Source organism: Tachyglossus aculeatus, chromosome 16 (assembly GCF_015852505.1).
Source record: "Tachyglossus aculeatus isolate mTacAcu1 chromosome 16, mTacAcu1.pri, whole genome shotgun sequence".
Classification (NCBI taxonomy): domain Eukaryota; kingdom Metazoa; phylum Chordata; class Mammalia; order Monotremata; family Tachyglossidae; genus Tachyglossus; species Tachyglossus aculeatus.
In genome coordinates this window covers 10,903,686-11,028,232 of record NC_052081.1, presented here as the reverse complement: position 1 = coordinate 11,028,232, position 124,547 = coordinate 10,903,686, and the positions used below count along the sequence as shown (strand labels likewise).

Genomic DNA, 124,547 nt, shown 5'->3' with positions numbered 1-124,547 from the left:
TGTTGCCAACTTGTACTTCCCAAGCGCTTAGTACAGTGCTCTGCACACAGTAGGTGCTCAGTAAATACGATTGATTGATTGATTAAGGGCTTAACAAATACCATTATAATTACTATTACTAAGCGCCGGGGTGGATGCAAGCAAATCGGGTTGGAAACAGCCCCCGTCCCACGTGGGGCTCACAGTGTTAATCCCCATTTTACATACGAGGCAACTGAGGCCCAGAGAAGTCAAATGATTTGCCCAAGTTTACACAGCAGGCAGGTTGCCGGAGCCGGGATTAGAATCCATGACCTTCTGACTCGGGCCCGTGCTGTGCTCTATTCACTACACTGTGCTGATCTCCACTCCTTAGTACAGTGCTTTGCATACAGTAAGTGCTCAATAAATACAACTGAATGAACTCTTCATGCCTGCCCCAACCCTCTCCCCTGCATTTTTTCCAACTTCACATCCTCCTCTCCCCCTCTTAGATCTGGACTTTGACTCTGTTTTTTTCTCTAGGGCTGGAGCCCACACTCTCCTTTTAACACCCTGTGCCTTTCTCGCCCACCCCCCACCACTTCCCTGTCAAAGTGGCTTTTGGGCAGTCCACGCTGTTGCTCAGCTACTGACCCAGGGCCTTGACTGGCTTACCTCTGCGGTCCAGCAACACAACCACAAAGAATTACAGTTTTCTCCATCCTTGGACTCTTTGGGGAGAATGCTTCTGTTTTATCCAGATAGCTGTGCCATGACTGTGCTTACCTGCTGCCCTGCCTTGCTAGGGAGAAGGTGATACTTGGAAAGAGAGTAGATAGTCGCAGAATTTATGGTATTTATTGAATGCCAGTCACATGCAAGGTACTGTACTAAACTCTTGGAGAAAGTACTACAGAAATAAAATTAACATTCCCTGTCCACAAGGGGCTTGCCCAACTCTGATGGGTGACCCAAAGAGAAGGTCCAGGGTTGGGTGGAAGGTCTCACTGCTTGCGAGGGTGCTTTCTTGAAAACATCACCCTATCCCAGCTTGGCCACTTGTCTGCTGTGTGACCTTGGGTGAGTCACTTCACTTCTCTGGGCCTCAGTTACCTCATCTGTAAAATGAGGATTGAGATTGTGAGCCCCACATGGGATGGGGACTGTGTCCAACCCGATTTGCTTGCTTCAACCCCAGCGCTTAGTACAGCGCCTGGCACATTGTTAAGCGCTTAACAAATACCATCATCGTTATTATTATTATAGGGTTCAGAATGCCTGATGGTATAAATGCAGGCATGGTCCCCACAGACCCATGCTTAGGGTGTGGATATGTGTATGTGGTGACTGTGCTTTCTCTCGCACAAAATGCCCGTGTGCAGTAGATTGTCTCTCGGTGGTGCCAGGTGATGCCTTTCTTTGTTGGGACACAGGATCAAGGGGAGGCGTGCAAGTATTCTAGCCCTTTGTTGTGTCAGCACAGTTAAAAAATGCCCTATGGCCATTAATATCACTATTCTCTTTGTAGGATCATAATTTATTTTAAGGTTTAGGTATCCAAAATGATTTAATTGGTTTACCTGTATACTTTAAACCATGAATATTCATTAGTTGCTACGAGTGTCTATTAAACATGTCAGTGATTTTTAGGTGGACATTAATTAGGTGTTGCATGTTCTAAGGATCTGATGTGAATAAACAGTTGGTGATTGTGACCATTAAATGTGCATATGGCTGTGTGTATGATAATAATAATTGTGGTATTCAGCGCTTACTATATGCCAAGCACTATAATAAGTGCTGGGGCAGATACAAGATAATTAGGTGTCTCGTGGGGCTCACAGTCCAAGTAGGAGGGAGGATATGGAAAGAAGTACCCATTTTGCGGATGAGGTAACTGAGTCACGGAGAAGTCAAGTGACTTGATCATGGCCACACAACAGTAAGTGGTGGAGCCGAGATTAGAACCCAGGCCCTCTGACTCTGGGCTCTCTCCGTTAGGCTTCGCTGCTGCATTTTGCTCATTGTTCATCTTCTCACACAACATGCCTGTGTACAATGGTCCTCTTGGTCTCTTGTGGTGTTGTGATGACTTCCTTTGATGTTAGTATTAGTTAGCAAGTATTCCAGTACTTCCTTGTTTGCACAGTTGTAAAAATATTCATAGCCACAAATGTTATTTTTAACACAGTACTGCGTAGGAATTTAATGCCCTTTAAAATGTTGATCTGTGTGAAGGATTAATCAGTTATCCTACACATTTATTGTAAAATATGGCTTTTTATTAGATGCTCTGAATGCTAAATACATGGATATTAAGTGGTGCAAATATTTACTGAAGTGAATAATCTGTGGTTGTGAGAATTAATTATGCATATGACTATATAATTGCTCTGAAAGCACTTTGGGAAAATGAAACCACAATACAAATTCAGTATTGTTATAAGGCTTTGAATGTGAATTTAATGCTCATTGACTATAAAAAGAAAACCATAAACTATTTTTCCCCCATGCAGTATCAGCAGGACTGTGCTTGTAGGGTGCCTATTTTCTGCTCATGTTGAGAGTGGAATGGGATGTTTTCCACAAATTGAAGTGCCAGAATGTCACTGTCACATATGACTAGGTCATAATCTGCAGTCCAGATTATAATTTGCTCAGATTAGAAATTTTTACCGAGAGTCTCCATTATCTAACACTATCCAACAGAGAAGCAGCGTGGCTCAGTGGAAAGAGCCTGGGCTTTGGGAGTCAGAGGTCATGGGTTCAAATTCTGACTCTGCCAATTGTCAGCTGTGTGACTTTGGGCAAGTCACTTAACTTCTCTGGGCCTCAGTTATCTCATCTGTAAAATGGGGATTAAGACTGTGAGCCCCCTGTGGGACAACCTGATCACCTTGTAACTTCCCCAATGTGCAGAACAGTGCTTTGCACATAGTAAGCTCTTAGTACAGTGCTCTGCCCACAGTAAGCGCTCAATAAATATGATTGAATGAATGAATGAATTTTTGTCTTTTTGTTGGTATGGAACTCGACACCCACAAAAGATTCTGCAAGTTTGCTTATTATAGATTTAAGCTGTAAGTTTGTAGAACTCTGAATCTACTGCAAAAAACCCCCAGAACAAAATAATAATAATAAAAAAATACTACACTACCTAAGGTGTCTTATGCCAGCCCTCTTTCAGTTGCCTCTAACTATCTGAGGCCTTCGGTTTTATGTGGGTCAAATCTCTCTTTGTGTTGCTATTGTGATGTCAAAGTAAAAGACTTCAACAGAGTCAACAATGGTGAAAAAAGTCAACTGACTGCTAAACTCCTTCCTCCTCGCATAGAGCAAATATTCAGCCTACTTCCTCCTACTCTGAATAGACTAGTATTTCTGGGGAGCAGACAATAATAGAACAGAAAATAAAAGGAGCGTACAATTTAATGGGGGAGACCAGTAGACACTAATTGTGTACATTCAACAAAAATATGAATGACACAGGCATACCTTGGAAAAAACTAAAATAGAAAATTGAATAAGCGGATAAAATAAAAAGATCAACCCAGGAGTAAGAGTACTGAAAGGAGGCAAGGATTAGTTGGAACTGGCTTTTTCTGAAGGTGGGGATCCAGTTCGGTGGATTTGAAAGGTTGAGAGGCTCCATGCATGGGAATGGTGTTCGCAGTGAGTCAGAAATGGGAAGGCTGAGAACTAGGTACAGTTAGGGAGTTAGCTCAGTGGGAGAAGCTAGGGTGTAGCGAGAAGAGAGTGGGAAGGCAAGAAAAGCGAGCTCTAGCACTTTCCTGATTTCATTGAAACAACTCCAACTTAGAAAAGATGGTGAAGAATATGATGACTTCAAAGAATCAATCAACCAATCGAATGTATTTATCGAGTGCTTACTGTGCTGAACAGTGCATTTGGGAGGGTATAATACAATAGAGTTGGTAGACACAGTCCCTGCCCACAAGGAGCCTACTGTTTAGAGGGGAGACAGGAATAATAAATTTTGGATAAGGGATCAATCTTGGACAAAGTGATTGTCACCGCAACAGCCTTCCCATCAGTCTACATTTTGTAGAGGTAGCTTGCTGTCGATTCTCTAAAGATGGAGAAAGGTAAGGGGTTAAGGAGAAACTGGGATGACATGGCAGGGAGGGCAGCACGAGGTCGTGCTGGTTTACAGCTAAGTGGGCAGGGAATGTGTCTACTAACTCTGTTGTATTGTACATTTCCAAGGGCTTAGTACAGTGCTCTGCAAACAGTGAGCACTCATTAAATATAATTGATGGGATGGGTGGTTAGACTAGGTAGGCAGAGCATTGGATAAATTGGTTTTACATAGATTTCAGTTTCATTTAAAATTGTATTCAATTTTAAAAGGGAATTTTGGGCCCGCTCAAAAATCCAATTGGTCTTTTATTTTTCCTTTTCAACCTCTGGACTAGTTGTCAACTGCCCAGTGGGTCAAGCCTATCTCCATTTCTCTGATAAAACTGAACCATCCCTCACGTCCCTTTGCTTATTCTTATTTTTCCTTTTACCTTGAAGGAATGCACATTCAGTATTTGTCCTTGCAAACTGGTAAGGACATTTAACTGGAAATTTCCAGTGGCTTTCAGGATGTGTCAGAGAAAATGTCAACTCTTCGGCTTTCCCCCCAAACCCAACCTCCCTCAGACTTCCCCAAGCCACCACTTCTCCTGTCTCAAGTCCAAAACCTGCATTTACCCTCAATTCAGCTCTCTGGTTCCACCCTCATAATCAGTCTGTCACCAACTCTTGTCAGTTCTTGTCTTGTCTTATGCTGTAGAGTTGCCTTCGACCCATAGCGACTCCACGGACACTTCTCTCCCAGAATGTCCCCCCTCCACCTGCAATCGTTCTGGTAGTGGATCCTCAGAGTTTTTTTGGTAAAAATACAGAAGTGGTTAACCTTTGCCCTCTTGAGTCTCTGGCCTCGACTCTCTCCCATACTGCTACCTCCCAGCATAAGTGAGTTTTGACTTGTAGCAGATTGCTTTCCCCTTGCTAGTTGCTGCCCAAGCTAGGAATGGAATGGGTATGGTTCTGCTTGACTCTCCCTCCCTCTCCAGGTGCAATCCTGAGAGGGGCCTGTCAGTTTTACCTTCATAATATCTCTAGAACCGCCGCCCCCCACCCTTGCTTTACATCCAAATTACTACCAAGCTGATCCAAGTGGCATTTATCACCTCCTGCCTTGACTACTGCATCAGCCTCCTTGCTGACCTCCCTGCCTCCTTCATCCTGCCTCTCCAGGCCATACTTAACTCTGCTTCCTAGATCATGTTTCTATAAAAAAAAGTTGTCTAAGTCTCCCCACCCTTCAGGAATCTCCGGTGGTTGCCCATCCACTTCTGCATCAGGCAGAAACTCCTTACCTTCTGCTTTAAGGCACTCTCAGCTCTTCCCCCTCCTACCTTCCTTTACTAATCTATTCCAACTCAACCCATGTACTTTGCTCCTCCACTACTAACTGTCTGTATTTCAGTCTCGTCTCACTGCCAACCCCTTGCCCACATCCTCCCTCTGGAGTGGCATTCCCTCTCCCTTCATATTTTTGTGGGCAAGGATCATGTCTATCAACTCTATAGTATTGTTTTCTCCCGAGCTGTTAGAACAGTAAAGACCATTGATTGATAGTTTATTAGTGTTTTGTCAGTTTTACATTTTTCTGAACACTACCAGTGCAGTCCTCTAAGGCTAAGATTAAAATTGATAATAATATTAATAATAATAATGGTGGCATTTGTTAAGCGCTTACTATGTGCAAAGCACTGTTCAGCGCTGGGGGGATACAGTGGGATCAAGTTGTCCCCCGTGGGGCTCACAGTCTTAATCCTCATTTTACAGATGAGGTAACTGAGGCTCAGAGAAGTTAAGTGACTTGCCCAAGGTCACACAGCAGACATGTGGCAGAGCCGGGATTCGAAACACTACTTCCTCATGAAAGACTGAATCAAAAGTGACTATTTGGGCCCCCATAGGTTTGGTCCAAGCTGGCATAAGAGTGTCATTCTGTAGAGATGTTTGTCATTTGAGGAGTCTTCAGTATCATTCACTCTTGGCTATTCTTAACAATGGTATTTGAGTGTTTACTATGTGCAGAGCAGTGCACTAAGCACTTGGGGAAAGTAAAACAGAATTAGCAGATACATTCCCTGCCCATTATGAGCTTACAGTGTAGAAGGGGAGAAGGACATTAATATAAATAATTTATAATAATTTAAATATATGTAAATAAGTGCTGTGGGGTTGAGGGAGGGGTGAATGCTTTTATGAAGTTCAGAAATATTGTTTAGCATTTGACTGGCAGCACTGCAGGTGACTTACATTTCCCATGGTTAACCTGGATCTGAAAACAAATCGCCATGAGTTTTGGGAAAGTGACTATCATTTTCAGTTACCCCATTTTAAACAATAAGTAGAGTGGTGTCTTTGAATTTTACACTAGAGATGGTAGGACAGTACATGAAAGGAGAGGAAACAAGAGCTGTTTATCAACCCTCAGTTCTGCAGCTTCTTGGAAAAACCTAAAGGACAAAATTGAAGTGGGGATAGAAGAAATTAGGACAATCAAAGCAATTGAAATAACTGTTAATTCCTCCTTTCTTTCGAGAGTGCTTGGTTAATAATGTTTCTAAGCCTAATTTCAGCTTTTAGATTCAGAGTAAACTTCCTTTGGATGTTCAACTCATTACATGATGAAAGAAATGGTGGCTATTAAACGGAAAAGGCAGCACTCATTGTTTACTGATAGAAGTGATGATTGTTGAAGAAAGCTGTTCTGTGTGTTTTGGGAATCCCATTGATGACTTAGAATTTTCCTTCGGTTTGTGGCTGAAACATGTTGAGAACAAAGAATTGGTTTCCCCTGTTTTAAGGCTCTTCTGTAAAATGTGTAACATTCATGTCCTATCATTTTACAAGCACTAACATAGCTGGTGCCTGTTGTGTTACAACCCAGGAGCAATGTTTAAATTGCCAGGGTGTTCTGTACAGTTGACCTCTTCCTTCGGTCCCCCTCCACTCTCATTCCAGGAAATGGTTGTTTTCTAGAGGAAAATATTTGCAGTAGATCTCTCCCTGGCTATGCTGTGCTGCTTCCAAGGGTGTTTATGGTTTTGGAATTCTTTTTGTATATTTGAAATGCCAAAAAAATGTGCAAAATGATAGTTCTTAGACTTTGGGAAAGCATTCCACGTGCTATTTTTAACGATTAGACTTGTAACTGACTATGAGTCAAAGTTGTTCTGTTTGGGGAATGCTGTGTTGCGATGCTGGATGCAGACAGTCTTGCAGAAAAATGCCCTTGTCTTCAGTAGATACCTAGTGAGGAGTTTCTACCTTTCTCTTTCAATCAATCCTGGGAACATCTATGAGACACAACATCTATGACAAGTTGCTTCCTACAGAGGAACAGCTCTATTGTATTCCCCCAAGCACATAGTACAGTGCTCTACACATAGTAAGTGCTCAGTAAATACCACTGATTGATTAAAAGAAGTGGCCCATTTTTAAGACTGCATCTTCAGCTTTCTGATTAATTAAGACCTCCCTTCCCCCAGAATTCAACAGGGGAATAAGGCTTTTGGAAAGGTGGAACCATGGTGGTTGAGCCAACCCCATTGCATGCGAGAAGGGATGAAGAACTGAGGGCCTGTGACAGTCTAGGTTGGGTGCTTCAAGGGGACTGGAGTAATTTTTAAAAAATTTGGAGGCCCACAAAAGTAGGCCAAATTAAGGCAAGGGTCATGAGCCCATTAAAGCATGGAATTCTGGGGCAACCCCATGCAGATAGGACTCTATCAAGGAGGGAGATTTTGTAATGAAGTCAGTCCGGTGGGTTCTTTTTGGGCAGCCAGGGGATCAGCACACTTCACCACAGCTTCTGGGGCAGGAGTAACAGAAATCATAGACCCTTTAGGAGGCAAACAGATTTTCCCACTAGGAAACATTATAAATCAGAAAGTTTGAACAGTTTTACACTCTTTTTTTAAAAAAAAAATAGTGGCTCCGGAATAAAATCACCTTATGCCAATTACAAAAAGCTTTCTCTGAAAAGGACTGGGAAACTTTCTGATTTCAGAGTAATAAACAGGGCTTTAGTCTGACTTTAAGCACCAAATATTTTTTCTCAATCCTAACCATCTCCAAAAAAATAAATGGGATACTCGGCAGGAAAAGTTTGTGTCAAGCCAAAGGTGGATTCTTTACTTCCTTTGCTGGCTCCATCTTCATTTTCTGTCGACTGGTCAATGTGGCATTCTGCCACACTTTATCACTCCAGGGAAGGATTTTTCAAGTTGAGAATTGGGACCTCAGAATCCCTTATGGAGCTTTGGGAGTTTGCACCAAGTAGCTAAGCAGCAGCAGAACGTGGACTACCTAGATAGAGAACACCTGGGCATGCATAATGGCAAACTCCCTCATGAGGTTTAGCTGAAACTAGATGCTAAATGAAGCAAATCAACTCAAGAATGAACATTGATGTCTTGCTTTTTCATTCATCCTCTCTCCCTTCCCCATGGCATATGCAGTGGAAAGAGCCCGGCCTTTGGAGTCAGAGGTCATGGGTTCAAATTCCGGCTCTGCCAATTTTCAGCTGTGTGACTTTGGGCAAGTCACATAACTTCTCTGTGCCTCAGTTACCTCATCTGTAAAATGAGTATTAAGACTGTGAGCCCCCCGTGGGACAACCTGATCACCTTATAACCTCCCCAGTGCTTAGAACAGTGCTTTGCACATAGTAAGTGCTTTATTTTGTCTCCCCCTTCTAGACTGTGAGCCCGTTGTTGGGTAGGGACCATCTCTATATGTTGCCAACTTGTACTTCCCAAGCACTTAGTACAGTGCTCTGCACACAGTAAGCACTCAATAAATATGATTGAATGAGGTCGCTCCAGTCAGTCACAGTCAATCGTATTTATTGTGCGCTTACACGTGTGCCGAGCATCGTACTATATGCTTGGGAGTACACAATAACACCAAAACAGACACATTCCCTGCCCACAGTGAGCTTACAGTTTAGATGGGGAGGCCTCCAATGTCTACCACTGAAATACAGTCAGGGGCTACTTCAAGTAGTTAGCAGTAGATGCAGATTTAAAGATGGTCTGAGGTTTGGAAACTGAAAGGGGAAGGCTTGGAGATGCTATAAGGCTGGAAATTTTTATCCCTTTTTTTATTTGCTGGAGCCTGAAAAAGAGGCCTACCCAAAGCAGTCTCCCCCTTCGCCAGCTACAGCCGCAAAATAAACAGCACCAGATGGAAACCAAGGAACATGCCTGTGGTTGAAAGTAGCTAATTTTCCTAAGTATTTGAATTGTTACATTCTAGATATTAACGACAAATAGAATTTCTATCTTATTACATTAGAAGGTGATTGAGAATGGTAGAAAGTAAGTTTCTTAAGTCTTACAGTATTTCAGTGGAATTACGAAAAATGGAATTTGGCTTAAGGAAGTTACTTAATGAATGCCCATATTGATACAATTTACACCAGTTCCTCTCAGTGTAGAGCAAATGAGCCTCTTTGGAGAAGAAAAAAGTTAGTGCTTTTGCATCTGGTTCTAAAAAGGGCTTCTTACTGCTTGCTTTTAAATCTTTAATATAAAGGGAAAGCTGTTCTTTAAAATTTGGGAATATGGCTTGTCCAGAACCTTAGCTGTACTGATGGACTCTGGACCAGAGAGAGCAAAACTGACTGTTTCATGAGAATTCAGCCTACAACTTCTTGGCCAGTCTCAGGCTTGTAGAAACAGATGACTGAAATTTAATTCTAGTAGATGCAGATTTTCCATTGAAACAGAAAGAAGGGACTTAGGCTGGAATGTCGAAGAGATCGGCAATACCCCAAGTTTCTGGGTTTCTTCTCGGGAGCAGTTCGATTTGTTTGTCAAAGCACTTCAAATCTAGCCTTTAAACAAGAATAGAGCCATTCAGCTTTTTGTTCAATTATGAATGCAAGCCACCCCATAGTACATTGTTTTGATGCATTTATTGTGCACCTTTACACACACAGTATACTGCTAAATACTTGGGGAACACAGAAGTAAGAAACAATTCCAGCTTTTAAAGAGGGCAGGCCAATGGGAAAGGCCAGTTCACATAAAGTGGTGAACATACAATAGTTAAAACATAAAATAATGAGTGTGGCAGTTAAACAGTAAGGGAGAACAGACTCATTCAGTCAATCCACTCAGTAGTATTTGAGTGTGGCCTCCCAACATCCGCAGTGGGGAGAGAATGAAGCCGCCAGAGGGAGGGAAATGCCTGCAGGGGCCGGGCCCTTAGTGATGAAAGTTTCTGACCAAAGGATACCTAGGGTATCTCTTGTGGTAGAAAGCTGGACAGCCTCAGCAGGAGTCCTGAAAATAGCTGGCTATTTAGGGTGGGGAGGCAGTGGGGAAGACTGCAAGAGCTCCTAAAGGCCTGTTGGTGTATGGTGCTGTGGCCACTTAGACCCTAAATGAGTTTTGAATTTAAAATTATCATGTGCCCTTTGCAGAGTGCTATAGTCTCACTTGCCTACTGACTTGTTGCATCCACTGCCCCAGTGGGATTATGATTGGCAGAGATGAGACACTGTGTGTCTTGTGTGAGTGACTTGCGCAGTTCCAATTGTTCAGGTAGCTCCTCGGTCCCAAAGTTTTGGTGGCTGGAAAAGGCCTGTCTGTCACTTGCAATAGGCGACTCCACTACTGTGTACAAAGCACTGTACTGAAACCCAGGGTGGGGGGGCGGGTGTTTAAAAAAAAAAAAAAAGGCTGAAGATGAGACATGGACCCTAACCCCCAATGTAAGAATAACGGGAGAAGTTATTGGCGACAGACACATAAGGAAGGATTGAACAAAAAATAGAAAAGCAACATAAAAAGATGAGGACAGCCATAAATATATTGAGCAAAACAGCATTGCAGTTTAAGGAGTAAAATTTCAAGTAGGACTCTGAGACCGACAGTTGCAACTGCCAAGAGCCTTCCAATATTCTAAGGGGTGGGAGTACATACTAAACATAAATTTAAACAATATACTTCAGAGCATAAGAGGCTTGAGATGCCTGAGGGGGTGGCATGACTGACAACTACTAACAGGAAACCTCAATTTGAGCAATTTCCATTACTACCTAGCCAAAAAAAATTAACAGTGATTAGTTTAAATTTTAGCATATTTATATCACCAAAGAGGGTCCTTTTAATGTCACCACCTGTAGTTTTCCTCTCCTCCTCCCCATCCCCCCAACCCGACCTCCTTTCCCTCCCCACAGTACCTGTATATATGTTTGTACAGATTTATTACTCTATTTTACTTGTACATATTTACTATTCTATTTATTTTGTTAATGATGTGCATTTAGCTTTAATTCTATTTGTTCTGATGACTTGACACCTGTCCACATGTTTTGTTTTGTTGTCCGTCTCCCCCTTCTAGACTGTGAGCCCGTGTTGGGTAGGGACCGTGTCTTTATGTTGCCAACTTGTACTTCCCAAGCGCTTAGTACAGTGCTCTGCACACAGTGAGTGCTCAATAAATACGACTGAATGAATGAATTACCTCCTGGACACAAGGATACCTAGAAAATACAGACTGACATCCCTTAGGGACAAAGAGAGGTTGGATGAGAAAAACTTGAGACAAAATGAATTTTAAATAACAGAAATGGTAATATGTGGATTGAATGCCCACTTAATAAGTGCTTGGAAAAGTACAACAGTAGCACAGAAAACATTTCATGCTCACAAGGAGCTTACACTCTAGTGGAGTGGATTAGGGGAACAGACATTAAATGTTTACAAGCAGTGAATTCAAAGTAAATCAACTGTTTCCAATCCACTATAAATACGTATACAAGTGCAGGGATTGGTTATAAATGTATAAATGCCAGAGGGAGCTGATGGCCTGATTCAGTTTGGGGTGTGGATTATTAGAGGTGAGAGGATTTATGGCGGGGTGGATTGTGGTCTGGTAGATGTAGGGGGGAAGGGAGGCTCAGGCCAGGGGGACAGCCTGAGCATAGGTTAGAGGTGGGCAAAGTAAGAGCTGTAGAAAGGTGGGCTTTGGATGAGGGAAGAGCCCGAGCAAGGGAGTAATGGGTGGTGAGAGTTGGAGAGCCTTGTGCCAATGGTAAGGACTTTTGGCTTGATGTGAAGGGAGATGGGCAACCATTGTGAGACTGAGGAAAGAGGAGACTTGTGCTGAGTGACGTCTCAGGACGGTGTTTTGCACGGCAGTGTAGAGAGTGGGCTGAAAAGGCAAGAGTCTGGAGGGAGGGAGACTAGCAAAACGGTTCATTGAGGAGTCTGATAAAATAAGCGCATGAGCCAAGGCAGCATGGGTGAGGAGAAAAGGCAGATTCCAGAAATGTTTGAGAGAGAGAATTGGCAGACTTTAAAAGTAGGTTGGATGGGAAAACAGTGGCAGTGAGGAGTTGAGGATCATCAAGGCCCTGCTGAGAGCTCACCTCCTCCAGGAAACCTTCCCAGACTGAGCCCCTTCCTTCCTCTCCCCCTCGTCCCCCTCTCCATCCCCCCGTCTTGCCTCCTTCCCTTCCCCACAGCACCTGTATATATGTATATATGGTTGTACATATTTATTACTCTATTTTACTTGTACATATCTATCCTATTTATTTTATTTTGTTAGTATGTTTGGTTTTGTTCTGTCTCCCCCTTTTAGACTGTGAGCCCACTGTTGGGTAGGGACTGTCTCTATATGTTGCCAATTTGTACTTCCCAATCGCTTAGTACAGTGCTCTGCACATAGTAAGCGCTCAATAAATACGATTGATGATGATCAACAATGGGAGGAAGTGAGGATAAGATGATTATGGGCTTCAGCAACAAGGAGAATGGTGGTGTGTCATTAGAGGTGGGAAGGAGGGGAGGGTTTAGGAGGGAAGATGAGAAGTTCTGTTTCGGACATCCTGTGCTTCCATGGGGTTCTGCAGCAGACTCAGGCCAGCTAAACACAAGCTAGCCTCTTCTCACAGTGGGTGGGGGAGTAGCCACAAGGCACATAACTAAGGGTGAGCATCTGGGAGCAAATTGGAGAGGAGAAAGAATATGCAGTGAGGTTGCTCCAGGCAGATTCTCTGGAGTAATAAAAATAATACTAACTGTAATCTGGTCTAAGCCCTTGCAAGGGTAGGTAAACATTTACCAGGTTGGACATAGTCCCTGCCCCACATGGAGCTCACGGACTAAGTTGGAGGGAGAATGGGTATTGAAGGCCCATTTTACTGATGAGGAAACTACGGCCCAGAGAAGTTAAGTGACTTGCCCTAAGTCACACCGCAGGCAAGTACGATTAGAACCCAGGTCCTCTCACTCTCAGGCCCATGCTCTTTCCACTGGACCATGCTGCTTCTCAGCTTTACTAAACTTATCTAAGGTGAGGCTACCATAGTTTGCTTGGTTAGTATTATCCATAGACCAGTTCTCCTGATTGCCATGATATTGAAAGAGTAAATATGCTTCCTGGATTAGGAGATACTTTTCCTTGTGTAATGGCTCTATATCAGTTACAACTTTCAATATCTATGCTAATGAACGATTAGGAGAGCATAGGTACGTTAAATTCAGAGAAAATAAAAGCCACATATAAGGTATTACTTTGGACAACTCCCTTCCCAACTACACCTCTAACTGGAGTGTCTAACAAGTAGCAAAGTGGGAATTTCAGTGTGTCTCTCCCTGCAAATGGGATAGTCAGCCCCTCTGTAATCCAGTATTGACTAAATACAGTGGTTTACCCGTTATAAGACCATGATGTAAAATTCCTATTCATGACTTTGATGCATTTAGGAGATCAAAGACTTAAATTCGAGCGGTGCGGGTGAAGCGATTTGCTATTTCCATTAAATCTATGCTCTCCCACATATTGATCCTTTCAGATGATATTGGTAAAACTATAACAGGTCTTTTAAATTATTTTAAATTTTATTGCTTTGGCTCAATGATGTGAGGAGACTCATTTTTCTGTTTTGGATACTTGTCTGAAATGGTTCCCCAAGTGTCTGGTTTTTATCATTCTGTAATTGGTGGTGTGAAGCTGTGAAAGATCTGTACCACTGAAGGCTTTCCAATTTGGGCACATATACCTGTTGGAGAAACCTGAAGACCTTTCACCATGTTATACTGACTAGTTTACCCACCTGAATAGATGGGGTGCAGGCTCATGATGCGTCCTGGACAGAGTACACTGAGTGAGGAAATGGTTTATTCTCGGGATCTAGAATCTTCTTCCTCCACTACCAAATATGTGAGTGAATAAGTCTATATCACGTGAGTTTAAGCCACGTCCACTAGAAGGAAGAGTCCACTTAAAATATGTAATAACAGCTCCGTCATTCTTGCAATTATGACAGTAGCTTGTCATCACCTACATACAATGCATAGAGAGAAAATCCCTAAGAAGCCACTGAAAAATTACTTTTTTTACTTGTACTCTGGCTCCAAACCATGGCAGATGTCATAATTTTGTGCCTCTGGGTCCATTTGGAAATTGAAGCCTAAGTTTTTGGCCCATCCTGAGCCCTACCTGCATTTACTGTCAGCTTCAGTGTATACATAAAAGAATACTGTATATTGTGTAATTTTGTAGCAAAAGTGTGACGGAGTTTTCTTCAATAGCTTCTAAGGGTTTGTGTACAGCTATTGGCTTCAGTTCTGGTTATAAAAGTCTTTGCTCTAATATCCATGAATATTGATGGACTGATCCTTTAAAATATTTGGAGAAAATTATTTGTGGCAAAAACACTCCTCTTGTGTAGACTACATGGGATATGTTAGTTGTCCCCTGGCAGACCAGTGTGACTTGGCTATAATCTGGTCTGTTGCCAATGACTATTAGTTGACTAATGAAAAGCTAATTTTTCCATGTCTGGGGAGTGGATCTAATAAACATAGTGGTTTATAGGTGTAGTCATTACAGGTGTGTAGTCTGGGTGGAGTAGGCATCAGCATTGAGGAGGAAGTTTTACCTCGCTTCTTTTTAATCGAGATTTACAAGAAAGAATAATTTGTTGGCTCACCTGAATTACTGCAGAAACGCTGGCTTTGCCAACTGTTGTTCCTACTTGACATGGAAAGTTGTATCATTCTGACGCCGAGTGCCAGAACTAGATTATTTCTAGTTTTAAGATTAGAGATGTCTCATCCTCCCGTGTGTTCCAATTCAGTAAATTTACAAAACAATTAGTAGTCTTTTTGAGCATTACTTGTCCGAGCATTGTAGTAAGTGCTTGGGAGAGTCCAGTAAAGCTAGAAAACATGAGCCCTACCATCAAATAGTTTGCAGTCTTACAGAAGAGTCAGGCATATGGTAATCTACAGATAGGAAGAAGTGCTCAAATAGCATTTTTGCCCATGTCGATTTACATTCTGTATTGAGATGAGTTGGAAGGATGTGACTTGGTGAGGAAAAAAATTAATCAGGGAAAGCCCCTCCCCTCCTAGCCTACCACAAGAAGGGAAGGGAAGGAAGGGAAGGAATTGTATTTATTGAGCACTTACTGTGTGCAGAGCACTGTACTAGGCACTTGAAGTACAAGTCGGCAACAGAGACGGTCCCTACCCAACAACGGGCTCCCAGTCTAGAAGGGGGAGACAGACAAATAAACAAAACATGTAGGCAGGTGTCAAAATCATCAGAACAAATAGAATTAAAGCTACATGCACTTCATTAACAAACTAGGATAATAAAAATGGACAAGTAAAATAGAGTAATAAATCTGTACAAATATATATACAAGTGCTATGGGGAGGGGAAGGAGGTAGGGCGGCCTTGAATTCAGATCGTTGGCAACATTAAATATTCATTCATTCATTCAGTCATATTTATTGAGCGCTTACTGTGTGCAGAGCACTGTACTAAGCACTTGGGAAGTACAAGTTGGCAACATATAGAGATGGTTCTTACCCAACAGTGAGCTCACAGTCTAGAAGGGGGAGACAGAGAGCAAAACAAAACATATTAACAAAATAAAATAAATAGAATAAATATGTACAGATTAAATAAATAAATAAATAGAGTAATAAATACGTACAGACACATATACATATATACAGGTGCTGTGGGGAGAGGAAGGAGGTAAGGCGGGGGGGATGGGGAGGGGGGAGGGGGAGAGAAAGGAGGGGGCTCAGTCTGGGAAGGCCACCTGGAGGAGGTGAGCTCTCAGTAGGGAGACTGAGTCAACTATTGACTCCAATAGTTGACAGGGGAAATATGTAGATGACGATGCACAGAGATGTATCTTTTTTTCTGTAAAACGATTCAAGTAGTGTGGGAGGGAGAAAGATGGAGCAACAGAAAGATTTCAGCAAGACTTTGAAGAAGGGAAGAGCTGTGGTTTTGCAGATTTGAAGAGAGAGAGAGGGTATTTTAGGTAGGAGGAGGGGGGGTCAGAGGCAGAGTGACAAGAACAAGGCCCAGTGAGAAGGGGTCAGATGGAGGAATGGAGAGTGTGAGGTGGGCTGCAGTAGGAGAATGGGTGGCTAAGAGGGAGAGAGCTGATGGATTGTCTGGTACAGAGAGGAATGGACAGACATTGGAGATTGGAAAGGGGGACAATATTAGAAAACAGCAGCACAAGGAAATATGGACTAGAGAGGGGAAAGGATGGAGGCAGGGAAATCAGTGATAGGCTGATAGGTGAGACTAGCTGGGACAGGATGACAACTTGGATCAGGTGGTGGGCTCTTGGGTGGAGTGATCTTGGGCAAGTCACTTAAGGCCTCTGTGCTTATTTCCTCATCTGTAAAATGGTGATGAAACACTTGTTCTCCTTCCCCTTTAGACTGTGAGCCCTATGTGGGACAGAGACTGGGTCTGACCCAATTATCTTGTATCTCTCCCAGCACTTAGCACAGTGCTTGGTGCATAGTAAGCACTTAACCAGTTCCATTATTATTATTATTATTATTATTATTATTATTATTATTATGAAAAAACAATAGGATTTAGCAACAGGCTGAATATGAGCATTGAAAGGGACGGAGAAGCAGTGTAGCCTAATGGATAATACGTGGACTTGGGAGTCAGAAGGACCGGGGTTCTAATCCTGGCTCTGCCACTTGTTTGCTGTTTGACCTTGGACAAGTCACCTAACTTCTCTGTGCTTTTGTTCCCTCAACTGTAAAATGGGGATTAAGATTGTGAGCCCCATGTGGGACATGGACTGTGACCAGCCTGATTAGCTTGTATCTACCCCAGTGCTTAGAACAGTGCCTGGCACATAAGCATTTAACAGATACCATTAAAAAAAACCCAACCAAGGAATCTATAATAATTTCAAGGTTGCCAGGCTCCGGAGACCAAGATGATGATGGTGTGACTGACTGGGAGGGGAATTTTAGATGGAGGAGTCGATTTTGACTAATGAGGGCCACTATTCATGTTGAATCATTGTAAAAAGTGTAGTGGAGTTCCTTGTGTCACCGAAGCAAGAACCTCGGCCTTGAGAATCTCTTTCTGTCGCGTCCCAAGAATTACTTAGTTTCAGTTGAAGGGCCAAGATGCCGTTGACTAGACCTCACCACCTTTCCCAGTCTTCCCCTGAGATTGGCTGTTTTCCAGGTAGGGCCACAAGCTAAATTCCCCAGTTTTTAAGAAGATTAACAGTCCCCCTCTCTGGGTGGGTGTTGCAGGGGTGGTCCTCAGGGAGTGAATTCCTACCTGATCTACCAACTTCCATGGTTTCCTCCACCTTACGGGTGGGGTTAACTTGGGGGACCATCACAAGCAGAGGTGTAAAATGTTAGGAGTAGGAAACGTTTTGTTCCAGGACAAAACTGTTGGGGAGTGCTACTGCAAAGCTACTCCGTGTACCCTAAAGCTCCAGGGAGTTGCAGCAGCGCATTATCGGGCACTGCAATGTGAAGAAGCTTTCCCGCTGACTCTGTTATCACCTGTAGGTCACTGCAGTAGGGTGCATTCACTGGCAGCAGGGGAGAGTGTAAGGTGCATTCTTCCTTAAGTCTTTGTCTTCTTGAAAGCAGTGTTAATAATAGTGGTATCTGTTAAGTGCCTTACTCTGTGCCAAACTCTGTAGCAAGCACTGGGGTAGAGCCACCTGTCCCACATAGAGCTCACAGTCTGAGGAGGAGGGAGAGTAGGTATTTAATTCCCATTTTACAGGTGAAGAAACTAAGGCAGTTAAGTGATTAGCCCAAGGTCACACAGAAGCCAAGTGACAGAGCCAGCATTCTCTGACTCCCAGCTACATGGTTTCTCCACAAAACTTTGTTTTGTCATCATTGTTGTGGTTGGATATGAGCCCCTTCCTCCCAGACTGAGCCCCTTCCTTCCTCTCCCCCTCGTCCCCCTCTCCATCCCCCCATCTTACCTCCTTCCCTTCCCCACAGCACCTGTATATATGTATATATGGTTGTACATATTTATTACTCTATTTATTTATTTATCTTGTACATTTCTATCCTATTTATTTTATTTTGTTGGTATGTTTGGTTCTGTTCTCTGTCTCCCCCTTTTAGACTGTGAGCCCACTGTTGGGTGGGGACTGTTTCTATGTGTTGCCAATTTGTACTTCCCAAGCGCTTAGTACAGTGCTCTGCACATAGTAAGCGCTCAATAAATATGATTGATTGATTGATTGATATTTGAGTGCCCACAATGTGCTGTGTGCCCTACAGAGCACACAGACCATACCACATTTCACGTATATGAATTTGTAAAACAAATATACACGGTGTGGTGTGACCTACCTGATCCTGGTATATTTGCCTTATAAAATTAACTCTTGTAAACAGTGCAAGCTCATAGTCCACTTGAAAACTTAGTCTTACAAGACCTTAGACTGTGAATCCTCTATGGGACAGGTACTGTATCTAACCTGATTAACTTGTATCTACCCCGGCACTTAGAGCAGTGCTTGATAGATAGTTAATGCTTAACGAATACCACTTTTAAAAAAAGAAAAGGGAAAACCAGTTAGGTGTTCCCTTTTTCTTTCCTGTTTGAATAGTTACCTTCCAAAAACAGCACGGTTTTGTCAAAGCAGGATTCCAGTCAAGGAAGCCACCGGGCTGGGGAACAGCAGCGACTTATTGCCCAAGCCCAAGCTCATCAACCCCTGTAGTTGGTCAGGTGAGTCATTATCCATGACACAATCAGCTAAGAGGGGTGACCATGAGGGCATGTTTTCTTTTATGCTTGAGTCACTCTTTCTGCAAGGTTTGTCTTTTTCCCAGCTTGTACATTTATTTTTTCTACCTGGGTTGATTTAAAGGGAGCTGAAAGACTTCGGGCTGGCCAAGACTGGTTCTTTGTTGCCTTGGAGCAGCTGGCTAAGTCAATCAATCCTGCAGATGCCTTGGAAGTTCAATGCAGGACCCTACATTAGTTGTTACTTTGATCTGTTGCTAAGCAACATAGGGTAATATTTAGGTTTTGTCAAGGAATGAAGTGAAAAGTTCAGTTTTGACTATGCATATTCTTCAGATAAAGGGTCTTCATTTTTCAGTTTATTTAGAGTTTCCTCTTTCAGTTTCATTAGCCGGCTTGTTTCTCATTGTTGTTCAGTCATTCATTCGTATTTATTGAGCACTTACTGTGTGCAGAGCACTGTACTAAGCGCTTGGGAAGTACAAGTTGGCAACACATAGAGACAGTCCCTACCCAACAACAGGCTCACAGTCTAGAAGGGGGAGACAGACAACAAAACAAAACATATGGACAGGTGTCAAGTCATCAGAATAAATAGAAATAAAGCTAGATGCACATCATTAACAAAATAAATAGAATAGTAAATATGTACAGGTAAAATAGAGTAATAAATCTGTGCAAATATATATATATTCGTGTTGTGTGGTTTCATATTCTGGAATTAAGCCTCTTTTTATATTTTTAAGTTCTTGTGGCAATCGTAATGCCAACTTTAATGCAGATAAATTAAATCAGTTATATAAGGCTTGTTTACTATTTACAGAATTGTCCTGGTTAGCACTGTTAATTGGGTCCATGAAAATGGTGTTAAGCAAGGCAGCGTGTGTGATCTGATGGGAAGAGCCCTGGCTGGGGGTGTGAAAAGCCTGCTGGGACCTTTACCTTTCTGTCCTAAAGTTTACTGACACAGAATTAAATCCCCTTGAATTTTTAGAAAAACATGCCTGTGGAGTGTTTGCATACATTGTTTAAGAATATTTGCATTTTTAAAATATACATGTTTCCATTGATTTAAAACAGGTAACTTCCCTGGCAAGAATTGCTGGTGTTGACTGAATTTTATATTTCCTATTAAAAGGTATAAAAAGCCCTGGTGCTAAAGATTCTGCTCTTTCCTCATGTAGTTTTTTTGGGAAAAAAGCCAATTCTCAAGTCCTGTCTCAGGGTGGTGGGATGCTTGTTGATGAGAAGCAGCGTGGCTCAGTGGAAAGAGCCCGGGCTTTGGAATCAGAGGTCATGGGTTCAAGTCCTGGCTCTGCCAACTGTCAGCTGCGTGACTTTGGGCAAGTCACTTAACTTCTCTGTGCCTCAGTTACCTCATCTGTAAAATGGGGATTAAGACTGTGAGCCCCCCGTGGGACAACCTGATCACCTTGTAACCTCCCCAGCGCTTAGAACAGTGCTTTGCACATAGTGAGCGCTTAATAAATGCCATCATCATCATCATCATCACTGACCTCACATCCATGATAAAAACTGGAGCTCTAATTTCTCTAAGCATTCTGAGATCCTCAGTGAATCAGTTGTATCTATTGAGTGCTTATTGTGTGCAGAGCACTGTACTAAGCACTTGGGAGAGTACAATATAGTAGCATGGGTAGAAATGTTCCCTGCTCACAACGAGCTTACAGTCTAGAGGGGGAGATAGACATTAATATAAATTAAGATATGTAGATAAGGGCCGTGAGGCTGAGGGAGAGGTGAATAAAGGGGGCAAATCTAAGGGAAAGGGTGACACGGAAGGGATTGGAGGAAGAGGAAACGAGGGTCTAGTCGGGGAAGGCCTCTTGGAGGAGATATGGCTTCAATCAATCAATCAATCGTATTGAGCGCTTACTGTGTGCAGAGCACTGTACTAAGCGCTTGGGAAGTACAAGTTGGCAACATAAAGAGATAGTCCCTACCCAACAGTGGGCTCACAGTCTAAAAGGGGGAAGCTTCAGTAAAGCTTTGAAGGTGGGGAGAGTGATTGTCAGAGGTCAAGAGGAAGGGCATTCCAGGCCCTAGGCAGGACGTGACAAGAGGTCTGTGGCGAGTCAGATGAGATTGAGGTACAGTGAGTAGGTTGGCATTAGAGAAGTGAAGAGTGTGGGCTGGGCTGTAGGGAGCAGCAAGGTGAAGTAGGAGCAGGCAAGGGGATTGAGTGCTTTAAAGCCGATAGGAGTTTCTGTTTGATGTGGACGTGGATGGGCAACCACAGGAGATTCTTAAGGAGTGGAGAAACACGAACTGAACATTTCTGTAGAAAAATGATCCAGGCAGCAGAGTGAAGTACGGACTCGATGGGAATGGGAAAGTCTCCAAATTCTAGCTGTTTGGCCTAGGCCTTGTTTGTTTTACAGATGAGGATTGGAGTTCTTTGATCCAGTTGTCCTTGCAGCTGAAGGTTTAGGATTGTTTGTCTTGAAAGGTCTTTACTGTTTTAAAAGAAAGAAAGAAGTCACAGAGAGATTGGCAATTGAGGGCTGTGTTGTCCTCATTTAAAACCCAGTGGACCACAGCATTTACATATTACTGCAAACTAGAGGGACCAATTGCAGGTGACTTATAATTGTGGCATTTATGAAGCACTTAGTACGTGCTAAATGCTGGGCTAAGTACATGATGATGAAATGAACAGACACCCTGTTCCCCCAAGACTTGCAATCCATCTTTTCTCCATTTTAAATGTGAGTAAACTGAGGCCCATAGAGGTTGAGTGACTTTGATGAGTGGTGGAGCTGGGCCTGGAACCTCATTTTTCTCCGGCTCCCAGTCCCGGGTGCTTTCCTTTAGGCCACACTGATAAGAGGTCTTTGAAAAAACATTTTTTTCTATAAGAGTTGTCTAGATCAATGGAAATCTTTATTTGGGCATTATTGTCATTCAGGAATTTTTAAATTAAGAATTATTGTGATATAAACACCTAGAACTTGTCATTTCTTTAAACTGATTGAAAGAGAATGTTTTGTTTTGTTGTCTGTCTCCCCCTTCTAGACTGTGAGCCCATTATTGGGTAGGGGCCGTCGCTATATGTTGCCAACTTGTACTTCCCAAGCGCTTAGTACAGTGCTCTGTACGCAGTAAGCGCCCAATAAATACGATTGAATGAATGAATGAAGGGGCCGGAGGTTGTGGTGGTTTTAGTGAGTCAAAAACAGACCTAGAAAGGCTGTGTTGACACTCCAAAGTTACCCAACAGGTTAGTGATGGAACTATGACAAAAGAGTTTGGATTTTCTGACTCCCAGTTCCTTCTACCAGCTTGAATTTTCTCCTTCTAAAGATAGGATGTTCAACACTTTCCAACTGCACTCATTTTTTAAAATATGGTATTTGCTAGGCGTTTACTATATGCCAGGCACTGTACTAAGCACTGGGGTAGGAACAAGTTAATCAGATTGGATGCAATTCTTATCCCACATAGGACTCACAGTCTTAATCCCCATTTTACAGGTGAGGTAACTGAGGCACAGAGAAGTGAAGCGATTTACCCAAGATCACGCAGCAGACAAGTGGCAGAGCTGGCTTTAGAACCCAGGGCCTTCTGAATCCCAGGTCCATGCTCTATCCAGTAGACCGGGCTCCTACTCAACCTGTTCTGTAACTTGGTAATTATTTTGCAGGTCAGAAGTATTCAGAGTACTTCGTTGAACACCTTCTTGATTCAAGGCCACATGTAGGTCTCCAGACTTCCAATCAATGGCACTGCTGTCCTTTGACCGCGTAAGCGTGTCTATTGACACCTTAGGGTGTGGAAAAATTAGTTGCATAATTTTGGAAGGACATAAAGAGGAAGAGAGTCCTTTTTGTTACATAGTTTCCATGAGTTTGTAAATTAAGCAGTCTCTTTAAATCACACTTATTTACTTTCATAGCAAGCAGGTGACACTTGTTATAGTGAGATAACCATTTTTTCGTTACATTGCTGTGACTGTATGACCTGTGTATCCAGGTGATGGTGTTTGGGCTGTAAAAGGGGGAGCAGCATGGCCTAGTGGGAAGAAAATGGGTCTGGGAATCAATCAATCAATCAATCGTATTTATTGAGCACTTACTGTGTGCAGAGCACTGTACTAAGCGCTTGGGAAGTACAAGTTGGCAACATATAGATACAGTCCCTACCCAACAGTGGGCTCACAGAACCTGGGTTCTAATGCTGACCATCATCTGTCTACTGGGTGACTTTGCGCAAGGTGCTTCTCTGCCTCGGTTAGCTTAGCTTTAAAGTGGGGATTCAATACCTGTTCTCTTTCCTACTTAGACTCTGAGCTCCGTGTGGGGCAGGGACTGTATCTGACCTAATTATCTTATATCCTCCCCAGTTCTTAATTATTTTAGTCACTTGTATTTATTGAGTGCTCACTGTGGGCAGAACACTGTACTGAATTCTTGGGAGAGTACAATATAACAATGCAACAGACATATTCCCTGCCCACAATGAGCTTACAGTATAGAGGGGGAGACAAACATTAATATAAATAAATAAATTACAGATATGAAGTGCTGTGGGGCTGGGAGAGGTGATGAATAAGGGGAACAAGTCAGGGTGACTCAGAAGGGAGAGGAAGAAGAGGAAAGGAGGGCTTAGTTAGGGAAGGCCTCTCGGAGACGCACCTTCAATAAGGCTTTGGAGAGGGGAATGTTTGCTGAATTTAGCTAGCATTTTAATGTTTTTGGCTCATTCAGACCCCCAGATTTTTCATTCTCTGCTCACCCCCCTTTTGGATGAACTGTAAATGCTTGCCCTTTATTGGGTGTCAATTTCTGACTCATTCCAGTCATCTAATAATGTATTTGCATACTGTACTCTTTAGGAAGACACCTAGAGAGATGGGGGTAATTGTTACCCCCGACAGTCTGTTTACTTAAAAACTTTTGACAGAAGACCCCCATCTCAACTAAGCCACACATTTTTCAAGTTTTAATGTGTCTTTCGGTAACCTCTGTTTCAGATGTGACCTGTTTAATTCCTACCAGTACAGTTGAGAATGGAGAGAAAAAGAGAGTTGAAAAGGGAATTGGGGGTGACACTTTTCAGTTTCACTGACTCGCATTGGGAAGCAATAGTATGATGGGCCTGAGAGTCAGAAGGTCATGGATTTTACTCCCGGATCCACCACTTGTGTGCTGTGTGACCCTGGGCAAGTCATTTCATTCATTCATTCATTCAGTCATATTTATTGAGCGCTTTCTATGTGCAGAGCAGTGTACTAAGCACTTGGGAAGTAAAAGATTTCACTTCTCTGTGCCTCAGGTACCTCATCTGTAAAATAGGGATTGAGACTGTGAGCTCCACATGGGACTGTGTACAACTTGAATTGCTTGTATCCACCCCAGTGCTTAGTACAGTGCTTGGCACATAGTAAGCACTTAACAAATACCATTATTATTATAGTATTTGAGTACCCAGTGTGTACAGGGTATGGGGGGAGCTTAGAAAGGAAGTAAAAGAAATCCCTGAAAACAAAGCTTAAGATTCTTTCACTTATTAAATAATCCTTATGGGAATACCAGTAATAGCTAAGGTTAAAAGTGCCAAGTGTTATACCAGCTCCTTGCCTTTTAGAGTGGAAACTTCAGTTTCTGTTCCTAGGGAGGTCTTAATATAGAAGTGTGATAGGGAAAATCCATTTTTGTTGACATTACTGAGACTTAACTATGTTTGCTAAGGAAAAAATAAACCAATATTATCTTTTTCAGAAGCTACCTCTGACCAGAGTGACAATGAAGGTAGGATCAGAGCTCTGAAGGATGAACTGCATAAAAGAAAACTTGTTGCTGATCAGTTAAAGAAGGGACACAGAAGGAGAAGCAAACAGAGAGGTTGAAAGCCCAAGAAGCTAGCCAGAGCAGAGGTAAGAAATGGGAGGAAAACAGGATTTGGCATCAGGATTTCTTGCTCTGTGGGAAAGTCCAGGGCTCTTTGTTCAACTGCAATGGATGAGTTGATTTAAATAATCACTAATAGTTTGACCTGAATTTCATGTTGACCTTTTTTTGCTTCCAGCAATCAGCATCAAATTGGAATTTAAGAAAAACAATAAAAGGTTAGTGAGTTGGAAATGCCACCATTTTGAGTGGACTGGTTTTAAATGTTGCTCAAGTGCTTGCGTATTCACATCCCCCTCTTTATACTTGCATACAAATCATCGTTTCCCAGTTTATTTTAGTGTCTGTGTGCCCCAGGCAGAGATTGAGTCTACTAGACTGAATATAATCTAGGCCACTTCAGCAAATCATTAAATTAATATTTGCTGAGTACTTACCTCAGCAGAGTTCTCTACTGAGTGCCTGGAGACTTACTAGACATGATCCCTAGCCTCAAAAGAGTTTACAGTCTAGCTGGTTAGACAGACACTTCTTAAATTTATAGGTAGGAAAGGAGGAAAAGTGAAAGTGGATCTGTAGGTGTGAGAGCACAAATAACAGGGTATGAATAAAAGTACTACAGGTGGTTGTGAGCACACAAATGGTTGTGTGAGGGTTAAAACCGGGGCAGAGGAGATAACATTAAAACCCTGGAGTTGATTTCTTCCATAGGCTGCTTATTGGAAGGGAGGATTATGCCACATTGTCTCTTGGTATCACCAAGACAGAATTTTAGACTAATTCTGAATTGCATAGTGCGTAATGCACAATTAATTCTCAAATATTAATGCATCTTGGTGTTCTAGTTCATTTTATATGGCTGTTTCAGCTGATATTTGAGTCACTTAAGGCCACTTCTCCTATCTTACTGCACAGGGTGACTACTACACCATGAGATGTCCATTTGGAGTCTGAACTTCAGAACTCTTATCTATTTCGTTAGTTGGGCTTAGGCTTTCACCTGGGAGTGAGGAGGTTTTTTTTCCTTTTTCTTTTTCCACCCCCCACTTCTCTGTCCAATTCTATCCTCAGGGAAAGGGCATTTCTTGGCTGCCTCTTTGACCAGAGGTAAATTTTGTAATGTTCACGTGATCTGGGGCATCAAGAAATTCTTGATCTTGCTGGATCAGAAAGGTTTACCATCAGTGGTCTTTAGGGTTGGGTAAAATGGTTAACTTTCTGAAGGTATCCACCTCCAGTAACTCAGATATTTCCAAAAAACCACTAATGTGTCACTGTCATCATCACTGTTCAACACCCATAATGTGCTAGATGTAGCTAATCAGAACAGAGACTAATGTATTTGCATTCTTTCTGTAGAAAGTAATTTAACTTGATCCTGGTGACTGCTTAAATCAGATGATAGATTTTTCAAGCACAGTCCAAAATAACAGAAGCACATCCAATCCATAGAGGAGCAACTTCCATTGTTGTTGTTTTTTAATTTAAACTGCACAGTCCAGGATCATTTTTCTTACTAGTGATGGGGTGAGAAATAATTCATTTCCTTTTATGAAAAAAAGAACTCCCAAACAAAGCAAGACTGAAGAGCTGAGTAACATTAATAGAACAAGGGAAAAATTAGAGTATAACAATCATAAGCAGATTACATTATATTGAAGATGACATTTTGGTACCTGCCTTTAGTAGAAAGGAAAGGGCAGTTACTAAGAAGGGACTCAAAATTATGTAACTGGGCCTTTATTTGCTTGGGGGAAGGGAGTAAACTGTTTAGTTTGGCGTTGTGGCAATAGTCTGATCTTTTAAAATACTAGTATTAGCAGTAAACAAGGCCATTTACTAAATAGATCCCACTAGATGGAAGTTCTAAGCTGTTGATTTTTTTAACAGAACGAGACCAATTAAAGACATTTGAATATTTAAAATATTTTATGTGAAATTTCAAATTCTGCTGCCAGTTGCAGAATGATAAATTAGACCATCAGGGAATGACTTCAGGTATTCCAAACAGAGCAGTGAATCATCTCTCTCCTCAAACTGTTGAGTCAAGCCAATAACATTGACTAGAGTTGTAGTAGAGTCCCACTTAGTGCCATCTGGTATGGTTATTATAGAGGCAAGGGAATAGAAAATCCTTCACATACCTTAAAATGAAGTATTTGACCTCCTAAACATGTCATTCAGGGACAGGTATTCTTAGGCATGACTTTATCTAGTCAGCTGTTGATTATATAGTCAATCAAGCAATTGAATTAAAGTGCCGACTGTGTGCAGAGCACTCCAGTAAACTCTCAGGAGAGAACAAGTCAATAGATTTGGTAGGCATATTCCCTGCCCACAGTGAGCTTGCAGTCTAGAGAGGGTGACAAACATTAATATACGTAATTTATAATGTATATGTACACAAGTGCTGCGGGGCTGTTGGGGCTAACTATCCAGTTGTACGGAGGGGAACAGAGACTGTAAAACTAAGTAATAAAGGATGTGATGGGGAAGGAAATTGTCAAAATTAATGTAGTTTTTGCATTTTTGTGTGTTAGCCTGGCTGGGACTCCGTAGCATAGATAATAAAGGTGGCTGTATTTATAGCATTTGGCAGCCACCAAGAAAATCCTAATCCATTGACACATTTGCTTTTTCTGTTCCCTTGCACACAGGAGTACACGGCCGTACGTACTAAGCCCGCTACTTGTTTGCTGTGTAGCCTTGAGTAAGTCATTTAGCTTTTGTGTGCCACAGTTTCCTCATCTGTAAAATGGGAATTCAAGACCTTTCCTAACCTCCTACTTAGACTGGGAGCCCCATAAGGGAATGTGCTTGAACTGATTATCTTGTGTCTCCTTCAGCATTTAGTACAGTGCTTGGCACCTTGTGAGCACTTAACTACCATTGTTATTAGTTTTATTATTGAACGAGCACGTTACAGTAGCCTGTTCTTCAGACCTTGTAGTAAAATTCTGAAGTGTCAGGCTGGAGCGAGCTCCATGCAGATTGCCATCCCACTCCAGTTTGACCCAGCATCCTCAGCCAGGAGAGCAAAATTAGAATCTCCTGTTAGTAGGCCCGTCGTGCCAGCCCCAGCATCACAGTACTCCAGTTAATATTGGTTTTATTGGTGTTTATTGAGCATTTCCAACTCTTAGACTGTTGGGAAGGCTGAAGCAGTAGTGACACGTGGAATCTGAACAGTCGTACCTGAGGACTGCGATGAGGAGCCTAGGCCTGCTCCTGAAGCTGCAACCTCCTTATGCTCTTTCTGATTTTAATGTTGCCTTTTGTTTTTTCTATTACAGTCTTTAAGTGGCATAAAAAGTCATGCATTTTGTAATGGCACCTGCCATTGCAGTCCCCCGCTCCTGGACATCACCCAGTGGAACCTTTAAATATCTCTGGAGCAGGTTCAGCCGGCTCAGACCCCTCAGCCGCGGTTTGCTGCAGCTCCCATCAAAAAATAGGTACTGAGTGAAACTTCACATAGTTGTTCTATGAAAGACTGTGAAGGCGAGAAACCCTTCCCTGGAGTGATTGCGACAAATTAGCAGATGGATGCAGCTTGGGTCTGGGACTCAGACAGGCAAGGGTTCAAATTCCAGCTCTGCCACTTGTCTGCTGTGTGACCTTGGGCAAGTCACTTCACTTCTGTGCCTCAGTTACCTCATCTGTAAAATGGGGATTGAGAATGTGAGCTCCACATGGGAAAGGGACTGTGTCCAACCCTGCTTGCTTGTATCCACCCCAGTGCTTGGCACAGAGTAAGTGCTTAACAAATATCACAATAATTATCATCATCATTATTATTATGAGGTAGAAGGAAATAGCAAACAGTGGGAAGTCACAAAAGGAAGCAAAGAAATCTAAATCAGGCTGGTCACAATTTTCCCTTTATGTCATCATTAAAATGAGTAAGCTCCTTACTAGTTGGTTGTGCAATGCTGAGGGCATTACTTTCTAGGATGCAGGATTTTTGTTCTATAATATATTTTAATAAAACAATTAAATATTAAGCATAATTTCCCTCTGGGAGGAGTTCCTCTTCTGGACTATGTTACTGCAGTTTGCCTTCCTCCCTTTGAGTAGTTTGAGCCTTACTATATCTCCAAGCTGAATTTACAGTGGCAGATGGTAAAGGTTTGTGCACACTTCTGCCCTGCACTTTCCCAAGTGATTTTTCCCTTGCAGACTTTAGCTTCTAGAAGGCAGTGGATTATTTTTCCCTACTCCTGAAGAATCTGCTGACCTTCATTTCTATCTGCTTTGTTGGCTTCCTGAAATTGAGATGGTGTGAATGAAGAGATTGAGGAAAACTCCATAGTATTTTTCCACCGTCCATGTAGGACATAGAACTCAACATTAAGGCTGGTGTAGGTTGGTACTAAATTAAACAACTGTCTTACTACTGGTTCTGAGGGACCCACAGCACCCTCATCCGTGGATCTCTCCATGTTTCCCTTCTGGGATTCTGCAATACTTTTTTTTTTGGACAGGGATTTAAGTCCAGGAAGAGAGAAATGGGGCTACGTGTATTTTTGAAAAAGAGGCAAACTGCTAACCAGATCTAAGAGGAATACTTTTAAAAAACATTATTGGTCTTTTAATTGGCAAAATTCGGTACTTAAAATTTACATTTGAAAGGTTCTGTTTACTTTAAGGAACTTTTTAATCAACACACTTATTTTAAGAGTTATCACTGATATTAACCAATTTTTTAAAAGAGTAGACAGCTGTTCAACTTTGCTAAGGTTGGCTCATGGGCAAATAATCCTTTTTCCAATCTTGCAAGCGTTTTTTTTTTAATGTTTCAGATTCTTAGACTGAATGAATGAATTTTGATAGTTGAAATGAAAACCAGCATTGTCAGTTTAAAAGAATATAGCCATCATCTAATGCTACATTTTTTATTTTGGTAAATAATTTTTAATGTGGTTGAGTATTTTTCCAGGTCTATCACATACCTGAAAATGTGATTACTGCCTTTGAAAAATAACAGTAAGCAGCTTTAAAATTCACTACTTCCCTCCTCAGAATTTCTTAATAATGGAGTTACATCTACTTTGGTCTCATACACCAAGCCTGACCTTTTGGCATTGTGTACGAGCCTGGTGTTTCGGCTGGCCTTTGGATTTCAGAATCAGAGCAATCAATCAATCAATCAATCGTATTTACTGAGCGCATACTATGTGCAGAGCACTGTACTAAGCGCTTGGGAAGTACAAATTGGCAACACATAGAGACAGTCCCTACCCAACAGTGGGCTCACAGTCTAAAAGAGCAGAGCAGCAGCATAGCTTGGTGGGAAGAGCACAGGCCTGGGAATGAAAGGACCTAAGTTCTAATCCCAGCTCTGCCACTGGTCTGCTCTGTGACCTTGGGCAAATCACTTCCCTGTGTCGGTTACCTAAATCTGTAAAATGGGGTTAAGACTGTGAGCCCCAAGTGGGAGGTGGACAAAAATCCAACCTGATTAGCTTGTATCTACCCCAGCATGTAGTTCAGCGCCTGGCACATAGTACATGCTTATTAAAAAAAAGAGAGCCCGATAATCAGAAGTTATACTACTTGGCTTTTTGATTTCAACAGTGTTGAGGACAACGGAATTCTGCAGGGGCACATTACTATCCCACAGTTACACCAAGGATGGTAGAACCAGGAATCAGATGTCCGAGTGTTTGACAATGACAGGTCAGTGTTGGTGGTGGGCCACCTGTTTAAATGCACCAACCTGTCCTGGAGCTTGGTTAAAGGGCTGCAGACTCAACATCAATGAAAAACCATTAAGGAGGAGGAGTCTTTCGGGGGACAGTCAGCATTGGAAACCTTTCTCCTTGTTACAGTCCTTTAAATAGAAAGAAAAATGAGCATCTCCCTTGAGTTTAATTTATAAATCAGTTTATTTACAGATTTTATTTTCTCTTAAAGTACATTTCAGTTAACAAAGATATTTACACTGGTGTACACAGGGTAACCCCCTGGTTATTTTACAATTCATACTTACAAAACACACCCTTCAGTCTGCTGTGCAAAGCTGCACTGGATGTGATTCTTGGCTGCAAATGGCCTGAAAGCCAGCCTATTTACACACACACAGTAAACGGGTTTTTGTTTTTATAATTATCTGCACAATACAGTACACACCAGGAGGCCAGGCCCCCCTAAGGAGACTTCGCAAATGTCTACCAAAATGGTTTTGCAAAGTCAAAAAGGGAAAGCTATTCAATGCATTACTTTAAATGACAGTATCCCTTTTACAACTGTTTATATTTTCCTCTTCCAATTTTATAAGTGCAAATTGCCTTCGATTACTGCACTATCAATTCCAGATGATTTGTAAACATGTAAATTCCTACAGTTTGCATTAAACATCATTTTAATTTAATATTCGGTCTGAATAACAACAGTTAATTCACTAGTATTATTGAAATAGTAAAAGGGACATTGACAGTCTTGAACTTCACTGAGTTCTTTGCAGGAAAAGTTATTTTAATGGTCTCTGTGCTGTGCTACAGAAATTCTTTTGCAGGTACTGTACACTCTTTTTATTCAAGTATTGCAAGAAGCTAAGGCCACTTTTTCAAGAAAAGAAAGTGAGCAAGATTAAAGTAAAAAAAAAAAAAAAAAAACCCAAACAAACTGCAGGAGAATGTCTCAAATCTGTAGTATTTTGTTTTTGGTGAGTCCAAAATCACCCTCTTACTACTTTTCTGCTTCTCTCCCCTTTCCTGATGGGCCCACTGTTCTTCTGTCCTGAAAAGGGGATTCACACCCTATCGCAATCCAGCGCTACCCACTCGGGATGGTCCATTTCTTTCTAGCCTTACGAGGAATTTCCTTCTCGTTTAAACCATGAATTATGGGGCTATTCTCCAAGTTTGATTCAAATTTATACATTAGGAATAGTGTGGTAAGAAGTATGAAAAGGGGAGAGAGAAGGAAGAGGGAGGGCTGAGGGAGGTAAAGAGATATTCTAACAACTCCTTATTCTTCATTATTCATACTTGCTCAATACTTTACTCCTTAGTCTAAAATGGGATTTCACTACTGAATGCAGTCAATACTTCCCCACCGTCCACCTAGGACATAGAACTCAGCATTAAGGCTGGTGGAGGTTGGTACTAAATTATCCAACTGTCTTACTACTGGTTCTGATGGCCCCACAGGGCACTCATCCGTGGATCCCTCCATGTTTCTCTTCTGGGATTCTGCAATACTCTTTTTCTTTGGTCCGGGATTTAAGTCCAGGAAGAGAGAATTTGGGCTACATGGACAATGTAAATGGCTGCCTTCTACCACCTCCTGCCTTGTCCTCAGGGGAGGGAAAAAAAAAGGCAAACTGAATCCTCAAATCCTTTGACCATCCAATATCTAAAGAAGGGTAATCCTATCAGACATCTAGAGTAACCCCTGTTTCTTCTATTTAATTACTATGGCTCCATGTCCCTGGTTTCTCCTTAAAAGCTAAGAAATGAGGTGCAACACCTTAATGCAGTCCTGATTTCAAGAACTACCATTTTCCTGTCCTTGTGCAAAATGCAAAGATTCCAACAATCATATCAGAAGCTCTCTCAAACAGAACAAAAGAGGACTGTAATGCAGCAATCTCGGACATGTGCATCGTGGAGCAATGGAGAACCAAATAAAGGTAGGAAAAAGATGAAGGAATACATTTTCATGCACATATTGAAGGCTGCAGCATCTTTGAAGTACATAGCACTCTTTGCTGCTCTCAAATATGAATCCACTTGAGGCCTCTTGACAAGCTCATAATTCAGGACCTTCACTATTAAGGCACCTATAGTCAAGCCTAAGAGCATCTACTTTCCTCCATGCCCCACCCTAACTGATTATCAAGAAAGGAGATAGGACTGAACCAAAACCTGCCAAAAGGCAGGGTGTTGAGGTCATAGGACAGCACCAGTCACACATAAATGCAGCAACCGGGCTCAAAAGAAAGCCTCCAAAACCAGGAAACAGTGGTGGGGAGTAAAACAAAATGCCAGAACTATACCTTTTTCAGTGTTTTCAAATCAATTCTTCCAGCCCGTGTATGGTGTCACTTGGCTTGGTATAATCCCTCTCATTCCCCTCCTTCATCTGCGCATTGATCTCCCTCTTCTACCACTGTAGCTAGATTCTCTTCCTGCCAAGATTTTCCCCTGCAAAGGCTAAGGACCACAGAAGTTTTCGGCGCAGAAGTTTCAACTACTTAATGAAGTACCTACCTTTCACAGGTTCTGTTGTTTTTATGCTTAAGGCAGCGTCAGCAGCCACTGGCATAGGATACGCTTCTAACAATAATTTATCTGAAAATAAATTAATAAAAGTTCCACAAGCACAATACAAACACGTATCTGGACATTACTTTTTTTGTCTTTGGTTCTTACACATTTCCTACATCATGCGAGACACAGCCTTATGATTTCTTGGGTGGAGACAGGAGAATTCAAGGGACTGCAGGCCAAAATGAGCAAGTTCCCTATCTGCCCATGGGGGTTGCCTGAGACCCTCCTGAGTAGCCACGGCTGTAGGAGCAGCTGGTGGTGTACCGGGCAGGAGAAGATAGAAAAGGGAGAGGGTGGGCTAAGGGGGCAGAGGAGTCGGCTTTGGGTCAATTATCTGAGCCCAATCGCTGCTGAAGGGCATTTCTGTGCTTTTATTCCAAGCTGAATAAAACCAGAAAGAATACACAGCCCCAGCTTCTGAGAAAGTGAGTTGTCATCTCCTCCTTTAATTTGATCATCCACTAGTGGGCTACCAAACTGAATGGAAGAAAATGGGCTTCAGAAGGAATTAAAACTGAAACACACCGTTCGCTCTGCCCATTAGGAAGTGGTTCAGAGTTTAACACTGTTTAAATATCAAAAGTCCTTTTTATAGTCTAAACCAGGCTAGATTCCAAAAGAGATGCGATGGACTATTTGTCAACCTCAGGTTCTAGGCTGAATCACTGGTACTCTAGCATGTGCTATGAGGTAAGCCTGGTGTTTCCAGCACTAATGTGATACCCTGTAAGGGAGTGTGGTAGAAACATCCTGTCCACCAGAAACAACCCATGCAGTGATCGGTTTTTAAAGGCAAAGGCTGAAAGATTAGATAACAGGGCGCTCCTTGAATTCCATAAGTTTTTTTTTTTTTTAAATACATACAGTATAATGTCCAGCAGCATTCTTGCTAAGATGAAGATGTAGTGTACATCAGGACTAAAATACAATTTGCGGCTTATCTACAAGTTGTCACACTAGCAGCATTCTCTTCCGTTTTTCACTGATCTGGTTCAAAACGTCAATAGTATCTTTGAGCAAGGCCTCAAAGATCCCATCAGCCAGTTGCATCTTCACACAGAGTTCATCCTCATCATAGTTGACCCACTGAGCCTCTTCCTCGTGGAGCTCTTGTACCTGAAATGTTATTTTATTTTTTTAAAGAAAAAAAAATACCATTACACATCTATTCTTCTTTCAGAACTGCATTTCTCTAGGGCAGTTTGGACAGACCTACATTTATATTTGCAGGAAGCAGCATGGCCTAGTGGATAGAGCACAGGCTTGGGAGTCAGAAGGACCTGGGTTCTAATCCCAGCTCTGCCACTTGTCTGCTGTGTGATCTTGGGCAAGTCACTTCACTTCTCTGTGCCTCAGATACCTCATTTGGAAAATGGGGATTAAGACTGAGCCCCAGGTGGGGCAGGGACTGGGTCCGACCTGATTTGCACTTAGTACAATGCCTGGCACATGTAGTAAGTGCTTAACCATACCATACCATAATACCATAATTATTATTTATTGATTTATTTATTATGGTGTTTGTTAAGCACATGCATCAACCACTACTAATTACTGTTGTACATACAAGATAGGTTGGACACAATGCCTTGCCCCACATGGGGCTCACAGATTACACAGATTACAACCAAATTCCGACCTATGAACAATTACTAGGGGGCTGAAATTCAGCAGCTTACCTCACCCTGGGCACTGACATTTTTCATTTTGGTGTGCCTTACCAAAGAGGAATGAGAGAAAAATGATCAGTGGGGCATTCAGGCCCCAAAGGAAAGCTACAGGCAAGATGGGGTGACAGCAACAATGTGGCCTAGCGGAAAGCACACGGGACTGGGAGCCAAAGGACCTGGATTCTAATCCCTCCTATGCCACTTGCCTTCTGCATGACCTTGGGCAAATTGCTTAACTTCTCTGTTGCGGTAGGCGCCTCCACTTCCCCAGCTGTAAAATGGGTATTAGATACCTGTTCTTCCACTCAGACTATAAGCCCCATGTGGGACAAAGACTTGTATCTCACCTGATTAACCCCATCTCTTAGTACAATGCTTGGCACATAGTAAGCACTTAAATACCATCATTATTATAATAAGCACTTAACAAATACCACAATTATTACTATGGAGAGCAGAAGTAGCCTGACAAAAGAACCTGTTAGATTTGTTGCTCAAGAAGACTCTTAAAGTGAGTATTTCTTTTGTGTATTTGGTTTTTGAATGTGACTCCAAACACATGCTCAAATAGCTCTGAACTGAAATATATACTCCCTGGCAATATGTAGGGCACAGAGAACTGAGCTCACTAGAGCTCATTAACTCGGTATTAACTCAAGAATAATAGCATTAATAATAATGGTATTTGTTAAGCACTTACTATAAGCACTGTTCATCAACTGAGCTCACTACAGTCCCCTCTGGACTATCAGCTCATTGTGGGCAGGGAATGTATCTACTGTATTGTGGTACTGTTGTGTTGTACTCTCCCAAGCATTTAGTCCAGTGCCCTGCACACAGTAAGCACTTACGTAAATATAACTCATTGATTTACTGACTGAAATAACTGCCAAGTGACAGTGAAACAAACCAGGTAAAAATGATGTTCCTCCCTGCCAACACACCACAAGTGCTTCCTCTCTTCCCAGACAGGACAAAACCTGGATCCATCCCTGCCCACCTTATCTGTGCCTAGCTCTACACTGTAAATTCACTGAGGGCAGGGAATGTGTCTATTATATAGTTATACTGTACTCTCCCAAGCGCTTAGTACAATGCTCTGCACACAGTAAGCACTCAATAAATACGACTACCACAATCCTGGACCATGCTGAGCAACTTTGTTCTCGGTGAACAGCTCAGAGATACAGTTCCAGTTCCTGCAGTCCCAAACTGGACTCTGCTACCTTAGCGGCCTTTCTGAGTTCTTTGCCCACCCTGCATCATCCCCACTCTCGCGCCCCCATGCTAGCTAAATTTCTTGGTGGGGATCAGGGCCATTCAACCTGCATTTGTTACTCTGGCTTGCAAATCTGTGGACTAAAAATCAACTAACAATATCTCATTTTAAAATCATTAACTCAGTGAACTGAGGCAGAAAACTAGCTGGCACTGGATATCCATGAGGGAGGAGAAAAATGCTTTCTGCCTAGCCTAAAACCCTTAAATTACCTAGCCAGTCAGGCAGTTTATGCCAGTTTTCCTCCCCACCAGGTGACAGGCTCATTTAAGGCTAAAACAGAATTTTATCATTTTGTAAACCTCCTTTAGGAGGCAGATATGGCAAAAATCTCTGCTTTCCTTCCCTTCTCTAAAGAAATGTAATAGTTGGGAACAACGAGATGAATTAACTAAACCAAAAGGCTGGGTATGAGTCTTGGGATGTGTCCTTCGTAGCTAGCCAGAGACGGCACATTGCATTGCCTGGTGCCGTTGAGCACCAGGGGTACAGAAGTATGAAGGGACGAATACTGTTGAGGCTTCCAAAACTAGCCAGCATGGGATTGGTTTCAATTTGCATTCCAATTAACAGTTCCTGAAAGCCCAACCTCTTTCTAACTTACGTTTTGTTACTGTCCGTACTCTTCCTTCTGCTCTTCACACCCATAAAAGTTGCTGATTCACTTAAACATTCGCCCCAAAGATGCAAAAACGCAGATTTCAAACTAGAAAAAATGTACAGTACCTAAAAACATCTAAATACTGCTTAATGCCAAATCAGACCACCTTTAATGTGAATAGAGTGAAAGCTAATCAATCCACCAGTCCATCAACGGGCACTTACTGTGTCATCTGGAGCCTAACCAGCGCCCTGAATTTAGAGAATTTGATCAAAACACATATAGCTTAGCTTTATCCACTGACCAAGATATGGTCGACTCTGTCTCGTTTCTTCCGTCCAAATTTCATCATTTTCTGCCAATCTGTCTTTAGGTTGGGCTCTTTTTTAAGACCAAACAGCTTGAGAACTTCAGCTGCAATGAAGCTCTAGGGAAATAAGGAGAGCACAAGGTAAAAACACAACATTCCCGGTGGGTTCTTTCAATTTATGTGCTATGGGTACTGTTCATTCACTCATTCATTCAATCGTATTTATTGAGTGCTTACTATGTGCAGAGAACTGTATTAAGCGCTTGAAAAGTACAATTCAGCAATAAAGACAATCCGGGCCCACACAGGGCTTACTGTTCTTGTGTAGGGACACACACATTGAACAATTAGAAAGAGTGTTATGTTAGGTCCACTATAACAAATAAATCACTTTCTTTTGCAGCTCAACACAGCAATTCTTAGATTAAAGACGTGATTTAATCGTTCACATTTCACCAAACTAAGCCTTTCTTCCTTTCTCTTAAGCTTTAAGACTTGGCCAGGTTTGGGCCCCAAAGATGGACATAAATGCAGATTCAAAATTATAACAACTTTATGACAGTCATTTTTGTCCTTAATTACCCAATTCACAAGAGCTAAAAAGACAATCACTTGAAAACCCAGTATTACTAGCCAGTATTACTCAGAAGAAAAGTTAACATGGCAATCCAAGTAAAGTTTCAACATATAATGTATAATAACACCATCATAAGTTTTGGTAATTTTCAAATACCTTGCACATCCATCCTTTTTTTTGATGAGAGAATTAAAATCAACCTAAGAAATTCCCCTTCGATTTCCTCTTTCCCACGCTCACCACTAGCAAATCAGATTGGGGTTCATACCCACCTGAATCTCCTCGAGGTCATTTGGATTTTTCACGCGTCGGAAATAAGATGAGTTGATCCTCCGGGGCTTCATCCAGACGGGCTGATCCAGATTGGGATCTTCTGCAACTATTTCCCCCAAAATCTCCTTGGTCAAATCAAAGACTGCCTGGACATAAAAACACCCGACGAGCCGAAGAGTCAAATGTTGACCAAAAACAAAGACTTAGACAATGAAAATCCTCTTTGTTCACAACCCTACCTTTTTGTAGGCCCTCACACTAGTGCTTTCCAGGTCCTGACCACCGATGGCATCTCCTAGCAGCTTGGGAGGAACGCCGAGACTCTTCAAGTCGTGGCCCAATTCTTTCCAATTCCAAAGCGCTTCAGTTGCAACAAGCACCAGTTGTTCTACTTCCTCTGCAGAATGTGGCACAGCTGACAGGTCCTCGCACGGTTTGGGGGGCACTTTCTGCGTTTCTGACTTTGGTGGCACAGCGGGTTCTTCTGCCTTTGGGGAGGAGTTCAAGCCAAAATCCTCTTCCAACCAGTCCTGGTCATCTCCTAATACGCTCGGAAACTCCCGACTAATTTCAAGCTCAGCAAGTCTCTTAGCAAGCTCTTCCTGCCCACTGGCGCCAAAGACGGGACTCTCCTGGGCAATGTGAAGCAGAATCATTAATCAGGATTGCCAGTAAATGCCTGGGGAACATCTGGTAGAGATACTTTAGTAAAAACTCTGAATATACTTTTTTTGGGGGTACAATTATTCAGAGAAACTGCAAACATATTCCACTAAAAGTGCCAATTCTACAGTAGGCCTTAGAACTGGGGCTTTTATTTTTTGTTAATTTGTTTATTATAATTTTGTTATTTAAGGTGGACTGAGAGAACAGGAATTGAGTTGGGTTTCTCACCTCTACTCTGAAGCTGGCTCAGATGCCTGAAAATCATTGCTTTTGTTCAAATGTCCCTATGTAACCCAAATGATTTGATGGCCTTAGTATTGATCAGAATGAATAGTTGCTTCATCAGGCCCGTCATCACCATAAACTACCTCACCATAACAGTGAATGAGGGCAAGTCTCATCAGTTACAAAAGGTGTTTGCTTCAGGATGAAATTTAGAAAAAATGTGGACTGCAAGCTCTAGGCTGTAAAGCTCCCTCTAGACAAAGTTCTCTGTGGGCAGGGAAGAGGTCTACCAATTTTGCTGTACTGTATTGTCCCAAACGCTTAGTACAGTGCTCTGCACAGAGCTCAGTAAATACCACTGTTTGACTGAGGAAGCAAGAAGTAAGCTGTTACCTTGGACTTCCCTTGCCCCAAACAGAGATCTTCCCTTTTCAGGGTGTTTAAGTCTGGGACTTTTAATGAGCCTTTCAACACTGACTTTTAAATTGTGACATCTACACAGAAACAGTTAATGATGCTATAAAGCGTTAACATATAGATGGAGAAACTACAGGAATCCATCAATCCATGGTATTTATTGAGTGCTTCCTGTGTGCAAAGCACTTTATTAAGCGCTTGGGAGAGTACAATACAACAGAGTTAGTATGCACGTTCCCCGTCCTTGACGAGCTTACAGTCTAGAGGAATCAAGGCATTTAAAACTACAGGGAACCACCCCCACAATTTTCTTCTTTTAAAGAGTCAATTCAGTGAAAAACTCAAGGGTACTAAATAGGAAAACTTTGGGGGAAAAAAATAGACTCGAGTTTTAGGTTGCATCTTTCTGGCCAGTTTTCATTTATGGCAGGGCATAGACACCATATTTTTCCAAAACATAAAATACTCACTGGTCTGAGACACATATCTGGAGAAGAAACCTCTTCTCGTTCATCTTCTAGCTCAGCACTTACAAGAAGGTGCTGAGGATCCGGAGTTAATTGCTTTTCAGGATGCTGAGATGGAACGTGGGTTGTCTTCTCCTCTTGGACATCGTCATTGAGGTCCTGCTTGACAAGTTGGGGTATCTCATTTTGGACTTTCTGGATCTGCTGCAGTCGACTGACTGTATCCTTTACAAGAGGTGACTGCTCTTCATCATGTTGGGATAGAACTCGTGACGTCTTCTCTTGGTCATTATGCAGCTCCTGATTGCTAAGTTGGATTTTCTTATTTCGAGCTTTCTTGATCTGTTGCAGTTGGTTGACAGTATCCTTTACAAAGGCCTTCAGAAGGCTGTCTGTCAGTAAGCTGACAGCCTCAAGTTGTTTTGACTTTTCTTCCAGACTCAGCGATGACTTCAGCTGAGCTTCCAGTTGATTCTTTTCTTTGGTCAAAAGGTCCAGAAGGGGGGTTGAGGGCTTTTTACCAACTTCGGGAGCACTCTCTTCAATAGGAGCTTTTCTGAGCCACTGTGGCCTCTTCAGTTCCTCAGAGAGGAGGCTATCAAAAATATCTTCCACTGCAGCAGAAGAAACCTTTTCTACTGTGCCAGAAACAAAGAGATCAAGAACATTCTTATCATTTGGGGGGCAAATCAGATTACTGACTGGCTGGTGGGACACAATCTCTGGGGCAATTTTCTGAACATGTTCTGTTTCAGATCCAGATTCTGTCTTGTTGATTCCCTCAGACAAGGCTTCTCCTACAGACTGATTAGTTGGAGATCTTTCCTGGGAATTTTCAATTATAACCCTTCCTCTCTCAGCTATGTCCCTCTGTTCATGGTCTCGACTCTGTTGTTCAACAAAGAGGAAGTCCTCATCTTCATTCTTATCGGAACTTTCCGGAATGTGAGAGATTTTCTGAGGAGGAGCAAAAATACCATGCTTTTCTTTACATTCAAAGTATGTGATCCCATCATAAGTCCCATTGTTGTTTCCTTCAGGTTTATCCAATTCTACCCCAGCCCAAAATCCCTTAGCAAAGTAGGTCAGACCTTTGAAGCGCAAAGTTCCAGGCTGGACATTACTGATTAGGACCCTGTCACCAAGGTGGAAATTTGGCAACGCATCATTTTCTGCAACAGAAGCTGAAACCCAAGGTGGTAATTCAGGGACACGTAGTTCATTTTCTACATCGCTACGTTCTTCACATTTTATAAGCTCTGTAGGGGACTTTAGCTCTAATAGTATATCTGAATGGACGCTGCCTGAAACAGATAGGCTTTTTCCACTAAGGCATTCGCTGATTTCATCATCACTGCCAAAATCAGTGGCTCTACTTTTGCATCTCCCAAGTTGCTGTGAGTTATCTCTCGGTGACGGTGACTGACATTCTTTTCCAGGTGATGTCACGGATGGCTCATCAAAGTCATCTTTATACAGTTCACCAGGTACTCCTTCAATTGATGCTTCTTTTTGGGGAGAGGACACTTCAAAGTCCTCAGAGTATGACATCTCTTGAAGATCAGAAATTTGCTCTGAAAAAGAAATGTCTTTTTCCCGTGTCTTGTTCTGCCTAAGAGAGGACTTATCTGACCTGATGATGCTGTGATCGCTGGGTTCATCGTATTGGTTTGCATGACCCTCCAGTTCCCCTTTCTTCTGAAGATTTTCAATAGACAAGCTAAGCAAATCCTTTTGAGTATTTTCAGTGTCCAAATCAAGATCTCTCCTTGAAAGAACTTCAGGTGAACCTAGCTGTTCCAAATTCAGTTGCAACAAAGGTTCAGATTTTCTAAACTGCTTAAAATAACTGTCCTCGATCTCACTCTCTTCTGACTTTGCACAGTCCACTTCCTCTTGAATCTCAGATTTGGGACTAGACTCATCTTCCAACCTGGACAGTAAGATGTCAGGTGATCCCCCAATCTCTATTAGGTCTTTGAGAACAGGCGATGAGGATACAATATCCAAGGAATCTCCAGATTCCGCCCTGATTTTTCTTGACAACTTGAGAACTGGGGATGGGGTCCTGGAAGGCTCTTCGGTATGGATCTCTCCATCAATGATTCTCTTGGCATGTGTAGACAAAGACCTCTCAGAACTTGACAGTGCAGCATCTTAAAGAAACAGTCAAAAATAAGGCATCTCCTAGCAAAGTTATTCCATAACAATCCTTTTGCTACCTACTAAAAATGTCAGAACAAAATCAAGAAGGCCAGCACATCCTTTATGGGACTGTTAAAACAACATGCGGTGGCAGCATGGTACCAGCCTCCAGAGCAATCTAAAGAGCTATAGAGCTGTAGACTTTGAGCCCCATATGGGACAGGGACTGTGTCCAACCTGATTACCTTGTATCTACCCCAATGCTTTAGAACAGTGCTTGGCCCATAATAAGCACTTAAAAATACTATTATTATCAGTATTATTATTATTATCTGTGTTGTCCAACCTTTACAGCCGTGAGTACTGCACCAAACCAAGGCACCATATTCAGCCCCTTGAGCAGTTCCACCAGTGTCACTTAATAGGCCATTCTTAATGTCAAATGGCAAGACAAGGTCACAAACAATGAAGTTTGGAACTAGTCTGTCTTCTACCGTCGAAGCCGTATTCACCTTAACACAGCTACACTGGGTGGGGCACGTGAGGAGAATGAGAGATGGCAGTATACCATAACGGTTGCTGAATGGATAGCTGAAATTGTGAAACCGAAAGCAGGGAGGGCAAAGAAGGGATTTTAAGGACATGATAAAAGACAACTTCTGACGATGCTGGATTTCGGCTGAAAAATGGGAGTCAGTTGCTGAGGACAGACTTGAATGCCACAATGCCATAAAGGAGGGTGTAGAACTCTGAGTAAAAGCTTTGTAGGGAAAGACAGACAAGGAGGCAAAAGAGAAAAAAATACTAGATGTTCCAAAAATTAAGTACAACAGCACAAGGGACAACCTTTCTGTGTGTCCATTGTGTTGGGACTATGAATCTTGCATTGGCTGTTTCAGCCACACATGCACTCATTGGTGAACCTCACCATTTGTGGGGGGTCGTCTTTGAATACCAAAGGCAACTATATGATAATGCTAGAGGAAAATCAGATTCAGATCCCAGATCCGCCATTTACCTGCTGTGTGACCTTGGACAAGTCACTTCACTTCTCTGTGCTCAGTTCCCTTCATTAGTCTGTAAGCCCCATGTGGGACCTGATTCATCTTGAATCTACTCCAGTGCTTAGTACAGTGCTTGGCTTAACCAACACCACAATTATTATTCAGAACAGTTCCACTGGGCCAGAACATTTCAAAAATTAGCTGATCAGGGCTACTTAGAGTTCATTCTGTATAGAAGCTGCATTCAGGGATCTTTCTATTATCAGCTGTCCTGAGTTGAACAAAGAAAGCCAAAGCTAGAGGCTCAAACCTTCATCATCCCAGCACTGCCTGGGAGAAAAGTGGGCATCCTACAGGGAGCAAAGGATAAATCCTTTCACTGGTCACATAGTTCAGGATCTCCTTAAGACCAGAAGTCCATGGCCACGAAGGGTAAGACCTGAGGTCCCACTCTGTCACCAAAGGGAGCAGGATACTGAGTTGGCTATACGCCTTTTTAATTTAAATGGTATGTTGGGAAATTTGAACTTTGAAGCTCTGGGTGCACAGTCGAACCCGAAAGAATTGCTGACATGAATTCTGTGTAATGTAAGTGCAGATATAAAATGCTGATGGGTATTCTGAAAAAACTTTCGGTTTGGGGAATTTCTTAAATGTTATTTTCCCAAATAACGTTTCAAATAGTAATATGTGAGGAAATGGGTCTATTCTCACAGAGACTTTTCTTTTGCTTCTGACTAGAAGCTAGGTATAAGAATAACCATACCGTGGACTCCTAAATAGTTATTCTGATTTTGCTGACATTACTGGAAAGAAGCCACGGAGAAGATAACATGGATAGCATGTCATGCTAACGTAAGACTTAATTTCGAAGTATTTTTCTGAAAAGGACTGTTTTGGGATCTTAAATAAAACCCAATGAAAAATGAGTTCCAATACATTTTTTCTCATCTCAGTGAAGTGCTGCAACATAATAAAAGACAGCCCATTTATGTAACTATTGGAAAAAAGGATGCAAAAACTGAAAATATGACTTTCTACAGCACTGGAAATCTAGATTTTGGAATATTTTTATGAAATGTATGACAGTTTGACAGTGAACTGAACAAAATAGCTTCTCTTCTGGCTTCATTTTACTTCATAAGTCCTTCCTTCCTTGCCTCAATTTTCTTACAAAAAAACCCACAACTTTTCACAAGATTGTTATGAACAAAAACTTGTAAACCACTCAAATATAGAAATACATGAAAAAAACAACCATCAGCTGTTTTTGGCAAGGGTTCCTCTTATTAAGCCTGAATAAAATTATTCAATTTAAGTTCCTTCAGAAGTCCTTTGTCCAAAACCATCTAATGATTTTTTTTCCCATTTACATACCAACATGCTCAGCAATAGACTCCAGGGATCCTCTAGATCGTTCTGTCTCCGTTAGTGATTTCCAATTCTTTGTGGTCTCAGGCCTAAAGGGGAAAAATTGTATAAAATAAACTGGTACACACGTGTCTCAGCTGCCAGAATATGTATTCAAACCATGAGAATGAACCTGACTTAATTAATACCCCTGAATGTGGGCACAGGGTATGAGGCAGGACGAGAAGGGGCCTCACAGACCGAATGGATTCCCCTAAAACTTGCTGGTCAGCTGTACAATGGGGTTAGGGAGACAAGAAGGAAAATTCTGGGTAAATTCCCAGTCACGGAAAGAATCCTAGTTCTTATGACTCAGGAGGTCGGGCCAATTCCAATCCTCTCCACACCCAAGGACTCCATCACTGCCTGCTGGAACTAGATTGCCACCTTGATTCAGGTATACTGAGATCTATACCATTACTGAAGCAATACAGGGGTATATTCTTTGATCGGTTTCCTGATAAAACACACTGTAAACCAACATATTCTTAGAGATATGTCTTCTAAGTTTTATCAACCCCTTTAATCCACTTCTCTAGACTGTAAGCTCATTGTGGGCAAGGAACATGTCTAGCAACTGTGTTGCACTGTACTCTCCCAAGCATTTAGTACTGTGCTCTGCACTAAGAAAGCACTCAGGAAATACCAGGATTGATTGGTGCCTGCATTTGTGTATTTATTTATGTCCTTCTTCAGCACTGGTGTACATATACGTATGGGATTTTACATTCAATTGTATTTAAAGGGAATCCACTACTTGAGACTACTTCTATGCTTATTAGCATGTAAGCACCCTGTAGACAAAGAAACATGTCTTGTGCTTCTGTTGTACTTGTGAAGTGCTTAGTAGAGGGCACTGCCTTGCATTAGAAACACAGTAAATGCCTTTACTATTCAATCAATCAATCAATCGTATTTATTGAGCGCTTACTGTGTGCAGAGCACTGTACTAAGCGCTTGGGAAGTACAAGTTGGCAACATATAGAGACGGTCCCTACCCAACAGTGGGCTCACAGTCCAGAAGGCTACTATTAATACTACTTCCAAGTCTTCTCAGTCCCTCCAGTCTCCTTTATAATTTAGTTTGAGTCAACCTATTTTGCCGGCAATACATTTCATTTTCAGTCTATCACTTCAGATATCAAAGAACCCCAACCTGTGAAGTGGAGGCGGCTTGATCTTGGGTTTTTCTGTAGCTGACGAAGGAGTTTTAATCTGAGGTTTCGCTGTCGGTGATGTGTCTAGATCTCGGCTCAGCTCTGCTTCCGTTTTCTTGATGAATTCATCGTAAGACTAAATGTAAAGAATTATACTTATAGTCTGAATTTTCTGAATTTTCACAAACTAAAAAAGATTTAGTCCCATAATCAAGAATAAAAAGTGTTATTATCTCTTTTGAGAGCTTAGCCATTCATGACATTGTTTGGGCTCCAATTTTTGCAAAAGGTGTAATGCTTCTTTAAAGAGCTACAAGTGACACGAGTTTAATCCCTTAAATATAAAATTTATCTCCAAGAGCAGAGTCACCACCATAAGACAAGAGATTAGTAAGTTTACAAAATTGGATTTACTTAACTATTTCTTACAGTGCCAGAATACAGTTGGGTCGTGCTATTGATCACAGCTAAGGTACACAGGTTTATTAAGCGCTTACTGTGGGCAGAGCACTGGACTAAGTGTTTGGGAGAATTCAATATAGGAATATAACAGATACATTCCTCCTTTTTCTTAAATAGCAATCAATGGTCCACCCAGTTCTCCTTTAACACGGGGGCTACATTTAATTAGAATCCCAAGTTAGGGAAAATGTGCATTGTAGTCCTGTGTTTGAGTATAGTACGAGTGTAAATCTTCAAAACAGCTTCCTTAAAGGGGAAGACCAAGTCCCAACTCACATCACTACTCTCCTACTATAACCCAACCCACACACTTCACTCTTCTAATGCTAGCCTTATCAGTGTACCTCTATCTTGTCTATCTCGCTGCCAACCTCTCACCCACCTCCTGCCTCTGACCCGGAATGGCCTCCCTCTTCATGTCCGAAAGGCAATCACTCTCCCCGCCTTCAAAGCCTTATTGAAGGCCAACGCCTTCAAGAAGCTGTCTCTAAGCCCTCTCTTCCTTTCCTTTAATTCCCTTCAACGTTATCCTGACTTGCTCCCTTTATTCATTCATCCTCCCTCCCAGCCCCGTACGTATCTGTAATTTATTTACTTATATTAATGTCTGTCTCCCCCTGCAGACTGTAAGCTCACTGTGGGCAAGGAATGTATCTGTTATATTCCTATATTTTACTCTCCCAGGCACTTAGTACAGTGCTCTGCACAAAGTAAGTGTTCAATAAATACAATTAACTGATTAGTATGTTCTTATTAGCTTTGTCTATGGATGTTTGAAGAGTGATGGTGACAATGGCACACTAGTGGTATTTTGGAAAGAGCTGAATCCCTGGAGGCTGATACCTTCAGAAAGTTAACCATTTCATCCAACCCTAAAGACTGCTGACGATAGACCCTACCCATCCAGCGAGATCAAGAGTTTCTTGGTTGCCCATTCAGGTGAACATCACTAAATCCACCAATGAATCCAAGAGACATTAATCAACCTTCTTTGCTTATGACTAGAGCTGGATAAAGCTGCTTGGCCCACCATACTACTACTGCTGAGGAAGTCTCACTGGGAGAGAAAAACCTCTCCTCCTCACCTTTCTTTGAAGCCCGTTCCCAATTCCCAGGAACTAAGTCTATCCCTTTGGGCCAGAGAGGAACTCCCAATTAAATTTGGTGCATCACGCTGCATACTTCTCTCCACTTTGCACCCTCTGAATGTTTCATAAATGTTAATACTAATATTTCCCGATGTAAGTTTTTGATGGATACTACATGGTTTCAATGAATTTATGGGATTTATATATGATGATCTGCCCTGAGTGCTCTTTAATAATCTATTTTTAGCTTATTTGGGGGGTGAAAGTCCATCCTCGATTAACAAGACGGATAAGAGAGTTCTATAACTCTGGAACACCAGACTCATCTTGTGTTGTAGAGGCAGCCCGAAGCACTAAATGATGAGATAGGGGAAGCATTCACGAGATGACATTTCCTCCCTTGGAGGGCAAATATCACCTGATACATACTCACACAAAACAAAAGGGAATACTGACAGTATTTGAGAGCTAATCATGCCTTGGGTGATATGCAATTCATGATTTGTCTAAAAGTCTGCCTAGGAAGTGCCAAGAGATTTTAGACTATGAAAACACAACTCCAGGGTATGGAAGTTACTGACGTTTCAACTGCTTGTGGAAGTGGTACAGAATATTGGTCTTCATTTTAAACTAATCCAATCTTTTAAATTCATGGTATTTCTACCTAATAGTTTTTCTTAAATTAAAAAAAATCCCAATCCCCAGAGTTTAAAAATACTACAAAAATAGAAATCCATAAAATTCAGGTCCAAACAATATTAAGCATTTCAACTTCACTCTATAGAGAATAATATAAGGAGATTTCCCAAGATCGTTAGACTCAGTGTGGTCTAGTGGAAAAAGCATGGGTCCAGGATTCAGAGGTCTGATCCTGGCTCCACCACTTGCTTACTGTGTGGACCTGGGCAAGTTACTTCACCTCTCTGAACCTCAGATCCCCTTCCTCCTTCCTGCTTAGACTGTGAACCCCATGTGGGCCAGGGACTGTGTCCAATTTAAATAGATCTGTGCTTGCTACAGTGCTCAGCACATAAGTGCTTAAGAACAATAATAATAATGCATAAAATAATGACTGTGGACATCATTAGTACCAATGAGAGCAGCAAACTATGATACCAAATTCTGCTTTCCCTCCATTTCTTACCTCTAGTTGTTTAATCAAACTAGCTTCTTGGGCTTTCAGTCTCTCCTTCTGCCTCTTCCTTTGTTCCTTTTTTAACTGATCGACAACTGATTTTCTTTTCTGCAGTTCATCCTTCAAAGCTCTGATCCTGCCTTCAATGTCGCTCTGGTCTGAAGTAGTTTCTGAAAAAGAGACAGTAGTTGGTTTGCTTTTAATTTAGAAAGCAGAGTTAAGTCTCAGGTATATTGTCTAGAATAGATTTTCTCTGTCATGCCATTTATATTAAAAACTACCTGTTGGCATAAACTGTAAAATTTTGCTCCAAAGGGCTTTTCTCTGGAGTTAAATCAAGCTCTTAGAGAAACCAGTAGAAAATTTGGTACCTCACTAATCTTAGCTTTCTCCTACTACTCCAATAAAGATTATTTGATAAGTGGAAAAAAAAATTTTAACCTGCAAGCTTTGAGATCTGTGATGCCTTCTATTTCCTTTGTAATTTCCCACAATGCTCTGACTAAAATGAAGGTCTGGATTGGAAATTAAACTAAATGCTCCCTTTATAGACTGTGAACTCAACTGTGAGCAGGGATTGTCACTGTTCATTATTATATTGTACTTTCCCAAGCGCTTAGTACAGTGCTCTGCACACAGTAAGTGCTTAATAAATTCGATTGAATGAATAACATTTTAGGACAATAACCTTTAAGAATGAGGAATGTTCTAGTATTGCAGCAGAAGTCTGGAGCAGAGAGATGAGAGCAGGGAGCAGCAGCAGCAGCTGATTTTATAGTTTAAAACATATCAGCAGACCAGTTACATGTGAGCCCCATGTGGGATGGGAACTGTATCCATGACTAATATCTTGTATCTGCCCCAGTGCTCAGAACAGTGCTTGACACATAGTAAACACTTAACAAGTATTTTAATAATAATAATAATAATGGTAATTTGACATCTGCACTTCCTGGCTATCAGAGAATTAGCACAACCATTATGAGGTGTTAAACAGTAGTTCATTCACTGAAACCTTTACAGATGCATCTTTACAGGTTTGTTGAAAAGTTACATACAGAACAGGCTCAGAAGGATTTTTCTATAACTAGTGAACAAGTACAACACAGTGACTAAAATTTCTCTGCATGAGAGGTGGCATGTTATACACAAGAATTAGATAAAAATCTGGGATTGGTTCCAGAATATGAAACTGCACAAAAAGAGACAAGTCAGCAAAAGGAAATGAATAAGAAAACCATATATCAATGGAAAAATAATGATTCTTTATCTACACAAGAATATGCATAGAAACATACAGTCAAACCTGAATACTTCACTTTATTCCTTGATAAAACCAAAGTAGTATTCTGCAGCCTAACAACAGATTATGTCTAATGTACTGTCCTGCATTCAGATTCAAAGGCATCTGGGGAGTTACCAAAGTCATCAACTTTCAAAGACTACATAAGAACCTTCATCTTTAGATTCAAGTTAAATCTTGGCAAACCAAAAGTCTTTCAGCTCCCTGAAGTCGAGTGATGTAGCAGAACGAATTGCTGGCTGGGAGAAGGACAGTGTTTACTGAAAGAGCTACTGGACTATAAAGGAAAACATCCCCTCATGATCGTTCCTCTTACCCGATTGTGTCATGGATAATGACTCATCTGACCAACTATGGGAGAGTTGATGGGACTGTGCAGGGAGTCGTGGCTGTCCCCCAGTCCGGTGGCTTCCTTTGCTGGAATCCAGCTTTGACAAAGCTGTGCTGCTTTTGGAAGGCAACTATTCAAACAGGAAAGAAAAAGGGAATATTTAGCTGTGGTCTTGTAAAACTAAATTTCAAGGTGGAACATGAGCTCACTTGCCTGCATGAGGGTAAAATGTCTTTTTTTGGTCTAATCTTTAACCTTAAAGGTTAAAGGACAAAACTCTTTAAAGACATAGCAATGTTGTTCTTAGTAGGTAATCTTTAAAATGAAATTAAGAAGGGAAATACATTCCATAAACTTGGGTCCCAGGCCTCAAAGGTCTTGTGAAGATATATCTACCATCATCATTGATAGTATTTATTGAGCACTACTATGTGCAGAGATAAGTGTCTGGGATTACACAGTACAACATAGCTGGAAGACATGTTCCCTGCCCACAATAAGCTTAGTGTCAAGAGAGGGAGACAGACATTGATATAAATAAGTTAAAATATATAACTTAAAGACACACAAAAGTGCTGCAGGGTTGAGGGTGAAGCGAATACCAAATATCTGCTAGTAATCCCAACCATGTACGCTTCTCTTATAAACTTATACAGGCATAATGTGGTAAAGCTGCCTGTTCTGTTCGGCACTTAAATATCAAACCATGACTACAATGACACAACTGGGTTTTGATCATTTAAGAAATGATCACTTCCTTACTGCCTGTCAGTGTGCCCTCCTGCAGTGACTTACTGGGAGGGGGACAAATGATGGCCCACACACCTGCAAGCCCTTAGGACCTACTGAAAAGAATCATTGCTCACTCCCACTTCCGCTGTAAATTCTCAGAATATATTATTTTCAGTATATTCTGAAGCTGACAGCAGATTTATACATATGCTAAGTTTCAAGATGCTCCTGGAGCATAAACCAAAATTTCCATCAAGGCCTATTGAAGGACAGAAAATTCTGGAATCTGTCATGATTTGAAGCATAAGTACAAGTGAGAAATATAACATGGGTTTCTATGGGTTTTCTGTCTATGGGTTGCAAAACTGTGGGTGACGACAACAACTTTCACTATTAGCAGTAATAATCACGGGGCTGTCGTTAATACATATAATATTTTAAGTGGACTCTTCCTTGTACTCGGAAGTGGCTTAAACTCACACAATATATACTTATTCACTTACATGTTTGTTAGTGGAGGTATAAGACTCTAGATCCCGAGAATAAACCATTTCCTCACTCAGTGTACTGTGTCCAGGACTCGTTGGCGGCCCCTGAGCTATAGACTCGGGCGGAATAGATTCAGCAGCTGGGCTGCCTAGTTCTTCTGGGATCGAGCTTTCACTGTTCAGATGAGAGCAGGAGGGTAACGGAGACTCCTCTTCACTGGCTGTTTCTGGGATAGGAAGATGACAATATGAGGCAGCATACACTGAAAAGAGTGGAACAGGTTCCATTATATTCTTATTAATTTTATCTGGTGCTAGGCAAGTGACTGCTTTCACAGCTCAGCTCACTAGCCTGCAGCCTATCTAAGCAGCCTGGTAAACAAGTCGGTATAACACGATGAAATGTCTACAGGTTTCTCTAATAGTTGCATATCCCCATATCTGAAAGCCTTTGAGTTCAGAATGAATACAGACTAAATATCTGGAAAACCTGATAATCAAGGACACTAAAATAAAATATGTAACAAGACAGATATATCTACAAGGAACTCCACTATCCATGATAAGAAGCAGGCATTGTAGAATTAGTAAACTTGACAGAAAATCTAAAAACCCTCATTTTCAATAGTTTCTATTTCCTCTCTCACCAATTAATTTTTACCAGAGCTGTTAATAAGAAGCAGAAATGATAGATTATTTGTCATGTATGTAACCATCCCGATGTGGGAGTAAAGTGGCAAAAAATATCGCATCAGAATTGTTCAGTTTGTCAAAAACAGGCACAGCAGAGTACATGATAGAAGGCCCAACCTATTTCAGCTAAGTAGATGAACTGAAAGAACTGAAGAACTGAAAATCGAGGTGAGGGCAATGTGAGTTCTTTGTAAATGTATCCCTTCATTCCATGGCCTAGTGGAAGGACTACAGGATGGAGTCAGGAGACCGGGGTTCAAATCTTCACTCTGTCACTTGCCTATGTGACCTGGGTAACACTTAACTTGTCTGGGTCCCAATTTCTTCATCTGTAAAATGGGACTTATTAGTCCCATCTGGACCAAGCATTATATTTAAAAAGACAGTATTTACCCCAGTGATAGGCAATTAGTAAACATTTTAAATACCACAATTCTTATTATTTTCAGTAAAATAAATTCCTCTCAACTAGAGGCCAGATCAGCTCAATCAGAACTCTCACAGGCTTGTTAGGGTGGTATGGTTACCTTTCTGTTCTATCCTCTGTTCCCCCAGGTCTTTCTTTGCTGTTTTGGGTTTTATTAGCTCTTTGTCCCAGGCAGCTAAAGCTTGTTTCTCCATTCGACGAATTTCCGCTTCTTCTGCATCCAAACGACGTTTCCACTCCAGCAACTCCTCTGCATGCTGTCGTCGCTGCATCAGCTTCTGTTCTCTTTTAGTCAAAAACCTACATCCACATCATGAAGAGCAGTGAGAAAACAAGCTCAGAAGTCTTTCACAGCCAGAGGCTCCAATGGATAAGTGCTACATCCCCTCATCTTGTCACAGAACTGTGCAACTTAGGACAGTTTTAGAGAATGGCACCGATAACTGTTCCTGGATATGTACGATTTCCCAAGGAGAAAATACCATTTTCTCACTCCACCGTGACAAATATTATTGACTCCTGATAAGGATATTCACCTTTCATGTGTATTTCTTTTCTTTACCCTAGAATTCCTTACTCTATCCTGAATTACTATTTGAAAATATGTATGAAGATGCTGATTTTGGGAGTTTTTAAAATTCAGTCTAGCCTTGTATCAGGCTCACGGTGTAAGTCTCAGTAGAAGAAATAAGATCCTTTCAGATACATGGGTTTCAATTAAATTAGAACTATGTGATTTATATCAAGGACGAGATACATGAAATCCCCAAATTTCTGAATTATGTTTCCAAGTTTCAAGCAATTTTACCCCTCGCTCCAAAGGATATGGGATGGTTACTGAATTAGGAAAGGTTATTCGTGAGGTTTAAAAACTACAGTCATGATCCCATCAAATGGAGTTGCCAAACAATCTAGAAAGTAAAATGCCCAGCTTGTTAAAAAGTAATCAACTAAGTACGCAAGCTGAACTGTCTCTTTACCTCAGGCTGCAAGTCAGATTAATATGGTTGGTAGCAGTGAAAGTCAAAACATGTGGGCATTCTATTCTGATGAGGAGCCTCTAGGCCATTAAAGAACTGAACAGAGCATGCTCGATCAAAGGATGCACTGAGAAAGGTGCAAAGTTACCTGACCAACTGGTTGTAGATATACAGCTGGAATTTGGGATGAAGGTTGGGAAAACAGACACTGAGAGAGGCCCAGTGGTGAGACGTAAAGACAGAGAAGAAGTAGTGAACAGGAGAGCAGTGTCTACAAAATAAGGAGGAAGAGTTTAAAAACAGGAGAGTAAGAAGGCAGGGAGAACAAGAAAGGGAAAGCATAAGGTTTGATCAAAAAATATTTTAAATATTTCTTGGGTATTTTGCGGCTAGCCATGTCAAACAGAAGCAAATTCTGCACTCTGAGTGACAGGCTGAAGCAGTTACGCATGCAGTAATGATGAATTCCAAATCAGCATGCACTTCTCATGTTGTTAATGAATAATATTCTAAATTTGTGTAGGGGGGCAGGGGGGGAGGTAGTGATATTGGCCTGCCTGGATGAGAGAAAATGAGGAGCACATTTAAGTGCTGTTCAAGCTTCTCCTTCGTATTGTCATGGAGACAACTATTCTGGCACTAGGTTTAGAGTAAAAAACATTCCACTGTAAAGATTTACTGCATTGGAAAAATCCCACTACATTTGAATGTGGAACTATACTACAACTGCACAACTATACCACACTATGCAGCGAGGAGAAATCAAGTGATTCAAAAACCACCTTTGATGTAAGGATTTCTTTCTTTTCTATATACAGTGCACAAGTTATCACTTTGCATTTTCTGCTGGGCTCCAAGATGCTTTGAAACTTTGCACTTAACAAGATCTGTTTTTAATTCAAGTGGTAACTTGCCTCGAGGCTTCTGCTCTATATAGCAAATTTGGAGATCCGCCCCCATGGGTTATATTCACCCCACAAAAAAGTCAAGGTACAGATAAATCCGCATTAATTTCAAAGCAAGGAAAAAAATTAGTGTGTTAGTGGCACAAAAGAGCAAACCCATAACAGAAGACCTTCTAGAGTATAAGGCATGTGAATTACTGTTAAATTGTATGTTCAAAAGAGTAGAAGGGATTCAGAGGGATTCATTCTCTTTGACAGAGCATGCTCCAGTTCACATGCACTCGACTAAATAAATCTATTTCTACTACACAACAGGGACTCATGAATTAGGAGAACTCTTCTATTGCCTTGGTTGGAGATCTAACATAAAGCACTGATGCTACAGCAGCAGGGTGAAAAACGAATTACTGATCCAAGTTACTTAGGGGCAAGATTTACCTACTTTAATATTTGTCTGTAATTTAAGGTATTCATCATCGTTCTTCCTAAAAATGTCCCCTAATGCTAATGATTATTTCAATGTTGTTTTTCTTTCCATTTATTCTTTATCTTTTCTACCCTTCAAATACCTAAGGCAGTATTATTTTGTTAGTTTGGATTCTCTCCATAAAGGAGCTTAAAGAAAAAATATTTGCAATAAATGCTAGTGGAAAGTAGTTCACATCATCATTCTTGTAAGTATGCAAGTTATCTGGATCAGTTAGCAAAATATGAAAAGCAAATGGACTTGGGAAAAAAATTAAGACTTATTTATAATATATAACACCCACCCCCTTAAGTATAACAACTAAATTCTTGCAAAACCTAGTTAAAATCAATAAAAGTATATGAAACTATAAAAGTGCAACTACCAGTGCATTTTAATTAAGCCCATAACAACAATAATTTTTCTGTGAGAAATCATTTCCTTGTTTGAAAAGATCAGCAGTCCTGACAAGACTGACGTGACTAGAGACTGAAGAGCAGAAGAATTTGAAAATAAATTACAGCATCACAAAAATAGCCATAAGCAGAGCACACACTAGGGTTAGATTAAGAAAAATCACATTTTGATACTCAGTTAAAACAAAAAGGCAGTTCTATGGCTTTCAGAAAGGAAAAAGAACTTGAAAATTTTCAAATTCACTTGCTGTGGTGAAGGGAATAAACTATGCTCACTTTAGAGCTGCAGCAATATTCTAGTCCATTAAGGCAACATTAATAGCATTAACCAAGGTCACATACCAAATGAACCCTACTAGACTGAAAGTGAAATTTTTTATCAGTGGAACAAGTCCAATTTTAAGAAGTGTTTAAATGAATATGTAAACCATTTTACGTGAAATTTCACTCATACTGCCAATTGCAGAATTATATAAACTAGGTATATGAAAATAATTTCTGACAGGTATTTAGAATGTAGCAATGAATCTCCTTGCATTGTTGAGTCACAGCAATAAAACTGAACTGATCTCTGTTGGAATTTTACCAATGACATTTGGTACAGTTGGTTGTATTTTTACCATTTAGCAGTCGCAGTACACAAACAAAAATATTTCCTAATTCAATAACTCTTTATTTCATGACCTATGAGCATGGATTCATGGATAATACTACAGAACAAATGTATTATTTCAACCTCAACTTAAGTATGTATAGAAGAGCTCCAGCTTATCTGTCCGGAGCAACATCAGGACATCTTTCCTCTGATGCTCACCCTGTTCCTACTGCTGCTTAGCTGTGTGTTCTGAGATTTCTCCCCTACCCACCAAGATAAGAGGCTGTCTTCGCCTTCCACTTGGCCTAAGTTTTTTGAAGCACCTCCGGGCTTGTGCAGAAAATCACAGAAACACTCCAACTCTTTTAAAATCCACTTTCTGTTTTGGGTTCTCTCAGTCTACTTCTGCTCCATGGGTCTCTGTCTCTGGCCCTGTGGCCAGGAGGAAATCTGTGAGTTACTGCATTTAGAAATACTATTAATTTCTGGAAAATAATTTCATGGCTAGGTTGTAAATGGAAATGACCAAATTCAAGGTCTCCTGTTAGTTGGCAGACCGACAAGTTATCCCCTCAGCCATTTCCAGCACTTCTACGCTATTAGAGTTTACTTGCTATTGTTCTTATTTAGGTTTAGTACATTTGCATCTTAAACAAACCCACTTTTCTAGACTATACACTGTAAACTCATCATGGGCAGAGAATGTGTCTGCGAATTTATACTGTACTCTCCAAAGTGCTTAGAACAGTAATCTGCACATAGTAAGCCTTCAATAAATACCTTTCATTGATTGATTGCTGTGACCTTGCCTTCACCATTACACTGCAAGCCTTCTGAGAGCAGGAATCATGTTTTATATTCCTGGGCACCAGCACTCCACTAATCTCAGTCACCCTCTAATGCGATAAGGTTAAAATTCCTTTTGTAGTTAATATCTAGAATGTAAATTAAAATACTCATGAAAATGAGTTACTTTTCATCCATGCGGCTGCGCATTTTCTTGAGTTTCTGCATGATGCTGCTGGTTTCGCTGCTGGAGATGGAGATGGGGGAAGGGCTGCGAGTTTCTAAATCAGTTGGAACTGGACTGGAAGCCTTACTTTGCTTTATATCATCCTCACTTCGGGGTTCCTGCAAAGAAAAATGGGGGTAAAAATGAGAAAGTGCTTCCAAAATCCATTTGAGCCTTGCAATAATCCAGGCTGTCTTTCAGTTTCAAAACCCAGGCTACTTTTCAAACCATATCAACTATTGGTACTTTAATTAGATACTTCTGATAGAAGCATTTATTAATGTTTTTTGGCCCGAAACTCCCATGAGTGGTCCCATGACTCCCCACAGTGCCCCTCTACCGACACACATACACACCCTTTCACAAACAGCTTGCATTTCATTCTGCAGTGCCATCCCTATCAAGCCTAGTGGATAGAGCATGGGCCTGAGGAGTCAGAAAGACCTGGGTTCTAATCCCGGCTCTACCCCTTGCCTGTTGTGTGAACTTGAACAAGTCACTTAACTTCTCTGTGCCTCAGTTACATCATCTGTAAAATGGGGATTAAGACTGTGAGCCCTATGTGGGACTGAGACTGTGTCCAACCCAATTAGCTTGCATCTTCCCAGGTGCTTGGTATAGTGCCTGGCACACAGTAAGTACTTAACAAATGCCATAAAAAAGCAGTGATTCTAAGCTCTGAAGTTCCAAGCTCCCTTTGGCATCACATGGAGCCATGATACCTCTTTGAAAGGGGGGAAGCCTGCTCATTTCTCTTACGTGGCTAAACTGCTGCGGCTGTCAATAAACCACTGTTCAGTGCAGCCTCCCATAATTTTTCTACGAAGGATGGATGCTGGGAGCCCAATTTCTCAATTTGAGAAATACTCCCCCTAGGTGATAAAGAAAGGCAAACTGCCAAATGAACCAGCTGAAATAAAATTGTGTCCCCTGGAAACCCAGCAATGTTCATTAATATAAATAAACAAAAACAGGACTGTTGATGAGAAGCAGTGTGGCTATTAGAAAAAGCAGGGATCTGAAAGTCAGAGGACCTGGGTTCTAATCTCTGCCCCGCCACCTGTCTGCTGTATGACCTTGGGCAAGTCACCTCATCTATAAAATGGGGATTAAGACTGTGAGCCCCATGTGGGACATGGACCATGTACTCTCCTCCAAGAGGCCTTCTCTAAGCTACCCTTTCCTCTTCTCCCACTTCCTTCTCTGTCACTCTGTCTTTGCTCCCTTTGTTCATCCACCCTCCCAGCCCCACAGCACTTATGTACATATCTGTAATTTATTTATATTAATGTCTGTCTCCCCCTCTAGACGATAAGCTCACTGTGGGCAGAGAATGTGTCAGTTTACTATTGTATTGTACTCTCCCAAGCACTTAGTACAGTGCTCTGCACAGTAAGCGCTCAATAAATATGACTGAATGAACCAATTAGCTATCTCTACCACAGAGCTTAATATGGTGCCTGGCATATAGTAAATGCTTAACAAATACCATAAAAAAAAGGACTGACCTTTACAAGATGGCTGTAATACGCTGAGGGGTTTATTTCTTTAAAAAATTCAAATACTCTTGAAGGATTTTTTTTTCCCTTACAATGTTATCTTTCAAATCAAAAGCTACACCAAGTCTACGTCCCCATCTGCTTCATTCTTTCTATGGGGCAATATTTGCCCGGCCGTGTAACACTGCAGCAGATTACTCACCCTTCCAAAGTAGCTCAAGATTTACTATATCTTCTGACCTTCCATCACCATCAATTAATACAGTGCTCTGCACACAGTAAGTGCTCAATAAATACGACTGATTGATGAACACAAGCTGAATTAACACTGACAAATGCAAATACTTCGTGCTAACTACAATCTCTGGAATTTACCGATTTGTTTTCTCCTGCAGATTTGAGCTTCTCCTGAAGTTTCATGGTGGTCTGGCGAATTCTTTCTATCTCCTCCTGTTGCTTCAGAATCAGTTGCCTTTCCTTTCGGGCTGCCTTGTTGGCCTCCTGGAGGCGCTTAATTTCTGCCTGCAAATGAAAAATAGATTTTGAAGAAAAATGCCAAAAGTACTATTTAAAAGAGTGAATTAGAACTAAGAGTTTTAAAAATAATAATTTTACATATTGATTTTTAAGGTCTAGGCAGAAAGTCTGAAGCTAAAATTCAGGCGGAAAGCTCTGTTTGCTGACATGAAATACTCTGAAAATAAGACTGTAGTTTTTAAGGAAAGAATTATTTTATGCTGACAAAAATATCACTGTGAAGTTAATCTATCACTTTAAAAACAGAAAGAGTAAACAACTGTGCAAAATCCTGAATTCTACTGGTAAAATTGATCATCATGCTCTGCTTGCATCTAAAAGAGTTCTTCTATCTCTCCAAATTTCAGATCCCCCTTCTTGCTGCAGAATGAAGTGAAGGAAGGAAGATATAATAGAAGTTTGCAGGCCTTAACAAGATCATAATAGCCCAATACAATTTAGGAATTTGAAGTAGGGACGCAGCATGGTGCAATGGATAGCACACAAGCCCGGGAGTCAGAAGGTCATGGGTTCTAAACTGGGCTCTGTCATTTGTCTGCTGTGTGGCCTTGGGCACACACTTAACTTCTCTGTGCTTCAGTAACCTCATCTGTAAAATGGGGATTAAGACTGTGGGCCCCATGTGGGACAGGGACGGTGTCCAACCTGATTTCCTTGTATCTGCCCCAGTGGCTAGTACAGTGGCTGGCACATATTAAGCACTTAAATACCACAATTATTATTATTATCATTAAATCCCAAGTCACCTTTCAGAGGAAGCTCTAACTAAGCTATGAACACAGAACACTTGGTGAGGTGGTACAGAAAAATAGTATCTTCAATATAACAAAAACTGATACTGAAATTTGATCTTGTAATTAAAAGAACTCTATTTTTAAAGTTCTTTTTACAAAAGTGTTTACCTTCTCCTGTTGCAACCTCAATAACAAGCCGCGCTGCCTCTTCCGGATAGGAGGCATTTTATCGTCCTCGCCTTTATCTCGCAGATGTCTGTAAAGATTAATTATTGAGAAAGAAATTTATTAAAAAACTTTGGGCCTATTTCAAATACAGGGCATTCTTCAACAAGGTGGTCTGCAGCCAGTTCAGGAACTCTCAGGATAACTGAATCATGACCAGATACAAGTCGAATCACAAAAAAAAAAAAAAAAAAAAAAAAAGGAAGAAGAAGAGAATCTAACTAAGGTCTAAGCTCTGAGAATTTTGCTCCCTTTTTTTGGTCAGTGAAGGATACAAAAATAATACAATGTCAAAATACTCTCCTGGAAGTAGCACGGTGTGGCCTTGGAGAGATCTACTGCTCACCAGTCTAGAAGATAGTGACTTCATGGAAGAAATGTTCATAATGAGAGGTCAAATTAATTACATCTTTGCAACTTTAGTATTGTTGCTAGTTGCAAAAATAGGCAATAGTTTTTCAAAAATGCCTCAAAACAATTCTTTGCTCTTGTGTTTCAGCAACATATTTTAAAAACTTAAGGTACAAACTAAAGAAAAATATGGCCAAGTCAATTTTATTCTCAATGCATGAGGAGTAAGAGCTTTCCTATATAATCATCATTACAGTCAACTCAACACATTCAGTGCAAGCAGTTTGATGCTTAAATAATGCTGGCAAGACAATTTATTGGTGCTCTACAGGGTAACAGCTTTTAATTAGAGGGCTTCTTTTTCTATTTAACAGCCACCATTCCTTTCTGTACAAAAGGAGGTAAATGTCCATAGGATTTTTTTTTAATTTTGAATCTAAAAGTTGAAATGAGACCTAGTAACCTTATTAGCAAATCACTCTCTAAGGAGAGGAGGAATTAGCATTCATTTTAATTCCTTGAACGTCCTTACTTCTTCTGGTGCTCTAACCAAGCTAGCTCCGCCTTCGTTTTCTCCTTTAGGGCCTTCTCACGAAGCCGAAGAAGTGAGCATTGGTGAGCAGCTCTCATTTCCTCTTCTTTCATGTATTGCCGTACCATCTCCATTGTAAATTTAGAGAAGCTATCCTGCCCTCCAGAGAATGGCATGCTCAGTTCCTGCAGGTGGGTAAATGGCACTGTTAGTCACTTGTGCAGAACTCATGGCAATCCACTTCCAGATCCAAATTGTAACCTTCAGTCAAATGCTAACCAGTATTTCTGAAGAGAAATATCTCAGAATGAATGACACTGAGAAATCCTGCAAGGAATCATGGTGATAAGGCACTATATTTTCAGTCATTTTGGACTAATACCTAAGAGGGGACCACATTCATTTTTGGATCAGATTTTCAGGAGGAAGAAATTATTAATTTTGACCATTTTCAACTTCATCTTTAGTCCTAGAAAAGGCAACAGGACGTAAAGCTGCCCAACACCATTAGTAATCACCCAAAAACAGATATTTTCTCTAGTCACCCACACATACCAAAAGTCACTGGAGTTTAACAGACTGTGAGAAAAACCACTGACAAAAGAAACTCAAAATCTGGGTAATCACAATTTATTCAATGCCTTGCCCAACGAGGCTGACTGTTCTTTTATGCCCACCCTATACTAACGCAGAAGGAAACAATGCCCAATAAAAATGACTTCTTGGTATCTATAATGATTGTTACTTTGATTTGGTGCTTCTCTGGTATTGATGATATTAGTACCATTGGCCAAGTCACTAACTTTAATATACCTGTAAATCAATAACATTACTAGAGTCACCTCTTGAAAGTCGAGAAAAGGCACAGCCTAGTGGAAATAGCATGGGTTGGGAGTCGGGGATGTGGGTTCAAATCCCAGTTCTATCAGTTGCCTGCTATGGAAGCTTAGGCAAATCACTAACTTCTCTGAGATTCAGTTTTCTTATGTGTGAAATGGGGATTAAATACCTTTTCTCCTTCCTCCTCAGACTGTGAGATTATGTGGGACTGGGACTCTGTGTCCAACCTGATTATTTCATATCTATCCCAGGATTTAATACAGAGCTTAGAATATAGTATTTAACAAATGCTGCAATTATTATTATTACTGGTAAATGTAGGAGGCTAACAAGTTTCTCAGAACACAACTGAAAGAGTCCCGACCAACTGGAACCTCAAATTCAACAAAATACACCTCTCCTTTTCAAAGCCTCCTTAAAAAGTTGCCTTAAAAAGCATTCAATCAGTCAATGGTATGAGCACTTACTGTATGCATTCCCCTACTAATCCCTGCCTCCAATCAGCAGGCACCCTTAGTAGTCATGGGTATCAGTTTATTTAGTTCATGTTTTATTCATTGCTTTACTTGTCTGTTTCATCTGTGTGTTTTATTCTGGTGCTATTTCATAGCTATAAAATTTGTGTCTTTTTCTCCATTAGCCTTTAAAATCTATGAGGACATGGAATGTGCCTTCTACTTTCATTTTGTTTCCAAGAGCCTAGAACTATGCTCTACACTCAGCAGAATCTCAACAAATATCTATGATGATAGTAGAGGCAATATCACCTGTTTCCAACTGACACGTACTTGCATTATAATGAAAGCCTCACAGGACTAAAAGTCACTGGTGGCCTGATTTTAATTTAGGTAAGGGGAAAGGGAACAGTCCCCCAAAGGAAAGGAATTTTTAATAGCCTTCATTTTTGCTGCAAAGGAAGACCAAGCCTGAACTACAGTCACTGCCACAATGACAGCTTTTTCGAACAAACTCCAAGAGAAATTTTTGGCTTTCCAAACTCTGGCATTCGAAAAGATCACTGCACAAGTAATTCTCCTTTGAGAATACCAAGTAATAATTCCATATGCTGAATTTTAAATGCAGAATTTGCTTCCACACCTTTAAAAGAGACCAACAAGAAATCATTTTAGAGGATATCTGCATATCCATGCAGCCTGTCGAGGTAATCTCTGACCAACCTTGACAGATGACAGTGCAGTCTTTTCAGGAGAAGCCTCCTCATCAGAGTCATCCCGATGGCCCCTTTTCTTTTCCATGTTAAATCGGCGATGGCTCTCTGAAGGCAATAAAGATCGGAAGGATTTTTCTTCAATCTCATCTTCTGTCATGGACTCATCAAATATTAGGGAATACTCTGTTGCAATGGAAGTCGAGTCTACAGCAAGTTCAAGAGAAAATGTGTTAATCATACTATTATATTTCAGTTAAACATATTTAACAGAACACACAGAGAACACACAGGGAAAAGCGTGGCCTAGTGGGGAGAGTACAGGCCTGGGAATCAGAAGAACCTGCGTTCTAATCCTGGCTCTGACACTTGTCTGCTGTGTGATCTTGGGCAAGTCACTTCACCTCCTCAGTTACCTCATCTGCAAAATGGAGATTAAGACTGTGAGCCCTGTCTGGGACAGGGACTGTCCTGACTAAAACTGGTGCCTACTCCAGCATTCAGCACAGTGCTGGACACATATTGCTTAACAAATACCATTATTATTACTAAGCACTTGGGAGAGTACAACATATCTTCTCGGAAGATCTGCAACTTAAATAATTATATTAATAATAATATAATGGTTTTAATAATTATAATAATTATTCACTTTACAGATGAGATAACAGGCACATCAAAGTGAAGTGACTTGTTCAAGGTCACATAGCATGCAAATGGGGGAGATGGAATTAGAACCCAGGTCCTTCTGACTCCCAAGCCCATAAACTATCCACTAGGCCACGATGCTTCTCATTTTATCCATCTGTCCACCCTACTGGATTTTCCAGCGCTTAGTACAGTGCCTTGCACATTAGTAAGCGTTTTACAAATACCATTTTTTTAAAAAAAACGATCAAAGGAAAAGATTGAAACGATTCGATAAAACAAAGGCTCAGACAATGGTTAGCTTTTCTAAAAACTGGAATTCAACTGCCAAAGGCAAATCCACAGAGCAGCCTACAATCTAGAAAGGAGAGGCTGTTTTTGGACAGAAACTGTGGATAGATCATAAGGCAATGAAGCAAAGGTGAAAACAGTGCCAGGTACAGCAAACAGAGCAACAAGGGACAATCATTCTGCACTCAGTGTATTTGAGGCTGTCCTATGCATTGGTCTTTTCAGCTACATGCACAACTATAACTGAAGTTTACCTACAGTGGCTTCTTCAAAAATGACAACTACATATAATTTCTAAAAATTCAGCTTTCCTTTCTTTGCCCAGTTTTCTCATTCAGTTATATCACTTCTCATCCCCAGTGTGACCAAGGATTGGCAGATTCATTACTAGAGAGAAAGAGTAGCCCAGAGACTTCATCACACACAAGAACTGAATTTTAATCCAGTCACTGGGACTCCCTGACCAGATTTTCTGGGAAAACCCCCCGAGTCACAATATTCTCATCTTTAAAACAGGAATAACAATTCTTTATCCTCTTTCAAGAAAGTGCTTTAAGGACCAACTAATAAATGACAAAGGGACATGTAGGGAATATGTACCATGAGACAATAGCTACCTTTCTCGTCAGGTAGTGATGGAATGCTGTCACTCTGCAGGGACTCGTCCACAGCAGTATGAACCTGTTCTTCAATGGAACTGTTCATCTTCTCTCGGTGGGGAGGCTTCTTCTCATTTTCCTTAGAAGATGAAACTGAGAGGCTTTCTTGTCGGCTGCTGCTACTACTGCTCCATGATTTTTTTTTTAAAGTGAGGAGGAGGGGAGAGCCAACATAATAAAAGTGAAGGGTCTGATGTCAAAGTGAACTCATTTAAATTGCCTCAATCAAGAAACAAACAAGTAAAAAGGAATACAAAGAATATCAAAATAATACTGAAAATCTGATTGCCATACATTTTTTAGTCACTAGGAAGTTCCAGTTTGATTTTAATTAGAAATTCCCACCAACCTGCTCTCATCCGAGGAGAGAGTGGTAAATTAGAGTTTACCTAAAGTGATGCCTTGCTTTGGGCCCATAGTAATACCTCCTGTGTTCATTTGTTTTTCTAGACTGTGAGCCCACTGTTGGGTAGGGACTGTCTCTATATGTTGCCAGCTTGTACTTCCCAAGTGCTTAGTACAGTGCTCTGCACACAGTAAGCGCTCAATAAATACGATTGATTGATTGATTGATTTGTTCGTTTTGTACATTAATCAGGTCTCATAATCCACTTCAGAAGTTAAACATATTAATACAATTCTCCAGCAGCGTAAGAAATGATACAGTGACTTTAACCATTGTTCCCCAGTTGTCCTCGGGATCATCTCTGTTAATCTCAAAAGGGCTGCTGGTATAAGAACCGGCCTCACCCCTTCTTTGGGATGCAGACAGGAAAACTCCTAGTGTCCCGGTTCTGAAAGAGCCAAGTCAGGACAGGCTCACTTCTTTTAAAGTGCATGCAATCACTCAGTGGTACCTGAGTGCTTGCTGTGTGCAAAGCACTGTACTAAGTGCTTAGGAGAGTACATTACAATACAGTTGTTAGACATGTTCCCTGACCACAATGAGCTTACAGCCTAGAGGGTAAGACAAAAATACCCTGGTAAAAATGGTTGATAAGTGAACAGAGTGACCTTCTGGTACATTTACACATCTCTGGGGAAATTGCTGAAACCTCAATCTCTCCAACGGTCCATAAGTGACAAGTCAGATGATCACACTAGTAGATTTAGTGGCTGCCTCTGACGGAGGATAAAAGGCTCCTAAAATAAATGCTGAAATAAACAGTAAAGAAACTGCATATTCTCCTCACCTTCGATCATGGTTCTTAGATCTTGAGGAATCTGAATAACTATCAATTGATTGGGAATAATGTTCATGTTTGGAGGCACTAGATTCAAGTGTTTCTTCTTTATTCTGAGAAAGAACTCCAGATTCACTTTTCCTGTTTAAAGGAAAACACTTTTATTAAAGCCTACATCCTCTGGGAGAAATGGAAATCCTCTAAATATATTAGGAGAGAAATAGGCAAAAATAATTATGTCTGGTGACAAAATAACATGGGAATCATCCAGGCTAGTTTGAGAAGGGTAGCAGGCTGACCATTTTCACAGTATTAGAGACTGTCATAGCAACAACACAAAAACCCTTCATCCTGGGACCTAAAGAGCGTTCTGTCAGTTTTCAGTGATATACACTAGCAAAGTAGGCACAGCAAAGGACAGCTGGGTACTCCAAAGAGAACTCCTCCATATTCCTTTTACAACAGTGAACAGTCAGTTTTGCACAGGGAAACAGTCCAACCCCCACGTCCCACAAACTCCTGTTCACTACTTTATCCTGAAGAATGGGGGTGGCAGGTGGGCTGTCATTTCTTTTTTGAGGTTGTTAATTATTTCCATGAAAGACTAGGCATTTGTAGGAGTTAGAATATTAGATTACCTTTCTTTATCAGCTCTGGTCCTCAGATGTTTCATGAACTCTGAATGATGTTGCCACTGGTTGTCAAATAGCGTTGTTATAGGAGCTCCTGAAGCAGTGATAGCATCTGAAATCTGGGTTCGTGCCAATTCTGTCATCTAAAAATGGCAATATATGACCAAGGTCCAAAATGAATGCAAAAAAGAATGACAACAGCACACGTAGATAGACTGTAAGCCCTGTGTGGGACAGGGACTGTGTCCGACCCAATTAACTTGTATCTTACTGCTTGACACGCAGTAAGTGCTTAACAAATACCATTACTATTATTACATTTTTAAAACTGTCAAGCCTTCTGATGAAAAAATTACAAACACTGTTAATCACCTCAAGATAATTGATGTGACAGATTTTTTATTTCCCTTACATGCAACTTCAAAGGCTTCATAAATGTGTACATTTCTAAATCAGTTGAAATTATTGCTATGAGGAACATATCAGAAAATTGTGGTCTCAGAGTTTAAAATAATATTTAATAAATAAATCTGTCCTTCAAATGCATGATAAACAAGTGCAAGTTAAACAACTAAAACCGTCATGCATGCTTTGGCAAAAGAAAGGAATGCCCAACAAGATGCCCAACGAGACACTATTGTCATGTGTAGAACATAAGCTTCGCTAGACTGTGATGAGCCCGTTGTTGGGTAGGGACCATCTCTATATGTTGCCAACTTGTACTTCCCAAGCGCTTAGTACAGTACTCTGCACACAGTAAGCACTCAATAAGTACGAGTGAATGAATGAATAACACAGGGGTCTGAAGAAAGCAATCCCTGCATTTCTAGAAAATATTCGTACTTTAAAGGTTTGGAACTTCTAGGAGCATCATGGTGTACTGGCTAGAGAATGGGCTTGGGAGTCAGAAGTTCATGGGTTCTAATCCCAGCTCTGCCACCTGTGTGCTGTGTGGCTTTGGGCAAGTCACTTAACTTCCCTGGGCCTCAGTTACCTCATCTGTAAAATGGGGAGTGGAACGGTGAGCCCCAGGTGGGACAGGGACTGTGTCCAACCCAATCTGCTTGTATCAACCCCAGTGCTTAGTACAGAGCCTGGCGTACAGTAAGTGCTTCACAAATACCACAGTTATTGTTACTACTCTTGCCAGTTTGGTCAATTGAAACCTTTCACAGGTAAAAGTTACAGGTTTAGTTCGGAATGATATATGACATCCAACGTGATGATTAACGATCAAAAGAGAACCACCACTACCCCAGTGCTTCTTCCAGCATCTTCTTTTGCCACACTGAAGGCAGAATGTTGGGCTGGGTGAACAAGGTCTGGTCCAGTATGGCACTTCTCATGCTATGGCTCCCGGTGGAGGGACTAGCATAAGGTACTCCTACTTCTGTCGAATTAGGAAAGGAAAAAAAAATGCTCTATCCATATCCTGGTAAACAGATCAACTGGATAATATCGAGTGGTACAAGAATATTCCTGCTTCAGGAGATTCTGGAAAGGAACGGTAATAAAAGCATTTGCCTCTTTCCTTTTACCTAGCAGCCATCGGCAGTTTTACTGCTGAAAAGTCACTAGTGCTAAACCAACGACTAGAGATTTGACAAGAGAAGTAACCCTGAATATGAAAATAAATTTTTTTCAGATAAGGAGGGAGAGGACTGCCAGTGGTTCACACCTCACGGATCTGGCGAGCTGCATCTGTGGTGAGTCGAGCAGCCTCTGCCTGTTGAGCTGCTATCTTGCACGTTGTTTCCTGTAGTGCCTCCGCTGCCTCTTGTCGTGACTGAACCAGCTGCTGAAGAGATTCGGCATGGGCCTAGGAGGAAGAAGCAGAAAACTTAGCTTTACTAAAAAAGAACTCAAGAGATAAATACATTCATCAGAAATTTAATTACTATGTAACTTCACAACCACTAAAAACTCCTTAATTTTGCTTGTTACAGATTCGAAGTCTGGGTCTGAAACTCCCCAAATCTGAGGGGAAAATACATATAAAACATATTACCTGAGCTGCTTTATGCCGAGCCTCTTCCAACTGCCTCTGATTCGCCAAGGCCTCCTGTTCAGCCTTCAGTTTCACACGGGCCAAGTCCCTCTCATGGCGCTGTTTCTGGGCCTTCCAAATAAAAAAGAAAAAGTTCAACAGAGATTCAACAATGAAGAAACAAACCTATTAACTGGTAAACTCCTCTCATAAAGCAAGGATCCAGCCCTTAAATAACTGTTTTCCCTTCTCCCAGAGACTGTGAGCCGCAATTAGGACAAAGGACCATGTCCAGTCTGATTGCATTGGGTCTTCCTCAGCACTTAGTAGTAGGCTTAACAAATACCACAATTACTATTATTTATGGAAACAGCAATTAGAAATTTTCTCAAGGAAAACTAGGGATGAACAGGTCCAATTTAAATTTTCCAGAGAAGATGAGAGTATCTTGGAAATATCCACCTTTGTGGAAGAGAATATGATGCATTCTGGGAACAGGATTAAGACTACTGTTCAAAACTACATGGGTAATAGTAACAGTATCATCAGTTGTATGAGACCAGAAAAGGAAGGTGTTGGAGACAACTTTACTTTCTGCTATTTTATTTTTCCAGAATGAACAATCCAGGAAGTTAACTAAGGGAGAAATTACTGTTTTCCCAATAATTTTTACTTTTGTGTTGCACTGCCAAAAATTACTACTCATAATGTGAGTCCTCCAAAGGCATGAAGTCATTCACATGAACATTTTTGTTGTATGTTCCCAGGTGCTTCTGGAGTGTGTACTGACACAAACTTAAAAGACTGCTTGTTAGGAGGTACAGAAAGTCTATCCCCAGAATCTGCAACCATTTACCATTAGGTTAAACCATTAGGTTTATAGTGATATTGGTTTGTGTAGCACCATACACACTCTTCATTATAACATCTAAAATATACAAGCTACACTGGTTTGGTGTAGGACTGTGGAAGGGTAGCCCATGGCTTCAACTATCATCTCTACGCTGATGACACCCAATTCTACATCTCTGCCCCTGCTCTCTCTTCCTCCATTCAGGCTCGTGCCTCCTCCTGCCTTCAAGACATCTCCATCTGGATGTCTGCCCGCCATCTAAAACTCAGTATGTCCAAGACTGAACTCCTTATCTTCCCTCCCAAACCCTGCCCTCTCCTTGACTTTCCCATCACTGTTGACGGCACTACCATCCTTCCCATATCACAAGCCCGCAACCTTGGTGTCACCTTCGACTCCGCTCTCTCGTTCACCCCTCACATCCAATCCATCACCAAAATCTGCCGATTTCACCTCCACAACATCGCCAAGATCCGCTCTTTCCTATCCATCCAAACCGCTACCCTGCTCGTTCAATCTCTCATCCTATCCCGACTGGATTACTGCATCAGCCTCCTCTCTGATCTCCCATCCTCCTGTCTCCCCCCACTTCAATCTATACTTCATGCTGCTGCCCGGATCATCTTTGTGCAGAAACGCTCTGGGCATGTTACTCCCCTCCTCAAAAATCTCCAGCGGCTACCAATCAACCTTCGCATCAGGTAAAAACTCCTCACTCTCGGCTTCAAGGCTGTCCATCACCTCGCCCCCTCCTACCTCACCTCCCTCCTCTCCTACAGCCCAGCCCACACCCTCCACTCCTCTGCCACTAACCTCCTCACTGTACCTTGTTCTCGCCTGTCCCGCCGTCGACCCCCGGCCCATATCCTCCCCCTGGCCTGGAATGCCCTCCCTCCACCCATCCGCCAAGCTAGCTCTCTTCCTCCCTTCAAAGCCCTACTGAGAGCTCACCTCCTCCAGGAGGCCTTCCCAGACTGAGCCCCCTCCTTCCTCTCCCCTTCCTCCCCCTCCTCATCTCCCCTGCCCTACCTCCTTCCCCTCCCCATAGCACCTGTATATATGTTTGTACATATTTATTACTCTATTTTACTTGTACATATTTACTATTCTATTTATTTTATTTTGTTAATATGTTTTTTCTTTTGCCTGTCTCCCCCTTCTAGACTGTGAGCCCGCTGTTGGGTAGGGACCGTCTCTATATGTTGCCAACTTGTACTTCCCAAGCTCTTAGTACAGTGCTCTGCACACGGTAAGTGCTCAATAAATACAATTGAATGAATGAATAAATAAACTTTTTATGCTTCTCTGCAAGTTTGGTTTAAATATCAGTGGGGTAATTCTTTTCTGTAACTATCAAAAGAGAGATGAGAGAGAGAGGGAGACAGAGAGAGAGAGAAAACTCTACTTACCTTAAGGATCTGAGCCAGGGAGACACTTTCCTGCTGGGCAAGTGATATGCCTCGAACTCTTTCTACGTCTGACAGTTGGAGTACAGACTCCTCAATGACACTGAGGTAGCTAAGTTCCGCGGCCATTCGATGCTGAAGGCCAGCAGGAGAGAAACGCATGGAGCCTGGAGGGCCACAGGGAAAATAAATGTCAGATGAGGAACACTACTAAGCTATTTGTTCTTCTGATTTAATATGCCTCATTTCTAGGTGACAGACTGGCTGTCTGTGCAAATGCACTCACTTAACGATTCAGGTTCTTAGTGTTGGACAAGCAAATCCGCTTATTCCCAAGTAAAAAGAAGAACTTTCATTAGAGAGCTGCCACTAGTATTTACAGATGACATGAAGAAGTTTTCAGAGGGCTCTGGTTTTCCTGGCAGAACTGCTAGCCGTTACTGAACTCCTGATTTTTTGACTACTACTGCAGTTAATCCTGAATTGACTCTGTAGTCAATACTTCACAAAATATAAATTTCCACCTGAAGTAACACTGTAGTTTAACTCAGAAAAAGAGGGTCTTCCCTAATGAGAACATAGAAGAAAATATGAAAAAAAAAAACAGAAGTAACATGGAAGAAGTGATGACTGCATGAACTGTAATTGCCTGTAGCTGTAGATGCTGCTGCTCCTGTTCTGTTGGCTCCCAAATTCACACCGGAGAAGGCTGTACTGGGTTTGGATGCAGGAGCTGGAGGGACTCCTGGGGATCTCGTCCTTTCCACCGAACTTCCTGGAGAGTCAAACTGTAACAGTTTCTGGGAGCTTGGAGATAAGGGAGAAACTGGGGTTCTGTGTGACCTTGTCTTGTCTGAGGAGATACTAAATGAAAACAGTGAACGGAAAGGATAAACACAAATTACACTAAGGAACAATGATTTCATTTAAAATATGAGGCAATTCAAAACAGTTGCGGATTTACTCCATTTTGGTCAATGAAGACTGCTGCATAATGCTTTCACCAAAGGAGAAAGTTGTCTATTCCTTCTTTAAGGGGCAGGCCACCTCAGGTGGCACTCACATTCTAGAAAAGAGCAATGGTTTTCAATATGTTTTGATGTTTAATAGTATCACATATAAAAAGAAAATTAGTTTAATCTACAAAAAATCCACATCCACATATTTTCTAATTTAATAATACATTAAAAAGATAGCCTGGCAAGAAAATTCCTGTTACCAAACTGATAGTTCCTTTCCTCCTCTACACCATGGAGGCAGATTGGGATCAACTATTTCTACATACTTTCTCTACATAACATCCCTTTGTTTTGGAGAACAGTGGTAGGTCCATTATTCCATTTTAATCTCTTTGACCAAAGGGAATGTTTACCATGGAGTTCTTGGCGCTTCATAGATAAATGACACTCTTTCTACAATTTAACTTTCTGCAGTAGTCACTTTAAAATTTTCAGACACAAGAAAACTGCAGGCATGTTGGACTTCAGAATTTCATAAAATCAGGAGGCAATTTTCAAAGTTAATACCACATCACAAATATGCCTACTGATCAGAACTGCCTGAAGACATATATATACATGAAAATGGGTCTGGCAATTGTACTTTATGAAAATGCTAAAGGCACTCTTGCTTTTTGTTACCCTATACTTTACTTGATTTAAGTGGAAATATTGACCAGGTGCATTACCAGACAGTTTCATTCAGGTGAAGCACAATAAGAGTTACTTTTAGTGAACTGTCTTTTCCACTAGATTGCCATTTAAAAAGTAGCAGCCTATCACTCTCTGGAACAATAGAACATTGCTCTCTGCCAACATCAAGAACCATTTTCTTCCAAAATAACATTTTTATGGTTTCTACTAAATGAAATACAGTGAGTGCTTCACAATGAGATTCAACTAGATTTCATTTTTTTTGCATGGCAAACAGAAATTCTAATTGACCTTTACCCACTAAACCAATTCAGAGTCTATAAATGCAGTAAAACAAATTGAATTCCATTTATTTTGTATAGAAATAAGCATTTAGCTTTGCTGATGCTAATAAAATGGTTCTCCAGTTATTATTATTATTATTATTATTACTACTACAGTATTGGTTAAGTGCTTACTGTGTGGGCCAAGCACTGTACTGAGGGCTGGAGCAGATACAATATAATCAGGTTGGACACAATCCTTGTCCACAGGGATTGAGTTACATTTAAATAGTTACATTTACATGTAAATAACATAAAGATAGGGGACATGACATTAATTTTGTCCCAATTCGTATCAAACTTACGGAGAGACATAACTCTAGGTGAGTGTTGGACCACCATATGACCTTAATATAGTTATCTACTCTTAATCCCTACCCTCCAATGGTAAACTGAGCTTAAACAAGACTCATCAATATGCTTGGTATGTGTCCACAGGCATGGCCTCCCAAATCAAAGGATCAAGGAAAAGAAGCCAGACCTTCAAATCTAGTGGCACAGCTATTTTCACTTTGTTTACTGGATACAGTTTCTACAACACTACACACATAGTAGGATACCACATTAAGCTTCTGTAACATTTTAATTAAATATAAAATGTGCATACCTTATTGAATGCCCAGAAAGATCTTCCAAAGTGCTATCGGTATCTGGATTCTGCTCATAGCTCCTAATAGAAACTTTATTATTGGCCACAGACTTCTTTCCCTGGTGGGATCCACGATCTGATCCAGACTGTGCTCGGTCTTCCTCATGGAGAATGTTTTGTGCACTTCCACTGCACGAATCTATCCCTGAAAAGCACAACACCTATCAAGCTAGCTACATGGGTCAGAGGCAAATCAAACTAGGTCTCAGTAATAAAAGCAAAAACCAAAGCATAACAACAACTTACGGAAATTTATGTTTTTTTAAAAAAAATCTTCCCATGCTTTTTTAAAAGTTCCCCATTACATTTTTTAAAAAATCCCTGCCTTAACACTGTCACTGAGGAAACTAAACAAATTTTTATCCAATTACTACCTTCCCCCATCTGCCGAACAATTAACTCTCTACACACTTCTACATTGGCAGATGGGAGCAGTTATATTCTATTCAAACTATCTTTTATACATAAAAGACTGTACATACATAAAGTGACTGCACATCAACAATGAGAACACACTTTTATATATCTATAAGAAATACATTTTAAAAGCTATATTTAATAAAAATTGTTAAGCCTTTCCATTACATGCAAAGAATTTTGCATTTCTATTAAACAAACCTCTTGATGCCATATAATGTACTATAAAGCAGGCTACCAGTCTATAGAGGGTGGGATAGTTCACTCGGCAAGAAATTCATTCCACTTTGAAACCAGAAGGTCACTACAGAGCCACAAAATGACTGGTTGCTCTTCTTCCAGAGCTATGTGTGTATAAAAATATCACCGTTTTGCACTGATGCAACAACCACTTGCAACATCTGTAACTATTTTCTAATTTGTCTCTTAGCATCCCAATCTTCCCAAAGCCTCTGCTCAAGGACAGCAACTCCTTTCCTGATGGCAAGATGCCAGTCTAGACTGGCTGCTACATTGTTTGAGACTGTGGTTCTCTGTTTCCTTAAAATTTTTGTTCTGTCCTCCCTGTTTGCATGTGTTCAATTTTTAACTTGCCCTACAACAATTCCTTAAGTTTTCTGATACTATCTTTCCTCTCACACGTCCCACCTATCGAAGCTGGATGAGCAATTTCTGGGCCTGAGGGATTAAAATACATCTGCCGTTAGATGACTTTTTAAACTACTCAAGAAATCAGATAGCCCAATAGCATCTACAATCAGTTCTCATATTTCCCTTCTGGAAGATGACTTACGATAATGACTTCAAAATTCTGTGACATTTCCACAGTGATCTGTATACATAGAATCAATCAGTGTTCTTTCTTGAGTGTTTACTGTGTGCAGAGCACTATACTAAGCATTTGGAAGAGGACAGTACAACAGAGTTGGTAGACATGTTCCCTACCGACAAGGAACTTACAGTTTACACGGGGAAACAGACATTAACATCAAAAAATTGCGGATATGTATGTAAATGCCGTGGGATTGAGGATGGAGTGAATATTAAGTACTAAAGGTAAAGATCTGAGGGCGTAGGCAATGTAGAAAGAGGGAGTAAGGGAAAAGAAGGCTTAACTGAGGAAGGCCTCTGGGAGACGCTGCGATTTTAATAACTCTTTGAAGGACAAGCAAGAGAGAAAAGGCAAATGTCTGAACATCAAGCGCCCTCCTCGCTTATGAATTACAACACTGATCCCCCCCATCAGGTCCAGGTGGTTTAACTGGCTCTTCAGCAGCCATTCACATGCAGGGCATTGTTTCATAGCTGGCCTGCTTTTTATCCAAGTGACTCCAGGATTTCCTATGAAAATTTTAGGACCACCAAGAAACTAGCTAACCAAAGGTCCATGTTCAACTCTGTCCTCCTGCCTGAGTCCCTGTGATCTTGATTGATATGGACCTTTTTATCCAGGCCCAAGTTGGTCAGTTTTCTGTCCAAGTTCAAATACTAGTACTGCTATCAAAAAGGGTATTTCACAGTATTCTGGATAATACGTGGCACAACATCCTTATAGAAGTAAACACTGTTTTATATATTTTTAATATTAAGGCATCAGTTATCTACCACCAGATCACAACCATTAGGTAAAGTAATAGTATACATCAACACTCTACTTACGCTCTTTCCTTTCCTTTCTCCCTCTCCTTCCTCTGGAAGAAGCTGATGACCGGGAAGATGTGGCTGACTGTACCTCTGATGAATGTTGAGGGGTACTTTCCAGAGAGCGAAGATCATAGGGAGATTTTCTGCTGGAAGGCTCTTCTTGAATGCTTGAATTGCTGCTACCAACACTGGAATGGAGTAAATACAACTGATCAGAGATTCCTTTCTCACTTACCAAATAAGAAAGATAAATAGTATATTCATAAACCTATTTGGTCTTTAAAGTGGTTAACTTCAGTCACGAACATTTCACTCCCCTTTGAGATGCCTTCATCATATCCTTCCACTCCTCCCTGTGCATCTAATTTTATTGCTATCCCTAAATAAGTGACGATCTACTAAAGTGAAACTGAAGACTTATAACTGAGTTTTCAACAGTTAAAAGCACAGAATCAGGATTCCAACTTTGCTGGTCCTTGACATATTCACTGCTTGAGTCCATTCCAAGACACCCAGAACTCACTGTTCTGACAGCACTGTCGAAGGTAAGTGATTCACTTACTCCAGTTAACACTACAGTTGTGAATTAAAGATTTGGTCAGTTATGGCATCATCATCATCATCAATCGTATTTATTGAGCACTTACTATGTGCAGAGCACTGTACAAAGCGCTTGGGAAGTACAAATTGGCAACATATAGAGACAGTCCCTACCCAACAGTGGGCTCACAGTCTAAAAGGGGGAGACAGAGAACAAAACCAAACATACTAACAAAATAAAATAAATAAATAGAATAGATATGTACAAATAAAATATTTTGCATCACTGCAAAATAGCAGTCTTCACTAGAAATCTCACGTAAGACCACAATTTAATTTACTAAAAAGCTATCACCTATACCAGACTGATCATGACATTCCAGAAATTCATGAAACCTTGAAGTCCTGGATTGTATCGGAGCGCTCATGTCTGAGGAACATACCCTTCTACTTCAGACCTGGTAAGACCCAGGCATGAACCTCATTAAGTTTGGAATACAATAGTCCCAGAGACCTGTGCAGAAACACTTCCACCCTCTTCCTACTCCCCAGGCTAACAAGTCAGAACCAGAAGTGAAGTAAGGACAATCAAACATCTTTTAGTGCTAGAACTACTGATTTCACATTATTTGCATAGTGCTGAGTATAGACAAATTAATTTATACCATGACCATAATTAATTTACATATTAACCAGAATTAGAGCCAAAGAAAAATAGCTTTGGGGCAAAATCTGGCCATAAGCTTGAATAAGTTAAAATGTTTTTCTATGAAAAACTATTATTAGAGTTGCCTGAGTGTAGAGTGAAATTTCTTTCCATTTTGTCTTGACTCAGCAGGGAACTAGCTGCCCTATTTCTCTGGAGAAGTCCTTATTTGGCAGTGGAGTGGACCCCTTCTAGACTGTCAGCCCATTGTTGGGTAGGGACTGTCTCTATATGCTGCCAACTTGTACTTCCCAAGCGCTTAGTACAGTGCTCTGCACGCAGTAAGCGCTCAATAAATACGATTGATTGATTGATTGATTCCCACACATCCACCAAGGAGCAGGACCAGATGTCATTCTCACCAGTGTATTCTTTCCCAGTGCTTAGTATAGAGTACTGTGTTCTGAACACAGTAAGTGCTTAACAAATGTTATTACTACTACTACTACAACTCAACCCAGGCTAACAATTCATAACCACAAGTAAGGACAATCAAACATCTTTTAGTGCTAGAACTACTGATTTCACATTATTTGCATAGTGCTGAGTATAGACAAATTAATTTATACCATAGCCATAATTAATTTACATATTAACCAGAATTAGAGCCAAAGAAAAATAGCTTTGTGCAGCTGGGTTGCTGCAGGATGCAGCAGCATCCTGCCTTACTGCTGAGAGACATCAGAAATACCACACTGGAAATACAGGCCTCAGAATGAATATTGTGTTGCTGCCACCATCAAAATGATCAGAATATCCAATACTTCTAAAGATATAAAGTTTCGAGGTCATCATATGACTAAAGAATCTAATATTCTGACTGCCCTCAAGTGGACATTCATCTGCAACCTTTCAAAGCACGTGAGTCGCAACTTAAAATTCTCTTCCTAAACTCTTGTTCCACATCCCAAGCCTGGTTACCTGGCTTCTTGGGCAGCTTTTCTGTCAGTCAAAGTTCCACTCCCTGGAGAAGAGACAAAGTCATCTTCATATGAAACGCTTCCTGGAGGGGTGGTGATGGGAATCAAAGGCCGCAAGCCTGGAGATCCTCCTTCCAACCTTTCTTCAAACCCTGCCCAAGGGAAAAAACAAAAGGATGTTCAGTTCTCGCAGAAGGTGCTGCCATTTAATCCTTACAAACCAAGATGTCAAAGGAGGAATTCTAAGAGGCTTCTAGTAAATAACATGAACTTAAGTGCTCTGCTTTACCTAGTAAGACTATAATTAAATGACAACTGTGGAAGGGAACCGAGAAAGAAAGAAATTTTTTCTAAGGACTGGAGCTGTTTTAATTTTACATCCAAAGAGATGATATTAACCAGTAACCTAAAATATGGAAAATTGCCTAATGAAGAAAAATAATAAAGCTAGTCTTAATTTAAGAATAGAAAAAAAGCACTCTGTAAATGAAAACTAAGAAAATACAAAGTAATATCCGACTAAACAATACCATTAAATCAACTCGTTTTCTAAGGGAAGGATGGCTATCTGGAGAAAAGTCTGACGACTAAATCTCATTCCATTAAAATAAACTTCAGAGCCACTCTTGACCCTGAATATATCTATTACATGTCTGTTAAATTCCAATCACTGTGCTAAGCAGATAGGGTGGATATAAAATTAACCAACTGGACCAAGTCATTGTCCCACACTGAGATCACAGTCTAACAGGTAAGGAGAACAGGTATCTTATCCCTTTATTGTAGATGAGGAACCTGAGGCACAGGGCATTTAAGTGATATGCCCATGGAAATCTAGGAGCCAGTGCTACAGCTGGAATTAGAATTCCGGCCACCTGAAGAATAATAATTATGGTCTTTTTTAAGTGCTTACTATCTGCCAGGCACTGTACTAAGTGCTGGGGTGGATACAAGCAAATCAGGCTGGACACAGTTCCTGTCCCCGTGGGGCTCACAGTCTCACTCCACATTTTACAGATAAGGTAACTGAGGCCCAGAGAAATGAAGTGACTTGCCCCAAGTCACAAAGCAGACAAGTGGCAGAGCAGGATTAGAACCCAGGACTCCTAGGCCCGTGCTCTAACCATTATACCATGCTGCCTCTCAATCCCAATCCAAAATTATTTCCACTATACCATTCCTCCTTTCCAAATACTTCCTACTCATTTCAGTTCCCAGGATTCTATAACACCTCCATAATTATAAAACATTCACAAAAATGTCTCAGGAATCAAATTTCCACCTGCCCATATGGGTGGCTGGGAGCACAAAAAAAAATCTGATATTCCCTAGACTTCACAAAACTGTAATTGCCTCTATTCTACACTCCATTTTTGACGTAAACCAAACTAGAGGACCTCTATTCCCAATTGACTGACTGAGCTCTGATACTGGCAAAAGTGAAACCAAAAATTAAGAGTGAAGCTTCATTTAGACTAAAAACACATTTTTGGAAGACTACATAACTCTTACTTCAGTTAAAGTCTACAAATAATTTCAAGAGAATAGCCACCAATAAAACTTTTAACTCTGGAAGCAAATTAATTTGAGGTGGACTTCACACAAGCGTACATTACAGTAAGGAAATTATGAAGTCATGGAAAATGCCACTATAACATAGCTTAGTGTTTCTTCTCACCTTTTCCATACAGCTGATATGATTTTGCAAAAATATTAATGACACTATGTGGACTTCCCTTTGCCAATTCCTCCCACGGTCCTTTGCTTTGGGTGCCACCTGTCTGCCCAAAAAGTGGCAGGAATTTTTCAGCCTCCTTCTGAAACTCTTTGATAGGTTCATTGGTATTTCTCTCCCCAATACAGAAATCCTTCTCTTTCAAAATTTCGGCTATTTTCAGAGGAGGCTGCCCACCCTGGCCTCCCTCTTCTTCAGAGAGGCTCCCTTCACTAGGAAGAGGCCCTTCGCTGATTGAATCTGTGCTGGAGTCATGAGGAATTTTGACTTTCTCCTGACCACAAGAGTTGTCAGAACTAGGATAGTCGGTCTGCCTCTTACATAATTGGGCTAGTAGTTCTTCTGTTTTGGGACCAGGAGATCTCATTCCGAGGCTGGATACGGCACTGTGTGGTCTTATCATCTCAGGAAGTTTTTTAAACTCACTAAGGTTGCCCACTCCAGGGAGATTATCATCAAACGCTGTGTGAGACACACAGGTCCCTAACATCTTTTGAATTCTGGCAGCAAAAGCATCTTCATTATCTTCTTTCACAGGGGGACTCACGGCCTTAGCCCATTGTCCATCCTCCTGAGCTTTCTGCTGTACATCATGTTCAGTACTCCACACTGAACCATAGTTAATGTTGGCTCCGGCCAATCTCTTAGCTTCGCTTTCAATCCTGCTGGACAAAGAAGCAGCTGTTGCTTTTAGAGCTTCAATGTGATCCAGTTTACTCTTATACTGACTAGCACTAGGTTTTGCCAAGGCATCTTGCTGAACAGCTGTTGAAGTCATATAAGGCTGAGGTGTTGAAGGTAGGGGCCCTGACGCCATACTGTGATTCCTCCTGGTTGACAGAAAAGATTCATAGTCCTTCGGTAAAATTCCCATGTGTTCTAGACCCAAAAGCTGAGAGAATAAACTTCCGGCTGGCCCAGCGAGGGGTTCTGGGTGAGAAAGATGGACTCTTGGACTCAGTCTGTCTGGTGGTATCCAAGCTGACTCCATCAAATCACTTCTGGAAGCAAAGATCATTTAAAATTAATATCATTAATAATCCAATTAGCAAGGTCATAGTTAAACCATATTTTAATTATTACATTTTAGAACATTTAAAATCAGAAAATCCAGGTGGAAGATCTTTATATCAAGATCTTTTATTTTCCGCTTGAAATAACTGCTACTCTTTGAAAGGAAACATTTTAAATTATCCCTTTTAATGCACACATGCTACGCAGCTATAAAAGAACATAAATATACTAACTATACACACCCTAAAATATACTGATCATGTTGAAAAGTTCAAAACAGTAACACACAATGAGTAATTTCACTACATACTTTGGACTGAACGCAGCTGGAGAGTTGCAGCTCTCTGACTGGAACACAGTGTAATGCTGGAAGCCACGACTGTGTCCATGCACCCAGGCAATCAAGGCTTGAGTGAACGTACCCCTCATATTACAGGAGAACTAACTACTGAAATGAAAAGCAGTACTGAAAAGTTTAGAAGCATCTTTTCCCTTTTATCTTACTCTAAAGTTGTAATTAATTTGTAATTCTTTGTCTCCAGTACTCCAAGTCCTGAGTTAATAGTAGCTATTAACTATTAGCTATTTTGGGTACATAAATATCTATTTTAATTCACTCTTCTCTTGTTGCCCACAGGTCAAGACTTAAAATACATCTTTGTTTTCAAGACTCTAAAGGATGATGTCATTTACTTAAAGTAATGTCACATTCTTTCAGTTCTAACAACTGAGGTAGTACCACATGTTCTAATGCGAAAACAGCAAAGTGCAGAGAAAATGCTGTCAAAGAACCTGAGCAAGGAAATTCACTTAATTTCTAGTGTTGCTATCTCCTAGAAGAGACTCAAGAGCCATCTCTTCATAAGAGATTCCTCTACAGGGACTTTCAAAAAAATCTACTGTCATCACAATCATCGTAACATCTTTAGAACCTGCCCCTTCCTCTTCACCCAAATGGCCACCACAATGATCCAAAGTCTTCCCAGTGATCCATCAGCTTTCTTGCTAACCTCCCTGCCTCTCCCCTATCCAGTTCATACTTCACTCTTCTACCTGGAGATCATTTTTCTAAAATACCTTTCAGTTCATATCTCCTCATTCTTCAAAAACGTCCAATGGCTGCCTATCCACCTCTGCATCAAATAAAAACTCTGTAACATCTGCTTTACGGCACTCAATCAGCTCTCCCCTCTCCTGCCTTACCTCACTGATCTCCTACTATGACCCAGCCCCACACACTTTGCACCTCTATCAATCTATCCATCAGCGGTATCTATTGAGGACTTACTATTTGCAGAGCATTGTACTAAGTGTTTGGGAAAGTACAACACAATAGAGTTGATATATATGATCCACTTCTACAAGGAGCTTACAGTCTAACGCCAACCTATACCCTGTATCCCCTGTACCTCGATCTTGTCTATATCACTGATGAAACCTTGCCCACTTCCTAAGGCCTGGAATTCCTTAGACCTGGAATTCAGTTCCCTCATGACCAACAGAACACCTCTCTCTCCACCTTCAAAGCCCTACTAAAATCACACCTTTTCCAAAAGGCTTTCCCTGACAGGCTCTCATTTCTCCTATTCACCCTCCATTTTGCATTACCTATGCAATTGGATCTGTACCCCTAAGTACTTGTTATTCACCTCGCAACATCTATGTACAGATTCTTATGCTCTCCTCCTTCACTTATCAGTAATTTTAATGTCTGCCTCCCCCTCTGGACTGTGAGCTTCTTGTGGGCAGCAAACATGTCTACCGACTCCCACTCTATTGTTTTCTCCCAAGCGCCTAGGACACTGCTTGGGACACAGTGGGTGCTCAGTAATTACCACTGATTGATGACTGATTGATCGCTCTATACCATCACCCTAAGAGATGCAGCCTTGAAAACAAGCAATTTGTAAAGGAATGGATAAAGGCCACTTAAAAATAAAGTCCTGCCTAATAATTAATAATATATCATCTGCTTGACAACCAGGGATTTGTACTAATACCGGTAGAATCTAGATGTTATGTTAATCTGACTTGTAAGACATCCCAAAGCATATATTTTATAGAGATTTCTCTTTATTATTATTAATAATAATGATAATAATAATAAAGAGAAATAATAATAATAATGATGGTATTTGTTAAGCACTTACTATATGCAAAGCACTGTTCTAAGCGCTGGAGTAAATACAAGGTAATCATGTTGTCCCACATGGGGCTTACAGTCTTAATCCCCATTTTACAGATGAGGTAACTGAGGCACAGAGAAGTTAAGTGACTTGCCCAAAGTCACACAGCTGATAAGTGGTGGAACTGGGATTAGAACCCATGACCTCTGACTCCCAAGCCCATGCTTGTTCCACGAAGCCACCCTGCTCCTCAAGCCACACTGCTTCTCTTAAATGCTTAAGATACTTAGCAAGGTATTACCAGACATTCCATAAAAAAAAGTTTGAAATTACTGATTATAAAAGGAAATAAGACAACTTGAACCTTGATTTTAGCATCACCATTTTTTTCTGAATTGAGATATAAAATAGTAATAATATTTACTGAGTGCAGGACACTCCTATCACAAATATCCTGTAATGTTCACTAAATTACAGAATTCATCTTCCTAAATATCTAGCATCTAGACTATTTCAGAGGAAACTAGGGGTTATCAAGTTCCAAAATGATAGCCTAGTTATGTTGTGGGATTTTATTCTCAATCTTTAAAACAGGATAGATCTTATTCATTCATTCAACTCATTCAATCGTATTTATTGAGCGCTTACTGTGTGCAGAGCATTGTACTAAGCGCTTGGGAAGTACAAGTCGGCAATATATAGATGTAGTCCCTACCCAACAATGGGCTCACAGTCTAGAAGACTAGTATTATCTTCATTTCATTTACATTCCAACAGGTAGATGGATGGTAGATACCTGTAATAAAGCACAGGTAGACAGGTATATTCCTAACTATAAAAATTACGTTGATATTTTCCATTTGTGATGGTACTAAAACCAATTTGTTTCAAAATTACAATGGGTACAATATTTCTGAGATTTGGTAACTACAACCCAATTTTTCATAGATGCTTCTATTTCAGAATCACCATCAAAACTACAAATTCAGAATTAAGCTTCATCCCTTAATTTGACAAATGCTTTTTTCTTCACTCCTTACCTTGCAAGGGGCTGTGGAGGCTCTGTCAAAGACATATCACTGCTGGAAGATGCACTGGGGGGCCGTTCCTGTGCTTTGTTCTCTTTATCAGATTCTCCAGATGGTTGATATCCCGGTTTAGCCTGTGGAAGAAGACTGCTTTGTTAATTCATATAATCCCAATTGTAATGGCATAAAGTAAGAAACACCATAACAACAAATTACTAGTACCATGCAAATTAATATTAACCAAATGCAATTATATTTCAAATTAAACATCTGAAGGAACACTCATAGCTGCATAGCTATGACACAGCTTAACTCCTCTCATTTCATACTATTTCATTCAATTGTTCTATTTGAGAGGATACAAGTGAAATTCAGTTTCACAATGTAAAGGGAGGGGAGAAACTGGGGAAATGGGGCAGATTCATTCATTCATATTTATTGAGCTCTTACAGTGTGCAGAGCACTGTACTAAGTGCTTGGGAAAGTACAATACAACAATAAACAGCGACATTCCCTTCCCACAATGAGCTTGCAGTCTAGAGCAGGGGAGACAAACATCAATACAAATAAATAAAATTACAGATATGTACGTAAGTGTTGTGGGGATGGGAGGGAGGGAAGAGCAAAGGGAGCAAGTCAGGGAGAGGATGAAGGGAGTGGGAGATGAGGAAAAGTGGGCTTAATATGGGAAGACCTCAGAGGGAGATGTGCCTTCAATAAGACTGAAAATCTTCAGATTCAAAATCACCTAGGTGGCCAGAAGTTTGGTTGCACTGGTTAGCAGGCAATTTTACCTTCCTGACTTGCAAATAACAGCACTAAAAGGAAAAAAGCAACTCTTGTTTTTATAACTGGCCCCTGAAAACTATGCCTTAAGAAGGAACTCTGTGGGTTGGAATCAATCAATGGCATTTATTGAACACTTAAATTATGCACAACATTGTACTATGTGGTTGAAAGAGTACAACAGAACCATGTTTTAAATGGGGGATTGGTTCCTGAACTAAGGCATGGATACCTTGTTTTTCAAAAACTTACGGCAAATTATGCACTAAATCAATTATAGCTGAGCAATACAGTTACAGTCAGAGAAGTCCCAAGATACCAGCAACCAACTTTCACCTCATTATTCGTAATCCAGTAATTCGTATCCAGTAATTCGTAATTCGTATCAAATGTCCCTTCGTGTTTCATAAGCCTCCAATGGTGACCCATTCATATTTGCATGAAATAGAAAAACTCCAGACCATTGGCTTTAAGGCACTCCATCAGCTCTCTCCCACTTAGCAGCTCTCTCCATCCCAACCCAGCTAATATTCTTTGTTTCCATCAAGCTTGTCTTACTGCCTCATTCTCAATTCTCCCATTACCAACCTCTTGCGCACTCTCATCCTGCATCAAAACCCGTCCTCACTTCATACCTGTCAGACCACCAAATCACCCAACTTCATATCCCACCTTCTCCAGGAAGTTTTCCCTGATTCATTTAACGCCCCAGGTCATGACCTCCCAACTACCACTTGATGATTTCTGCATTCACCTGCAGTTCCTCAGAACATATTTATTTACATATTCCACTTAATCACTTATTTACCTTATAACTTCCCATTTACTTTTTTCTCCTATGTGTAATTTGTTTTGTGCCTATCTCCCCCATTAGACTATAAGCTCCTTGGGAGCAGTGAGTATATCTTCTACCTCTATTTTACTCTCCCAAATGTTCTGTGCTCTGCTCTGCACACCGAAGACAATTAGTAAATACTAATGAATACCTGATAGATTGTTCAGGGGTTGGGTCCTTGCAAAACCCAGTGTTATGGAAAGCTTGCACTGTAACACTCACTATATCCTACACTACCTGAATACACACGTGCACAAACTGTTCCTTCTGAAACCACAATGAACTGTATTCAAACAGGTCCACATTATCAGACAAATGTTCCCTAATCCTCTAACAACATTCTAACCAAAACAGGTTAGCAATACACACTTTATATCAGAACTAGGGGTACATCATGCTTCCTTGCTCCTGCCCACCCTTTATTTCTCTCTATAGCATTTCAAAAATTATCATACCTGTATTTCTTGTGAAACACGGAGCTGATAAGATGGTTCCTCCAGCAATGCTTCTTCTATTAGTAATTTGGAGTAAGTCTCCTGCAGTCGCCTTGCTGCTGACGGTTCAGAAGATGCAGCATTTTTTACTTTGGTAAATGCTTCTTTCTGCTTCCGGTAAAGCTCTTGGAGTCGCTTGTTTTTCTGTTCAGTTGCTTCTTTCTGTGCCTTCTTCTCTTCGTTCTGCCTTCTCTTCCTTTCCTCTTGCTGTCTAACAATGTACTGGCGTACTTCATCTGTATCATAGTGCCTCTTCTTGGAGATGACTGGGGGATCTTCACTGGTTGTTAACTTATCTGGTTTCCTTTTGACTGGACTGTGACTCCTAGCAGCCTGGGTTGATGCAGCTGATTTCTGGTTCTGCCTTTCTTTAGTTTCTTGTTTTGCAGACTGAGCAACTGAGTCCAACTGTAGATCATCAAGAATTCCACGAATCTCAACTGGCAGAAAGTTTTTATTTACAGTAGTCTCCTCCTCCTGTTTTTTGCCATCTGGAGGAGGTGAAGCCAGTTTCTTTACGTGGTTCTCAGCCCGCAGTCTACTCCGAGAACGTTCTGAACTTTGGGGACGGTTTTTGTGAGAAACATCCAACTTGGGATCAGATTCTGCCCTTCCAATGTGGCTTGCTGCAAATTCAGATTTAAATCAAGACATTTTAAGAATCCCTTAAAATCCACACTTACTACCAATCAAAAGAAATACTGATAAAAATAGGCTGCTTGGTCAACTGTTCAAAGGCAAACCTGTGCTTAAGGTTCCTGACTTCCTGACTTCCAAGGCTCTTACAAAGTAAAGAACACTTTCTCAGAGCTGGCTAAATCCTTCATATCTGCTCTTTTCTGCTTTGGTTAATGCAAATCAGCTACTGAAAAGCATACTCAAAAAATTCCTTCTTTCCATCAGCATTTGAGATAAATAGACCTTTCTTTAAAACAACACCCTTCACACATTTTCACAAGTTTCTTCCAAAAAATGAATCATAATAAACCACACTGCCCTTTACAAAAGTTAAACATTCAAACATTTTCTTTACCACTCTAAAGAGAACGCCAACTGAATGTCTACAGTAATCTACCTCTCCAAATACCATATGCTCAAAAAATACATAGGTGTCAAATTTCATATATGCAATTTACTCCAAAGGTGCTTGGAATGAGTAAGAGTGGTAATGGAAGAAAAGAAGAGGGAAAAAAACTATCATGTTTTCTGATTTTAAATGTCTTTCTGTTTTAATCATGAAATGGTTTATTCTTATTCCATACTGATTTGATCACAGTAAAAACTTAAGAAACTCCAAGTAACCTATGGCAAACCTATTGTAAATTACAATAAATGAGTTATTTTTATTCTTTTTTCCCTACGAATAGAAGTCAAAGGTGTTAAGATTAAAAGTTTTTTTTTTTCCTGAATGGAAAAAGACAAGTTATTTCTAAACACTGTTCATTCTACATTTTAAAAAACAATGGGTTCACTTACTGTACCCTTCAGAAATTGCTCTTAAAAATTACCACAAAGCCTTAAAAATGCAGTAATTTCAACTAAAATAGCCCATCAAAATTTTAAATAGCCCTATCCCCCCAAAGTCAATATTAAAAAATATTAGCTCCCAGCTCATATAACTACTTACTAAGAACTACCATTCTCTCCTCCTTCACTCCTATATAAACTTCAATGAGAATAAATATAAGGAAAAGAATTATGTTACTCCTTTTATTATTAGTCGAGGCCAATAAACGGACTCATATGGACATAATCAGTGTTAATAAACTTCTTTACTAGCCACTCACGAGTAAAAATTAAATAGCACGACCAAACTTTTAGGCACCCAAGGTATGTATGCACCTGCTTCTGTTTAGATGCAGCTGTGGCTGATGCATTGTAGGAGTTACCGTAAGATACAAAGGGGAAACAGCTGACAAGTTCAAATCGTCTTTGATAGAGCAACTCCTATTTCATCTCTATAGGAAACTATTTCTACAATTTACATGAGTCACTATTCATAGTGGATACAAAGAGATGTAAAGTGAATCTTATAGAAAACCCAACTCATTAAAGGAGACTCCTACATATGAGGAGTTTTAGTAGCTTCAGGACATTGTAGACACCCCAAAGTATAGCTTCATCTTCATGAAATAGCAGTAACAAATAATGTTCTTATTATTCTTACTGTAAATGAAGATACCAAAAACATTTTTAATCTCATTTAAAATAAATACCCAACACTACCTATGGCTAGGTTTTGATTATAGCAACTTACCAAGTTTAGCAGTTCGTTCCCTTCCACTTCTGTCACTAGATTCTGCTCTTCGTTCTCTTTGTTCTACTCTGGGTGGTGGACCCAATATCTTCTTTACTAATTTCTGCCCATCTCTCCATGAAGATGTGCTTATCAAATGGCCGCCACCTAAACATACAATTCACCGTACTTATTCATTCTGTAACACTGAATCACCTAAGCCATACAGGTTTAACTACAATTGCCATTTATCATCATCATTTTGCTATTAACAGTATTTTTTGAGCTTCTATGTGCAGAACCTTGTACTAAAAACTTGTGAAACACTCAGAAGGAATATAACATGCTCCCTGTCCTCAATAATTAATCTAAAGAGGCACAAGCAAATATATAAACTGATTAACATATATGGTCTAAATAATATAAAAAGGCAGAAGTCACATTTAAGTCAACTAGATAAATTAAGTGCACAGTAGGGCTAAGATGGCTGACCAATGATCTGCCAATGAGAAACAACTTTAGGTAAATTTCATTTTAGTCACAAAAATTGTTTGTCAGTAACTAGTAAAAATTTGGCTTATTCAAATCTCTAGAATGGTGCTTCTCAAATAAGGCCACCTGAGGTTTTCTTTGAAACCATGGAGGGATTAGAAACAAAGACGGACTGTCAATCAGGGAAAAAGTCACAGATTGAGTAAACTGTTCGAGAGAAATTAAAATACACAAAAGTTTATTTCAAAATGCTGAAAGTGTTCCAGGATTGAGGAACTAGTATGGCCTAATGATAAAAGTACAGGTCTGGCGGTTAGGAGACCCAGGTACTAATTCTGTCCCTGATACTTGTCTGCTGTGTAATCCTGGGCAACTAACTTGACTTTTCTGTGCTTCAGTTTCCTCATCTGTAAAACGGGAATTAAATACCTGCTTTCTTTTCCCCCTTAGACTATGAAACCCTTATGGGTCAGGAACTGTGGCCTATCTGACTGCCTTGTTTCTACCCCAAAGTTTAGTAAATGGCTTAGCAAATACCAAAATTATTATGATAATTGTTTTTTACTATCAACATTTCTGTCTGGTTTTCAAAGTCCTACAGTGGCCATAGTAAAGTTATTATTACCATGTGAGTTAAAAACTTAAATTGTGCACATCACTGAACTACTTGAAAACAAATGGGCTATAAAGGATTAAAAATGAACAATGTTATTAATCACCATTAATTTCCCATTTAATATAGTCCTATTCAATACATAGACCTGAACAACTAAGGCACCGTATCTAAGTAAAAGGTGAAGCACTGTACAGAAGGGAAAAATGAAAACTGGCATTTCAATACCCTCAAATGTTCTTATTAACAAACCTGGTGTTAAGAATGTTGATTTAACAGCTATCAATATCAATACTAATTCAAATCATTTCTTTATGGAGGATATTTTAACTACCTGAGATTAAAGAAAATATATCAAATAAAAAACTATCAAAGTACAAGAGCTAAAATCTAAACAGAAAAAACCCCATTTTGAGAATTTCTAATGCTTTTATTTAACTGTTTGTGGAATCAGCCTTTTGACAGAAGAGATCACAATGTTAGAAGGCTGCTCAGACGTAATAAATGTGCCTGGTCTACAAAAATCTGAGAATTTATGAAATCGAAATCTGACAGGTTATCAAGATTACAAACAGATGCATCAGCTCAAGAAATGCTTTGCTCAACCTGTTGCTCTCAATTACTTCCCCCCCTGCACAGAACAGGGGAAAGGACTCGTCTGCTGTTTCAGCTCAGTTGTCTGAACTAAAAATAGCAAAAGAAAAAAAAAAGCCCACAGAATGTGTGGTGTTACTATTTAGAAACTTTGGCTACAGTCTGCTGCTGTAATGACTGGCGGAGGGAGAGAGCTATCACTAAAAGGAAGTTACTGCTATGCTCGAGACTGATGAGATCGAGGTACGAGTAGGTTGGCATTAAAGTGACTTGTGTGGGATGGGATGAGTAGAAGAGCGGGGTGAGGTAGAAGAGGGCAGAGTGATTGAGTGCTTATAGGTAATGGTAAGGAGTTTCTGTTTGATATGAAAGTGGATGGGCAACCACTGGAGGTACCTGAGGAAAGGGGAAAGATGGACTGAACTTTTTTGTAGAAAAATGACCTGGGCAACAGAGTGCAGTATGGCTGGAATGGGGAGAGACAGGAGGTAGAGAGGTCAGCAGGGAGGCTGATACAGTTAATTACCTCAAAAGGATTACGCCTCTTTTTTTTAAACACCTCAAACTCCCACAGGACACCACCATTCATAGGTTGCAAATTCTGTATAGTTGGCAACCGTGGGGAGCGTCACTGTGAAATAAGGTACAATTTCTGGTTAAATCCTATGCAATTATGTTATTAAAGGGCATACTAGTTGCTGGTTTTCCTTTGTCGGGTGCGACATACATTTTTTAGGAGAAATTAATTAGCAACAGACTGATATCTCGTATTGAAAAATACACATCAATTAAATAGTTCTAAGACATCATGCATTTACGAAAGTGATATAATCAATACTGCTTATTTTTATTTATGTTATTTATCAGAACTGCTGTGAAGGTGGTGTCAATGTTATGCCGGCAAATCTTAATTTCCATCATTTCAAATTTTAATACTTCAGCAATGCACTTATGATGGATGGATCCTGAGATGACACTAACCTGGCTTGCAATCCGGACTTGAGGCCCGGTTCATCTTTTGTACTTTCCGAACCGGTCTGACCATTCGTTTTTCTTTACAAGTTTCTTTCTTCGCAGCATGCTTCTCTTTCACTGAGGTATCTTTTGAAAACATAAACATTGTATACCCATGGATAAGTCAAAATAAACTGCCAGAAGTGCTCAGCTAGAAAGAGGACAACATAATTACAATAATTATGGTGCTTATTAAGCACTTACTACGTGCCACGCACCATACTAAAGGATTAGGCTAGATAAAAAATAATCAGGTTGGACACAGTCTAAGTAGGACAGAGAACAGGCAGTGAATCCCCATTTTATGGATGAGGAAACAGGTACAGAGAAGGTAAGTGGCTTACCCAAAGTCACATAGCAGACAAGTGGCAGTTTGGAATTAGGACCCAGGTTCTTTGTCTCGCATTCATTCACTCATTCATTCACTCATTCAAATTTAGGTCAGTTGCTCTTTACACTAGGCCACACTGCTTCCAATCATCAAACATCAATCAGAAACCACAAACTCAAAGACAGATACCATAAAAGCAGTATCTCAAAGAGACTTCACCTTACAGGCTGAATCAACTAGCTGGACTTAGATCTACAGTTTAATTGTTTACATTTTTTTTAATGAAACCAACAGTAAATTGAACTGGATTCCACAAACACTGCACTGCAAGTTGTATCCCACTTAAAATCCTCATCTCCTTATCACCCCTGCACTCACAACGAAAGACTGAAATCTCTGGGAACATTTTTCTAGAGCACATACAATTTAAGGAAGTTGGAAGCATTAAAGAGATGCAGACAATAGCTTTACAGTGGGCTGGATGGACTATGGGACTAACCCACTATGGCATTTCTTATTTCACAATGACAATTCACCAACTCTACGTTCCCTGTGACTTGCTTCTCGCAACATTTACTCTTAGACATCCTTTCTCCTATTGTCATCCTACATATTTCTTTCATGTCACCAATTCCCTGTACACATAAATCCCTTTCACCTCCTTTCCAACTCCCAACCTCCCGCCCCCCGCATAATGACACATTTCCTTTGGAACATTACTTCATTAGACGATTGCCAAACTATTGATTAACCTCATTAGATTTAACAAGATCTCTGAGGGCTCTACTAAAGCAAGTTCAGTTCATTGAGTTTCCCCTTCGGAGATGAAACTAGTCCCATTCCCAAGTTGCCCACTTGGTTTTTGGTTTTGGTATCACCCGCCAAGCAATTTTTAGCACTAGAGTGGGGCCAAATTGAAAAAGCTAGCCTGATAACTGATTTATATTTCACGCTTTCATCCCATAGTGTGGGTGAGGGGGCAAAGGATCGGACAAAAAGTGGCAAGGGAGACCTGTCTGTGCTTAGAATCATTTTTTCACATTGCCATAATTCTAGATATTTCAAAATAGACAGTTATGCAATATGATAGGGTGAATTACATCGTATCCAGTCACTTTATCCCTGTTCAGAATTATCAACATACTGAACTCCGACTAGGTGGTTCTCACAATCAAGAATTTCCAATTACTCCAGACTGGGAGTGTGGGTTAAACATGACTCCTGGACCAGGGTCTTGGTGTTTGTGTCTCTCCCAGGCCCCTCCCTCTCCTATATAGTTAGATAGTTATCCTTTGTATCTGCAGATGTTGCCACAAATGAAGAAGTTCACCTAAGGGTAAAAGAGTGCCAGAAGAGGTACAAGGCACTGACAGACACATAACAAACCATGCACCCACAAAGACAGTCCCTTGGGTTTGTTTTTGAAGTGCCTGGAATTGTTTGCATAATAACCTGTTCCATCACGATCCTCTTGAAGTTTTCACTCAAAAACAGCTACTCCTTTCATGATTGCAGTGCACTACACTGGTCTGTCTCGGTGCTGTGTTTCAACTTCAGGAGTGATGCCATGGTGTCTCAATCTGTGATTTATTACCTCCCCCACCCCTGCCCTCAGGGTTTTTCTCAATATAGTTATCCCATTTTGGCTTAAAAAAAGAAGTGGATGTTTGCAATCCTAATGTCATTAATCTTATATGTCTCTCCCCTGCCACCGCCTAGCAAAGTTGCACTGAGGTGAATATAACATTGATGTTGGCATAAACTTCAGTTAATAGTAGTAGTAGTAGTAGTAGTAGTAATGGTAATAGTGTTCTTTATTACCGACTTAGGGCACAACACTATGTACTGAGTGTCCACATCTCTCCTATCCTTAAGGGGAAAAAAAAATTCTGAACCCCTTTCCCACCTCCCTCTTCCCAATCCTATTTAAACTCTTCAAACAAGTTGTATTCACCCACTGCCTAAACTTCCTCTTCTCCAACTCCTTTCTTGACCCTCTAAAATCTAGTTTCTTCCCCCTTCACCCCTCCAATGACCTCCTCCTTGCCAAATTGAATGGACTCTACTACATCCTAATCATCCTCAACCTCTAGGCTGCCTTCAATACTGTTGGATTTTCTGACTCTGTTCTCTTACCTCCCTGTCTGATCCCTCTCTCCTTCCCCAGCTCTTCCTCTGTCTCCCAGTTCTTAACTAAGGGTCTCCGTCAGTGCTCTGCTCTGGGTCACTTCTCTTCTCAACAGCCACTCCCTTGGGGAGCTTGTCTGCTTCTATGACTTTACCACCTCTGGATAACTCCTAAATCAAATCAATCAATAATATTTATTGAGCTCTGTGTGCAGAGCACTGTACTAAGCACTTGGGAGAGTACAAGCGCTTCTAGACTGTGAGCCCATTACTGGGTAGGAATTGTCTCTGTGCTCTGTACATAGTAGGCGCTCAATAAGTAATAATAATAATGATGGCATTTATTAAGTGCTTACTATGTGCAAAGCACTGTTCTAAGCGCTGAATATGACTGAATGAATGAAGTACAATATAAATCCATCCATTAACTTTGATCTTATTCCATCTCCAACATCTCACATTTCCATTGGCCTCCAGGACATCTTTACATGGGTGTCCTGCTAGCCCTTCAAACTTAATGTATCCCAAACGAAGCACTTCAATTTTCCTCCCAAATCCTCTGCACACACCAACTAGGCACTCAATAATTTATATTAACTGACTGAGATCAGAACCCATGTGGGGCTCAAAATCTAAAAGATAGGGAATGCAGGTATCTTACACCCACTTTATGAGGAAACATGCACAAAGAGGGTAAATGACTTGCTCAAGATCACACAACAGGTCAGTGGCAAAGCTGGATTAAAACCCATGTATCTTGATTTTTAAGTCTGTGTCTTTTCACTAGGTTAAATTACCTCCCAGGACTTTAACTTCAGTACTTTTCAGTTTGTGATCACTAAAGTAATGTGGAACTACTCAAGGATCCAGATGTGGCATTGGGGTATGTTCTACATTATCAATCAACTGTATTTATTGAGCACTTTGTACAGAGCACTGGAGTAAGCACTTGAGAGAGTACAATACAACAGAGTTGGTAGATACATTCCCTGCCCACAATGAGATTTCAGCCTCTAGAGAGGGAGATAGACATTAATACATAAATAAATAAATATTTTATAGATATGTACAAAGGTGATGCGGACCTGAGGGGCAAATATCAAATTCCTAAAGGGCACAGATTCAAATCCAGGCACAGATTCAAGTTTAAGTGCACTACTCCTCAAACTGACAGTTTTTGAACATCTTACCAATTTGCCTCTTTGGTTTTGAAGCCCACATGGTCAATGATATTCTTCAAAAGCCAAACCAGAAGTACCCTGGCTAGAATCTTACTGGAAATGGAGAGCAGAGAGATACCAAAAAGAGTTACTGCATTGTATTCTTTCACCTTTCTGCCTGAAGGGGATGATGTTAGTGGCAATTTTGAGATTCTGTAGCCTCTCCTTGGTCTTTGATATAAAAATACCTCTCTACCAGTCCACACTCATTGACTCTCAGCTACTGAGCTTAATTCCACTTATACTGCAATGTTCCTCAGAGGCCCTGATCCCAAACAGTTTAGATACTTGAGGTTCCACAGCATAAATCAGAGTCTCGCTTATTACCTGTAAAATGGAGTGCTAAATCCTGATACAATTCTCTACTCATGTTATGAAACTCCACTTCACTCCATATTTTTCCATCAGGAGTGCGAATCTTGGTTTCTGGAGGGTTGAAGCCTAAAGCAGAAAAACAATTTAACAGATTCTTACGTAGTATCATCAGACCTTCTGGCCTTCCCTAAGCCCTCCTCTCCTCTTCTCCCACTCCCTTCTGTGTTGGCCTGTCTTCCTCCCTTCATTCATCCTCCCTTCCATCCCCACAGCACATACGTACATATCTGCAATTTATTTATTTATGTTTATTAATCCCTGTCTCCCCCATGGGCAGGGCCTGTGTCTATTACTGTATTGTACTCTCCCATGTGCTTAGTACAGTGCTTTGCACACAGTAAGCACTCAATAAATATGATTGAATGAAGAATGAACCTTCCTTTAGGAACATTTTTTTAAAAGGAACAAAATATAAAAACCAAGTATTTCAATTTAACCTAATGTATTACTTATAGGTAGTGAGTATGTCAAACTACAAACTATGTCAAGAGAAATCAATGTACTTCAAACCGTCTTCAAAAAAAGGACAACTGGATAATAGAAGGAAAAGAGCTTTAAATCAACTCATTTTTACTCTCTAAGTGTGCTGTTATTTATCTCTTCCCTTTTACCAGCGCCTAGCCCTAATGGTAATTTTTAGTCAACTATAATCAACCAATCCAAAAATAGTATTTACTGGGCACTTTCTCTGTGGACAGTACTGTACTAAGCGCTTGGGAGAGTACAATACAATAGAATTGGTATACATGATCCCTGTCCACAAGGAGTTCGCAGTCTAGAGAGAGAGACAGATATTAAAATAAATCACAGCTAAGAGAAGCAGCAGTGGGTAGGGCTGGGGGAGAGACGAGGTGAGTATCAAAGTGCACAGGCAATGCACAGGGGAGAGCAAATACGGTGGGGAAATGAGAGGTTAGTCGGAAAACCTCTTGGAGGATCTGAGTAGGGCTTTGAAGATGAGGAGTTTCTGTCGGATATGAAGGGGAAGGGAGTTCCAGGTCAGATGGAGAACAGAAAGGCAAAAGGCCACGCCAGACCAGATAAATGAATTCATGGTTGGGTTGTAGTAGGAGATTGGGGGGGTTGGTGGGCGAGAGCTGATGGAGTGCCTTAAAACTGTGAAGATTTAAGGCTGTAAAGTGTAAACTGAATTTAAAGAAATGGAAAACACATTTTTCCCTCCATATAGTATTAACAATTATCAGAGCTCACTTTAAAGAATTTACACACCTTTATATGCTGGCGCAGGTGGTGCTGCTGCCACTTTTCGGACTTTTGCAGTCACAGAGCTGCTGACATTGGTGATCATTACTGGATGATCAACATGTCTCAGATGTTGCTCTCTGACATTCATGTCTTCTGAGTGCTCCCACTGCTTCCTAATCCTTTCCTTGAGTTTCTCCAGTTTGGCATCATGCTGTCGCCGCTTTAAAATATCTAATCTCTGGGTGCCATAAGGACTTACGGAGGACGGCGAGGATTCAACCAGCTGTAACCCTTTCAGATCAGCACCTCGGCCCATGTTACTCACTGAGGTCTTCAAGCTATTTTCACCTCCTTTGGATCCACTAATTTTTTCTTCCTCTGTCCTTATAGTACCTACTGCTTTAAACTGAAATTCTGGGTTCTGCAAGGCATCAATTGCCAGTCGGTCATTTAAAAATCTTACAACTGTGCTGTTTACTTCAGATGATAGAGGACTATCAAAATCTCGGGTATGGAGATCACGTTCATCTCTATTGAAAATCATCAGATTCCCTACTTCCAGCTTTTCTTCTGCTTCGTTGTTTTCCAAACCAGGCAACAAATGTTTGGCATCCAGCTGGCTAGTGCCTGGATTCGCAGGGGCACCATAAGCTTCCCTATCAAAAAAAAAAAAAAAAATCACCATTTTAGAGTAAAAACATTAACACATTAATGTGAATATTCATTCACTGCCTACAGAAAATCACATTTAGAAATCTGAGCTAATCCTCAATAGACCATCTTTATTTTATCTGATACATATTTATATGAAAGCACATATATATATATATATATGATATACACACATACATAAACAATTTTAGCATAATATAGTATGTATATATAAAAAAATATGTTTCACCACCTCCAGAAATCTGGAAGGCAAACAGTACTCCACAATTTACAGAATACTATATAAACACAATAAAGACTGGGAAACTTCCTTGAAGGCACAGATAGGATTGGAATTCAAGACGTCTTGGTTCCAGACCTCTGTTCAATATTTAAGCTTAACATTTATAGCATGGTGACTAAATATTGAGATACTAGTTCCTGAGATAAATAAGCATAAACTGTCAAACATCTACAACCTGCAAGTAGCAATTAAATAGTTGGGAAAAAATAGCAACATCATAAGAAAGGAGCTGTATAAGAAACCAAAATGAATAATTGTGGGTTAGTTACTAACTATATAAGCTAATTAAGAAAATGAGAATACGGTCAGGCCTGTTCAGCCATCGCAATGCTTTATCCAGCCTTGATCTGTCTCTGACAGAGGAAATGAAGAATGATAGTTGTATGATGGTTGCCTTTATGGACAACTATCTTTGTGGCTATAAACAACTAACATTCCTATCTTTTCATGTAATAGCCCATCATAAAGGTATTGTGAACATATATAACCTCCTCAAGTCTAATAACCCAAGGTGGATCTTTTGCCCAAGAGATTACCCCACACTTTTTGAAACTACTGAGATGTTTTAAGCTACACAACTGCTTATATTAAAAACCCATATTTACAACCCACTTCTTGAAATTTTTCCTTTCGTTAGCTTTGAATCGACCATTAAAGTACATTTTAATTAGTAAAAATACCACTAGCTTATGAGATGTCAACTGATGCCAATTTTTAGAGATAAAAATAAATGTGATAAAGTTCTATGAGTCAAATCAGTACGAGTTTTCTCTTCAAAGACTTTAGACAAAGAAATAAAGGAAACAAAAATAGAAACTGTGCTTTGAAGATCCCAAACTCTTTGGTTTGAATTGAAAAGGCACAGAAATAGATAATGTATGATTAAAATAATGTATTCTCTTGGAATGCCCCAATAGCTCTTTTCATAAAATGACCAATTCCACCAACAGGAGTGGGGGAGATAGCGTAGTGGAGGGAAAGAGCACAAGTCTGAGAGCCGGAGGACTGAGGTTCTAGTTTTGGCTTTGCCACTCACGAGCTGGGCCATGTGGGCACATCAGCTGATATCTCTGAATCTCAGCTGCCTCATCTGCAAAGGGGATAATAACACCTGCCTTTCCTACCTACGTCACACGGTTGTTGTGAAGGCGAAAAATGAGTTATTAATGTGAGTGCGCTTTGGGAATAAAAATGCTATAGGAAACCAAGGCGTTATTCTTTCCCCCACAAGACTGTAAATGCCTTTCAGGGAGAGATCATGTCTACTAACTACCATATTGTAGTCTCCCACACAGATCAGTGCCCTGCATAGTTTAACTGTTCAATAAATACTCTGTTTATTTGATTGAACAGGAAATGGTCACTGTCATCTTCAACACCAAAAATACCAAGCAACAAGCACTAATTTTTTTACATATGCAATAACCTGGTTTAACACGAACCTGTATGAAACCAAGGGTTCACGGAACTCCACACGGTTGCTCTTTTTCACATTGCTCTCCAGAGTAGTGGCTCGGAGAGGACTGCGAGAGGATTTCTCTTCGCGTGACTTGGAGGCTGGTGCAATAACCAAGGGATCCTCTGGATGCCTACCATCTACAGGAAAATAAAGCATATGAGGCCAGATGGCTTATTCTGATGCAATTCCCTTGAGATGAATTAGTACCCACAAACATGACCCCTCAATCACCCTGATCTCGCCAGAAAATTATCAGGAAGCAAAATTTTTAGGAAAGGATTTGGGATAAATCACTACATTGATTACAAACTCTTTAGAGGTCATTAAAGAAAATCTATAATTCACACCCTCAGTGGGAATAGTTTGAAACAACGAAGGAACTGAGATCAGAGAATCAAAGATTTTCTTAATTACACTGAACTAGATCGAAAACAGTTTGGAAATTGTTTTCCTGGTTCTGACAGTCTCGTGATTCTGAAGACTCATCTCAAAATCAGTAAATTAAATCTAAATTTCAGGAAGAATAATACATTATTTTTCTAATTGCTAGGTTATTAATTGCTTTGGGCAGAAAATTAGAATGCTGGGAAATATAACTTTTCAAAATCACCTTCATTTAAAAGTAGAAATAGCAATAATAAAACTTATTAAGTGTTTACTGTTTGCAGAGAACTGTATTAAGCACTGGGAAAGAATACACAGGTAAGCAAATACACACGGTCTTTGTCCCTCGAGGGGCTCACAATCTAAAAGGCAACCAATTCCAAAAGTGCACTATAAATACATGACAATTTATTTTGAGAGTAAAGCTTCGATTTCGCATAGTTAAGCCTATTCTTACCAATTGACTGTCTTTTTCTGCATATAAAGCTAAAATGTAACACATTGTCCACATTAGGCTTTTTACTATAACCTGGACAAGTGCAGGGAAGTTACGTGATTAGATGATCATTTCACAATAATCATTAGTCTAAACTTCATTATAATGAATAATGCCATCATTATTATTATTAAACTGCTAGGCAAATAAGTATATAGCATTCCTCATCCTTCCCTATATTGGCTTCTTTGAGGAAATACATCCTCATTTACACTCAAATTTTGAAAATAACAGCGGATTTTCTTTCAAGGCAAAGAAGACTATACACCCCTGAATCATCTGAAAAGGGATTTGACAATGGTCGTATATAAAACTATCAAAATCAACTATTTGGAGTAGAGAGACTTAAACCAATGTAAAAAGGCAGCCAAGAGGAGGCAAATCACTGAAGAAAAAGGGTTAGATGCCTGGTATTGAAGCCTGAACAACATAGGGAACTTGGGTCAGAAGAATCATCTTCAATTTTGATGGGTCAATATCAAAAATGCACTTAAATTCAGGAGTGCACAGTGTCCCCAAACTTCAAACACCCTGAACGAAAAAAAAAAGGGGGGGGGAGGTGGCAAGTGTCTGAATTAGAAACATCAACTGATTATGATGTTGGTGAACACTTGTTCAGGTCTGTCCCTCTGAGAACTCATTATTAAAAGTTATTATTTGGGGATTCTTGGGATGCTGGGCTCGATGCACGGGTGCATATGCTGCCGGGAGGGAGGCCAAGGGGAGAAAATGTGGGCCCAAAGGAGGCTGTTCAAAGAGGCGAACTCGCCAGTGCAGTAGTTCCACTCCATAAACTACTTACTCTAGTTCCCCCTAGAAGAGGCGCTCATTTTTACCCATAACCAGGCAGCTCTGCCGCTCACCTGGAGAAAAGCAGGGTCCCTCTAATACTTGGTCCCTAAAATTGGCAGCCCCAGGTGATGACCTGGCTCGCTTGCCCTTAAAACCAGCTCTGGATGCAAACACACTAGCCTATGAAAAGATGAAAACAATTTAAAAACAATTAATTAATACCTGCTGCTTTCAGAAGTACCTACCTTTTCTGGTTGTTTTCCTGGTAGTACTAGCAGATTTCTTGGTGTCCATGACAGTATCAAACACAGCTGTGCTGGTCGGGTTGACTTCTAATTTGTTCTCAATGTGCCTTAGCTGAAGTTACAGAACAAACAATACACAGTTCAATTTTGGAGACAACACAATAGCAAAGATTTTGTTTGTTTTAAACCACCCCGACCTCTAGCCTTGTGCCGAAATTGAGGGGAAAATGTGGAGAAAATTATCACAGCCTTGGAATTTCAAGAGTGAATGTTAGTTATATACAAATAAATATTTATTTATAGTGATGTCTGTCTCCCCCTCTAGCCTGGAAGTCGCTGTGGGCAGGAAACGTGCCTGCCAACTCTGTTGTACTGTACTCTCCCTAGCATTTAGTAAAGTGCTCTGCACATAGTAAGTGCTCAATAAATACTACTGATTGATTTTTCCTATAAATTGACTTATGATTTTGCTCCTGTTCGAAGAGGAGCTCAAAAACAGTAAACAGCATCCTACTGTGGAGCACTATGCTCCACCAGGGTTTATTTGATCTTAGTTGTTTTTATACTGTTTTATAATGGTGGACATTGGATATTTTTAAATCGCCTGTCACTTCTTCCCATTTTGCTGCATTCATTTCTCAGGTGTTCTACATGATTCAACATAGCTAAGATTTGGTATTTACTTCTCCAGAGCTCCCCACGGCTCCCTCCAGTTATCGCCCCATCTCCCTTCTACCATTCCTCTCCATACTCCTTGAGTGAGTTGTCTACACCCACTGCCTCAAGTTCCTCTCCTCCAATTCTCTCCCTAACCCCCTCCAATCTGACTTCCATCCCCTTCATTCCACAGAAACTGCCCTCTCAAAAAGAAGCAGCCTGCTTAGTGGATAGAACACGGGCCTGGGATTCGGAAGGACCTGGGTTCCAATCCCAGCTCCGCCACTTGTCTGCTGTGGGACCTTGGGCAACTCGCTTCACTTCTCTATGCCTCAGTGTCCTCATCTGGAAAATGAGGGTTATGAATGTGAACCCTATGTGGGACAGGGACTGTGTGCAACTCAATTACATTGTATCTACCCCAGTGCTTAGTGCAGTGCCTGGCCCATTGTTAGAGCTTAACAAATACCACAATTATTATTATTATTATTATTACTCGGTCACCAGTGGTCTCCTTCTTGCCAAATCCAAGGGCCTCTACTCTATTCTAAGCCTCCTCGACGTCTCAGATGCCTTCAGCATTGTCAACCAACCCCATCTCTTGGAAACATCCAACCTTGGCTTCACTGACACTATCTTCTCCTGGTTCTTCTTCTATCTCTCTGGTCACTCATTCTCAGTCTCTTTCGCAGGCTCCTCCTCTGCCTCCCACTCCCTAATTGTGGGCATCCCTCAAGGTTCATTGGGTCCCCTTCTATTCTCCATCTACACCCACTTCCTTGGAGAACTCATTTGCTCCCATGGCTTCAACCTTCACCTCTGTGTAGATGATTCCCAAATCTACATCTCCAGCCTGATCGATCTCTCTCTCTCTCTCTCTTCCCCCCAGCCTCCCAACTTGGTTGTCCTGCTGTCACCTCAAACTTAACATGTCCAAAACAGAACTCATCTTCCACCAAAACCCTGTACTTCCACTGACTTTCCCATTATTGTAGACAACACCACCATACTTCCTGTCCCACAAGCCCATAACCTTAGCATTATCCTTGACCCCTCTCTCTTTCTCATTCATCCCAGATATTCAATCTATTACTAAATCCTGTAGATTCAACCTTCATGGCAATGTTAAAATTAGCCCTCTCCTCTCCATCCAAACTGCGACCGCAGTAATCTAAGCACTTACTTTATCCTGCCTTGACTACTGTATCAACCTCCTTGCTGAGCTTCCTGCCTCCTGTCTCTCCCCTTTCTAGTCCATATTTCCCTCTGCTGCCCAGATCATTTTTCTACAAAAACTTTCAGTCCTTATTTCCCAACCCCTCAAGGCCCTCCAGTGGTTGTCCATCCATCTCCACATCAAACAGAAACTCCTTACTGTCGGCTTTAAAACACTAAGTAACCTTGCCCACTCCTACCTCACCTTGGTACTCTTCTACTACAACCCAGCACACACACTTTGCTCCTCTAATGCTAACCTTCTCACTGTATCTCAGTTTCATCTATCTCACCACCAGCCTCTCGCCCATGTCCTATCTCTGGCCTGGAATGTCCTCCCTCTTCAGACAGACAGTTACTCTCCCCACCTTCAAAGCTTTATTGAAGGCACATCTCCTCCAAGAGGCCTTCCCTGAATGGGCCCTTCTTTCCTCTTCTCCCACTCCCTTCTGAGTCACCTTGACTTGTTCTTTTAATTCATCCCCCATACCAGCCCCGTAGCACTTATGTACATAGTTGTAATTTTATTTATTTATATTAATGTCTGTCTCTCCCTGTAGTCTGAAAGTTCATTATGGGCAGGGAATGTGCCTGCTATATTGTTACACTGTACTCTCCCAAGCACTTAGTACAGTACTCTGCATACAGTAAGCACTCAAATACAACTCATTTCTTTCCAAGTCCTTGTCAAGAGATACAGTCTTTGTACTTAAGAGTAACAAAAACACAAGTCAAAATGGAGTTTCATAAAAGTCTTAAATTCAATCAACTTTCTTTATATCTCAAAACTCTTTAACATTTTCAATGCCTTTTAAAGCAAACTTAAATTACATCCTGTCCTTATTTTCTGAAAGTAGCCAACTGATGCTTTCAGAGAAAGAAATTATCAAAAAAAGTGTTGAGGACAGAAAATATGAAAATAGTAGTACATCAAGCAGGACACTTGAAGCAAGGAATGATACACAATAAAGATGTTTAGAAACAACTTAGAAATATAAATTTCCTTAAAGACATTTTCAGGTAGTAGAAAAGAGCACCTTTCTGAGTAGACATCAGATTTAGAAGGATTCTCTGACTGTTCTGCAACACATTCTTTCTGATGAGCGTTTTTAGAAGGAAGCCTGCTATTACAACAAAAAAGGAGGGCCACCTTAGGTAGCAATTCAGAAGTCACAAAGAAAAAACTCTTTCTTCATACCCTTGTAGCTAGTCAGTAATTTCATCCCCACTGAAGCTCTAAACTTCCTCTCCATTCTCTGGACCTGAGACTGGTTTCCCAATTTTCAAACCCCGCAAAACGAATTCCATTTTATTAGTTACAAATGCACAACAGAAACTGTGCAAACTCATCTGACATAGGAATGCTGAACTATCTCAACTGTTAATCCAGGTAGACCATTTCCCAAAAACCTCTAAATGGAACGTTTTTCATTTCAAGTTATTTCTATATCAATTATCCAAAGCAATAGTAACAACAACAATAATACCATTTGCTAAGCATTTACTATGTGCCAAGCACTGTGCTAAGTGCAGGAGTAGATATGAGATGAGATAATCATCTTGGACATAGTCCCTGTCCCACAGAGGGCTTACAGTAGGCAGGATGACATATTACTAGTAAGGTGAAAAATAAAAATACATCTCTGCTAATTTGCATAATAAATGTTTTATGAAAAATAAATATTTCTTAAAAAACACCCCACAGCAGTATTTCATAACAGGAAGAAAAATTAAAAGTTCTGAACACTTACTGTAGCCTTAGCTTGAGAAAGGGCATCCAATGATGCTATATCTGCTGGAAATAAAAAGACTGAAATAAGACTTTCCATTTCATCATTATCCATGCAAAAAAACCAAATAATGAAAGCAGCTACGTATACGGAATTAGTCCATATTTTCTTTTAAATGAAGACATCCGTTTCTAGTAACCTTTCTGTTAGTTCACAATACACTTCTCTTTCTGCAAATACATTTTGATTCTTTAAAAGAACAAAATTCTCAAACAGCAATATCAATGATAAGCAACTTGCAATTTAAGCCCCAAAGGAGCATTCATTTTAAAGAATACAAAACTCAAATTTGAAACTGCTTTAGTAAATATATTTGCTTACACTGTACAAATATCAAAGAGAGCTGAAGATTTTCCAAAATACTTTCATGCTTTGTTACTTTTATATTATAAAGAGATCCAGGGGAATATGCATGAATATCAAACAAGTATAGGACTCATATTTAAATTTTCTACATAACTACTAGTGGAAATACCTGATCTTAGCCCAGGTTTTCCTTTTTCCCAGGTGTTCTCACTCCCCAAACTCACTCTGCCACTAAACTCCCTTCCAGCTACAAGCACCCCCCCCGACCCAATTTCTACATATACTCCCAGCTTCCTCAGAATTCCCTCTTCCTTCCAGATTACATCTTTTTTAACCTAGTGCCCTTTTACCTGGGATATATGAAAAGAGAGGGGTAATTCAGGGGGAAAGGACCTGCAAAAGATGTGGGAAACTCCCATGGAAGGGAGTAATTAGGAAAGTAAGACTTGGGAAAATGCCTGGGGAAGAGTGCAATGATGGGAAAGGGATTGCAAGGAGATGAAGAGTGGAGAGCAGTCGCACACCCAAACTATTAACTATACTATTACTTGTGCTAAATTACGAAATGTATTATTGTTAAATCCATCAGTGGAATTTGAGTGCTTCCTGTATGTGGAGAACTGTTCTAAGCACTTGGAAGAGTACATTGCAACAGAGTTGTTGGACATGTTCCCTCCCCTCAGGGAGCTGAACTGGTGTAACTCTGCTGTTACTGAAATGACTTAAGAATCTCCTTCTTGCATAGGTCCCACTAAAGAAAAACCAGCCTTAGGATACTTTAACAAATCAGTCATTTGAGTACATATTTTACTATAACCCTTGAAAAAGATGACAATTTCAACAAAAAAGTCTTTAGAACTGGCACATCAGTTTCTATTTCTCCTCCTTTATTAATACTCCAGAAAGTCGATATTTCATTCCCTGCTTGTTCCCTCTGAACTGCTCTGTACCAAAGGCAGCAAGCCTCTGTGCTAAAAGTGAAAATGACGGCAGGTGTCAAAGGAAAAAGAGCAAAAAGAACCCAACATCCTTACAATCTACTCCTTCCTCTCCATCCAAACAGCTACTGTACTGGTCCGAGCATATTACATATCCCCCTTGACTACTGCATCAGCCTCCTCTCTGACCCTCCTGCCCTACTAAAATCAAATCTCCTCCAAAAGGCCTTCCCCAAGTAACCACTCATTTCTCCACCCTATTTGCCCCTCTGTCTCCCCTACACACTTGGGTCTGTGCCCTCCTAAGCACTTTTATACTCACCCCATACCCAAAGTACTTATGAATAGATCCCTATCTCTAACTCATTTTAATGTCTGTCTCCCCCACTACACTGCAAGCTCTATTGACTTTATTAAATTATATTCTCCCAAGCGCTGAGTATTGTGCGCTGTTGCACACAGTAAGCAATCAATTAACACCACTCCCTGATTATAAAAATTATGAAACCAATATGAAAAAATAAGCTATAGAGAGTAATAATAAATTTCCAATCCTAAAATAAACACCATTGGATATTTAATTTTAAGAATAATGCATGCTGGATTACTGTTTTGAACAGCATATCACAAAGGTTTATCAGGTTGAGATACAGTTTTTTGCAAAATTCAATAAAAGAAGAAAAGCATTACAAACCTTGGACAGCATCCTTGCTTTGAGAGCTCTTTGGGTTTGGAAAAGGCACCTCCCTCGATTTGCCATTCCACATCTTGCCAATTTACCTGCAATTACAAATGCTCTGATTTAAAGACCAAAATTTTGATGAAAATAAGTACTGAAAACTAACTTAGCCTTTATGAAAAATCAGAAAAGGATTTTTATTTGTAAAATATGTTAATGCATCACTGACCTCTGCTGGCTTTCCCAAAACTTTCCGATTAAAAAAAGTTGATTAAACTTTTGTATTTAAAAAACCAACAAAAAAAATAATAAATCCTCTGGGACCAGCAGCATGGCATAGTAGATAGAGCTCAGGCCTGAGAGTCAGAAGGTCATGGGTTCTAACCCCAGCTCCACCACTTTTCTGCTGTGTGGCCTTGGGTACATCACTTCATTTCTCTATGCCTCAGTTCCCTCATCTGTAAAATGGGGATAGAGACTGTGAACCTCACATAGAACAGGGAATTTTGCCAACTCCATTTGCAATCCACCCAAGTACTTAGTACCGTGCCTGCCACATAGTAAGTGCTTAACAAATGCCACAATTACTATTATCATTATTAGATGTTTTCCCTTAGACCTCACTGCTTAGAATATAGAAGGGAGATTCCTCACATCAGACTGGGTGGGCTGTTTTAGACCTACAAACCATCAAATATAATGAGATTTTTTAAAAATTACTGTTTTGCTGTATTTATACAAAAAAAAGATACTCCCAAGCTTTCAGAGTTCCACTGTTAATTACCTAATTTAAAACTAACAAGGGCTATAATTGCACATTTTGGGGGAAAAAGGGTTACCTACCAAAGAGCCTCATTTATCAATATCAAACCTTACTATTATGTTCAACAGAGTAGTAATAATGGTTTAATATCCCTAATGCCTTCTCCCAAGCAGCTGTGAAACATTCCAAACTGCATTCCAATATCAAAAGTCAGTTACAGATATAAAATATTTCTTTTCAACGATCCTTTTTTGACTTTTGCATTTAAAAAGGTGTTAACAAAAATCAGCCGATAAAAACATTTCATTAAATAAAATTGCCTTAAACTTTTTCCCCCAAGGTAAATACTTTTCTAATCCTGTTTCTAATTTTGCATTTTAAAGAGCTCTCTAGTTTGGTAACATCTCTGACATTTTTCCTTTGTTCTTCACCCCCTCATTATCTCTCTGCTTCCTTTCCTTTATTTGGTATTTCTAGCATGCTGCCTAAATTCCTCTTTTCCTTTCATTACTCTTCACTTCCTTTGTTCTTTACTACTGTAAATTAGTCAATACAAATTTCTGCTTCTCTCTCTCTCTCTCAAAAGTCTATGGTTATGTCTCACTTGGGATACTCTTATCAGTAAGACCACCTCCACCAATGCTCAGTAAGGTCTTTATTAGGCAAACTTAATAAAGAATAATTGTGAATTAAGCTTCTCTGAAGAAATTCATATGCATGCTTTAAATGTCACCTCTGAAAGATGCTATTTCAGCATCTTAAGGCCTGGATAGGTCGGATTCCTTTTTTTTCCTTTGAGAAGCCACATGGCCTAGTGGAGAGAGCCTGGGAGTCAGAGGAACCGGGTTCTGATCCTGACTCCACCTCTTGTCTGCTTGTGACTGGTCACCCCCCCCCCCCCCCCCCCCCCCCCCGGGCTAGGCTAAACAGTTTAGCTCACTAGCACCGGAGGGGCTGTCAGTGAGTAGTAGGAAGCATTGACACTTCCCACAGCTCCCGATGCTACCGACCCCAGAGGGGCCAAAGTGTGCATTAAGGCCGAGGAATTAGACTGGAATGAGAAAACTGAGATGGGTCTTGTCCCCCAATCCTCTTTCACCCCAAATATGGCCAGCAAAAGGGACGAGGATCAGGAAATAGCAAGGACTATCTGGGGAGGGGTCTCCACCAACTCTTGGTGGGGGAATGGCACAATGTCACATGGATGAGGTGTCGCCTCTCCCCAGAGTTGGGGATGCTCACTCTATGGCACCTGGCACTGAGACCAATCGGACCTCCACTTGAGGCTACAGGAGTAGCCTGTTTGAGGGGTAAGTCCATTTGGGGCAACTCGTTTGAAAGGAAGTCTGTTTGGGGTGGTTTGTGAGGTGTCTCCTTCCCAGTTATACCAACTGCTAGAAGTGGGGTACCACGCTGACCACTGTACTTATTGCTTATTAGCCTAGGAATAACTTCGCTCCTGAGGGTTACCTCTCTCAGGTTCTTTGTGCTATCATATTAACAGACCTGCTTCCATCATCCCCGTATGGTACATCAAAAGCGCTTAATAAATACTATCATTATCAATATTATGGGCAGGGAATATGTCTGTTTATTGTTGTACTGTTCTCTCCCAAGCATTTAATACAGTGCTCTGCACACAAGAAACGCTCAATAAATATGACTGACTGAATGAATGAGACTGCAAATTCATTTCCAACCCCCTGATATGTAAACTCACAAGTAATTCGGTGGCTGATTCCGCCCGGTGACACTGCTGTGTGACCTTGGGCAAGTTACTTCGCTTCTCTATATCTCAGTTACCTCAACCGTAAAATGGGGATTAAGATTGAGAGCCCCAAGTAGGACATGTACTGTGTCCAACTTGAATGTTTTGGATCTACCCCCTGCTTCAACAAATACCATTAAAAAACCAAAACTAGGTACAAAACTTGGATATTCAAGATCACTTTTGAAACTCGAATTTCTTTGCTAAAGTCTTAATCTTACCATTCATTCAATAAATCAATGATATATATAAAGCGCTTACTATGTACAAAGTACTGTACTAAACACTTGGGAGGGTATAATACAACAGAGTTGGTAAACATATTCCTTGCCCACCAGGAGCCTACAGTCTAGAGAGGGAGACAAATATTAAAATAAATTATGGATACATACATAAGTGCTGTGGGGCTTAGGGTGGGGATGCTTAAGGAGTACAGATCCACGAACATATGCAACACAGAAGGGAGAGGGAATAGGGGAAATGAGGTTTTAGTTGGAGAGAGTCTCTTGAAAGAGATGTAATTTTAATAAGGATTTGACGGTGAGGAGAATGTTGATCTGCTGTATATGAAAGGGGAGTGAGTTCCAGGCCAGAGGAAGGATGTGGGCAAAGGGTCAGCAGGGAGATGGTACCCTGAGTCGGTTGGTGAGGAAGCAGCGAAGAATGCGGGCTGGGTTGAAGCAGGAAATCAGTGAAGGAAGGAGGGGTCGAGTGGATGGAATGCTTTAGAGTTGATGGTAAGGAGTTTCTCTTTGATGTGGAGGTGGATGGGCAACCACTGGAGGTTACTGAGAAGTGTGGAGGCATGAACTGATTTTTTTTTAAGAAAAACGATCTTAAAAAGGATCAGACTGAAGTGGCGAGAGACAGCGGGGCAGGGAGGTCAGCAAGGCTGAGGCAGTAGTTAAGGCAGGATATGATGAGTGCTTGGATCAACGTGATAGCAGTTTGAATGGAGAGGATAGGGCAGATTTTAAAGATGCGGTGTTATGAAGGGAGAACTGGCAGGACCTGGTGACAATTTCTGAAAATGTGGGTTGTATGAGAGAAACGAGTCTAGGATAATGCTGTGGTTACAGGTGTGTGAGAAAGGGAGGATAGGGGTGATAGGAAAGACAGGGGGAGGGCAGAAACTGAGTGGGAAGATGAGGTGTTTTATTTTGGACATGTTAAATTTGAAGAGTCGGTGGGGAATCCAAATAGAGATGTCCTGAAGGCAGGAGGAAATGCAAGACTGCAGAGGAGGAAAGAGGTCAGGGCTGGAAAGGTAGATTTGGGAATCATCCACTTAGAGGTAGTAGTTGAAGATGAAGGAGTGGATTAATTCTCCACTGAGCCTCAAAGGACTCATACAATTAGTGGTTGGGAGGCAGAAGAGGAGTCCCTGAAAGAGTCTGAGGAGTGGTCAGAGAGCTAGGATGAGAACCAGGAGAGGATACTCTCAGTGAAGCCAAAGTTATATAATGTTTCCAGGAGAAGGGAGTGGTCAAAGGCAGCCAAGAGACCAAAGGGAATTAGGAGTAGAGGTCACTGGATTTGGCAAGAAGCTCGATGGTCAACTTAGAGAGGGCAGTTTCTGCACAGTGAAGGGGATGGAAGTCAAATTATAAACCACTTAATCGCTCATTTTTTAAAAACCTTTTTAGACTTGTGCCCCCAAAACAAGGAATTCCTAACTAGATTTAATTTAGTAGACATGATTTTCAAGGATTTTCTGGTCCATTATTTTAAGAATACACATTACCCATATAGCTGACAACTTAAGCTTTTAAATTCTCAGTAGTTTGAATAAATATACAAAACCAACAAGAAATATTAAGGAAGTGATCAATATATATTAAAGCCAATACACCAAGTTTGAACCATGAAATCTCTATCTGCCCTAGACATCTCAACTATAGAACTATACTTCTAACTATGACTAATGACTAGGAAATATGGTTTCCATATTGGGCAAATGAAATAAAAGAAATGACCACTTCAAAGCAAACATTTTCTCTCTTATTACTCCACCCCTTCAAATAAGAAAGCTGGTTAATTTAGTAATTGAGGTTGAGGTTAATTCAGATAATGTAGCGTGATTCCTGCCCTTCCTGATTTACAAGTGCGTTTGGAAAGGAAAGAGAAGTGCTCGGCCAGAGCTGAAAATCCTAAATCCTCCAACCAGTTCAGCCCCTTGCCTTTTACTAAGGCTTGGGGAAATGGCAAAAAACCCACAAAAAACCCACAACCCAAAAGATTGCCAGGGAGTTTAGTGGCTAGTGGGAATGAGATTAGGATAGTTGAGAGTGCATCAGATATTGAAAATTTTAGCAGATTATTGAAGCTTTTGGTTTGGCCAGAATAAATTGTGGCATAGGTATTGTTTCTGTGTAGACAGTTTAAAAGTTATAGCTTTGGTATCACCTAATACGTCTTGAATTCCTAAATGTCATTCTGGTGTGTCCCATGTCTATAGAAGGTCAGAGAAAATGGTGAAGTTTATTATTTTCCATGGCTGCCATGGAAGTAAGTAAACATGGTTAACTGTGTGTTTTGTTCTAGTCCTCATGATTTTATGTCAGGCCAGAGAAAACCAATTATCCAAACACCTGTTTGGAAAATCCTGGCCCCAACAGGTAGAAGGAGAAGACTAGAGAGGACACGAGTCAGGTACTCCCTGCCTGTAGGAGACTTAGGAAAATGATCATGATGAGAGCAATAACAACGGCTTTGGCAATAGTGACATCTTGCTGACTTCAATCTCCAGGGCCGATTTTTTAGGAACCAGTCCTAAGTAGAAAGCAACTTCTATTATTTGCAGGCTTGTACTTGACTGAAAATGGTAACAAAACATATATTAAGCTTCTTTGTAGAGATAATTCTCATGTGCTGATGTAAAAACATCTTATAACTTAAGTGACAAAAGTCAATCTATCAAGAGCTTACAGTCTAGCATTACAGCAGCCATAGTTACTAGAAGTTGGAGGTCCTGGGGACCACCACTTCGCTGACTGCTCTGAAAAGCAAGACTCGGAGACAGGAGCCTCAGCAAGCAGAAGTAAGTATAGCTGCTTCCACCTCTTGGCCAGCACTTCACCACAAAAGCCAGAGAAGTTTGTGAGAAGCGGCATGGCCTAGCGGCAAAAACATAGTCCTGGGAGACAGAGGACCTGCATTCTAACCCCTGCTCTGTCAATTACCTGCCGTGTGACCTTGGGCAAATCACTTAATTTCTTGTGCCTCGGTTTCCTCAACTGCCAAATGGGGATTAAATTCCTGCTCTCCCTTCTACTTAGACTGTGAGCCCCAAGTGGGAAAAAGACTGTATCCAACCTAATTCGCATCTACAACCGGAGCACTTAGAAAAGTGCCTGTCACGCGGTAAGTGCTTAAAAAAGATCATAATAATAATGATAATAAATAACTGCACAGGCTTCAACAAATTTAGTAAGAGGCCCATCAATCTAAACAGTTGTCCACCTCCCCTTTCACAGTTCCTCCTGGAAGGAAGCAGGCAAGAGGGGCAAGAACAGGATGGATTTTTGACATCTAAATTAATGTAGTACACCTAAAGATTTAAAAGTTTCAACTGAATCTGGCTGAAAAATGGAAACACCCTAGGGCTGGCAGATTTAAGACAAGAACCAGAAGTGTAATTTTTAAATAGGCTAAATAACTTTTGCACTACTGCACTACACTGAAGAAAAAATCTTAGCCATCTATTTTCACTTACTGATTTCTCCTGAACTATTTGCTCTAAGAATTTTCTGCCAGAAAAACCCTTACTGATTTCTCCTAAACTCTTTGCTCTAAGAATTTTCTGCAAAAAAAAAAAAAATGTAAAATACAGGGATTAAAGGACTCTCCCCATCTCCAAAACCCTACTAAAATCACATCAGTCAATAAAAGTTATTTGAGTGCTTGTTGTGTGCAGAGTACTGTATTAAGCAACTGGGAGAACATAATACAATGAAGTTGGTAGACAACATCCCTGCTCTCAAGGAGCTTACAGTCTGGTGGGGAAGACAGACATTAAAATGATAGATGGGGAAAAAGCAGAGTATAAGGATATGTACATAATCCCTGTGAGGCTGGGGGTGGGATGGGTAGCAAAGTGCTTAAGGAGTCCTGAGTGCACAGATAACACAGAAGGGAGGTATAATAGGGAGGGAAAATGAAAGGTTAGCAAGGGGAAGACTTCTTGGAAAAGGTGTAAGGTTGGTCTGTGAGATAGGAAGAGGGTCTCCCCAGAATCTTCCACATGGCTTATCTAACACCAGCTCTCTTTAACCCCATTAGACTGTAAGATCCGCAAGGGTGAGAAGCCTGTCTACCAATTCTATTGCACTAATCTAAGCACTCGGTACAATGTTCTGCACGTGATATGTGCTCAATAAATTGTACTGATTGACAAACTGGCCTGCTGCGTGACCTCCCGTACCTTATCTGTGACTTGAGGTTCCTCATCAGTAAAGTGGTGCTCTCCCTACCAGACTGTGATCTTTCTGTGAGACGGAGACTGTGTCCAATCTGATTATTTTACATTTATCCCGGTGCTAGGAACTCGAAAGAGCTAAGCTCCATAATTACTAATATCTACAGCCTCTAACAGATCACAAAGAGGTTGTTACTTTTCAGTTGTGGTGTTGATACTGTGGTCTGAATATTTGTTTTCTATGAGTAAAACTGTTAATTCATGTGAACTATATTGGACATAAAACTCTGAGAGAAAAAACTTGAGAGAACACCATATAAATTTCAATTTTAACTCCAAAAGACCCTGTGGAGAATCACAAAACTCGATCCTCTCATATTGGAGATAAGGCAAATCATATGCACACTATAATCCTAGGAATATAAACAATTACTTTTACATATCTACATCAACCTTCCTCCTGACAAACTTGGCATACAAGGTATGCAGATGTTTATTACGGAGAGTAAAACAACCTGACAAAAAAAAAATGGAGGGATAGGGAAAATGGGAAAAAAGAAGCCACCAATCCACTTTCAAAAAATGACACAATCATGAAGTGACATTAGTCTCGGAGTTGGTGAAATCATTTTAAACACTGAATGTTAAGGGTGCCACTACTAAGACAATATCGTTAGTTCTTAAAGTTTTAGTGATTCAGGTGATGAAACCACTCGTTCATAGGAAAGTTTAGATGAATTCCTAATTTTAAAAAATCCCTTTCTGGCTCAAGTTCTGAGAGTTTTTTTATTACCATGATAGGCCAATGGTTCTGACTTGTTTTTATAACACTGAATGGAATGTGTACATTTCAGCATATCAAAATGGTATTCTGTACTGCATGCAGAAGGAAATTACTAACATATTTCTCCACCTGCTCAGCAAACACACTTCATATCACATTCCCTTGTTTACTGCGTCCTCACCTCGTTAACAATATCTTAACCGTCAAAAATAAAAGAAGCACTTCATCGCTTGCTTGAACACCACTGCCGCTATTGTCTGCGGAGCTTTACAATTGTCTGAACATAAAACCGCCCGGCCATCCCGTCTGAAACTGAAAATGCAGGGTAAAGCTTGGAGCATTTAAACACCACCAGCGTCCCCTAAACTCTCACCGGCTGGAAATGGGCGGTAACGGGGCAAAGCTCAAGTTGTATCGCCAGTCTCCCAACTCGACGGCAGCTTTAAAACATTGCCTGTGCAATGCAGTGTGTCTCAAGTTGGACTGCGGCGGGGGGTCACCCCTTAAAGATAAGCCACAACCACCCCGTGATCAAGTGACCAGTTCCAGGGCTACAAATAATAATAATAATGATAGCATTTATTAACGCTTACTATGTGCAAGGCACTGTTCTAAGCGCTGGGGTTCAGGTGATGATCTGCACATCACGGCAGAGACCGCGGCTGCATTTTTGTACGTGGAGTGTCAGGTTGTAGATGTGTGTCAGTATTGCCTCTTCCCCCTAGCAATTATAAAAGTTTGAAAGAAGTCTTTTAGACTCCCCTGCCCAAGTGGAAGACCACGTTCGGCCTCATATCCGGGAAAGGGGCGGGGGGGAATCGGAGTCCATCATTTCCTCGTGAGTTCTGTCTCCCATTCATTCGTTCAATCGTACTGATTGGGCGCTTACTGTGTGCAGAGCACAGGACTAAGCGCTTGGCAAGTACAAATCGGCAACAGAGACGGTCCCTACCCAACGACGGTGGAGAAGCAGCGTGGCCCAGTGGAAAGAGCCCGGGTTTTGGAGTCAGAGGTCACGGGTTCAAATCCTAGCTCCGCCACTTGTCAGCTGTGTGACTTTAAGCAAGTCACTTCACTTCTCTGTACCTCGTCAGTAAAATGGGGATTAAGACCGTGAGCACCCCGTGCGACAACCCGATCACCCTGTAACCGCCCCAGCGCTTAGAACAGTGTTTTGCACATTTCATTCATTCATTTGTACTTACTGAGTGCTTACTGTGTGCAGAGCACTGTACTAAGCGCTTGGGAAGTACAAGTTGGCAACATAGAGAGACGGTCCCTACCCAACAGTGGGCTCACAGTCTAGAAGGGGGAGACAACAGAGAACAAAACGTACTAACAAAATAGTAAGCGCTTAATAAATGCCGTCATTATTATTATTATTGTTATAGAAGGGGGAGAAAGACACAAAAATGGTGGTGGCTGCCCCCGAGACGGTCCCTACCCAACAGTGGGCTCACAGTCTAGAAAGGGGAGACAACAGAGAACAAAACATATTAACAAAATAGTAAGTGCTTAATAAATGCCGTCATTATTATTATTATTATTATAGAAGGAGGAGACAGACACAAAAACGGTGGTGGCTGCCCCGGGGACGGTCCCTACCCAACAGTAGGCTCACAGTCTAGAAGACTGTGTATATATGTATATATGTTTGGACATATTTATTACTCTATTTATTTATTTTACTTGTGCATATCTATTCTATTTATTTTATTTTGTTAGTATGTTCGGTTTTGTTCTGTCTCCCCCTTTTAGACTGTGAGCCCACTGCTGGGTAGGGACTGTCTCTATCTGTTGCCAACTTGTACTTCCCAAGCGCTTAGTTCAGTGCTCTGCACACAGTAAGCGCTCAATAAATACGATTGATTGATTGATTGATAGAAGGGGGAGACAACAGGGAACAAAACATATTAACAAAATAGTAAGCGCTTAATAAATGCCGTCATTATTATTATTATTATTATTATTACTATAGAAGGGGGAGACAGACACAAAAATGGTGGTGGCTGCCCCCAAGACGGTCCCTACCCAACAGTGGGCTCACAGTCTAGAAGGGGGAGACAACAGGGAACAAAACGTATTAACAAAATAGTAAGCGCTTAATAAATGCCGTCATTATTATTATAATTATAGAAGGGGGAGACAGACACAAAAATGGTGGTGGCTGCCCCCGAGACGGTCCCTACCCAACAGTGGGCTCACAGTCTAGAAGGGGGAGACAACAGAGAACAAAACATATTCACAAAATAGTAAGCGCTTAATAAATGCCGTCATTATTATTATTATTATAGGAGGAGGAGACAGACACAAAAACGGTGGTGGCTGCCCCGGAGACGGTCCTTACCCAACAGTGGGCTCACAGTCTAGAAGGGGGAGACAACAGAGAACAAAACGTATTAACAAAATAGTAGGCGCTTAATAAAGGCCGTCATTGTTATTATTATTATTATTATTATAGAAGGGGGAGACAGACACAAAAACGGTGGTGGCTGCCCCCGAGACGGTCCCTACCCAACAGTGGGCTCACAGTCTAGAAGAGGGGAGACAACAGAGAACAAAACATATTAACAAAACGCTTAATAAATGCCATCGCTATTATTAATATTATTATTATAGAAGGGGGAGACAGACACAAAAACGGTGGTGGCTGCACCCGAGACGGTCCCTACCCAACAGTGGGCTCACAGTCTAGAAGACTGTGTACATATGTTTGGACATATTTATTACTCTATTTATTTTACTTGTACATATCTATTCTATTTATTCTGTTAGTATGTTTGGTTTTGTTCCCTGTCTCCCCCTTTTAGACTGTGAGCCCACTGTTCGGTAGGGACTGTCTCTATATGTTGCCAACTTGTACTTCCCAAGCGCTTAGTCCAGTGCTCTGCACACAGTAAGCACTCAATAAATACGGTTGATTGACTGACTGATAGAAGGCGGAGACAACAGGGAACCAAACATGTTAACAAAATAGTAAGCGCTTAATAAAGGCCGTCATTATTATTATTAATATAGAAGGGGGAGACAGACACAAAAACGGTGGTGGCTGCCCCCGAGACGGTCCCTACTCAACAGTGGGCTCACAGTCTAGAAGGGGGAGACAACAGAGAACAAAACATATTAACAAAATACTAAGCGCTTAATAAATGCCGTCGTTATTATTATTATTATTGTTATTATAGGAGGGGGAGACAGACACAGAAACGGTGGTGGCTGCCCCCGAGACGGTCCCTACCCAACAGTGGGCTCACAGTCTAGAAGACTGTGTATATATGTTTGTACATATTTATTACTCTATTTATTTTACTTGTACATATCTATTCTATTTGTTTTGTTAGTATGTTTGGTTTTGTTCTCCGTCTCCCCCTTTTAGACTGTGAGCCCACTGTTGGGTAGGGACCGTCTCTAGATGTTGCCAACTTGGACTTCCCAAGCGCTTAGTCCAGTGCTCTGCACACAGTAAGCGCTTAATAAATACGGTTGATTGATAGATAGAAGGGGGAGACAACAGGGAAAAAAAACATATTAACCAAATAGTAAGCGCTTAATAAATGCCGTCATTATTATTATTGTTGTTATAGAAGGGGGAGATAGACACAGAAACGGTGGTGGCTGCCCCCGAGACGGTCCTTACCCAGCAGTGGGCTCACAGTCTAGGAGGGGGAGACAACAGAGAACAGAACATATTAACAAAATATAGTAAGCGCTTAATAAGTGCCGTCGTTATTATTATTATTATTATAGAAGGGGGAGACAGACACAGAAACGGTGGTGGCTGCCCCCGAGACGGTCCCTACCCAACAGTGGGCTCACAGTCTAGAAGGGGGAGACAACAGGGAACAAAACGTATTAACAAAATAGTAAGCGCTTAATAAAGGCCGTCATTATTATTAATATTATTATTATAGAAGGGGGAGACAGACACAGAAACGGTGGTGGCTGCCCCCGAGACGGCCCCTACCCAACAGTGGGCTCACAGTCTAGAAGGGGGAGACAACAGGGAACAAAACGTATTAACAAAATAGTAAGCGCTTAATAAAGGCCGTCATTGTTATTAATAATTATAGAAAGGGGAGACAGACACAGAAACGGTGGTGGCTGCCCCCGAGACGGTATTATTATTAACAATTATAGAAGGGGTAGACAGACACAGAAACGGTGGTGGCTGCCCCCGAGACGGTCCCTACCCAGCAGTGGGCTCACAGTCTAGAAGGGGGAGACAACAGGGAACAAAACGTATTAACAAAATAGTAAGCGCTTAATAAAGGCCGTCATTTTATTATTATTATTATTATCATTATTACAGAAGGGGGGAGACGGACACAAAAACGGTGGTGGCTGCCCCCGAGACGGTCCCTACCCAACAGTGGGCTCACAGTCTAGAAGGGGGAGACAACAGAGAACAAAACGTATTAACAAAATATAGTAAGCGCTTAATAAAGGCCGTCATTATTATCACTATTATTATTATAGAAGGGGGAGACGGACACCAAAACGGTGGTGGCTGCCCCCGAGACGGTCCCTACCCAGCAGTGGGCTCACAGTCTAGAAGGGGGAGACAACAGGGAACAAAACGTATTAACCAAATAGTAAGCGCTTAATAAAGGCCGTTATTATTATTATTATTATCATCATAGAAGGGGGAGAGACAGACACAGAAAGGGTGGTGGCTGCCCCCGAGACGGTCCCTACCCAACAGTGGGCTCACAGTCTAGAAGGGGGAGGCAACAGGGAACAAAACGTATTAACAAAATAGTAAGCGCTTAATAAAAGCCGTCATTATCATTATTATTATTATTATAGAAGGAGGAGACAGACGCAAAAACGGTGGTGGCTGCCCCCGAGACGGTCCCTACCCAGCAGTGGGCTCACAGTCTAGAAGGGGGAGACAACAGGGAACAAAACATATTAACAAAATATAGTAAGCGCTTAATAAATGCCGTCATTATTATTATTATTATTATTATTATTATAGAAGGGGGAGACAGACACAGAAACGGTGGTGGCTGCCCCCGAGACGGTCCCTACCTAACAGTGGGCGCACAGTCTAGAAGGGGGAGACAACAGGGAACAAAACATATTAACAAAATATAGTAAGCGCTTAATAAAGGCCGTTATTATTATTATTATTATTATTATAGAAGGGGGACACAGACACCAAAACGGTGGTGGGTCGTCTCGCCGCTCTGTCACACCGTCCTCTCCCGAGCGCTCAGTACAGCGGCCGGGCCCGTGGGGCTGGGGGAGACGGCAGGTGGCTCGGGGGGCTTGTCCCTGAGGAGAGGACAGCCGGCCCGGCCCCGCCATCGCGGCCCGGCCCTCCCGGCTCGCTCACCTCAGAGGGTCCCCTCAGCCCGCGGCTCCCGCGGCGCATCCCGGCCGAGGCCTCGGCGGAGGACGACGACGACGCCGCCGCCGCCAGCCGTCTCCGGTCCTCCCGCCCCACGGTCACCTCAGCGGCGGCGGCCCTGCCGCCATTACAGCCCAGCGACTGACACGGAGGAGCGGCCCCGGCGGCGCGAGGCAGGGCGGGAGCGGCCCCGGCCCGGCCCGACTCTCGCGAGAGCCGCCCCCCCCCCCCCGGCCACCCTCCGCGCTTCCTGAACCGCCGCTTCGGGGCCATGCTGAGCGTGGCCCGCGGGAGGGCCCTGCTCGGGCCGCCATCTTAGGTGTGGCCGCCGTTGCCAAGGAGACCGCACCACCATCGCGGCCCCACTGAACGGGGCTCGGTGGCAAGAGCCCGGCCTTTGGAGTCACCGTTTTGGTGTCTGTCTCCCCCTTTCATAATAATAAAAATAATAATAATAATAACAATAACGACGGCCTTTATTAAGCGCTTACTATTTTGTTACTACGTTTTGTTGTCTGTTGTCTCCCCCTTCTAGACTGTGAGCCCACTGTTGGGTAGGGACCGTCTCGGGGGCAGCCACCACCCTTTCTGTGTCTGTCTCTCCCCCTTCTATAATAATGACGGCATTTATTAAGCCCTTACTATTTTGTGAATATGTTTTTTAATAATAATAATAATAATAATAATAATAACGGTCTTTATTAAGCGCTTACTATTTTGTGAATATGTTTTGTTCTCTGTTGTCTTCCCCCTTCTAGACTGTGAGCCCACTGTTGGGTAGGGACCGTCTCGGGGGCAGCCACCACCGTTTTTGTGTCTGTCTCCCCCTTCTATAATAATAATAATAATAATAATAATAATAACGGTCTTTATTAAGCGCTTACTATTTTGTGAATACGTTTTGTTCTCTGTTGTCTTCCCCCTTCTAGACTGTGAGCCCACTGTTGGGTAGGGACCGTCTCGGGGGCAGCCACCACCGTTTTTGTGTCTGTCTCCCCCTTCTATAATAATAACAACAATAATAATAATAATAATAATAATAATAACGGTCTTTATTAAGCGCTTACTATTTTGTTAATATGTTTTGTTCTCTGTTGTCACCCCCTTCTAGACTGTGAGCCCACTGCTGGGTAGGGACCGTCTCGGGGGCAGCCACCACCGTTTCTGTGTCTGTCTCCCCCTTCTACAATAAAATAATAATAATAATAATAATAATAATAATAGTAACGGCATTTATTAAGCGCTTACTATTTTGTGAATACGTTTTGTTCTCTGTTGTCTTCCCCCTTCTAGACTGTGAGCCCACTGTTGGGTAGGGACCGTCTCGGGGGCAGCCACCACCGTTTCTGTGTCTGTCTCCCCCTTCAATAATAATAATAATAATGATAATAATAATAATAATAATGATAATAATAATAATGACGGCATTTATTAAGCGCTTGCTATTTCGTTAATACGTTTTGTTCTCTGTTGTCTCCCCCTTCTAGACTGTGAGCCCACTGTTGGGTAGGGATCGTGTCGGGGGCAGCCACCACCGTTTTGGTGTCTGTCTCCCCCTTCAATAATAATAATAATAATGATAATAATAATGATAATAATAATAATGACGGCATTTATTAAGCGCTTACTATTTTGTTAATATGTTCTGTTCTCTGTTGTCTCCCCCTTCTAGACTGTGAGCCCACTGCTGGGTAGGGACCGTCTCGGGGGCAGCCACCACCGTTTCTGTGTCTGTCTCCCCCTTCTATAATAATAATAATAATGATAATAATAATAATAATAATGACGGCATTTATTAAGCGCTTGCTATTTCGTTAATACGTTTTGTTCTCTGTTGTCTCCCCCTTCTAGACTGTGAGCCCACTGCTGGGTAGGGACCGTCTCGGGGGCAGCCACCACCGTTTCTGTGTCTGTCGCCCCCTTCTATAATAATAATAATAACGGCATTTATTAAGCGCTTACTATTTTGTTAGTACGTTTTGTTCTCTGTTGTCTCCCCCTTCTAGACTGTGAGCCCACTGCTGGGTAGGGACCGTCTCGGGGGCAGCCACCACCCTTTCTGTGTCTGTCTCTCCCCCTTCTATAATAATAATAATAACGACGGCATTTATTAAGCGCTTACTATTTTGTGAATATGTTTTTAATAATAATAATAACGACGGCACTTATTAAGCGCTTACTATATTTTGTTAATATGTTTTGTTCTCTGTTGTCTCCCCCTTCTAGACTGCGAGCCCACTGTTGGTTAGGGACCGTCTCGGGGGCAGCCACCCCGTTTCTGTGTCTGTCTCCCCTTTCTATAACAATAATAATAATAATAGAGACGGCATTTATTAAGTGCTTACTATATTTTGTTAATATGTTTTGTTCTCTGTTGTCTCCCCCTTCTAGACTGTGAGCCCACTGTTGGGTACGGACCATCTCGGGGGCAGCCACCACCGTTTCTGTGTCTGTCTCCCCCTTCTATAATAATAATAACGACGTCATTTATTAAGCGCTTACTATTTTGTTAATATGTTTTGTTCTCTGTTGTCTCCCCCTTCTAGACTGTGAGCCCACTGTTGGGTAGGGACCGTCTCGGGGACAGCCACCACCGTTTTTGTGTCTGTCTCCCCCTTCTATAATAATAATAATAATAATAATAAATTACAGTGTTGAGGGATGGGACCGAGTGAATGGGTGAGGAGGTAGGGAAAATAGGGTTGGGGGTGAGACTTTATCGATCAATCAATGGTAGTTATTAAGCACTGTGAGAGCACTGTACTATGTGCTTCTATGAGTTTAATACAAAAGAGTAATAATAAATAATAATGATGGCATTTGTTAAGTGCTTACTGTGGGCAAAGCACTATTCTAAGCGCTGGGGGAGATACAAGGTGATCAGGTTGTCCACGTGGGGCTGTCTTAATCCCCATTTTACAGATGAGGTAACTGAGCACAGAGAAGTTAAGTGACTTGCCCAAAGTCACTCGGCAGAGCCAGGAGTTGAACCCCTGACCCCTGACTCCCAAGCACATGCTCTTTCCACTGAGCCAACGCTGCTTCTCATAAACCTACCTGCCCACAAGGAGCTTACAGACTAGAAGGGGGGTGAGGTATTAAAATAAATTACAAATGGATTGTTGTATATCAGTGTTGTGGGACAGGGTGAATAAGGGTAACAGATCCGAGAGCATAGATGAAGAGATGCAGCCCTGTCAGTAGGTCAGCGCAAATCAGGTTTGACTGAGAAGTCTACGGTTTAATATAGAAGAAATGACCTAGGCAGCATCCGGCAGGCAAAAGAGAACAAGCAACATAAAACTTGGAGGTGAGAGAAATTTAAATCAAAAAACAGAGCTGGGAAACTGAGGTAAGGGCCCTTAGGCGGACTAGAGTAGAACTTGAAACCAGCCACTCACGTAACTTCAGGTGATCCAGGAGGAAAGAGGGTGGAAAAGTGTGGGTAAGAGAAGGGAAGTCTCTGTTTCGGAGAATATGAAAATGAAAGCTGGGGGAGTAGCATGGTGTGGCCTAAGGAGACAGGAATAGGGGCCATAGTTTTTTGTCACGAAGGGAGAGGTGGAAAAAGAAGAGGAACAAGTGTAACTGCATTATGTCTAATTGGTATCCAAGGGCGCTGGAGATCAAAGAAAGTGCTTAAAGTGAACAGCTTCAATGCAGTTTGATGAAAATTGCCAACAATGCACAATCATTCATTGCACCACTACTAGGAGGGAAGCATCAAGCTGTAAGAAAAGCGGGTGTGTTTCTGGATCAGAGGAGATGCTAAGGGCAAAGCCAATTCAAAGCCAATCCAGGAAAATAAAATGACAAGCTTTTAATCCATTTCACTGACTTGTTCTGCCCTTTCATCCCATTGATCCCTGTCCAAACCTAGGATCACCTAAAAATATGACCTTTGTTTTGTTGTTATTTAGGACAGATTTAACATGGGGTTTTAGAAGGTTATTTAATTTGGTATGAAAACCAGAAAATTACATTTACACATTTGCCCTCGATGGAACGGGGACTATATCCCAACCGAAACATCTTGTCTCCACCTCCATACTTAGTCCCATGCTTGGCATGTAGTAACCGTTTCACAAATACCAGTTAATGTTATTATCCATCTAAAATTAAGGTAACACTTTTAAACCTCTTCATATCAGGAGGCAGAGAACAGTGACTACGAATGCACTCTTGTTACACCTTCAGCAGAAACTACGCTGAATTAAAAACGCTGGACTTTATTACAGACAACAACAGAAGGAGTTTCATTGCTTTCCGACTGCAGGTTGCCACGACTACTTGTAAATTCAAGTCTTTCTCACTTCACATACCATTCTTGTGAGAAGTATGCTAAATAAAACTAGTAACATTTTTGCTCTTATGATTTGTACCTCAGTCTATCAGTACTAATATTTATTGAGTGCTTTCTCTGTGGAGAGCATAGAACTAAGTGCTTGGGAGAATACAATAGATTTGGTAGGTATATGATCCACTGCTTAGGCTAATTCACATAAAATAAGTGGGCCTAAGATCGGAATATTCAGAAGAAAGTTTATTTTATTTTCGGAAGTATCAAAAGCAGGACATATTGTCCTGCTGGGTAGGGATTGTCTCTGTTGCCAAACTGTACTTTCCAAGCGCTTAGAACTGTGCTTTGCCCAAAGAAAGCGCTCAGTAAATACGATTGAATAAATGAATGTAATTTGAAGAATAGCCTGTTGGTCCAGTGGTAGAGCACTTCCCTAGAACTCAGCAAACCCCCCTCCCGAGATAAGTGAATTAGAGATTTTTAATTTGCATTGCCCCTAGAAGAGGTTAGCTGTAGATCAAGCAGACCCAGGCCTCCTTAGCACTGGGGTTCCTTGGAAAGCTTATGGATTATGTTTACTACTGTACTCTTCCAACTGCTCTCTGTACAGTGCTCTCTGCAGAGAATAAGCGCTCACTAAGATCAGGCTCCCATGCCAAATGGTATAGAAAGAACTTAAAATAGAAACTGAATTAACCAGTTAATACTAAACACATATTAAAATGCCCAAATGGCTGGGAGAGCGTGACGGTTTTATATTTAACTTTCAGTATAAAATTGTACATTGTTGTACGCATCTGCGTAGAGCTCCGAATACTCGAGAAGCAGCGTGGCTCAGTGGAAAGAGCCCGGGCTTTGGAGCCAGAGGTCATGGGTTCTAATCCCAACTCGGCCACTTGTCAGCTGTGTGACTTTGGGCAAGTCACTTAACTTCTCTGTGCCTCAGTTACCTCATCTGTAAAATGGGGATTAAGACTGTGAGCCCCAAGTGGGACAACCTGATCACCTTGTAACCGCCCCCCTCCCAGTGCTCAGAACAGTGCTTTGCACATAGTAAGCGCTTAATAGATGCCATCATTATTATTATTGTTATTCTCTCAGTGACCTGTCTTTACTTCTGCGGGGCAGGGGCGGTGTCCAACCTCATTATCTTCTATCTACCCCGCTGCTCAGTACAGCTCCTGGCACATAGTAAGCGCTTAATAACATTAAAAAACCCCACACTTGGGCGAGTACAATATTACAGAGTTGGTGTACACATTCCCAGCCTACGAGGAGTTTACAGTCTAGAGACTGTAATGACAGGTCCGAGGTCCAAGTGGGAGGGAGTAGGGGAAATGAGGGCTTAATTGGGGACAGTATCTTGAAGGATAGGGGATTTTAATAAGACTTTTAACGTGGAGAGAGTGATCATCTGTCAGATATGGAGGGGGAGGGAGTTTCAGGCCAGAGGCAGGATGTGAGGGGTTGGTGGTGAGATAGACAAGATTGAGACAAAGTGAGTAGGTTGGTGGTAGAGAAGCACAGTGAGCAAGCCGGATTGTAGTCGGAAGTCAGCAAGGTAAAATAAGAGGGCCAGGGTGATTAAGGGTTTCAAAGCCAAATTAAATGAAAAGGACAAAGGAAATCTCATCCCTGTGGTATAACCTGATCACCTTGTAACCCCCCAGCGCTTAGAACAGTGCTTTGCACATAGTAAGCGCTTAATAAATGTCATTATTATTATTACATGACAAATCTATTCTGTTGGATTATTTTATGATGCTCCTGCCTAAGCTGAACTGACAAGATGAAAATTAGCACCAATTGCAATGAAATTAGACTCTCTGACCTCTATACATGAGACCCCTTAGCCTTTTTCTCTTCTTCTCTCTTGCTCCTGCTATTATAAAACCAGCAACTGTGGTTAATTTAACCCAAGTCAAAATGCGGATGCTAGAAGTTGCAAAGAAAGCATGTCTGCTGATATAGTAAGTAAAGTGCCTGATAGTTAATTCGTTTTTGTGGGCTTCCAAAAGCTTCGAGGGGTGTACCTGTGTAATAATTATGAAATGAACTATTTGACTGCCAGAAGCAGTGTTTTGACGGGATTCCGGTCACTGTGTACACTCTCCTGTAACAGTGGCTTTTTTTATTTCAGTGGAAGAG

At 41.0% G+C, this 124,547-nt stretch overlaps 1 protein-coding gene across 2 annotated transcripts; it reads right to left on the bottom strand.

The window, feature by feature from the left end:
- Positions 1 to 30,834: 30,834 nt before the first annotated feature.
- Positions 30,835 to 118,167, bottom strand: CEP350 (centrosomal protein 350). 2 transcript variants are annotated; one of them, XM_038758221.1, is made up of 38 exons: positions 118,085 to 118,167; positions 105,030 to 105,115; positions 103,053 to 103,096; positions 99,430 to 99,541; positions 97,496 to 97,649; positions 95,123 to 95,754; positions 93,845 to 93,958; positions 89,807 to 89,926; positions 87,148 to 87,294; positions 84,852 to 85,516; positions 82,788 to 82,909; positions 78,551 to 79,608; positions 76,874 to 77,024; positions 74,722 to 74,894; positions 72,604 to 72,790; positions 70,671 to 70,885; positions 70,025 to 70,188; positions 67,784 to 67,894; positions 67,454 to 67,594; positions 65,782 to 65,918; positions 65,153 to 65,284; positions 63,918 to 64,084; positions 62,372 to 62,568; positions 60,354 to 60,538; positions 59,414 to 59,501; positions 58,350 to 58,496; positions 56,437 to 56,594; positions 52,202 to 52,401; positions 50,997 to 51,208; positions 49,747 to 49,891; positions 48,137 to 48,297; positions 45,442 to 45,578; positions 44,253 to 44,335; positions 39,730 to 41,882; positions 38,191 to 38,583; positions 37,951 to 38,097; positions 37,096 to 37,218; positions 30,835 to 34,357 (listed from the first exon to the last, which is right to left on the bottom strand). In XM_038758221.1, the coding sequence occupies exons 2-38, from the start codon at positions 105,100 to 105,102 to the stop codon at positions 34,193 to 34,195; spliced, it is 9,513 nt and encodes a 3,170-aa protein (XP_038614149.1). In that variant the 5' UTR covers positions 105,103 to 105,115; positions 118,085 to 118,167; the 3' UTR covers positions 30,835 to 34,192. The 2 variants fall into 2 exon arrangements, with proteins under 2 accessions (XP_038614149.1, XP_038614150.1); XM_038758222.1 differs by having other exon boundaries at positions 103,053 to 103,093.
- Positions 118,168 to 124,547: the final 6,380 nt, after the last annotated feature.

Coding starts and splice junctions, on each gene's coding strand:
- CEP350 (XM_038758221.1), bottom strand. CDS start 105,102: ATGTGGAATGGCAAATCGAGGGAGGTGCCTTTTCCAAACCCAAAGAGC. Junction 82,910..84,851: donor GTGTTTCACAAGAAATACAG/GTATGATAATTT, acceptor CTTCTTCCACAG/GCTAAACCGGGATATCAACC. Junction 38,584..39,729: donor CAGATATGTGTCTCAGACCA/GTGAGTATTTTA, acceptor CACATTGCCCAG/GAGAGTCCCGTCTTTGGCGC.